Source organism: Lutra lutra, chromosome 10, assembly GCF_902655055.1.
Source record: "Lutra lutra chromosome 10, mLutLut1.2, whole genome shotgun sequence".
Taxonomy (NCBI): Eukaryota; Metazoa; Chordata; class Mammalia; order Carnivora; family Mustelidae; genus Lutra; species Lutra lutra.
The window spans coordinates 113,174,562-113,309,604 of record NC_062287.1 but is presented as its reverse complement, the minus strand read 5'-3'; the positions used below and the strand labels follow the sequence as shown (position 1 = coordinate 113,309,604).

Sequence of the window (135,043 nt, the reverse complement as noted above, 5' to 3'; positions counted from 1 at the left end):
GTGAGGAGCTCGCACCACGCCCCCAGCTCACCCGCAGCTGGCCCAGCCCCACCGGCAGGCAGTGGCCACAGGGCTGGTGGGCACAGGAGTCCGCTAGTCCTCAGACAGCAGGGGAGGGATGCCTGCTCCAGGGGCCTGCCCCAGGTCCCAGGGCGGGGTCGGGGCCCTCTGCTCCCTCTGCCTCTCAGGGCCCCAGAACCCAGAGCGGCAGGAGTGAGGGGAGAGAGCCTTAGCCCCCGCTGGCCAGGGTGAGGGAAGGTGCTCTACTCAGGCCGGGCGTCCTCCGGGCAAAGGTAGAGGCAGGAAATGCCCACCGGGGCCTGCTGGACTGGTGCAGAGCGCGGCCGGCCAGCCGGGAGCGGGGCGGGTGTTGAGCTCCCCGTGGGGATGGGCCAGCGCCCTGGCGGGGAGCGTCCTATCATCACCCACCTTCTAGAGTCAGACTAGAGACTTGGGGTTGGGTCACAGAGCTGGATCTGAGCCAGGAGTCAGACACTAGGGTCCAGAGGATCCCAGCCAGCAGCCCAGGGCAGTCGTCCTGGTCCTGGGCTCGAGCATGGGCACCCGGATGCGTGGCCGGCTGGGGGCTGGAGGCTCAGCCTGGGTACAGGGCCACCCTACTGTGCTCGCCCCCACGTTCCAGAGAGGGGGTGGAGGTGGCCCCGAGCTAAGGGTCACAATGGCAAGGCCAGCAGCGTGGGCGCTGCCCTCCAAGGCCCTGGCAGGCAGAGGCAGGTCACAGGGCAGTCAGCAGGGACTGGAGGTGGGGGTGGGGCAGGGCTGTCTCCTCCTGGCTGGCTCTGACTCCAGGTGTCCCAGGGCACAAAGGCTTGGAGGACAGCGTCTCCCCAGCAGCCCCGCCAGCTCCCTGCTCATGTTTCCAGTGCAGGGAACACAGGGCATGTGTTTATAAGCCTCCTTGCAAATCTGGTCGAATGTCTGTTGAAGGTGCCAGCTACGGCTTGGCTCTGGGGTGCAGTCCCTGCCCCCCCTAGGGCCAAGCCAATGACAGCCACAGCACTGAAGGCTGGGAAGGCCCCAGGACGTTGACATCTGTCATATTTGCCATTTCCCTTACACCTGCGGGGGTGGCGGGGTGGGGGGCTCCAGGCAAGCGTCCAGAGTCGCTGATCCCAGTGGGAATCATCCCAGTGGCTCATAAACTCCTATTCATCCCTTCAAACCTCCTGGCTGTGCGGCTGCCTCTGGGCTGATGAGCCCAAGCCCCGCTCAGCAAACTCCCAAGAGGCCAGATCCGCGGGGAGGTCACTGTAGTCTGAGGGGATTCCCAACTGGGACCCCTGAACCCAGAGACTCTGGCCCCCAGGCTGGCCTGCTCCAACATCGGCTTGCTTCGCGCAGAGACGGCGTCCAGATGTGGCCAGGAGGCCCAGAAGGGAGGCAGGTTGCCCACTCGCCATCAGCCCTGTGCCGGCTCGTGTCCTGGGCTCTCATGGGGGCGGGGGGCTGGGGAAGACCGGGACCCCGCTGCTGGTGGAATGTCCGGGGAAGCATGGCAGACACGTACCTGGGCCACTCCCCTCGACCCGTGCCCAGAGCAGGCCCTGGCAACCTCGCCCGGCCCCACCCTAACCCTCCTGCCAAGGCCACATCCTGCGGCTCCAGGCCCCAGCCCTCAGGACGCGCCAGGCCTCCACTGGCGACGCTGGGCAGCAAGCTCGTGCCTCCAGGATCCTCCGTGCAGGGCAGGGGGGCTGGGGGCTGGGAGCCAGGCACCTCCAAAGCTTCCCCTTGCCCCCCGCCTGGCTGTGAGTCAGCCCTCGGGAACCACGGCCTCACACCAGCCACTCCAGCTCCTTCCCACGGCCAGACTTAGAACCGCCCTTCCCACCCAACAAAACACGCCAACACAGAAAAGAGAGGCCCAGACAACTGTATTTCCACGTTCACTTTGGCTCCTGGTCACGCAAGAGGGGAAAAGCTCACAGAAGGTGGCACCAGCCCCCCTCCTCCCCTTCTTCCCCAACCCGGCACCAGCAAATGCCCTCCTAGATGGGGTCGAGCCCCAGGAGGACCCCAAAGGCATCACAAGGCTGCCTTTTGTCCGAGTCCCGACCCTTCCAACCCCTTCCTGCTTGTCCTTAGGCCTCGGCGGGCCCCTTCCACGATGGGCCACGTGGGAAGATGGGCCAGCAGCTCCCCGCTCTGGACCCCAGGCCAGGCGGAGGAGAAGCCCAGAGAACAGCCTGGCCCGGGGTGGGGGCTCAGTCCAGAAGTCCTGCCTGGGCAGCCAGGCCCCGAGGCATGGGCTGGGGGTGGGTGGGGGAGGGGGGGGGTCCCAGGTGCAGGACGACGGGCGGCCAAGCCAGACTGGGGCTTCCCAGTTAGTGACGTGACTCCAGACTCAGGGTCAGCCTAGTGGCTGCTGCCCCGCACCCCGCTCTCTACTAGACAGACAGACATGCAAGGCCAGGGAAACCACAGAACAAAACGGCAGCCCGAGAGCCTGGCGCCTGTAGAGCTGGGCTGTGAGTGTGAGTGTGAGTCTGAGCGTGAGTGTGTGCGGCAGGGGTGGCCGGGAGGGCGGGGGCGGCCGGCCTCCTCCTGCCGGACCCCTTCCTCCCCAGTGGGTGGGCAGCTAGAGCCTGGTGGCCTCGGCCAGGCCCACGCGGTTCTGGTCCCGGTCGAACACGGTGTAGTAGCGGCCGATGAAGACATCCCCCAGGATCCAGAGCGGCCCGCCGGGCGGGGGGATGTCCATGCCCATGAAGCCACTCAAGCAGATGGTCTTCCCGCCCTGCGACACCTGGGCCGGCCGCTGTGGTCAGCACCCGGCCTGCAGCCTCAAGGGCCTCCGCCCCGCCCCGCCCCAGCCTGGCCCCCGCTGACCTTGAGCGTGTAGTCCTCGGACGACAGCTTGTAGGGTTTGCCCCCCAGCTGTAGGGTGACCTCGGGCAGGGTAGACACCTTCTCACAGGGGATCATGTACTGAGGGAGAGAAGACGGAGCAGCTCGGGAGCGCTGAGGGGGCGGCGGGGGCACCCTATCCACACGGCCCGGCCCACTCACCTCGCCCTGGATCAGCGGCACAGCCCCGATGGCCTTCTGCAGCTCGCGCACCTCGTCCACAGGGCCCACGACGAGGGACGTGCCCGTGTCCACGATGGCCTCGCAGCCCCCCTTGCACAAGGTCAGGCTGCTGCCCACGTCCACCCTGCAGGGGAGGGGGCGTGAGCACGCCGGCCTGGGCTTGGGCTCAGGGCGGGCCTTGGGGGACAGTCCTACCTCCAGGGCTGCAGCCCTGCTGGGACCCTGCCTTCCCCTCTCTGGCTGTGCGCAGTGGTGGCATGGACTCAAGAGGTCAAGCGCGGGTTAACTGCTGGCCTCGAGATCGCAAGCGCAGGGTCAGAGCCCAGGGGCCAGGAGCACAGGTGGGCACCAGGAGGTGGGAACGGACACCCAGGGCCAGGGGCCCGAGGGCTGTAGCTACCTACAGGCCGGCTGAGTGGGCAGCTGGGCAGGGCCCCGCACACCAGGCTCCCCGCAGATCCGAGCTCCGGCCCCCCCCGCCCAGCACTCACTGTTCCATGTGGACCTGCCAGTATGCCTTGCGGGTCACATTGAGGTAGGACAGGGGACCCTTGTAGTACTTGGAGTCTGTGCCGCCCAGCATGAGCTCACCCCCGGGCTGTGCGCCGGGGTCCCTGGGGGAAGAGAGGATCGAGTCAGCCGCACTTGCCCTGGGGCGCCGGCTGCCCACCCCCGCCCTGTGGGTCCAGCCTGACTGCTGACAGGACAGGCACACACTGGGGTCAAGCCAGGAGGAATAGGTGGAGCTGCAGAGATGGAAAGACCCGGAGAGAGCACAGAAGGAAAAGGACTCCCTTCTTGAGGAGCAGGGCTCCGATCCCACACCCGGTGAGGCCTGCAGAGGTGCCCGGCCCGCCAGTGAGGAAGCCAGGCGAGCAGGCAGGGGGAAGTGAAAGCTAGGAGCCAAGGAAGGGGGCTGCAGCCGCCTGAGAAAAACCAACCAGGGAAGGCTTCTGGGGGAGGCACTGGACAGCACGGAGAGTTGAGTCCACTCATTCCAGCCCCAGGGCCTTTGTACCTACTGTTCCCAAGGATGTCCTTGCCCTCACCCAACCGCTCCTGCTCCCCTTCACCTCTCAGCTTTCCCGCACACAGCCTGCACTGCCGGCCCTGCTCCCACCTCCACACTGCTCTAGACCCAGCGCTGGAACTCACCACCTTCCTCCTGGCCGGGCCCCACTCAGAAACACCAGGCCAAACCCTGTCTTCCCGCCCTCCCCCAGGCTTCACCCCTGAACTCCCAGCATGGAAACCACACAGCTGGCTCCCATCTGCTCCCCACCTGCTGCCCTGCCCCTCTACCCCTCACCCAGGGAGGCCTGAGCCTGGGCCCGAGGGCTCACGGGAAAGACCTCACCCCATTCAGCAGCGTGGGGTCACCTGGCCTCTGGCAGGGGGCTCTGCCTCACATGGCTGCTGAATTACCCCTGAGGGTGGCCCCCACACTGAGGGCAGGTGCCGGGCAAGAGAGGAGGCTTCTGGGCGGGCACTCGGCCGGAGTGCCTGGGGCTAGACCCCGAGGGTGAGGAGGGGGTGTGCGGCGCAGTGACCACCAGCGGTCAGTGGGCCACCCACATCCGTCCTTGGCACACCCTCATCGGGACCTGTGGCACTGCCCCGAGGGAGACCGGGGGCCCCTTCTCGAGGGTACAGCACACCGGTCACCCATGCTTCCGTGTAGGGCCAAGGCCACTGGGACACTCGGCTCGGCTGCCAAGCGGCGGCTGGTGGGGGCCGCTCCCCACCGTCAACCCCAGGCCGTGGTTCCCTCTAGCAGCATCTGGCACTGAGGGCCCCACCGGGGTCACCTCCTCTGGGAAGCCCCTCACCTCTGGAGGTCTGGCCACAGACTGGAGCTTGTGGCTCTGTTCCCTCTGGGCCCACATCACCCACCATCAGACCCAGGGAAGCCCGGGCTGACTGACCATGAGCCCTGACCAGGGTCTGGCTCTCTGGGAGGGAGGCCCACGGAGCGAGACCCTGGGCCCACAGCCCGAGCCGCTCCTGGCAGGAAGCCCCGGCCCCACAGCCTGTCCAGAGGGTTCCCCGCTCGTCTGTAAAGGAGTGGCCAGTCCCCTTCCCGATCAGAGGCTGCAGGTCAGGAGCCGCAGCCCGGTGCCTAGAGGGGAGGCAGGCAGCCCAAGCCCCCAGCGTTGAGCCCCGCAGAGCTGGGAGGAGGGGTGAGGCATGGGGAGGAGACAGGGGCCCGAGCCCCTCCCACGCCACCTGTTCAGGTAGAAGGAGAAGATGTTCTTCTCTACCAGCTTCTGCTGCATCAGGTTATCGAAGACGGGAAGCACGTTGTTGACCGAGATGCGGGGGTACGCCATGCCCAGGATGCCGTCAAACTTGGCCGCGATGAAGGTGATGCCCGGCTGCTTGGTGGCTTCCCCGAACGTCTGCCTCTCCACCTTGACACCAGCCAGGCTCGACAGACCCGACTTACAGGGCACCTGTGGGCCGAGGGGGATGGTCAGTGGGCCATGCTAACCTCGGAGCCCAACCCCCGGGCCCCACGTGTGCATGCATACAAGCCCCAGTCATCACCCGAGACCTCGCACAAAGCCCAGAAAGAAAGGCTGGCGACAGTGGGTGGGGACACAGCTGAGGAAAGGCACACAGAGTTCCAAGGTCTTCAGGACAGAGTTTCCATTGGAGTTAACAGATAGGTGGGCTCTGGGCTCAGCTCTGACCTTCTGGCTCCAGGCCAGCCCCACCCAGGCCGGCTCCTGACCTTGGGCTACTGGAACCCCATGACCCAACCCTACGACCCAACTCAGCAGACTCAAGGCCACACCACCCCTCCCCCCACTACAGGCCAGGCAGCAGCTGACAAACACAGAGCAGGATGTGGGGACAAACGGCTGTTTGGGGCCGACACCCTGATAGCGGGAACAGGGCAGTGTACTAGCCAACATCCTCTTTTTGGGCCACAGAGATCAGGAGGAGACCCAACAGGGCAGGTGGGTCTGGAGAGGGGCAGTGTCGCTGCAGGAGGGGCCACAGCCACCACGCCCCGTCGCCTTCCGGTCCTGCTGGGGCCGGGGGGCCAGAGGCTGCGGGGCCGGGGGCTGTGCCCTGTTCTGCTTTGCTCCTCTGCCCCCAGAACTCTCAGTCCTGACCCTTCTGGTGGCTGCACGCTAAGAGGTCTCACAGAGGCGCAGGCACATCCATCCAGGGCCAGCCCACCTGCTTCACCCCAAAGATACTCTGCAGCAGGCACAGTGCCTGGAGGGACCTCCAGTGTCCTCTACGGGGACTCCCGGCACATCTCAGCCCTCCCCTCCCAGTGGCCAAGGCATTGGAACAGAAGTCAGTCCCTGCGACCGGCCCCCCACCCAGCTGTCGGCCGTGACCCAAGGAGGAGCCTCATTTGAATCACTTCTGGGTCCTGGTCCCAGACCGGCCCATGGCTCTCACACCCACGGCCTCATGGCCCCACTTTCCTTACAGCCCTCCAGGCTGTCACGGTGCACGTACCCCCAGAAACGCAGGGCCCAGGTCTGCTGTCTGAGCCCAGCCCAGCCAACCACCCCCCCACAACGCTCCTGCTCACGCCTCAGAGGCCCTGCCCTGGGGGGCTGTCACCACGCCATCGGAGTGCCCCGCGGCCCAGGGGCAGCATCAGCAGGGACTCACCAACACGGTGTCCTGGCTCAGGTACCCGGAGAGGCTGCCGGAACCGTAGTGGATGTCGAAGCTGGTGCCGTTCTTCACGTAGGTGCTGGACTTGCCGCTGTTGTACTTGTGGTGCATCCCTGCACCGGACGAGAAGCCCGTCAGCCCGCCGCCCAGCCCCCGCCGTGGAGCCCCCCACCAGGCCATCCACCCGGTGTCGGGCCAGACCCGTGACCCCAGGCTTGGTGTCGGCCGGCAGTGGTTGGGCCTGGCCTGCCCCATCCTCTGCCACCACGGTCCCAGCCAGGATGCAAAGCTAGACTGGCGTGAAGGAGTTCGCCTGGAAAGTGGGGTGCCCTGGGGCAGGGTGGCGGGGCCAGGCCCGCCCAGTGTGGCTGAGAGGCGTCAGCGGCTGACAGGGGCCGAAGCAGGGCCACCGAAGGCCCAGGGCCAGCCCGGCTAGGGCCAGCTCCAGCTGCTATCCCTGACCGTTGCCCGGGGTGGGGGGCGTGCTTCCCTGCGAGGCGGCCGCTGGGCCCCGCCCCCCGCCCGCATCCCTGCTGCACGGCCGCGCGGAGACTCACAGCAGGCGATGTCCAGCAGCTTGCAGTGGATCGACGGGACCCACAGGTTGGAGGAGCCCGTGTCGAAGACGACCGTGAAGCACTGCGGGGGCGTCCCGATGCCGATCTCCCCGTAGTACTGCGCCTGCGCGGGAGCAGGGTCCATCAGGGCCGCGGGCACCGGCGCCCCTTGGTTAGCCTGCGGCCAGACCCTTCGAGGCCCAGGCCAGAGGACCGACACCCGGGCTCCGCTTCCGCCCCTCCACCGCCCTTGGTCCTCACACCCTTGGGCGCTGCGGGTTCCTGCCTGACCACGTGAGGGTGGGGGGACGGCCACCCCATTTAAAAGGTGAGACCAGCAGTCACAGCAGCTCGGCGGGCCCCGGGGCCCCGGAGGACCTGCCGGGAAGACACCTCTGCCCCAGGCCCCCAGCAGAGACGATTGCCTCCCTACAATGGGGGGGGGGGCACGTCAGGGCTTGCCTCTGGGACCTCATTCCCGTCCTGCCCTTGCTCCACCAGACCAAGCCTGGTGGGCTCCTAGGCAGAGGCATGAGGACAGCCAGAGAAGGTACACCCTGGAGGCCAGAGTGTTGGCTCAGATCCCTCCCTGCCAAGACACCCTGCCTTCACACCCAGGGCCTCAGTTTCTTCATCGGTACACGGGGAAGGAGGGCAGCCTGTGGGAAGCCCGGGGCGGCTGAGCCATGGCCCAGGTGAGCCTGAAGGGGGCACATGCCCCTCGGACCCTCAAAGGGAAACCCGGTCACTGGGGCTCTCCCAGGTCAGAGGACATGGTGGCTTGGATGAGAGACGTGGGCTTGGGGTCCCCTGGGCCCTACCTGCCTGGGCGCCCCTTCTCCGGAGATGGAGGCTGGGCCCTGGGTCACTAAGGGATTCCAGCCCCAGGCCTGCAGGACTGTGTCTCCTGCCACTTGGCTCCAGGGAGAAGCAGCAGCTACTGCCTCATGACCCGGAATAAGTGTCCAGATTTGGGGGGCTGGGGAATGACTCAGCAAATCCCCGTGTGTGTGTGTGTGTGTGTGTGTGTATGTGTATACACAAGAGCTTGCACTAGGGGATCAGGAACTGGTTGGTCAGGCCCCGAGACAGATGCCCCCCCCAGCCCAGTCACATGCCTGTGAGGCCACAGCTTCCTGGCACAGCGGGTGCTCTGGCCAGACAGGACAGAGGGCATGGCCACATGTCCCAACCCCAGGTGGACCAGTGTCTGGACAGCAGCAAGGAGCTAGGTCTACCACGCGGGGGCGGGCCACGCAGGAAGATGCCACCTGGGCCACCCCAGAGGTGCAGGCGGGGTCCCAGGACCTGACCCCCGAGCTGGGACTAGGCCGACCCGGCCCTGGCTCGGTATGGGGCTTAGAGCATGTCTGGACTCCAAGCCTGTCTGCCCCTCGAGGAGCACTGGGTGCGATCAGCACTGGCTGCTGACCAATGAGGAAGGAGACATCGAGGCAGGAGGTCACGGGGAGCACCAGGCCTTCCAGCAGGACAGACAGAAACAAAAGAACTCCAGAGCCATTAATTAGGCCTGGACAGGCAGGCCTGGGTGACCCGAGCACAAGGACCCCGCAGCCCCTTGGGGCCTGAGTCTGATTTGGGCTCCTCCATACCCAGCTGATGGCCGTGGGCCCAGCTCGCGTATCTGTAGCCCGTGACCCTGTCCCCCACGCCCACAGGCTGGCCTCAAGAACAAGACAGCTCCCGATGCCCTTGACAGTCAGTGGGACGCAGGGGGAGAGGTCACAGAGAAGCCAAGGGCACCCCCACCTCGCTGCATGCCCCGCGCCCCAGGGCCAGGCCCCTCATGGGAGTCCTCGTGGGGTAGGGGTAGTGGGAGGGGCACCCAGCAGGGAAGGGCATGGCTGGGCAGAAGCCCCTCCCTCCACGGAGCAGGTGACTCCTGCAAAACCACAAGGTGCTGAGGAGAGGAACTTCCTGCCCACTCACTCAGAGCTTTCCTTGAGAGCCTCCTCCGTCCTCACCCGGGCTTGCTGTCCACCCAGCCCGCGCCCCGAGAGGACGAGCCCCATACTCACGTCCATGTAGTTCTTGAGCACCTCCGGAATGGGACCCCCCGCCACACTGGGCACCCCCTGGGCGTATTTTGAAATGGGGCCTCTGGCGATCAGATCCTCCACAGGGCCCCCCAACTCCGACATGGTCCGGCGCACAGAGGTGAACTTGTGCAGCGGGATTCTGTCAAGAGGAGGGAGAGGGGCTCATCAGGGCTCGCCTCCCCCTCCCCCTGGACTGCTCCGTACCCTCCCCCATCCCTTGTCCCCAGTCTGTGCCTCCTCCAGTCCCTCCCGGGACAGCGGCCGGTGGGGTCCGTTAGGGCATGGGTGCCCATCCGTCACACCTGCCCCACGCTCTCTGAGGGAACCCATTCACCTGCGCTCCGAATATGCTGCTCTCCACGCAGCCCCCATGCAGAGGTGGTGCCCACTTCCCTGCCTGGCCTCAGGGGCAGGCTATGCCTGGTCATCAGATGGGACTTCGATGCCACCACCTCTGAGAAGCCCTCCTTGGCCATCCTTCAATGTGACCCTGTTTCCCTCCAGGGCCCTCGCAGTAGTGAATTCATTTCCTGCCAGTGCGTCTTCTGTCCTCATCGCGGTGCAGACCCCAGGAAGGCAAGGCCTGCCCTGGGGTGGTGGAGGTTTCTGCCTCTGGGTCTGCCTTCCCCTGAGATGCCCACGGCTCCCCCAGTGCCAGCCCCTCCCAGTCTTGGCGGTCTGCCTGGGCAGAGAGAGCACGGGGTTGAGGTCAGGTGGCCGGTTCTTGTGCATGTGGGTCCCTCCCTGGCCTGGGATCTTGCTCCTGGGTTTCAGCTTGCTCCCAGCTCTGACGGTGCAGGGACAGGAAAGCACCCCTGAGCACACTCCAACCCTTGGACGGCAGGTCCTCCCAGCCCAGGCGATTTGGGAGTTCAAGGTCACAGCTGGCCCTTCCTGGCACACCAAGGGCGTGCTTCAGGAAGATGGGACTCTTGCCCAAGACCTGGTAGGCTGTTAGAGTCCACAGTTCTCGCCTGGGGGAAGCGGACACGCCCTCCAGTAACCCAGGAAACAGGTGCCATCAGTCCCACAGGACCGGGAAGAGGTGTGAGGGGCTCTCGTCCGGCTACCCAGCCCGCACAGCCGCAGCCTCCACTCCCCATGGCCGTGCATCCCCGGCGGGGAGGCCTGTGGGTGGCACCAGGGTAGGCGCAGCCCTACAGCTGCCTCCTGACAAAGACTCCATTTGGGGGCTACATGCCCCCAAGCCACGGCCCGTGGTGAAGCCCACGCCGAGTGGCCTCCTGGCAAGGGTGAGTCCCACTTGGCCCCCAGCCAGCTCCCACAGCTCTGTGACCTCACCCACCTGCCCACGGGCAAAAGGCCCACGGCAAAGGTACAAGGATGCCTTCCCAGGCCTGGCACCAAGGCCCCGGGGAGGGGGGGGGGGGAAGGGTGGGTGCGGGACCAGAAGGGGCTGGCCCTCTGCACCCTGCCCCCCCAATCTGGGAAAGCAGGCTGCCTGGCAAGAGTGGAAGGGTGGGCGGTGGCTGTGCTGGTCCTCGGCCTGGCTCAGCCGCATCCAGGCCCGGTGGTAGATGGACTCCCCTGGTACCGGGGACAGGGCCCTGGGCCTGAGGAAGGTGTGGTCCTCACGAAGGCAGGGGCCGGTGGGGAAGGCTGCTGCAGCCCGGCCACTCACCCAGACCCTCCCCTTAGGCTACCTCCCTTCTGTCTCTGAGACGCTGGGAGGGGGGGCTCCCCGCGCCACAGGGTCCCCCGCCCCAGAGTCCCCGGACAGACCGAGGCAACCACGCCCAGTTCACAGCCCGCAAAGGAGGCGGCCAAGCGCGCGCTGGGGCTGTGCGGGCTGCACGCGGGGGTCCTGGCTTCCGCAGGCAGCCGCGAGCGCAGGGACCGCGATGCACCTGTCCTGGGGACGCTCGGTCGGCCCGGGCCCCAGCCGCCCTTGCTCGCGCAGCCGCCCGCCCCCCACGGCCGACCGCACGGCAGCAGGGCGGGAAGGGGTCCGGGCGCGCGGGGGCGCGGGGGAGGCCCCGCAGGAGGCGGCGCGGGCGCAAGGCCGCATTCCGGAGCCGGGGCGCGCGGAGGGCGCCGGAGCGCGCGGGGCCTCACCGGACGAGCGCGGCGGCAGGCGCAGCGAGCAGCCCGAGGACGAGCAGCAGCAGGCTGGGGGGCTGCATGGTGGCGGCGGCGGGGTCGGAGCCGAGCGCCCGGAGGCCGCGCGCTTATAGCCGGGATGACGGCGCACTCCGCCGAGTCAGCTGACCGCACTGTTTGCACCCGGCGGGTCACGCGGACCGCGGCCGGCGTGCGCGGGGCGGGGCCGAGGCGGGGCCATCCGGGCCGGCCCCCCCCGCGGGGCCGCGCACGCCGCTCGAGGGCGCGCACGCAGGCCGGCGGGTTCCCGGAGCGCCGCAGCCCGAGGGGCGCGCGGGCGGGGCGGTGGTGGGCGCTGGCAGGGGCCGCAGGGGACCGGGCTTGGGACTCTGGGGACCGGCAGCGGGACAGCCCCCGAGCCCGCGGCTCCGTCGCCGCCCCAGACCCGCGGGCTGTGCACCGCGCGAGGCTGAGCCGCCCTTCCCAGGCCCCCGCCACTGCACCTGCTGCAGCGCAGGCCTCCGCCCAGGCCTCCTCTTCCACCTCCGCTAGCCGCTCTTCTACCCAGCGTCCTGCAGACCTCGTCCTGTCTCCAAGTGTTCCTAGGCGCCCCCCTCCAGCTCCCTAGAGCAGCACCCGCCTGACCCTATCCCGGGTCCTCCGTCCTCTGGGGGCCCACGGTCCCCTCCAGGCCCATCTCCAAGGATGCTGGGCGGCGGGATCACATAAGGAGCCGGGTCTCTCACCTTGAGCGATTGGGGTCGTCTTCACCAGCCTTGGGAGAGTCCCGCCCTGGGGCGAGTGCTCAGTCCTACTGAGGCCACAGTGACCCTGGGCCCTCCAGGACCTCCCACCTCCCGCAGTCACTAAGGCATGCCAGCTTGCTGTCGGAGGGGAGGGCCCTGTCCACTTCTCAAGGCAGAGGCCAGGCAGGCATGAAAGAGGAAGGGAGTTTGGGCAGGTGACTTTGGAGAGGGTCCATGCTGAGAATGTGCTAGAAAGTGACCCTTGCTGGGAGCAGGCCCCTCTGGGAAGATGACGTTTGAGCAGGATGTGAACAATGAGGAAATTTCCTCAAGGGACTCGCCTACAGGGCACTTTTTCTCAAGTGGTCCTGCGGGTACCCCACTTAAAGGCGGGCAAACGGGTTCTGTGGCCCATGGCAGGCAGGACTGGAATCCCCATCTTTTCTGTGACCACCAAATCAATCAGGACCCTGACCCCAGCCATCACCCTCCCACCCCGGTCAGCCTGATGGCCACAGATGAAGGACCACGGCCTTGCCCTGCCTCCACACCCGGCCGTTGCCCACGTTTGTACTGGATTCACCTGGTTCGGTTCCAGCTATGAGGACTGGAGCCAGGAGGGAAGCCGGCAAACACCCCTGCCTTCAGAATCTGCCCCCAGGTGTGCAGGTCCATACCCACGCACCGCACAGGCCCCAGAGTGGGACCCTCACTCGGGGCATTATCACCTCACTGCTGGTGGGCCCCGCTATTTCAGACGGGGCAGCTGGGCTCTGATGGGCTGGACACCACATGGGCTCAAAGGTGGTCCCAGCTGGTGTTCCCCTGGGTCCCCACTGCCCACAAGACTACATGTGTCGTGATGTTCAGATATAGATGTGAGAAAACAGCCTCGGAGGGGGCCATCTGCTTCGTCCACAGGGGCACTTACAAAGCCAGCCGCAGTGTGGACAGCGAGAGGGCTCAGCAGTGTGACGTGGCCGCCGGTTGTGTCTGGCTGGGGCAGGTGCCAGCCAGGCGGAGACCCTGGGCTTTCCCTGAGCAGGGAAGGGACCGATGGTGGCCTAAAGCCTGGAGAGACCGAGTGTCCGGCTACTCCATACAGAGGGAGGACATTGTCTCTGTGTTGTTCCCGTGACCCCCCCAGCACCCAGAGCAGGGCCTGGCATGGGGTGGGGGGCACTCCTGGGCAGTGCTATGTGGGAGAGATACACAGGCCCCCTAAACCCAGTCTTGTGCCCACCAAAATCTGTTGGTCCTGAATGGTGTTCAGGGTTCCTGGCTGACTTCTGTGCTCCTTCTCTCCAAGACTTTCCACGATGCCCTGATTCCTTACTTCACCAATACCCAGGAGAGGTTTGGGGTGGAAAGGGAGTGGGAGAGGCCATCCCTGGGCCTTGCAGCTGCTCCCCAGAAGGTAACTTGGGGCTCCTTCCCTGGGGGGCATATCTGGGCCCTACTGGGCCTCTTCCAGCCAGCTCCAGACAAAGCCATGTCCCACCTTCCACAGCTGCTCTGGCCTGGGGCCCGGTGTGCCCCGAATCCCTCTAGCCTCAGTCAGGTGCAAAGGTCCCAAAAGGCCCCTGCCCCTGCCAAATGTGAGGCCAGGCCAAGGAGACGTGCTCCCCTGATGGACCAAAGGCAGTGGGCCCAGCACAGAACTACAGGGCTTAAGGGCATTCCAGTGCCCACTGACCAGGTGCCCCAGGGCAAACCTGGGGGGAACGGGACTCCCAAGTCCGTTCAGCAGGTGCAGAGTGTCCCGGAAAGCTGAACCCAGTGAGGAGCCCAGAGTATGGCTCTGGTGTCTCTGGCTCCTGGTGGGTGGGGGCCAGGGTCTAGAGACTGTCCTGCCCAACCCTGGACTCTCTAGCAGGGAGAGCCAAGGCCCCGATGGGTAGGGTAGGCCTGGGTGAGTCAGAGGATGAGAGTGGGTTAGAAGCCACATCCATCTGACCTCCACTCCCACGCGTCACATGTCAGGCCCCCGGGACCCTGTGCACCCACTTATCTCTCTCCTGGGCAACCGTGCAGCACCGTCGTGTGCCAGGCACTGCTCTGGGCACCAAGGAAATGTCGGGGACAGTGCAGCGGACTTGGGGCACAGGGAGGACGAGAGGGACGAGGAGGAACACATTGCATGAGAGGAGCTCATGTGAGCCGACTAAGCAGGTGATGGGTCAGCAGACTGGGGAAGAGGCAGCTGAGCGCGCCGGGCAAGGGGTCAGAGGCGGGCCGGCCCGTTGGGGCACTCAGACTTGCAGCCACTGGGAGGACCCTGGTTTGCCTCTGAGGGCGATGAGCTTAGGGTCCTGAGCTGATGCAGAGGCAGGCCCTGACCAGCATCTCCCTGCCACTGTTCTGAGATGGGGGGGGGGCTGGTGGGGGAGGGGTGGGAGGGAGACAGTGCCTGGGTCAGGGCGGTGGTGGAGGAGGCAGGGAGAAGCGTTTCAGGATCCATTTCTGAGGCCAGGCAGTAGGATTTCCCGATGGGCTGGACAAGTGGTGTGTGATAGAGGGGTCAATGCTGACTTGGGTTCTGGGCAAAACATCCAGAGGGGTAGCGTGTTATTGGCAGAGCCAGGAAGGGAGGCGGGAGCAATGGGACCTGGGAGGAGGACTGGGAGCTCTGTTTTGGATGCGTCCAGTTGAGCTCGTGCCCCTTTGGACATGCAAGGGGCGCTGTTGACGGGCAGCAGCTGCGGGAGCTGGGGCCTGAGGTTGGAGGCAGCCGGGGCGAAGTGTAGACACAGACCCGGAAGGCCCCGGGGCCGCTCAAGTCTGAGAGGTGAGGGAATCAAGAGGGAGCAGCAAGGAAGACTGAGCCTGAGCAGCTGGGACAGGAGAGACCAGGAGGGGGTGCCTGGAAGCCAGCTGAGAGCCATCAGAGGACACTGTGGCCCGCCATGCCACGTGCCTCCATCGCGGAGCGGGTGAGGATGGGACCATACGCCGGCCCCTGGATTTAGCAATCTGACCTTGAGGAGAGCAATGTCAGGCCGGGATGTAGACCCCGTGATGAAGACAGTATGGTGTTGACCCAGAGAAGACAAGTAGACGTCTGGGACAGGGGAGAGTCGCACCTGTGGAGAAGGACAATCTTCTCCATGAACGGATGGGTGGACCAGAGGATGTCGAGCCCGCCCTCACACCATACATGGCCGTCTACTCCAGGGGGGTCAGAGACCCGAATGGCAGCGGGAAATCCTCTCGGGGGAAGAAGACGCAGGAGAATGTCTTCTTGATCTTGGAATCATTAATTTAACCAAAGAAGATTTGTTTAAGGAGGAAACAAAAAATGCCAAAGCTGCAAAGACGTCGTCAAGATAACAAGACGACCTTCACGTAGAAGAACGCCGTGGTGAGGTACACATCTGGTACAGGACTGATCTCCACAGTATGTGAGGAACTCTCCAAACTCGGTGATAAGAAAACGAACAACCCACTCAAAAACGGGCCAAAGGCCTGAACGGGCACGTAGCCTCAGAAAAATCCAAAGGGCACATTCGCACACGAGAAGACGCTCCTGCCACATAGGAAACGCACCTCAAACTACACTACACGCCTCCTAGGAAGGCCACAGTCCAGCCCTGGACAGCACGAAATGCTGGTGAGGACTCAAGCAACCGGACACGGACGTCCACTGCTGCTGGGGACGCGAGATGCGGCAGCGGCTCAGGGAGGCATAGCCCCGAACATCTGCGTCCGTGCAACGGGCCACCGCGCTCCATGGTGCACACCCGAAGGAGTCGAGGACTGATGTCCACACGGAAACCTGCACGTGGATGTTTCTAGAAGGTGTCCTCGTGATTGCCAGCACTCGGAAGCAGCTGAGAGGCCCTTCGGCAGGTGGATGGGTGAACCGTGGTCCGTTCGGCACAGGAAAGGAGCGAGCTAGGAAGCCATGAAATTTCACGGAGGCAACTTACGTGTCTCTCACCACGTGAAGGAAACCCCATGCTGTGTGATTCGAATGCGGGGACATCCTGGAAGAGGCAAACTGTGGAGACAGTAGCGAGACCCCTGGTTGCCGAGGGTTCGGAAGGGAAGGGGAGAGAGGAACAGGAGGGGAACAGGGGACAGAACCTCACGGCCGGGAAACTACACCGTATGGGACTGGAAGGGCCAATGCGGGTCTCCCTACACTTGTCAAAACCCACCCAAGGTGCAACGGGGTGTGAGCCCAGCCGTCAGAGATGGGCCTTGGTGAACAGGGCAGCAGCGCCGGCGGGTCGACCTCGACAACCCCCGGGGAGGACGTCCACAGCGTGGAAACCGTGTGTGTAGGAAGGATGGGTTTGGGACACGTCTGCTATCAGCCAGTCTCTCTGTAAACATAAACCCGATCTAGAAATTAAAGTCTCCTAATGGCAAAAGAGGAGCGTCAGTGTCTCTTAGGGGAAAAGGATCCATTAGACTACAGGAAAATTAGCAACTTCTGGTCCTTAAAATACACCCTGTGAAGAGCCAAGCCACAGCAAGAGGAAACGGACCCTCACTGCACCTGTGTGGCGGCCGCGAGTGCCTGAGACACAGGGACCGTGAGCCTAGAAGGCGGGCCACCCAGCAGAGAAGGAAATGCTCCCCGTGACGACAGGCACTTTGCACCCACACAGAGGAAACCCATGACCCCGTGCTTGTCCTCACGCCCGGCAGCAAAGTGGAGACGCGAGCCCAGGTCTGCACCCTGCACGCCTGCGGGGACGGCTACGGAGGACACACTGGAGAACCCCAGCCGGGGTGGGGACGGCGGGGCACTTGGCCCTCGCCAGCTTGCGGGATGGCACTTGGTACCTGCACCGTGTGGCCTGTCCCCTAAAGCCGGTCCTGAGTTGTCCTTGGCCAGTGGCATGTTTTCTAGGCAGACGCCCCCTGAAATGCCCCCAGCCACCCGGTCAGGGACAGGAACGCACATGCGCATGGTCAACAAGAGCCCCAAATGGGAGAGCTCCCCAAAGCTGGGAGAAGCTTGTCCCCGAGACCCTAGAAGGGATAAAGGATTTGGGACACATGAGTGGGCTCGCGGCCTTGAGAATGAAGGAATTAGCCCCCGGCACCCTGCCAGGAACCCCGCAAACACCGAGCTGGGCGTCGCGCCTGAGGCCCTTCTCTCCCCACAACCTCAGTTCAAGGAAGAGGAGGGCAGGGGCTTCTAGCTGGCCCTGCGCTGCCCTGGTCTCCCTGCCCTAGGCCTGGGTGTCGCTGGGAGGCTAAGACCCCGACAGCCCCCAGTGGGAAGCTGCCCTGCCTGTCACTCCCTCTCCTGGCATTCTGCACCTGCGGCTTCCCGGGTGCCCCAGACAGAGGAGGGGGTTCTGCAGGTCCTGAGCGCAGAGCTCAGAGGGGGACCCGGAGCTGAGGGGGACTGGCCAAAGGGCAGAACCCCAGGGAGAGGATGAGGCAGGAAGTGGTTTCTCGCCAGGCCCTCCCACGGAGCAAGAGAGCAACTGAGACGCTGAGTCATGCCTGCCCCCCGCTGTCCTCCTGCCCTGCCCTCCTCCTGGGCCTGAGTCACCCCAGCCTCAGAGGGAAGGTGCTGGTGCAGTGCCCCGGGGCCCCAGCCACAGGCCCAGCCTATTAGCTCTGCTAGGGTGCGCAGGAGGCCAGGAGAGGAAATTGGCTTCAGGTCAGCTGACCTGGGACAGCAGGTGGGGGAGGCCGGGAGCGGCTGGCACAGTGAGGGTGGGGGAGGGGATGCCCAGGCACAGGTGGAAGCAGTGGGGGTGGGGGCGCCGGGCCCCGGAAGAAGGACGGGGCGTGCCTGGGCACCGTTAGGGTCCCAGTGGCTCACAAGCCCGTTGCAGTAGACACTCCAGCCCCAGGGTTGAGGCCGAGTCATGGTCTTCCTCTGTCATGACCGCCCTGGGGAAGTGGGTGCTGGGCTGGCAGCCACATGAGACCCTAGGGGTCCCCAAGGGCCCACGGGTCTGGGACCTTCCTTGGGAACCCACTACAGGGCTTGTGTCCCTGGCCTGGAATGACTGTGTGCTGACTCTCTGGTCCCCAAGCTTGGCTGGGGACCCCTCTCTTTATTCTTTATCAAAAGCCACCAAACCAGAGGGCACCAGACACTGCGCTACACAGGGGCTGAGCAGGACAGCCACAGACCTGCCTTCTTGGGGCAGCTAGACCCAAACCAAGTCCTTAACCAACAGAGGGCCAAGTTATGGACTAGGGCATGGGGTGCGTGACCGTTGGGGCCACTGCTCCAGTGTGAGGGGGGCTGTCTTCACAGCAGGTACTGGTTGATGGACAGGAGCCACCCCAGGAACAGCACTGGGCTGGGGGTTGGAGGCTGGGGAAAGTAGGAGAGCCTTTTAGGCTTGGGGACAGCATGTGCAAAGACCCCAAGATGGGACCGAGCCCAGCAAGTTCCAAAGATGGAGAGAAGCCCCCTGTGGCTGGGGGAGGCAGGAAGGACGCGTGAGGTGGGGCCAGAGGGATGACAGGGACCCAGTCAGCTGGTGTGCCCAAGGAGGCGTGTGCTGTGGCCAGGCCCCAGGAGGACACGGCTGGCCCAGCTCTGACTCGCCGGGGAGACGAGCTGCATCCCCACGGAAGGATGGGGGTCTGAAGGTGTTGAACTCCCCCTGAGGACCCAGCTCCGAGACGGGCCTTGTGGAGGGGGGAGGGGGTGTGTGCTGGGGCGCAGGGACATGTGGGGCTGTGGTGGCGACCCGGGTGTGGGCGATCCGAGATGTTCAAGTGGGGGTGTGGGTTTGGGGTTCCATACGGTGGAGCTGCCTGGGCTCATCCAGGGCTTTGCCTGTAGGCGCGGAGATGAGGCAGCCCGCCCTTGGGACCTGCCGGCCAGGTTGGCTGTCTGTGTCCTGCGCTCTCTGAGCTCCACTTGGCGACAAGCTGGGGTGCGAATCTGGGAGCGTGAGGATGGAGACCGTCCTGCCCTTTGCAGACCTGCTACCCACAGAAGGAGACCAGGGGGCGGATGTCAGGGCAGCCTGGAGAGCCTCTGTTGGCACAGGCAGAGGAGATAGGAGGCCTGCCCTCGATGGGGCAGTGGAAGGGGTGACTTGGTATCCACTTGGCCGTGTCATGGTGCCCAGAGCTTTGGTCCACAACATTTCGCATGTTCCCGTGAAGGTATTTTTGGGAGGTGATTCCCGTTTCCAGTCAGGCATTTGATAAAGCAGATCACCCTCCTTGATATGGGTGGGCCGCATCCAATCAGTTGAAGGCCCTCAGAACCCAGGCTGAGCACCCCCTCCCAGGAGGAGGGAATTCTGGCTGCAAATGACCTCGGTCTGGAGCAGCAGTGTGGGCTCTTCCCTGGTCTCCAGCCTGCAGGCCACAGATTCAGCCCTGTGACGGTGAGAGAAACATGTCCTCTTGGTTTTGTTTCTCTGGAGAGCGGGGTTCAGGCGAGCCTTCCTGGGGACAGGCCCCTGAGATGCGTAGTGAGCCAGGCTGCGTGTAACTGGGCTGCGTGTGACCGGGCTGCGTGTGCAGGGGGGAGCCCCCCCCCCGCAGGGGCGGAGGTGACGGGAAGTCTGGTCCACAGTCTCCGGGCAAGGGCCCATCAAGAGCAGCGGGTGACGTGGAAGGAGGCAGCGATCGGCCTGCATTGAGGCAGCGGCTGGGGGACTCTCGGGGGGCAGGTCGGGGTCCCCAGTCAAGTGCTATGAGGTGAGGAAGAGGAGGAGGACAGGGTTCATTGTTTCCCCGTCTGGCCCTCCTGAAAATAAGGAAGTCATCCTGGTTGAGGCATGAGTCACGGGAGAAACAGAGCTGCCCGTAGTGGCCCGTGGCCTGCAGCAAGGTACCACGGCATGCGTGACTTCCGACAGTGCCGAGTGTTCTCTTCCAGCTCCTGAGGCCCCAAATCTGAAGCCAGCCTCGCCGGGTTGACAAGGAGGGGAGGTGCGGCAGGGCTACTTCCTGCGAATGCTGGGGATGAGAGGGGGAGGCCCATTCCTTGGCTCTGCCTCCACGCTCCCATCCAGGAGCCTCTCCAGGAGCCTCGCAGGTTCCCTGTGCCCCGTGACCCTCCCACCTTCCCCTGAGAAGCACCCGCCCAGGTGATGCAAGATAGTCCTGGTCTCAAGGTCATCGACCCCTTTGCCCTGTAAGGTCCTGCGTGCACAGGCTCGGGGGACTGGGACAAGATGGCTTTAGGGGGGCCTTATTCCCTCCCACATACGGACACCTGTCAAAATGGGGAACCCCACGGTGCAGAGAGTGTACGCTGCTGGCGGGCTGGGCCTGTGGGGAGCGGTGTCCCTGAGGTACTTGGGCGTGAGGGGCAAGGTCAGCTTGGGCAGGGGAGGGACAGTTGTGGGAGTAGGCTGATGGGGGTAGGGGGCTGGTAGGGGCACAGGCATGAAAGGTAGGGCAAAGGTGCAGGTAAGAGGAGGGACAGCGCCTGACTCCTGGAGCGCCTGCGTCTGAGCGGTCCCTGACGGAGCCTGGGTCAAGAGGATGGACACTAGAGGGAGGCTGAGCTGAGGGGTGGGGATGGGACGGGTGGGGGGCTGGGCTTGGGGAGGTGGAGCAGGGCTGTGAGAAGGTGGGCCTGGGGCTGGGCTGGGTGGGATGGGGCCTCAGAGATTAGGTTGGACGGGATGGGCCGGGGCTGGGTTGGGATGGAACAGATCAGGGGGGCTGCGTTGGGTGGGTGGGTTGAGGCCATGGGGCTGGGCTAGGTGGGGCGGGGCCATGGGGAATGGGTTGGGTGGGTTGGGGCCCTGGGGCTGGGTTGGGGCGGGAGGGCTTCATGGGGGGCTGGGCTGTGTGGGACGGGCAGGCTGGTAGAGCTGGGACGGCCGCGGGGGCTGGACTGTCTGCTGCACGTTGGCTGCGCTGGGTTGATGGGTGGCTTGTTTGTGGGTGCGGGCTTTGCGAGTGTCAGGAAGAACCTGGCAATGCCTGGGGCTTCCCCTAAGTACCCTTGGCCTCTAAGTGTCCCACAGAACAAAGGCGTGACTTGTGCCCCGGCAGCTGGAGGCTGATGCCCTGGGGGGAGGGGGCCACTGCCCAAACACCGCAGCCAGCCCCACCCCATGGGACCAGAGACTACTTCCCAGCAGTTGGCTGCCGCTGACCTCTCTCCGGAGGTTACGCTGGGCCAGCTGTCCAGTGGGGGGGGGGGTGGCCTTCCCAGAGATGTCCTTGCAGCAGAGCACTGGGGCGGGGGGTGTCCACAGGGGACCACCTCCTGGTGGGTGCACAGGTGGGTGGGGGCCGGAGCCCAGCTCGCTTCCACGGCCGGGAGAACCTGCTCTGCCCCCGCCTGGACGGGAAACAGATGGTATCACCGCAGCAGCCCTCCGCCCTCTGCCCACGGCCAGCAGGGCCGCCCGGCTCGTTCCCAGGGCTGGCTGTCAATCCCTGCCTGCTCCGGGGGATGCTGGCTCCCCTGCGGCACCCAGCCCTTCCCAGGCAGCCGGACAGACGGGTCTGGGGCTGCAGCGCCCCGTCCCTGTGGAGCAGTGACTCAGAAGGGCAGGGAGGGTGGGCGGGGGCAGGTGGCCCCTGTGTCCCGTGAACAATGGCCCAATTCTTCCTCCATGAACCCCCAGCCGGGGTGCGGGCACAGTGTTCTGGAGACTGGACCAAAAGGTCTGTGAGCTGCGGGGCCGAGAGGATGGGCCCCTGCCACCATGGTCAGTGCTGGAGGGACAGGGATGTGAACCCCCACCCTGCAGGGGACCCAGGGCTGTCCCACGCACTTCCCACTACGGCTGCAGGGACACATGTGTTCCCACACCCCCACCCCCCGCAAGAGCTCGGGCAGACCCTCTGCTTCGCTAAGGCTTGGCCTCCCATCTGGGAAATGGGACCGTGACACAGACTGCCCCCAGCGCCAGGCGCGGCCCACCCCACAGTGTCCGAACAAGGATGGGGACCTCTCCCTTCCCACCCCATTCTGTACTTTCTAGCTGATGAAGCTCCTCGTTCCGGCTCCTCTTGGAACACAGGCAGAGACCCCCGGGGAAGCGTGCCCTGATGGGAACCACAATGCGCCCTCCAGCACAAGGACGGCCTGAGTCGACGGGACGCCCATGCGACTGCCCCCGAGGCGGTGACCGCCCTGGACTGCCCACCTGCACAGACCCCCAGCTTCGCCCCACGTTCTCCTCACGTGAAACTGCCAGTGTTTTCAGTGCTCTAGAGAGTTTGAGGGGCTGGTCTGCGGTCCCCCCAGGAGGGGCCTCGCGGGAATAGAGCCCTGTCTTCTGTCACTGCTGCTCGTCTGTTTGCCTCTGGGTTCTGTGAGGGGCGAGCCGCTGACCCACGCACTTCGGAGGGCCTGGAGCCGGGGGCCTCTGCAGCCCGCATCCCGGCTTCTTGTCCGCTCTGGCCGCAGCAGGGGGACCGCACTCGGGGGCTCAGAGGCCTGGGAGGTGGGCATCCAGGGAAGGGCAGCAGGGGCGGAAGGGGTTTTGCTGGTGAGAGGAGGCCCTGAAGGGGGCACACCTGGTCAGGGGGGCCGCGAGGGCAGGCAGGTAAATTCTGTGCGGCTCCTGCTGGCAGGGCTGGGACGGAGGGTGCACGGAGGGAGGGGGGCTGCCTATATGGAGGCTGGATGGGCAGGTCACGTGGCACTGCGAGGCGCCTCGAGGGCCGAAGTCAGGGGCTGAGTCAGTTTACAGGCAATGCTGGCAGGAAGCAGACCCCTCTCCTGGCCCCAGCCCACCATTCACCGGTCTGCCCTGAGGTTCCCAGGACGGTGGCCCTCCCTGGGGTGCTCTCAGAGGAGGCTCAGGCCCTGGACAGAGGCCTCCGGGGGTTCCCTGGGAGCACCTGCTCCCCCTCCCTCTGGCTGGGCTGTGGGAGTCCCCCACGGTAGTGCCCTCGGGAAGACCTGGGACCTGAGAACCTCCGCAGGGGCGGCCACAGAGGGGAGATGGCCTGCGGCATCCACACGGGTACTGGGGACGCACCCTCCCTGCGCGGATGGCCTGGGCCAGGGCAGGGGCGAGAGGGATGAATGTCGAGTCGGGAGGGGACAGCGACTTCAGGAACCATGGAGGGAGGGGCACGGGGCTCCGGCCAGGGCCTGTCCCAACTTACACGGGAGGTCAGGGTGATGACTAGGGAGAAAGTGAGCCTCCTGACCACTGGGGACAAGCGTCCTGGCCAAGGGACATGGCAGCAAGTGGGAAGGCCCACAATGTGGGGGGGCAGAGGCCCCCCACCATGGAGACTGGGAGCCGCCCTGAGGTGCTGGAGTTGCTCCTGGAGAGGCAGGGATGGGATGAGGAGGGGGATAGGCGCCAACCCCAGGGAGGGCGGCGAGGAGGGGACAGAGGAGGGGCAGTGGCAACGGCTCGCTTGTGGCCCCTGGAAGGACGCAGCCCACAGGGATGTGAGCATGAGGCCAGGGACATGGGAGAAGTGTCCCCAGTGAGAGCCCTACAGGGGAAGAGAGAGTCAGAGAGAAGGAGGCAGGTCACCGGGGTGACCCGGGGTCCCTGGGTGCCTGGCACGGGGCCTCTGGAAAGGCCCTGGGCCCTGCTGACCTCTGAGCTCGTGATGAGAGGCCTTCATGCCATCAGCCAGGCTCAGCCAGCAACCTCCTTCCCTTTCCCAGGCGGCGTCTGCTCCCGGGGCGTGTGTTTGGGGGGTGGGGTGCTGTCGTGGGAGACCAGTCTGGGCCCCAGGGCCCCCTCTGCCCTGCCCAATCCATGGCCGTGTGGCACCACCTGGGGGAGGCAGCCGGTGCCCTGACCCCAGGGGCCTGTGACTTTCCGCCAGACAGAGGCTCCCGAGGGCCCTTCAAAGAGGCTGCGGCCCATGACCCCTGCGGCTACCGTCTGGGCCTGCACTTCCCCCCAATAGGCCACGGCCCCCGCCTGTCCTCCCACCTGCTGGGACCTCAGACATCTGCCTGCCCAGCCCCCACCACCAAAGGTCTCAGGACCTGCCCGACAGCATGCAGAGTCCAGCCCTGTACCCCCTGGGAGACAGAGCAAGAGCGCTGCCTTGCCCTGTCCCTGACCCTCCCTCCGTGCACCCTGCTTTGCCCCTTCCTGCTGCCCAGTCCCTGTGTCCTTGTGCTGGGCTGACGAGTGCTCTCGACCCCCACCAAGACATGCCCACGTCTGGAAGGGTCGGGTATGTGGGTCAACTGGGCTGGGTGCCGGGGAGCCCAGCCATTGGGTCCAACGTGATTCTGGGTGTGTCTGTGCAGGTGTTTCTGGATGAGATTCACATGTGGTGGGTGGACTGAGGGAAGCAGATGTGTTGGCCACAGGGTGGGTGGGCCCTGTCCAATCAGTTGAAGGTGTGACTAGGTCAAAAGGCGGACCATCCCCTGAGTAAGAGGGAACTCCTGCCTGATGGCTTTTCCCTGCCTTCAGACTGGATCTGCAACGCTGGCTCTCCTGGGGCACCGGCTTGGTGACTTGGAGTTCTTGGGACTTAGCAGCCTCTGTAATCATGGGACCCAATTCCTTGTAAGATGGTGGATAGGTAGATGGGCAGATAGATGGGGAGACAGACATCCTGTTGGTGGTCTCGCTGGAGAGCCCTGCCTGGCACAGCGCACTCATCCCCAGAACAAGAGCATGTGGCTCCCGGGGCAGAGGAACTTGGCAGGTGAGCCCGAGTGAGGACCGTCCCGGACGGCTTCAGCAGGTCCTCACCGCAGTCCCAAGGGTCCCGACAAGAGGGAGGCAGGAGGGCCAGAGACAGGGAGAGTCGGAGGACACTGGCCACTGCCCTGTGGTTGGGGGACAGGGCCACGTGGCACCGAGTGCGGCGCCCCCAGAAGCTGGCCAAGGCTGGGAACGGGTTGTGGCCTGAGCCTGCAGGCGAGCCAGCCCTGGGGCCACCCATTTCACTCCAGTGAGACCCACGTCGGACTCCCCGCCCCCAGACCGTCCGGGGTGGCTGGAGTGGTGTTGAGCCTGGACGTTGGCGGAGGGAAGGGGACACGGTCCTGCTTAAGGCAACCATCCCAGCCGGCCCGGGGTTCCCCGTTTCCACAGTGACAGTCCTCTCATCCGCAGGGCAGCCAGGGAGGCTGGTCAGGCTCCTTGTCCCTCTGGCGTGCTAACCCCTGACTCGCCGCGGAGAGACGATGGTGCCCACGCGCCCTTGCACAACAGCCGATCCCGTCGTCCCCGGAGAGCGGCCCACTGGACGGGGAGGACACCCAGGCACGGACGGGTCAGGCAGCCCCTCAGCAGCAGAGTCAGGGGTCTTGCCCGGGGAGCCTGCCGCCGAGCCTGAGCCCCACGACCACCGAGGGGGCCCACAGAGAGAAGACTGCCCTCCAGACAGTGTCCCCCCAGCCCCCTGACACTGCCGGGCCCCCTGCCTCACGTCCTGCTGACCTTGCTCGGTCACCAGGCGCAGCCCCGGGGGGGACACGGGGGGCCTCTGGGGGTCGGTGGCGGGGCACCCAGTCCCCGCCAGCGGCAGGTGGACCCAGGCAGGGGGGGTGTGACAGCAGCCTGCTCCGCCATCCTCCTGCCCTCCCCCTCCCCTGCAGGCCAGTAACGAAGGGTGAGGCACTGTGGCCTCACGCCCTGTGAAGCAGCCCCCAGCATCAGCCTGCCCCCCCCCCCGCCTCCTCCGAACCCGCCTCTGCTGCATCAGTGAACCCTCCTGCGGCAGGTGAACGGCTCTCGGACCCTTGTGCAGAAGGTCTGTGCCCGCGTTTGCTCAGAGCCACGTCTGCAAACGCCATGCGTGGGGCTCACACGACAGACACTCAGTGTGCCTCCGCGCCCCCCACACTGTCCTGGAGGTGGATGCCCGGGATGCAGTCGTGGGCAAGGCAGGGTCCCCCCGAGGACTCTCTCCTCAAGTGCAGACGGCCCTGCACCTGCTGTGTCCTCACGGGGTCGTCCCTCTCTTCCTGGGTCCTGATCCTCTCTTCCCGTAAGGACCCCGGTCACAGGAACAGGGCCACCGCAGGGACCCCACATCCTCTTAAACACTGTAAAGACACGATCTCCACGTGTGGTCATGCTCTGAAGTACTGGGGGCCAGGACTCCAACACACAAAATTGGGGGACACAATCCGGCCGCCCCGGGCACCTCCTGCTCCCCACCTCCTCGAGTACTTCCTGTGGGCACCTGCCCCTCCGTGCTCCCACTGCGTGGTGCAGAGCCGCAGCCTTCTCCGGTCACGCCCAGGGTCCCCAGCTTCCTACGCGTGTGCGTAGGGTCAGAAATACAGCTGAGGTTTGCGGGCAACCTTCTACGCTACCACCTGCTAGATTCATGGGTGGGTTCCTGCAACTCAGACATCTTGCAGGGTCTCTGCAAAGACGAGTGTGTCTTCCTCAAGTAAGGGAGACACCATTTACTTCCTTTCTGTTCGGATGCATTGTTTTCCTTTCCCGGCTTGCCCTGGCGAAGCCTTAGGTGCCCTGTGGGAAAGCAGGGGTGGGGCCAGGTGCCCGCTGCCTCTCCACTCCCTCCCGCCGCACTCAGGACATCAGCAGGGCTTTTTCCTACACTCCAGTCATCAGGGTGTGGGGCTTCCCTGTTACGCGCCGTCTTCCGGAAATGAGGAATCGAGGGCAAGTCTTTCTAAAATGCTTTCTCTGGGAGCACCTGCGTGGCTCAGTGGGTTAAGCCTCTGCCTTCGGCTCAGGTCATGATCTCAGGGTCCTGGGATCGAGCCCCGCATTGGGCTCCCTGCTCAGCGGGGAGCCTGCTTCCCTTCTTCTCTCTCTGCCTGCCTCTCTGCCTGCTTGTGATCTCGGTCTGTCAAATAAATAAAATAAAATGCTTTTTCTGTGCTTTTGGAGATGATCACATGCTTTTTCTTCTTTTAGTCTGCTAATATGATGAGCTAAATTCACTAATTTTCAAATGTTAAAATAACCTGCCATTCCCAGGAGAAGCCCCACTTGGCCGCGTATTATCCATTTTAGGCATTTTGGGATTTGATTTGCTAAATGTTTGTTAAGAATTTTGGCATTTCTGTTTGTGGCGTTTCTTATCTGTGCCCAGCTATGGGCTTGGAGCAGTGCTGGCCTCAGAGAATGAGCAGAAAACGCTTCGTCCTCTCCAGACCCCTGCATACGACGATGTCTCTCCTGGAACGTCCTTCGCCGAGAGGCTTTTCCAGCAGCGATCTCATCGCCGAGGCTGGCTGGAGGCTGCTGGGCCTCATCCGGGGGGCTGTGGGGTCCGTCCGTCTCGGCAGGAAGGCGGCCACCACCGTCCCTCCTCTGCACTGCTTTAGCCGCATCTGCAGTGCGGGCCACTGTCTCGCTCCCAACGCAGACGGCCGGGGTCCTGCCCCCGCTGTTTTCGGATCAGTCCGACGCTCTGGAATTGGATTAGTTGGTTCGATTTCTAAAAAAATGGCGTTGGCTTCACAGATTTTCTGTTCCGTACACTTCTGCTCCTATGATGCTTACCCCCTTCCTTCTGCTGACCATACATTTCATTTTTCTTTTTTTCTGGTTTCTTCAAGTGGAGGCTGAGGTCATTGATTTGGGACGTCTCTTCTCACGTGACCCAAATCCGATGAATTTTTTAAAAACAATTTATTTTTCGAAGTCCGGTGCAGTTAACAAACGGTGTTTATTAGCCTCGGGTGTGCAACGCGGTGATTTGCTAACTCCCTGTGTAGCTTCTCAGCGCCCGTCACACCCTCATTCCTGCCCCCCATCCCCTCGCGTCTCTTGTTTCTTTGCTCGTTTCGTTTCTAGATTCTTAGATAAGAGTGAGATCACAAGGTAGTTCCTCTCTCTGACTTAGTTCACCCAGTGCTACACCCTCTAGGTCCGGCTGCAAGGTTATTTTCAGGCATTTCCCTGTTGTGTTTCCATTTTCACTCTGTTCGAAACACTTTCTCATTTTCCTTTTGAGTTCTCTGATGCACGTCGCTTAATTTCTATATTGTTTTCGTTTTCTGTTGCTACATGAGCAAGTACACATGTGGCGGCTTCAGGCGACACCCCCTTCTCGTCACCGGTCCCAGGGGCCAGGATCCGGCCGGGCGGTGCTGAAACCAGGGGACTGGCGGCCGGCCCCCCCCGTCTGGAGCCCAGGGTCCTCTCGGCTCATGACTGTGGCAGCCGAACTCAGGCCCTTGCAGTTGGAGGACTGACGTCCGAGCCTCCCAGTCTGCCTCCAGCAAGGCGCCACTCTCAGGTCCCCTCAGCCCCTCTCAGGCCTGTGCTCCTCCTCCCTGCGATGACCGAGCTCCTCTCTCTCCTGCTTCAGATCTCTGACTGGGACGTTCCGAGGAGGTTGGGCCCCACCCTGAAAAATCTCCCTATCTTGAAGTCTGCGGAACAGTAACCTTCATCACAAACGCTGAGCTCCCTTTGTCCAGTTGACATGAAGCAGGTGAGGCCAGGAGGAAAGGCCAGGGGTCTGTCTGGAAACTCGGCTCACTGCGCACGGATTTGGGGATTTTCCACCTACTGTTCTCTTTGACGTTCGGAGTTCAGGGCTGTGGTGGCCTTGCCCTGTATGATTTGATTCCTTTTAAATGTACTAAGAATAGTTTCATGGCCCAAAATATGGTTTACCTTGGTAAATGCTTCATGTGTAGTTGAAAAGAATGTGAATTCTGCTGTTTTCAGGGTCGTTGATTGGATTGGTGTCGCTATGGGACTCTCCACAGCCTTCCTGACTTTCTGCTTTCTTCTCTCCTTGTCTGACAGAGAGTTGTTGAAATCCTCCCAGAATTGTGGGTTTGGGGGCGCCTGGGTGGCTCAGTCGGTTAAGTGATGGCCTTTGGCTCAGGTCATGATCCTGGGGTCCTGGGATTAAGCCTCGGGTCAGGCTCATTGGGGAGTTTGCTTCCCGCCCCGCCCCTCTCCCCTGCTTGTGCACAAGGGTGCCCCCGCTTTTGAATAAATAAATAAGATCTTTAGAAAAGTAATTGTGGAGTTGTCTATTTCTCCTTCCAGTGACAACAATTTTTCTGTGTTGTAAAGCACTCTCATTAGGTGTGCTAACCCAATTGTTCCATTCTCCTGATGAACTGACCCACTCATCATTATGAAATGACCTTTTCATGCCTGGGAGTTTACTTTGCTCAAAATGTACTTTGTCTAAAGTTTTATTTTTTTAATTTTTTAAAAGATTTTATTTATTTATTTGAAAGAGAGAGAGAGAGAGAGAGCATGAGCAGGGGGAAGGGCAGAGGGGGAAAGAGAAGGAGCGAGAATCTCAGGCTCTCCGTGCTGAGCAGGGAGCCCCATGAGGGGCTCCATCTCGTGGTCTTGAGATCGTGACCTGAGCTGAAACCAAGAGTTGGATGCTTAATCGACAAAGCCACCCAGATGCACCTGCTTGAAGTTAATGTGAGCAGCTTTTTTCTTTTGATGAGCATTACCATAGTGTATTTATTCCTATCCATTTACTTTTAACCTATCATGTCTTCAGTTTTAAGCAACTTTATTACATGTAGCAACGATCTGAGACTTGCTTTCTTAAAAAAAAAAAATCCAATCTGACACTTTCTGCCTTTTTAATTGGGATTTTAGATCATTGACATTTAATGTGATTGTTGATAAGGTTGGATTTAAGTCCATCATCTTACTATTGGTTTTCTCTTTGCCCCATAGGTTCTTTGTTCTTTTATTTTCTCTTCTTTTTCTTCTTCCAATTGAGTATTTTAATGATTCCACTTTGACGGCTTTTCCTTTGACGGCTTGTTAGCTGTAGCTCTTTGTTTTGTTATTTTGCTGGTCAGCTCAGGACTTACATTGTGGCTCTTTAACTTACCACTCTACACCTTCAAGCAATAATGCGCTACTTCATGCACAGTATGCAGAGCTTTTAACAGCTCGTTCTACTCACCTTGCTTTCCTGGCCTCAGTGCTCATGTCGTTGTACATCATACTTAGATCACATTATAAACCTCACAACACACTATTGTAATTTTCACTTTTTTTTTAAAGATTTTATTTTTTTTTATTTGACAGACAGAGATCACAAGTAGGCAGAGAGGCAGGTGGGGGGTGGGGGGAAGCAGGGTCCCCGCTGAGCAGAGAGCCCGATGTGGGGCTCTATCCCAGGACCCTGAGATCATGACCTGAGCCAAAGGCAGAGGCTTAACCCACTGAGCCATGCAGGCGCCCTCGTAATTTTTTACTTTGAATAGCGAATCACCTTTTAAAGACATTTTTCTTTTCTTTTTAAAAATTTTTTTTTTAATTTTACTTATTTGAGAGAGAAAGAGAGACCACAAGCAGGGGGAGCCGCAGAGGGAGAGGGAGAAGGAGAAGCAGACACCCCCCTGAGCAGGGAGCCCGACGTGGGGCTCAGTCCCAGGACCCTGAGATCGTGACCCGAGCCAAAGGCAGATGCTTAACCACTGAGCCACCCAGGCGTCCCATCGACTCATTTTATATTTTAGTCCATTTTCTTTCTGGGTGTCACAGGGCTAGCTCACTAACCTGCCAGTGTTCTCGTTTGCTGTAACTTTTGTCTCAGACTAAAATGTCCTTTCCTCCACCTCCAAAGAGGGGTCTTTGGGTCTTTTCGTGTCTTTCCTGTCACTTCCATATGTTTATGTGTTCCTTTACCTTCCCGAACAGATCGAACACACGTACGGTAAGTGTTTGCATATCCCGTGTACAAATTCTTTCACTTTGCCATCGACGTCTGTTTCTAGAGATTGATTTTTTTCTCCTGATATCCTCCTGCCTGTTTGCATTCTGGTAGTTCTTGATTTGATGCCAGGTCTTGTGAGTTTTGTGATGTTGGGTGCTGGGTCGTCCTGTGCTCTCACAAACAGTCATGAGCTCTCTTCTGGGATACCATTGTGTTCGGTCCTCTTGGGTCCCAGTCAAAAGCTTTGTTAGAACCACAGTGGCCTTAGTCTAGAGCTACTTCTGCCCTGCCATTGAGGCGGGACCTTTCTGGACGCTCCACCCAGGTTCCTGCTGACCAAGGTGTTGACCCCGCTGCTCTGGCCGGGGAGGCACTAGCCGCTCCCCGCGCTGTGTGAGTGCCGAGGACGGTGCTTGCCTCGTTGCTGCGTGGTTTCCCCAAGTACCACAACAACGCCGCTGAGAACTTGGTCACCCTCCTCCTGGGCTTTGCCGTGTATGCTCCAGGGGTCGTGACCCCATTGATTCCTGCAGCCAGGCTCCACCTGGGCCCCCACCACTCCCATGGCCTGAAGGCTCTCTCCAGGCCTGCGGCTGGTGCAAAGCTCGTTCTCACCCGTCGGTTTCCTCTCTCAGGGACCCCTGCCTGTAACTGCATCCAATGCCCAAGACACATCCCCCATAGTTTTAGAAACTTTTGTTTGTTTCAGGATAGAGGGTGAACCTGGTCCCTGCCACTTCGTCTCAGCAGGGACAGTCTCCCCGATGGGCGGTTGCTCTGTTTCTGTTCTCATTTTTATTTCCTTAGAAAGGTCTGACATGTAGGCCACAACTATTTCTAGAGCCGTGAAGCCAGTTTTTGCTTGGGTCTGGGTTGGGATCTAATTGACACTTGCAGCGAAAGAACACACAGAGATGAGATTTTGTGGATTCAACAGAAAGAAAATTGGCCCGGGAGATGATAGTGTGTTTCCGATAAGCAGGAAGGGGGGCACCGGGCGCTCCCTTTGTGCTCAGAGAGGTTTTAACCTACTGGTGGCCCGGCCTTGAAGCAAGTACTGCCTTCCCGGGCCCCAAGTTCACCTCCTGATGTACTCCCCCCAACATAAACCCAGGGCACCCTTGAGCCAACAGGAACACGAGCATGAGGGGGTCACATCTCTGCCTTTGGGCACCAGATCTGAATTAATCTGAGAACCAGAGCAGGACTTCAAGGGTCCCTGCTCTCAGTGGAGGGGGGGGCCTGGGAGCTAGAAGCAGAACTGACCCGGTCATAATGACGCTCCTGTCTCTGGAATGTCACTCAATAGGGACACTAGACTAACAGACAAAAGGAGCGAGGGCATCAGCGAGGCCCAGCATGGGCTGGTGACAGGCTCCTAGCAGACCCTACTCAGACACCTGGAGGGAACTGAGGCACAGATCCCAATTCCTGTCTCAATAGAATCCGTGGGCTTCGAGTGCAAGCAGGTTTTGCTGATGGACGCAGAGTGGGGGGGTGCGGCTAGGGTGCGGGGCCCGAGCCCCGAGGGAACAGGGCTTCTTTTTGCCCAGCCGGGCACAGGAGAGGAAGGAGGAGCGGGAAGACAGCGGGCTTGAGGGGCTGCACCCAGGCCGTGAAGCTGGGGGTGGGATTCAGGAGTTCAAGTCAGAGGTCTGCACAGGGTCTGTGGACACACGGAGTTTAAGGCCACAGGGACCCGGTAAGTATTTATTTGACAGGCAGAGATCACAAGTAGGCAGAGAGGCAGGCAGTGAGAGAGGTAGAAGCAGGCTCCCCACCGAGCAGAGAGCCCGATGCGGGCCTCGATCCCAGGACCCTGAGATCACGACCTGAGCCGAAGGCAGAGGCTTTAACTCACTGAGCCACCCAGGCGCCCTAATACTATTTTTTTAAATGAATATCATAGCCAATCAGAAACCAAAAGGAATTTCTTTGACTTGATAACAATTAGCTACCAGGAATCTATGGCAAATACTATATGGTGAAATGTTAAGTGTCCCTTTCAAACCGAGAATATACCAAGAATGCGTGTGGCCACCCTGCACTCGAGCACGGGCGGAGAGCCTGGCCAGCCTAGAGACTAACCAAATGGACAAGGAAGAGAGAAAAGGAGAAGGATGTGAAAGGATGGAAGAATGTTCTGGTCATTCTCAGATGATGTCACTGCTAAACCTAGAGAGTCTACAGGAAATAAAAAGAAATTTAGCAAGGCTCCTGGATAAAAAGATGAGCAGACAAAACCACAAAAACGAAATGCCTTTGTACAACGTATCAGAACGTGCACTTAAATATTACACACGCCATTTACAATAGTAACAAAAAAGGTTCCTGACAAACACATTTATGACATTCGTGGGGATAATTATAAACAATGTGTCAAACGACTGAAAGGAAACTGAGTTGGCGGAGGGACAGAGCTCTGCGCTAGGAAGGCTTGACCCTCTGCAGACTCCTCTGTAACCTGCCTAATTCTGTTCGGTTTCGGGACAGTTTCCCGCGAGACTAGAGAAGCTGGTTCTAAAATTTATAAGAAAGAGCAACGTTGTCCTAAGTACCTTGTACTTAGTAACAGGAGAGAGACAGAGACGGAGAGAGCGTGGGATTGGGATTGGGACCTGCTCCTTGATTCTCTTTCCTCCTTACAGTGCGTTCTACGTCAGAATTCACGTCTTCCAAGCTACAGGTACGCTTGGGTTTTATTGCTCTTTAATTGGTTTAATGTTCTTTATCTGGGAGCTCGTCCATCCCAAATACAACTTCAAATTACTTTGTATGCAGTTTTGACAGCATTCTCCTGTCATTCTGAAAAATTTTGGATGCACCTGTGTTTGTCTCCTTCTCACGTTGATATAGTAGGGCCATCATCTCCCATCTCTCTCTCTCCATCTTTCCCCATTTCTCTCTTCATCTCTCCCATCTTTCTCTCTCCATCTTTCTCCCTGCATCTCTCTCTCTCCCTCTCTCCCTCTCTCTCTCTCTCTCTCTCTCTGTCTCTCTCGGGCCTTGTGAGCACTTCTAATACGTCTTTGTTTTCAATGTCATTAATTCCTACTGCATTTTTGAAAATGTGTTTCTCTCAAATTCTGGGAGGGTGCTTATTCCTGTCTTCTCCTTCACACGCACCATGACTACTCCTCTGACGGCAGCCCGGTGTCCTCTCCAGGGGAGAGATCTTGGTTTTCGGAGCCCAGCACCGGCCACATTACCGAGGCTCTGCTCCCTAGTGTTTCCTGTTATCGTAACTGCTTTGTGCCAAGCTCGAGCTAATTTCCGTCATGAGTTTCTCTCTGCTCTCCAGCTATTTTAGAATGTCTATTTATTTCAGGCTCAAAAATGCATCTTAGATGCTCTCGTTGCTTAATTTTCTAACTTCCTTGTCATATCATCAGAGCTGGGGTCAAGGAGATGAAATTCACTGAGAGAGCTGGGACGGACTCGGCAGACTCACCTGTCCCCTGTTGTCACAAACACGTGCCTGTGGGCCAAGGTGATTCTCTAACTGTCGGATACAGAGAACTACATCGGTCTGTTAGATGGGGCTTGTCAACTGTGTCGCTGAATCCTTCGTGCAGCCGGCGCTCCAGGAATAGCAAGTAGCTTGAATCAGACCTGCTCTCCACAGAAAAAATACGTATCTTTCCGACTTCCTAAAGGAACCAGGCAGAGCCTGATGGGATTCAAGGCAAGGACAAAGCCTAGGGGCTCTGATCCTGAAGGTCTCCAGCCCCTGCAGCGGGGCGGCCCCAGTGCCAGCAGCAGCTCCATCCTGGTGGGCTCAAGCGTCAGAGGGCGGAGTTTGGGGGGAGGGAGGAAACCCCAGGTAGGAAAGGGCCACAGAGATGGGAACAATCTGCATTACCTCACCCCGGATCCAGGGTTCCTGACCCCCTAACCTAAGCGTGTGCAGGAGGAAACCCAGGAGCCTGGATGGAGACGATGGCAGGGACCCTGAATTAGCTGGGAGCTTTCAGAAGAGGCTCACCAAAGCGTCACCAGAGCCTGGAGTCTGAGCCCCAGCAAAGCAGGGATCTGGTACCCACCTAGGGCATTTGTCACAACCCCAGAAGGGCCATGGCCTCAGAGCACAGACTGTGACCCAAGATGAAGTCTCAGGACAAAGCAAGGTGTGAGTCAAAGGCTTTGCCCGTTCCAGAAGCGTGGGCAGTAAGTAAAGGGTCTGCTCCAACCAAAGCTGTGCTAGAACACCGAGGGCCGCTTGGTACCCACAGACTTGACAGGTGGGCAGAAATGGACCCGCTCCTAACAGCCACAGAATACTTGTATTTGGCCGAGACAGAATAGATCATCTGAATGTCCCTAAAACCACTGGAATTGAAACTTATTTGACGAAGCCAATATTGTCTCGGTATCAAAACCAAAGACAGTGCAAATCCATTTCAACACCTTCAGAAGGTGTAAGTCTTCTAGAAATTTTTTTATTTGGACCTAAATGGAAATTAGAAAAAAAAATTAAAATACGTAGAAAAGCCTCCAGATATTTGATATTTGATATTTACCCCCAACTGAAAAATAGGAGTTATAAGGGAAATTAGAAAACATGGGAGTTAAAGAAAAATGAAAATAGGGCGCCTGGGTGGCTCAGTGGGTTAAGCCGCTGCCTTCGGCTCAGGTCATGATCTCAGGGTCCTGGGATCGAGGCCCGCATCGGGCTCTCTGCTCGGCAGGGAGCCTGCTTCCTCCTCTCTCTCTGCCTGCCTCTCTGCCTGCTTGTGATCTCTCTGTCAAATAAATAAATAAATAAAATCTTTAAAAAAAAAAAAAAAGAAAAATGAAAATAAAAACACACCATCGTGGGGTGCGGTTACTGCTTAGAAGGAAATGAATCGCTTACAGGGTCTATTTTAGCAAAGAACAAGGATTTAAAATACATTCCCACTTAACCGACTTCAGTAGGAAAGTCAAAACTGAGAGCAGATGCCAGTGCAGTACAAGGCATGAAAGTAATAGAGAAAATTAGCAAGCGCACGCAGAATCCCGGGCAGCGTAACGAGGAAAAGAAGGACGCACAGCTCAGGGCCATCTGCCGCTGGCGGCCCACGCGGGACGGCCGCCGAGCTCGTGGCCGGAGAAGGTCCTTAAGGCCCCCGAGGGGCAGAGGGCAGACTGTTGGGAGCAGCGGGGACCATGTCTCCCTCCAGGTGGGTTGGCTTGCTGGCAGCCCCTTACCATGTATCAGGGTGTCCTAAATTGGGGAGGTGGGGTGTTCCGCTGGGACGCAAACCCCTGGCATCCAGGAGCCTGGGTCAGCCATGGAGGAGGAGGGCGAAATCTGAAGAAAATAAAGACCAAAGGAAGTGGAGGGACTGATGCGCTTTGGGGGTTAGGGCGCGGTTGGTGAGAGGGGCCGCCTCGCCGCAGGGGCACCGGGAGGCAGAGGAAGCAGGGAGCACGGGGAACCCGGGTGAGGCCGGAAGCAGCCTTGTCTTCATCAGCAAATGCTGTGGACAGTCCCAGGAACTTCAGCGTGGGAGCGGACAGCGCCCCGAGGTTTGTCCGCGGGCCCCCACGCGAGCCAGCCGCCCACCCTGCAGCCCCGTGGGCGCATCTCGGTTGGGCAGTGTCAGGCCGATGGGGGAAGGCTGTTTCCCACCACGGCCGCACCACATCGCGTCCCCAGCAGCCAGGCTCCAGGGCTCGCGCTGCCCTACCCCTCCTCTGCGCAGCCCTCCTTCCTGACCGTAACCGTCCTGGCAGGTGCCAAGTGTTCCTTCCTGAGGCTCCAACTTGCTGAGGGCGTGAGCTTGCTGGCCATGCCTGCGTCCTCTGTGGAGAAACGTCCAGGACGAGTTCAAGGTTAATCTGAACATTCCCGGGTCGCACGTGGGGAGAAGAGCTTCTTTATGCCTTTCCTGCTGTCTGAATTTCTGCGCTGGTCCAGGGTTCGCCCTTTCTCCAGCGCCTCTGTTCTGTTTTCTTCCTGGCTTTTTTACTGACTCTGTGCATCGTGTCTTTGCTATTAAAAAGGTTCCAAACCCATTGTCCAGTTTGCGGCTTTTCCTTGAACCCGTTTCTATGGTGCCTTTTGACGAAGGGAACCTGCAGAGGTCACTAGATTTAAAGCGGTAAAATACATCAATTCTATTTGCCTTTCAGGTTCGGTTTCAGAGATCGTTTCCTGTCTTAGGTCATGAAAACACTCTCCTATGGTCTCTTAAATGTTTGGGACACAGATGCACACGAGGGGCCGTGCACGTTTCCTTCCAGCCGCGCGGATATCCTCTAGTCCCTGCACCACGTTCTCGAGTGCCTGGGCTGTGGCCGTGTGGCCCCATGTCCCTTGTTCAATCAGTATGGCCTTGCCCCTCCTGTCCCTTTCCGTTGCTTCCCAGATTTCACAGTTGGTTTATCAATTCCCACCAAACACAGGTGCGAATTTTGATCCAAACTGCTTTTAGTCTCTTTGGGGAAGAACGGGCATCTCTAGGGCATGGAGGGCGCAAACAATAGAGGTGCCTCCATCCGGCCACGCGTCCGTCCGACCGTTGCAGTGAACATAGCGCGGTGGAGGACACGGCCCGTGCCCGCGCTCAGGCCGAGTCACAGGCTGCGGCCTCGCGAGTCCCCGTCCCCACTCGCTGCAGCCTCTCCTTGCTACCCAGTAGCCGCTCGCCATAGATACGGGTGATTCTGATACTCCCCTCGCTGCGTTCGCCGCGATCCTGGTGGGCACGTGTCACCCACTGGCACCAGAGCAGGTCATCACAGCAGGGGCTGTCCAGCGTCGCATTCTCTTCTCGCTGCACGCGGGGCCGCTCCTCGTCAGCCGGAGCGGGGTAAAGTCGCGCACAGTCCCGCGCACAGACCTGCGGTGTGCGGCGCCAAGCGGCCGACAGGCACCTCGCGGAAGCCCGACTGCCCTCCGGCAGGAAACCTCTCCGCCCCTCCACGACGCCCACTCGGGTCCCTCTGCGGTTAAGGCACGCCAGGCCACCTGCCCCCACGCTCCCACTGGTCCGTCCCAAGCGGCCCCGATCCAAGTTCCGTCAACAGTAAGTGTAAATGAGTTTCGTTTGCTCTGAATTTAGCAGATGCTAATTTTCATCTGGCTTCGTCCACCCAAAATAACCATCCCTGGTGTCGGTGGGCGCTGTGGCCGGTGATCGATGGCCATCGTTGGAATCGAGGCGGCACAGTTTGTTCCATCAACAGCCGGGGGACGTCTGCGTTGTTTCCCACGTCCGGCCGCTGGGACTCGGCTGCCCTGACTGTCCGCGGAAGAGGTCTTCTGAGGACGTGCACAGACACGTTTCTCCCGTAAGTTTCTAGAATATGCGGCCACGGGAGAGGTGAGTGTGTGACCTTACGGAGAACGGCAAGACCGTTTTCCCGTCTGGTTGTACCCGGTCGTGAGTTATTTAGTCACTGATTTCCCCAGCTGCGTCCCGTGTGACATTTTCAGAAGCGGACAACACGGGTACCGAATGTCCTGGTTGAACTTCCGGAGCTGCTTAGGCAGAGCTTTCCTCCTGCACACCAAGCTGCAGACTTTGAAAGCGTGTGGTTGGCTCACGTGCGACACACACCCGCGCGCGGTCCCCACACGGAACCTGCCCACCGGCCCCAGCATGTCTCTACGCCCTCGCGGCGTCCGTTCCCCCCTCCCAGCCCGTCCCAAAGCGACACCCGGTCTTCATCGCGTGCACCGCAGAGGTTCTCTCTGATGTCGTTTTCTCACGTCCTTGAGGACCATCTGGTGTTTCTCCTCGTGCAGCTCTGTGGCCGGTAAGTCCTCCCAACTTCATCCGAAAGCTCTTAGTTCACTCCCGGTTCCGAAGGCTGCTTTCACCGGGCACAGCGTTCTGGGTGGCCGGCGCGTGTCTATCAGAGACGTCCTCCATCGTCTTCTGGCCTCCGTGGTTCAGGCGAGTAGTAGTTACACGTGTCTGTACCGTTGGCCCCACTATGCAGGGTATCATTAGATATGATTTTCTTTGTATATATCCTGACTGACATTCACTGACCTTGAACTTTAAAGTCAATGTTTTTCTGTCCGGTTGGTGAATTTTCACCCATTTTTCTTTAAATATTTTTTTCTGTGACTTTCTCATCTCTTTTCTCTTGGGGATTCCAACTACACTCACACCAGACTGTCCAATGTGTTCTGATACGTCTCTCTCTCTCCCGATCGTCGTTGCTGGTCTGTCTCTGGCTGCACGGACCCCGTCTTCTGTCGTTGTGTAACTGCCAATAAGGCCATTCGGGAACTTATTCCTTTCAGGTCATGGTTCTTTTGAGTTCTAGAATTTCCACGTGGTCCTTTCCGGTCTTAATTCCTCTTTGGCATTTTCCTTATGTCCTCGTATCAAGACTGTACTTCCCATCGTGAACATATTTGTGATAGTTGCTCCAAGTGTGTAAATCCGAAACCTGGCTCATTCTGGACTCTGTTCCCATTAACTGCTCTTTTTACGGATGCTGGGTCAAATTTAAAGTTAGAAATTTTTGAATTTTAGGTCTTGCCTACCCGGACATTTTTACTGTAGACGAGCCTGTTACGGTGGGCAACTCTGCTTCTGTGACGCTGGCTCTGTTGGATCCCCATCTACGTGAGGTCCAATAGCACTCGTTCAGGGTCTGGCTCATTTAACCAAGCGTAACGTCCTCCAGGCTCATCCATCTCACCACGAGCAGAAGGACAGCCTGACTTTTCACAGCTGAATAGTATTCGCCTGTGTCCCTGTGTCACGTGTTCTTTCTCCGTTCATCCGCCAGTGGACGGTTGGGTGCTTTCCCTGTCTTGGCTGTCGTGGGTGATGCTGTTGTGAACTTGGCTGTCGTGGGTGATGCTGTTGTGAACGCAGGAGTGCAGATCTCTCCGACATCCTGCTTTTGTTTCCTTTGGGAAAATACCCAGAAGTAGAACGGGGGATCACGTGGTATTTCTATCTTTAAATTTTGGGGGGACCCTGCGTGCTGGTTTTCACAGTGGCTGCACCAGCTTGCATCCCCCCTGAGGTGCTTGAGGCTCCGTTTCCGCATGCCCTGCCCACACATGCTGCTTTTCATCTGTGCTCTAGCCGTTCTGACAGGGCGTGAGTCTCAGCGCGGCCGTGCTGTGTACTCCTGGGGGCGAATGACGTCCGGGAGACTTGCATTATCCGTTGGCCATCTTCATGCTGCCTTTGGAGGAACGTTTACTCAGGTCCTTCATCCATTTTGAAATCACGTCCTGTGTTTTCTTGCTGTTGAGTGTTTGCTGTATTTTTAAAGGATATTTTCCATGAGTATAGAATTCTCGGCCAGTAGATTTTGCTTCAGTCTTTGATGAAATCCCTGCATTTTTGTGGGGTTTGTTTGTGTTCCTGTTTGTTCGTGTCTCCGTTGCTCCCATGCTGGTGATCTGCCTTTCTCAGTCGGCCCTCTTGACGGTTTTCTCTGTCATCAGTAATTGTAACATGTCTACCTGCCACGGTTTGCTCCTTTCTTTCTTTCCTTTTTTTTTTTTTTTTTTTTTTTTGACTTTTTAGGGCTTCCTCAGTCTCTGGTCGGGTGCTGAGGTCCGTTTCGCAGAGTCTCGGCCGCCTCCCCTTCAACCATTGCTTGGACTCTGTCCACGCGCGCTGGCACGTTTGACGTCTCCGTCACGTCCCGTCCAGCTCTTCTGTTCTTTTCTGTGTTTCTTACAGCCATTTCGTCTTTCTTCCACTATAAGAATTCCCACTGAAGCTGCGTCTAACTGCTTTGGGTCCGTCCAACCACCACTGAGCTGTCTGTGCTTTCTTAATTCTGGAAATCCCATTAGAGCCTTTTTCACAACTTCTCATTTTCTGCTGAATTTCTCCCCTGGTTCCTTACATTCCTGAATCTCCCGACCTGAGCGTTATCGGTCATATTAGAGACACCTCCAGCATCCACTCTCGCGGGTCGGTTCTGATGGTTCTTCCTCGGCAGTTGGACCCCACAGTCGTCCACGAACGCTCCCTTCCGACCACGTTCCAGGCCCGCTGCCCGGAACATCCAGCGGGGGACGAGGAGCTCTGGGGACAGCCCCACCTCCAGAGGGGATTTTCTTCTGCAATTGCTGGCGACCGAACTAAAGACGATCACTTTTGTTCAGGCAAGGGCTGAACCCACGCCCAGTGAGACCCACTCGGAGCGGTCTGCTTCAGCGCGTCTCCGTCCCTGCGGGTGACTCTCCAGGGTCCCAACCAAAACCTATGCTTCTCACCAGGGTCTCTGAGATGCATCTGTCCCTCCCGCCGTGGGAGACAGCTCACAGCTCTCCTCAACTTCTCAACCTTCCAGCTGCAGACACCGCCGTAGGAACGCGGAGTCTCCCGAAGCAAAAACGTGGTCCCAGAGTCGACTCACCTGCTTCTTCTTCCCTCTTTGGCTCTAGCTTGGACAGATAAATGAGCGTGATGAGCCTCCAGTGTCTTGAAAAGGTCATTGAGGACGTCCCCACCGCCCCCACCACCGGTTTTTCTACTTGTTCTCAGCAGCAGAGTTGGTCAGAACGATTTACGTGGCCATTTCCAGATGCCGAGTTCCTCCTTTATTATTATTTTTAAAATCCTCTGCAGACTGCCCTTATTTCTGGAAAACCCAGCTGTCATGTTCGAAAGGGTCATAGTTCCCGCGTGTGGCTGTTTTGCGTGGGGAGTACTTAAACCTGCTGTTCTGCATTTTGTTAGGGTAAATGTTTCAGGCGCCCCAGGCTCTGGCAGGTCAGTGAGTGAGCCTCAGCCCCATCCAGAAGGTTCTGCCAGGCTCACTGATTTGGGGCCCTGCAGGTGGGGAGCAAGGAGGGCTCCTCCCAGTAGGTTCAGGGCAGAACCCGCCCCCCCCACCGCCCCAAGCCCAGTCGGGCTGGCGGCAGCACTCGGCCCCTTGTAGGCACAGGACTGAGGGCACTGTTTGCCGGCCGGCTGCGAGTTGTGTCAGGTCTCTCGCCACGAACTACTCTGACGTCCTCTTCTGGCACCGGCTGACGAACAACCTCTGCCGTTAGAGGCCTCGTGAGAGTAACCTGAGTCCACCTGGGGAATCTCTATTTTTAAGTCGAACTGATTGGCAGCCTAACCATGTTTGCAAAATCCTCTTTGCCAAATAACAGAACACCAGCATAGTAATGATTTTGGGGGGGGGTGGTATTCACGGTTCTGGGAATTAAGGCAGGAAATCTAGGCAGTGGAGCTGGGGGTTGAGGGAGGGATCTTAGGGCTCAGCCCGCTGCTGCCACTGTACCACGGAAGAAGCCACAGATGGCGTGTGAACAAATGTGTGGGGGCCCTATTCCAATAAAACTTTATTTACAAAAACAGTGGTGAGCGGGATCTGGCCAACGGCTGCTCTGGCTCGCTGATTCCTGGTCCCAAAAGTGTCACCAGCAGCTGCTAAAACCATGAGAACCCGTGATGGGGGACCTGAGGGCAGGCGGCTCTAGCTGGCCACACCCCACCCACTGACAGTGGAGGGGACACACCAGCCCTCAAGTGCCTTCCACCTCTGAAGCAGTCTTGCCGAAAAACTTGACCTCAAACCCAACGGGTCTAATGAGAAACACAGAGCATGGAAAGACATCCATGAAGTCCAGGATGCTGGAAACTCTGTAAGACCCGCGAGCTTGTTCCTTCAACAAATTAATGGCAAGAATGATGGAGGGGGGGCTTATTGACCAAAAGAGGGGCCCAGAGACAGAGCAGCTGTGCCCACGCGAGTTCTGCAGGGGTCTAGATGTAAAGAAGCCGCCCTAACCCACCCAGTGGCCACGCGGGAAAGTGTGATGACGTGTCTGGGCAGGATGGTGTGTGTCCGGGGCTTGCCTGAAAGTCTCCTGGACAGTGAGTCGAGGGGTATAGCTGGGACCAGACTGGCTGCTAGAGGACAGTGGCTGAGTCAGGGTGAGAGTCCTCATGTCGGTGCTCTGGTCTGTGTGCGAGATTCTCCAGCTGCAGCAAACGGTCTTAGCGGGCCGGGTTGTGGTGGTGCTGGGATTACTGGGGAAGTCAGGCCCACCCTGTTAGAGGACCCCACGGGAACAAGGGTCGGCGTGGGGGCCGGGAGCTCCCCTGGACCACCAAGTGTTTGTGAGTCTCAGGGACCCTTTCCATCCATATGTGCCCAAGCTGTTCCCACCCGAGGGAAGTCCACGGGCTCCTGAAGCTAGTGACCATCACTGGGGCCTGTGCGGTGGGCCTCTAGGCCCCTCACTGGCTGCGGGCCCCATGGCAGGCCCTGCTCCGCCCGGTGCTAGGGTCCAGGGCAGGCTCGCCGCTGGCGCTGTAGCCTCCAGCAGCCTCTGCAGCCTCCAGCAGCCTCTGCTCTTTTGGGAATGGCCTGGATGCTTGTGGGACCTTGTCGCATCCCACCTGAGTCACCCTGGGCACAAAGTCCCAGCCCAGCCTGGGTCAGAGCCCAGGCTGTGGGCAGAGCTGCTATGGCCCGTGGACGCCAGCTTCCACGTCCCCCATCCCACGGTGTCCCCTGCAAGGACAGGTGCTTCCTGCTTCCCCTGCCTTCTCTCTTGCTGAGTGTGCCAGGGTCTCAGGCTGGTCAGTGGTGTTCCCAAATCTGCCTGGCCCTCAGGCCCACACCCCATTCTGCCAGGGTAGAGACATGTCCAGGGGCCTCAGAGCTCTCCTGGTTCTTGGTGAGTCGGGCAGCTGGGCAGATGAGGTCCTGCGTCTTCACCTGGCGGAGTCATGGGGGACCGGCTTCAGGAGCGCCCATTCCCCATGGCAGAAGGTCCTGGGAGAACAGCTTGGCAGTGGTCCTTTTGTCAGGACCCCGAGATCAGCAGAGTCCGTGGGCACAGACTCCCGAGCTCTGCTTTCGAGCTGGCCCCAGGCACGTCCAACCTCACCCCTCCTCTGGGCCTCGGGCCTCCAAAACCTCTGGCCTCAGGAGTCGCCCCTCATGAGACTTGGTTAAGGCAGGGAGTCGGACACGGGGGACAGACGGGGGAAGCAAGGGGAGGGTGGCGTAGTCGATGGGGTCTGAGGTCAGCCCCTCCAGGCCGGGCCCCGGGCCCTGTCCTGCGACCCATGGCCTCCCAAACCTGCAGCCTCAGGGGGAACCAGCCCTTGGCTCGCTTGGGTTGAGCTCATCCTAGGCCATCTCCAGGCAAAGCTAGCACAGGGACGAGCAGTGGGGTAAACAGGGAGGGGAGCCAGGCACCTGTTGGGGGTCCCGCGGCCAGATGCAGCCCTGTGGGTTTGCACTGCTGCCTCTAGGCTGGGCGTCTGCTGGTCCTTCGGCCTGCGGCCCACACCTCTCCCTCCTCATCTCCTCTCCCATCCGTCCTTTGGGCCCCACCTGGGGCAAGCCAGGCCTCTCCTGAGAGCAGGGTCCCCTGCCCATGGGCAGGCTGTGCCCCGATCAGCTGCAGTGTGGGCCTGGGCCCAAGGTTGATGAGCTACACTGTGGGGTGGGCCTGGTTGGACCCCGGGAGTTCCTTTCCCCAAGGTCAGGGTCAACATAGCAGTCTCTTGCTCCCTGGCCTGGGGCAAGAGTCCCAAGGGGCTACTGGAAGCCAGAGTCTGGAGGCGGGGCTGGGAGGCGGGCGTCAGAGCGAGAAGCACAGTCCAGGACCAGGGTGGCTCTTGGCCGGTAGACATGGCAGGAGCATGAGGGGCTGGGGGGTCAGACAGAGAAAGATGGGGCTGGAGGCTGGGCAGAGGGGCCTCTCCCCACCCCACAGGGATGCTGGGTGCTGGCCATGTGAGACCCACGTGCACTGCCTGGGACCCAAGGCTGTGGCCCAGTGGCTCGAAGCAGGGGTGGAAACAGCTAGAGAAAAGCGGGCAGCTGGGTCCCCATCATACCCTGGCTGGAAGGCCGCCTGCTCATGGCCAGAGCAGCGGTGGCTGGTGTCTGTGTGTGACTTGCAGCTGGGCAGAGCGGTGGGCCTGAGCCGGTGGCCTTTGGGGGACCAGGACTCCCGCGCCCAGAGCAGGTTTGCGTGTCGGAGATGGTGAGAAGGCTGACGGACGAGCTGTTCGTAGCGTAGCCTGGGGGGCCAACATCGCTTCTGAGCATCAGCTCCCCTCAAGAGAGCATGTGCCTGTGAGCACCAGTACCCCTGTGCCCAGGCTCCACGGCCCCCAGGCTGGCCGCAAGGGGACTCCTCGTACCCGAGGGAAGGGGCCTGGAGTGTCTTCCCCTGGTCCTCACGGCCTCCCCAGCCCCGCTGCCCCAGTTGGCCCACCACCGTCCTCACAGCCTCTGCCCCAGGCCGCTCTCCGCCTCATGACCCCACTTGCACCCCCAGGAGCTGTTCCTCCATCTGTGAGCAGATGGGAACCCATTCTGGCAGTCCCCAGGTCTGGGCCCTGGAGAGCATCCCTGTGCCTCCCTGGCTCCTTTCTTCTTCCCTCCCAGCAGCACAGGGACTCCAGCCCTGGCCTGCGATGCCTCCATGTCCAGGACGTAAGTGGCCCTCGGGCTGGGGGGCTAGAGGGAAGGCCTGAGATCAGGAAATCAAACCTCTTTCCACGGCGACCCAACTCTCCCGGGGTCCCAGCCGGCCGGGAGGTCTCAGGGTGAAGGGCGGCTTGGGCAGTCTCCGGTCAAAGCTTTCTGCTCAGACCGGGCCCCCGGGGGGTCTGTGATCCGGGAAGAGGGTCCCCGAATGGCACCTCTACGGGGACGGCCCCCAGGATGGACAGTTTTGGAGGCTCAGGGTCCCAGGACGGGCCTCTGGGAAGAGGGTAAGGCTGCGGCCTGTGCTGAAGGGGCCCGGCGAGAGTCCTGCATACGGAAGGGGGCGCCCACACGCCTGCCAGGGCGGCCAGGCCAGGGCCGGGCGGCAGGCGGAGTCAGGCTGGGCGGGTAGGGAGGCAGCACAGGGTCGGGCGGGAGCGGGAGGTCAGGCCGCCTCCAGGAGCGGCCAGCGGACAGCAGGGGGAGCTTGGAACCTGACTGATCTGGCCCTGCCCGGCCACCGCGCCACCTAGGCCCTGGCCCGACCTCATGGACCAGGGCGCACCGAGGGGCCCAAGAGGGGGGACCCGTGGGGAGGGTCCCAGGCCAACTGGCATTCCCCACGCTCACCTGCAGAACACCAGCTGCGTGCTGGGAGAGAGGCCAGGGAGCCCCCGACACGTCTCACAGACAGCCCAAACCTGGGTGAGGGCTGGGTGGGGAGAGCTGCTGGCCTGGGGAGCAGACGCTCTGGGCCTGGAATGGGCTGCACAGGGACTCGGATGGCCGTGGGGGCTTGGGGTCCCTGGCTCACTCCCTGCGTCTATAATGAGGCATCACAGTGCTCGCCACAGTCCACATGGCGGAGCTTCCACGAGTGCTGAGGTGTGCAAGTCACTGGAGGTCAGTGTCCCTGGTCACTGTACCCAGCCCACAGGGGTGTCCCACCAGCCCACAAACCCGGGAGATGGTCCAGAAGGGGGTACAGCTGTTGTCAACCTGTCTATAAGCCCTCCCAGGGCCCACGGCCGGCACTGCCCTAGGCTTGGGTCCCCGTGACCCAGGGTCTCCCCACGATCTCCCCGAACATTCTTAAGAGTGGGGTTCTGTGCTTCTGGCCAGAAACCCGGGTGGGCCTGCCATAGCCCTGGGGACTGGGGGGTGTCAGTGGTGGTGGGAACAGGGTGGGTGGCCCGGCTTTGAGCTCTGAGAGAGTGGGAAGGGGCAGGCTGGGAACCACAGAGAGTGAGCGAGGCAGGTGAGGACAGCAAGGCATGTGAGAGCCAGCACGCTCCAACCTGGACCCGTGGGGTCCCAAGAGAAGGGTCCACCCAGAGATGCCCCAGAGACTACAAACCATCCTGCCCCTACTCCCCCAACCCTGGAAATCCAAATCCAAAAGCCAGGACAAACCTGGCTCATACCCGGAGAACACAGGCCTGTGGGCTCCCCTGCTGACGCCCAGGGAGCCTGCATGTCCCAGACCCGGTCTCTCCCACACAGGGGCCCCAGGGGGTATGTCTGCTTCCTGGCTCACATGGGGAGCCCAGAGAAGTGGGGAACCCTCTGAGCAAGAAGAGGTCACATGCACATTCCCTTCCTGCTCCTGACATGGGCAGGGAGACAATGGAGGCAGAGCGAGGCCCCCCCAGAGACAGCCTAATGAGGACGGGGCTCTGCAGCAAAGGGCCCATCTTCCCGGGGACCCCACAGCCCCCAGGTGGGGAGGTGGCTGACCAGGCGACCAGGGCTGCGGCCTCCAGAGATGATCCCCACCTCTGCCCGAGCAACCTCGGCTTCCAGCCCTGGCCTGGGACCCCGGGCCTGTGCCCCATGCAGGGGGGACAAGCCTGGCAGCCAGATTGCCCCCACCCTTCCCGGCAGGAAGCGGCGGGCTTGGTGGAGGGGTCTGGAACGTGCATGCCGCCATTCCTGCTGGCAGCCTGTCCGGGACATGCCCCATGTACGGAAGGCTTTGATCGCGTGCTCCCAAACCGAGGGTCCCCACTCTCCCCTCCCCACGGCCACCCCCGCCCCTGGCCCACGGGCGGCCAGTGCCAGCAAGACCAGCGTTTGCGTTGGCCTTCAGCCAAACCCCGGAATGTGCCTGCCGGCTGCACATGGCTGTTCTTGGAACAGGCACGACAAAGCACAGACTGTCTTTGAGACATGGGTGGGCGGGGGCCCAGAGCCACGCATGAATAGGGCACAGACGTGCCGGGACAAGATGAATGGGCTCACACAGGACGGACACCCATGAATGGGCCGCAGGCGTCCAAAGACGCGGTGGAACTTGGACCTGGCCAGTGGGGCCCAGGACCCGGGGACACGAGCCTACGTGAGGTGTGGGGTGTAGGCCGCTAAGGGTACGCACTGCCAAATCCCCAGGGACAGGGGAACAGAGCACCCCACACCCAGAGTCACGAGTGCACGGGATTCGGGCACTCAGCAGCGGGTATAGCGGCCCACAGCACCGTGAGCATCGAGGTATCCACGGTCAAGGCGCCGGTCACCCGTTCCTGGGTCCACGGGGTCCTGGCGTCGGCCATGCATGGTCATGGGGAGCCAGGACCCAGACCCTTGCAGGGTAGGGGTTGGGCCCCTCAGATACTCCAGGAAGTGTGGGGCTTCAGACCCCCAAGGAAAGGGCACAAAACCGTCAGGGGTTCTTCATGGAGCCATGCAGGAGCCGGGCACAGAGACCTTGGGATGGGGCCGAACGGGATCCTGCAGGCCAGACGCCCATGACGGGCCCCAGACGTCCGGGGATGGGGCCTGAGCCCCGGGATGTCGGCCTACGTGAGAGGCAGATGGTGAGGGGCTAGGCTGCCTGAGACCCTGATGACTTTGGGGTTCAGGGAGCCGCAGGAGGGAGCATGGGGGGCCAGCACCCCACCGATCTCCAACCGGGGGTGACGGCCCCAAGGCCCGGGAAATGGCAGAGCTCTGTCAGGCTGATGGTAGAAGTCTCGTTGCTGAGAGGTTCAGAGGAGTGGAGTACGGGCTGCCTGGGACCTGGGCCTTCAGGGGACAGTGCAGCCAGATTGGGAGATCGGGGGACGGAGGGCCAGGCCCATGTTCAGAGTCGGGAGCTGGGGTCCAGAGATTCGGGGTGGCAGGCCCCCATCTGTGTGGACAAGCAGGCTGCAACATGGGCAGCTCCCCAGAGCCACACAGACTCAGGGGGCCACCAGCTGCCTCATGCCAGGGTGACCTGGACTGGGGTTGGCAGAGCCAGAGGCAGCCGCCTCCCATGAGCCTGCTGTGACGTGCCTGGAGCCTGAGGCACCCGGATGCGGGACTCGTGGGATTCCAGGTCTGTTGTCCCCCAGCCCAACCCAGCTCAGAAAGGCTGAGGGGGTTGGACGGCAGAGAAGTCACCCCGACTCTCCAGGGAATGGGAACAGACCCCCGAGCCACAAGACAGAATCCACAAGGACAGGCGATGAGCTGCCAGCTGTAGAGGCTAAGGCACATGGGGTGGGCTGTCCAGCTTTTGGGGGGCTGAGCGGCCACAGGAACCCGGATGCTCCAGCTGAGGGTGCTCAGGACCCACATACTGGGTGTGGGACCCAGGTTCTCAGACTAATGGGCTCCAGAGCCCAGACACTCCATGTAATGGGGGCAGGACTCCTTGTTGAGGCTGAAGGGGTTCAGGACCCCAGGCTCATTGGGTGGGGGCCCAGCTCCCAGACCCCTGGGTGGCAGAGCAGACAGACAGCCCAGCACACAGAGAAACAGCACAAGTAGCCAGAAACAAGGGTGACATACATAGGCTGGGGGCGGATGGGGCCCAGTGTTCTGTCCAAGCCACAGGAATGAGGCCACCGGGCCTGGCCTGGCGCTTCGGCCTACGGGAGACATGTTAGTGGGGGATCCAGGCACCCGAGGGGCCAACGAGGGGGTATGGGCTGTCCAGGCACCTGATGACTGCAGGCCGGAGAGTCCTGGTATCCGGACCTCGGGTGAGAGGGGAGAAGGCTGCCTGATGCTCCAGGGGGCAGCCATGTCCCTCAGTACTCGCCCCAATGCCAAGGGTGCCCCCAACAAACAGAGAGCCTGAGAACAGGTGAAGGGACCCACCCAGAGCTGTGGAGGAACCAGGCACCGTGGTCCCAGAAGCCCTCGGGAGGGGCCGTCCGTGGGGAGGGGCACAAGCGGGCCCAGGAGGGCCCTGACGCCCGGGTTACGGGGAACCCCAGTTTTCTGACACGGGTCCACACGCAGCCACACAGTGAGGAAGACACGTGCTGACTTCCAGGCAAACGGGACCTAACTGACCGAGATCTGCCACGGTGTGAGGTCCACGTCCCCCAGAAACTGGGCTTGCCGACAGCACCGGGACTCCCAAGAGAAGGACATGGAGCTCTGGAGCCAGCACCAGGGCGTCAGTGTTCAGACGTGTGAGGCAGAGTGGGCTGCAGGCTCCCGGAGGCTCAGGTGTGGGGTTTGGGCGCCCCAGATGAAGAAGGCATAGAGAGCCGGCCTCTCAGCTCTGGGACACACGCCCGCAGAGAGCCAGCAAACGGGCACAGGGCACCCCACGCCACCTGGGGCCACACCGAGGAGAGCACCACGGGGCCAGGAGGAGTGGGGGGCGGCCGCGGGGTCAGCGTGGGCAGGGTGCGCACGTGCTGTCCTGGCACGTCCCGCGGTTCTGGGCCAGCAGCTCCCGGCTACCCCGAGCCAGCGTTTGCCATGAGTTCCAACCTCAAACATTCCCCAGGCAACCTCAAAGGAAGCACCCCCGTCCAGGAGCCCCGCCAGGGCCTCCATGTGGCCGCTGGCTGCCAAGCCGCCGTCTCGGGGGCCGCGGGGCTGGCCGGGGGCTGCCAGCTCTGTTTGGTTTTCCCCTTCCCGCCCTGGAGCCTCAGACGCCCGTCTCGCCAAGGAGGCGCCGTATCCTGAGAAAGGCACAAAGACCCTACAGTGGGGCTGGGGAGGGCCGCATGCGGGGGCCATGTGCTCGTTGCACGCCAGGACCCCACAGCACGTGTGGCCCCAGCGCTGCGTCCTCCCCCCAAAGTACGGGCCCCGGCCTACTCCCCGAGCACCCTGAGCACAGCCAGGGCTGCTCCTGGTCCCCGAGGGCCTAGCTGCTTCTGCCAAATCCCCCTCACTGGGGAGGACTCGGAGAAAGAGTGGAGCCCCGCACAGGGGGACGTGTCCCCAGAGCCCTGCGGTGCCTGACCCGCACGCCCGCCTCCCTGTGGCTGTGTCCCTGCAGCAGCCTCCCGGAAGCCCTGCCCGACCAGCCCGGCCGCCCAGTGCCACTGGCTGTCCTGTTAAGCATTAACCAGCTCCGTGCCCCCCGCGGCAGGAACAGGTTCAGAGAGACACCCTGGCCTGGGAGGGCCACTCGGGGCTGGGCCCAGGCAGGGACTGGAGCCAGGGTGACCAGACCAGCTGAGCTGACCAGAGCCATGCGGGAGCTGAGCTCACGGCCCCGCTGGCTCTGCTGGAGCAAGGGGCACAGGGGGAGGCAGGCCAGGACTTCTGGCCCGCTGGCCCGACAGGAGCTGAGACCTCTGGGGATGGGGCGGGCCCGATGCGGGGGTAAAGTGACCTCCAGAAGGTCTGGAAGCCCGGGCGCTGGCGGGACCAGGCAGGCTCAGACAGTCGCCTGATGACAGCACCGCCTGGCCGGGTCCCTGTCCGGCGCGCGCTGTGCGGTCCTGGCCACACCGTGGGCTCCCGGTGCCTGGCTTCAGCGGCTCCAGAAAGCCGTGCTCCTCCAAACCCAGAGTCCTCATGACTCAGGGCACCCTCGGAGTGTAGAACCTTCCCAGGCCAGGTCCAGCCTGACCTCCCTGCAGCTGCCCCTCCTCACGTTCAGCCCAAACAGGCTGTCACCCCCTCCCGCAGGGCCTCTGGGAGGAAGAGAGCCCAGCGTCCCCGGAAGGACCCCTGCGGGTGGCCTGGCACCCAGGTCTCGGGGAGGACCCTCCTCCCAAGGGAGTTCCCCAGTTCCTGAGGGCCAGCAGTTCCGGCCATGAGGTGGGGCTCCCCGAAGCCCGGCCTCTCACCCCCTCCCCCACCAAGACGACGGTCTCTCTTCCTGAGGCCTGGCCACGGCACCCAGCGAGGTCTTCACGTCCCCGGGGTAGAGAGAAAGGCCTGGAGGCCAGGCCAGCCCCAGAAAGTGCAGGAAGCAGGTGAGAATGAGACGCTTCTGGGGGTCTGTCCCCACCTGGCGTCTCAGGGGGCCTTCCTTTTCCCCAGGAGGAGGGCCCACAGGACAGACAATTCCAGTCAGACTGAAGGTGGAGGGGGGTGGCTGGCTTGGCTTTCAAGGGTGCCAGGCTCCAGGCCGCCATGGAGCCCCTCTGCCCGGGAGAGCCAGGGCTCCTGAGTGGATGAGGCAGGCTAGGTCCAGCACGAACCCCCAGGCAGGTCAGGTCGGAGGGCGGGGACTGACCCGGAGGGCTTCCTGGAGGAGGTGGGGCTCACGCAGGCCTTGAAGGGTGAGTGGGCCGGGGATGGGATGGAAGGGCCGTGGGAGCAGAGCCCGGACCAGGCAGGGAGGCGGCCAGGAGGCCATGCGGTCGCCACGGAGCCACGGGGTTGTGTCTGCACATGCAGGAGGGAGCGTCCCCGTCCCGCGTCTTGGGCCGGGATTCTATTCAGGAAGGACGCCCGCGGCTCCCTTTCCGGGCAGGAGAGAGGGACCTCCCCGCGGGGCCACCGGCGCCGGAGCAGAGGGGGACCCGGGGAGCTGCAGGCGGGAAGGCGGCCCCAGGCACTGATGCAGGAGAGCCCTCAGCCAGGCAGGCCCCGCAGTGGCTGCGGTTTCCCCCCACCCCCCACCCCCGCCCGGGGCGCCCCGCTTCCGCTTCCCCGAGTCCCGGGCTGGGTCCCACGGAGCCGGCGGCGCCACCTGGTGGCTGTGCGTCTGCCTGAACCTTCACCACCGTGAGGACCTGGAGGTCCTGAGGGACCCTGTGCCCTCCCCCAGGCCTGAGGGTCCCGCAGCGCCTGTGACCGGCACCCCCCGGCGTCCCGGGACCCTTGGGGCCAGCTCCAGACATGGCCTGTGGTCCAGGGGTCCATCTTTCCTGGGGTGGCCGGGGAATCCTGCCAGGCGCCCGGAGTCCGTGCCCACGCCGCCCTGCCACGGGCGCAGGCAGAGGCACACGCAGGCACACCCGCTGACCTGTCCACACTCTCTCTCACACTCCCTCACTCACACACACACAGTCCGTGCTGACGTGGCTCCTGGAATTCTCAACCATGAACATCTCCCATGAAGCGACTTTAATTCCAGAAGACACGTGGGCTCTGGCATTCCAGAAAGTCTCGGCTGATTCTCGGTTCCATGGGGGAGCTGGGGGCTCTGGGTTGGGCCTCCGGCGTCCTGCTCCAAGGACCCCGCAGGACCTCTGCGAGCCCACAGGCCGCCTGCCGACCCCGGGGCCCTCCAGCAGCCACCCTGGGAAGTGGAGACGCCTGCGGCATCCTTCTGAGGACAGAGGCCAGGGGAGGCCTATGGGCCGCCCTGAGCACCCACACCCAACAGCAGAGGCTCCCCTAAAGGGAACCAGAATCAGCTCCGTCACTTGCGGGGCCCACGCAGAAAACATGCAGCCTTTGGTTCGAAATGGTTAGAATTTCAAGACAGCCACGGCGGCTTTAAACCAGGCCCAAGCCCCTCTCTCTGAGCACTGTTTCCTGCAGTGCGCGGGGTCCGCCTCCTCATCCCTTCTCGGGGCTGCGGCTCCCTGGCTGTCTGCTCCTCTCCCAGCTGCCTCCTTCCTATCTGTACAAGACCCCATGGGGACAACACATACACAGCCCCTCCAGGGTGACACGGCCAGGCCTGGGACGGGGGGCACCTGGGGCCTGGGCACTCTCAGAGCCAAAACTCCCTCCACTGAACTCTGAAGGCTCAGGTTGGTGCTGGGAGTAGGGTGGCCTCCGCCCGACATGCTGGGGAGGGGGCGTTGGTGCCGTGTGCATGGGTGTCAGGGCCATGTCCAGGTCCCTGGGTTGGGGGGTTGGCAGGCTCCAAACTTGGCTGCTGGGGTAGCTCAGGAGGAGCTAAGCAGGGGAGGTGCCCGTGGGTCTGGGGTCCCAGCAGGCCTGGGGACCTGTCGTGGCCTCCAGTACCCCCAACTCTGCGTCCCCGGTCCCTGGTGTGGGTGGGAGCAGCCAGCCCCGGCTGGCCAGGTGTGCTCCTGCCCCGGGCCCCCGGCAGGTTGGCTGCGCCGCGCCCCCTCCCTCCCACCCGCAAGAAGGATCGCAGGCGGCAGGTCTGGGCAGCGGCTGCTGAGTCAGTTTGCAAGGAATGTTCTGGCCGCTCCCAGCTTCACCCTGTCCCTGCCTGCCCCACCTCTCCCTGCTCCCCAGGCACTGCTGGCACGGAGCCCGTGCCGGGAACGCATCTCCAGCCCAGGCTTGCTCGGACAAGCTCTCCCGTAGCCGACCCCCACTCCTCCCCCTATGTGCCCCCGTGACCCCAGCAGAGCCCTGGCCCCCCAGAGCCCCCATCTCCTTGCTCCCTGAGCACTCCTAGGCTGGGGCGGTCCACCTGTGTGACTGACAAACCAGAGTGGGCCTGAGGTCAGGGCCAGGGATGAATCAGGACCCTGACAAAAGGGCCCAGGGCCCAAGGGAGGGAGCCCCAGAAAGAATGGGCTTTCCTGGAGGAGGGGGCTCTGTAATGAGGACACCTGGCCTGCTTGGCTGGGGCTGGGGGTTGGGGGCTGGGGAGGTGGCCAGGAGGCTGGGCCTGTGGCAGCCAAGCTGGCACTTTGGCCAGAGCCCAGCGCCTCCCTCCCCTTGGCTCCACTCGGAGCCCTTGCCCCTGGCTACCCCAGGCTGCCTCCTTGCCCAGGCAGACCCCGGGCCCGCTGCTGCTGGGCAGTGGGGCAGTGGGCCGGGGGCTGAGGGGCCAGCCCCAGAGGTGAGCCAGTCATCCCTGCTGTCTGCTCCCAGCCAGCAGGGAGGGAAGATGGGGCACCCCCTGGGCCCCCAAAGCTCCCCGGCCCCGGCCGGCACCACGGCTATACCCGGGCTCATTCCGGACCTCATCACCAGGCTCCCTTGTGAGTTGTGGGATCCCCCAGAGGCGCGTGGGGACGGTGGGCCCAGCGGGGGGCAGGTGCTGTCCAGGGAGGTGTCTCAGCTCCATTTCTGCGCCCCCTGCCCAGGGCCCTGCTGGGCAATCATTGCCATCGCTGTGGCTGCCGGCGTCCTCATGGTCTCCTGCCTCCTCTGTGCTGTCTGCTGCTGCTGCCGCTGTGGCCACAGGAAGAAGCCCAGGGACAGGGAGGCTGTGAACCTGGGCAGTCCTCAAGGGACCGCCAGCACCCACCTGGTGAGGACACCAGCGCTCCTGGCGCCCAGCTCCGGGCTGGGTCATCCCTGAGAGCAGCTCAAGGCCCAGCCTTAGGGCAGGCTCAGGCCCCAGCGATGGTCTGCTCTCCCCAGGAGCAGAGACAGGAAGGGCCCCCCCCTACACCCCCGCCACCGGTAGGAGAAGTGACAAGCCACGGTGTTAGGGAGGCAGGTGGGACTAAGGCCTGGAAGCCCTGAACGCCAGCCCCAGAGGTTGGTCCCGGGCCATGGGGAGCCACGGGAAGGTCCGGGGGAAGGCAGTGGTGCTCGAGGTGAGTCTGGAGATCAGTCCATTAAGCCCCATCTCACAGAACTGCACTGAGGGTATGAGCCCTTGCGTGGCCTGGCCTGGGCATCCCAGCAGCACTTGTCACCTCTCCCTGCCTTCCCCAGGTGCAACCGGATGTGGATACCTCAGAGACTGCCCCGGAGGACGCCCAGCACTGGGGGCGCCTGCAGCTCTCCCTGGAGTATGACTTCTCAAGGCAGGAGGTGTGCAGCCACGGGCAGGCCCAGAGGGTCTGCAGGTTCAGGGAGGGCTTGGGTGTCAGGCTGGCGCTGGGTGCGGGGCTGACCAGGGAGGGCCCCAGGCTGAGTCCCCTCGACTCCCAGATCAAGGTGGGCCTCAAGCAGGCCGCGGACCTGAGGGCCTATGGGCCGGGCGGCACGGCAGACCCCTTTGCCCGCGTCAGCCTCTCCACCCAGGAAGGGCACAGCCACGAGACAAGGGTGCACCGCAGCACGCTCTGCCCCGTGTTTCAGGAGACCTGCTGCTTCCACGTGCGTCGGGGCTGGGCGGGCGGGGGGGGGGCCCGGCCCGGGGAGGGGGTGCCCAGCTCACACCCGTGCCCACAGATACCGCAGGAAGAGCTGGCTGGGTCCACGCTGCGGGTGCAGGTGCTGGGCTCCAAGCGCTTCTCTGCCCCCGAGCCGCTGGGAGAGCTCAGCCTGCCGCTGGGCGCTGTCGACCCACAGCACGTCCTGGAGCAGTGGCACCAGCTGGGCCCACCGGGCGCCACGGAGGTGAGGCCACGAGCTGCGGGGCTCCAGCCTGTCCCTGCCCTGGTTGCCGCGGGGAGACTGAGGCCCCCCTCTCACCGCCCGTAGCCCGAGCCTTCGGGAGAGCTGTGTCTCTCGCTCCGCTACATCCCCAGCTCTGGCCGGATGACCGTAGTTGTGCTGGAGGCGCGAGGTCTGAGCCCGGGCCTGGCAGGTGAGAGCCGTGCGTGCCCTTCTGCGTAGAGAGGGGGCCCTGGGCTCGGCCCTCAGACCTGGGACACCTCGGATCCTTTCCTGCCCAGACCCCTACGTGAAGGTCCAGCTCATGCTGAACCAGCGAAAGTGGCAGAAGAGAAAGACGTCGGCTCGCAAGGGCACAGCCTCCCCCTACTTCAACGAGGCCTTCACCTTCCTTGTGCCCTTCAGCCAGATCCAGGTGGGCTGCCTGGAGGAAGGGGTGGGTGGGGAACCCCCCTTGGGGCCAAACCGACCGCTGTCTTTCTCTTCCCCCATGCACCTCTGCGGGCCTCCGCCCAGAGCGTGGACCTGGTGCTGGCTGTCTGGGCCCGGGGCCCACAGTTTCGGGCTGAGCCGGTGGGCAAGGTGCTGCTTGGTGCCCGGGCCTCTGGTCAGCCCCTGCAGCACTGGGCAGACATGCTGGCCCACGCCCGGCGGCCTGTCGCCCGGTGGCATCCCCTGCGTCCGGCCAGGGAGGTGGACCATGCTCTGGGCCTAAAGACCCGCCTGCATCTGACCTTGCCTGGCTCCCGGGACTGAGGTGGGGTGCTGTCCTGGCTTCCCGGGGGGGATGCCGTAATAAAGCCCTGTTCTTGCTGCGGCCGAGTGTCCTTCCTGAGCCCACAGACACCGTGGAGCCAGGGGCTCCTCCAGCACTGCTGCTGGAGAGGACTCCTTCCAGGGTCCTGGGGCCCTGAGCCTCTGACCCGTGTCTGACCCCTCAGTGGGGTGGAGGGGTCCCCTCTGGGGCCAGCAGGGATGGTACAAAGAGGCAGGCAGCCCTCCCTGGCAGTGGGGCTGCAGGGTCTGGGAGGGAGGCTGCAGCCGGCCCCATGGGGACACAAGGGGAAATCAGGAGGCATTTGGGGGGTGGTCACGGCCCAGGGAAAGGACCCCAACCCAAGGGGCCGCTTTAGCCGCCCGCAGGCCCCCCCCCACCACTTTCCAACGTTGGCTGCCACGGGCCTCCCCATCCAGACGGCAGGGGGCGGTAGATGTCTTCAGAAGCCGCTTTGGGCCTTGGGGGCTCAGCCCTGGCCAGGAATGCAGCTCTAATCCCCACACATCTGGACGGCTTTAGCTCCCCCTGACCCTCCCCACGGCCCATGAGGCCGGCAGGGCTGGGGCCACGCGCCCCCAGCTCAGAGGATTCCAAGTCATGGTCCTCCGGATGTCTCTGCTGGGTGGGGCGCCCGGGTGGGGGGTGCAGGCCTGGCCGGGGTGAGAAGGGCAGCAGTACAGGCCTGCCCGGGCAGCCAGGCGGGCCCCAGGCCCCTTGGGTCAGGGAGAGGTTCCCAGGCGGGTGGTGCCGCCATCCACGGGTTGAAGGACGGGTTCCGAGTGAGCCAGGAACCACCCCAGGGCAGGGCGTTCCGGCCGGCTGCACGTCCAGCACCCTCCCTCCCTCCTGTTCCTGGCTGGGGGGACAGGATCGCAGTCAGGGGAGGGCAGCCCCCACCCAGAGGGCCCTGGTCATGGCTGTGGGCCCCATTTGGGGGTCCAGGCCTTGCCCCCAAGCTGGAGCCAGCTTGGAGGAAGGAAGGGACGTGGCCAGCTCATGCCGGGGATCCCTGGCCCAGCTCAAAGCCCCGTGGGAGCTGCAGGGGAGCTGCTCCGGGCCCAGGAAGCCTGCCCCCCAGGGGAAGCGGAGGGGAAACTGAGGCACGCGCCCTGGCTTAGGACCTGAGTGATCCCTCAGCTGCCCCTGAGCCCGTGGCCTGTGGTGGCCCAGCCAGGCCACAGACAGCTGACCAGCAGTTCCTTGTAGGAACAAGGGAGGCTTCTCGAACTTGTCACCGAGCTCTAAATAGAGCAACCCAACCTCGGCACCCCCCCCACCAAGACTTCTTGGACTGGACGACAGCACGCGGCTGGGCCGGGCCAGGCGGCCTGGGCAGGTGGGGAGGCCCCTGTGCCCCCATTGGTCTGAGGAGGGCTCCATGCCCTTTCTGAGCAGGGGCCCAGCCTGGGGGAGGTCATTTATACCCCTCCCCCTGGGCCCACCAGCCCAGCTTGCCGCTGCTGGCCTGACCTCGCTCCCCGTGCTGCTGCCCAGAAGCTAGGTGAGGCCAGCCCGGCCAGCTTAGGCCGAGGACACGCGCTTCTTGAGCTGGCTTGCAGGATGACATCCCAGGGTGGGGGTCCTGGGGTTTGGGGTCTGCCTCCAGCCACCTCTCTGGGGGGGCTCCATGGAGCTGGGAGCCAGGCAGAGATGCATCCGGAGGCGGCGGGGGGTGCAGGGGTCACGGACAGCCCCCTGATCACAGGGCCTCACTTCTGGGCGGGACATGAGGAGGGGATCTGACGGGTCGAGGGACCCCAGCCCCAGGCTGGAGCAGTTTCTTGCATGCACTTAGGCCCAAAGCCGAAGGAACAGAACTAAAAATAGGTGGGTGGCTCTGGTGGCCACCTGCGAGGGCCTGTCCCCCCCCCCCCACCAGCCCAGGGACAGCTGCAGCAGCCCGGGCCCCGCCCAGGACATTTCGGGAACACTTTCTCCTCTTCTCACCCTGGGAATCCCAAGACAGAGCCTCCAAGGAGGCCAGAGCTGGGGGCAGGGCGACAGGGGGCAGGGTTGGTGTGAGGGCTGGCCCCCCACGTGGGCAGCGGCTGTCCACAGAGCGATGGGGACTGTGGCCCTCATGCCCAGACCTTTTCTCTCCCACAGGCTCTAAGCACAGGACATCAGGATGGGGGAGTAAGTCAGTCCCAAACCCAGGGCCCCTGCTGCCCTCCCCCACCTGGGGGGTCTCTGCAGCTCCCCCAGCCCCCTCTGGCCACCTTCACTATCAGCAACCCCATCCCCCGGCCCCATCCATGTCCCTAACTTCTCTCTTCTCTTCCCCCCACCCTCCCGCCCCCTCCCTGGGACAGTGAGGAGGTGAGTACCTGCTTGGGGTGACGGGGGAGGGCATGAAACACAGAGGGGATGGGACCCCCTACTTGGGGCAGGTCAGAGGCCAAAGCTCAAGGGCAGCTGACCAGCCCACCCCCTGAAAGCGCCCCACCCAGCCACCCAGCCACGCAGAGACAGAGGAAGTGGCCTCAGCGCCTCACGGGGGAGGGGAAGTGAGGCTGTGGCTGGTTTCCAGAATCGCTTCTCCTTTCCCACTGCCCCCCCCACCTCCTGTGCCCTGCTGGGTTCCCCTGCCCCTCCTGCTGCCCCTGAGGCACCGCCCTTCTCCACCCCCCACCATGAGCCTTTGGACCTCACCTGCCACGTGGGCACAGGTGCTCTGGGCCTGGGGCCCCCTAGCAGGCCTCAGGAGCCCCAGATCCAGCTGCCTCCCAGACGGGGCCCACCGGCCCCCGGGGGACAAGTGCAGAGGGATGTGGGGGTGCTGGGGACCCAGACGGGCCCTGACTCTGCTTCCTCCCTCCCACCCTACAGAAACGCAACAGGGCCATCACGGCCCGGAGACAGCACCTGAAGGTAGGTGCTGTCCCCCGAGAGGGCCATCCTGGCGTGTGTGCGGGGCTGGGCCCCCACAGTTCCCTCACTGGTCTGCCCCCCCGCACCCCCCCTCCCCGCAGAGTGTCATGCTCCAGATCGCCGCCACGGAGCTGGAGAAGGAGGAGGGTCGCCGGGAGTCGGAGAAGCAGAACTACCTGTCCGAGCACTGCCCCCCCCTGCACCTCCCCAGCTCCATGTCCGAAGTGCAGGTACCCCACCCCAGCAGCACTCCAGCCTGCTGCCTCGGTTTCCCCGTCAGTGCAGAAGGTGGTCAGGGCAGGTGGAGGGCAGGTGAACCACTGCCCCCCTCCCACTGGCCGCCCCCTCCCCCAGGAGCTCTGCAAACAGCTGCACGCCAAGATCGACGCTGCGGAGGAGGAGAAGTATGACATGGAAGTGAGGGTCCAGAAGAGCACCAAGGAGGTGAGTGGGCAAGGGGCGGAGCCGGGCCAGGGGCGGGGCCGGGCCAGGGGCGGGGGCGAGGGGCGCTCCAGCCCGCGTGGGGGGCGGGGTCCTGGCCACCGCTGGCTCCCACTCTGCCCTCCCCGCCTCGCAGCTGGAGGACATGAACCAGAAGCTGTTCGACCTGAGAGGCAAGTTCAAGAGGCCTCCGCTGAGGAGGGTGCGCATGTCGGCCGACGCCATGCTCAAGGCGCTGCTGGGCTCCAAGCACAAGGTGTGCATGGACCTCCGGGCCAACCTGAAGCAGGTCAAGAAGGAGGACACGGAGAAGGTACGCGCAGGCCCTCCGCCCCGCGGGCTGCCCAGCGCCCGCCTCCGGGGGCAGACGGGGCTGCGGGCTCTGCCGCCGCCCCCTCAGCTCCCACCACCCCTCCCCAGGAGCGGGACCTGCGCGACGTGGGCGACTGGCGGAAGAACATCGAGGAGAAGTCGGGCATGGAGGGCCGGAAGAAGATGTTCGAGACCGAGTCTTAGGCCCCGCCGCCCCGCGCCCGGCCTGGCGCTGCCCCCAGAGAGGAGGAGGAGGACACAGCCCGTCTCAGGGGTCAATAAAGGATTCCAATCCCCGTGACTGGTCTGGTCTGGTCCTGCCCGCCGCGTTGCCCGCAGACTGCCTCCGGGCGCCCAGCGAACCGCCGCGCGCTGGGGGAAGCCCGGGGCGGGGCCGGCGGGGGACCCCGAAGGGATGCCGAGTCTTCGGGCGGTGCTGGTGGCCCGGCGCTGGCAGCCACCCGCCTGCACCCTAGAGCTGTGCGTTGTGGTCAGAGGTGACCGGTCAGCCCCTGGGGTCCCCGAGGCTTGCCCTGGACACACCCCACCCTGTGGCCTGAGTCCTGTGTGAGCCAGGATTCTGGAGATGAGAGCATCCGTCCCTGGCGTGGTCCTCTGGGGGAACCTGCCGCGCCCAGAGACCCTGTCCATTCGGCATGATTCCAGGCCAGGGGCCATGCAGGCAGGGAAGCCCCTCCCTGTGCAAGGTGGGCAGCCCCCATTCTTCCCGCAGGGGGCACACGGGCACAACCCTGGGTCGGAAGCTCCCAGGGTGGCTTCTGCCCACCGAGCAGGGACACACCCAAGCTGCGGTCCACACTCACGCCTGGGAACTGATGACAGGCCAACCCAGCCCCACAGCAGGCCCAGGGGGAGGGCTTGCCTTGCCTTCTGCCCCTCCCCAAGGCCACAGGCCTCCTCACACACCCAGGAATGATGTCCCAGGCAGGCCCTGATGAGGACCATCCCAGCAAGGTCACACTGTCCCACGTCCTCTGCGGGGAATGACAGATGACTCCCCCAAGGTCCCTCCACTCAGGTCATCGGAGGGGTGCCCAAGAAGGACAGGCTGCTGCCATGCCCTTGCCCTCTGGCCGTGCCAGCGGCCAGACACGGGAAGGGTTATGCCCTTGGGCTCGGGCTACCTCAAGGGACCACGTTGGCCTGCCCTGCGGCCTCACCCGAGTTCAGCTCTGGGGCCCTGCTGCAGCCCCACGGTCTGGGTCCATCCTTCCAGGGGCGACCTGACGGCCCGTCCTCGGAGAGCCTGAAGCCTGGGGCCCTGCCTAGTCAACCCTTGGGCCCCTGCGCCTGTCGGCAGGGTGGAGAGGACCCAGGGGTGTTCCGGCCTGATTCAAGGAGCAGGTTTTGGCTGGATAGGGTGAGAGAGGCAGTGCCCTACTGCGGACCTAACAGAGTGACCTGGGCAGCTGTCCAGGGCCCATGTCCACCAGGAGAGGGAGGCAGGGACACTGGGGACCAGGCCTCCACAAGACTGGGTTTGAGAAGACTCACTGTGTGGAGAAATGAGTTTTTGTTTTTTGTTTAAGTCAAGGAAATGTCAAACACAAAATTCTGGGTAGCGATTCCCCCCGGGGGATCTGAGCAGGAGCGGATGGAGGGGAAGCATGGAGGTTTGGGGGATGTTGTAATTCTCAGACTGGGAAGCGGATTTGTGGGTGTTTATCACACTCTCTAATGACCACATGAGTGAGTGAATGAGGGAGCAGAGGACGCAGAAAACCAGACCAGACCATGGAGCAAACACCAAATCCAGCTCCGCACCAACCCCCTGTGCCGGCCCCCCACACCTCTCGCCGGCCCGCCCGGCCGTCCTGGTGCACCCCAGGCAAAAGGGCCTGTAGACCCACAGCCTTTGGTGGGATTTCTGCCAAACGTGTGGCCCAGCCCCTAGCACGTGGGTGGGGACGGCTCTGCATTCTGGAACCATCTTTGCAGGGCTGGAGTGGGAGAGGAAACATGGCCACCTCCCGGGAGGGAACGCAGTGGCAGACGGGGAGATGTATGAGAGGACTTGGTAGACAAGGCAGACGGGATGCCCAGGTCCATGCTGAGGAGGACCAGGCTGGGGGCTGTTCTCCAGGGAAGGGGGTCAGAGCAGGTGGGGCTGGCTCTGGACTGTGGGCTTGCTGGATGCAGGGGCCCAGGCTGGAGATGGGGGTCTGGGCGTCCTCGGAAGTGAGTGATGCCCAGACACTGGGCAGGCGGGGGCGGGGGGAGGACGCTGCTCCCGGAGTCCCCAGCCACGTGCTGCCCAGGAAGGACCCCCGAAGGGCAGAGGAGGGCAGCCTCGGTGCAGGGGATGGGCCTGTGCAGTGGGTGCTGCTGGAGGTCAGGGTGGACACACAGCCCCCGGGGGACCTCAGCTGGGGTGTGGCGGGGGAGGGTGCAGTCTGGAATCCACGTGCTGGAGGTCAAGGACAGGAGGGCGTGGGTGGGTGAGCTTGGCGTGTGTGCAGGTGTCGGGGGTGGGGTGCCCCTGCGTGGAGCAGGATCGTGCCCACAGCCATTTCCCTGTCTACAGGCCACAAGGCCGAGAGGCACAGAGCACCCCAGCACCCAGGCCTTGGCCCCCGACGACACCCTGCATGGAGGGCCTCGTGGAGGAGGGGCTGAGCACTGGGCCCGCGGGCGGTGGGGGGTTAAGGGCACAAGAGGGGCAGCGGATGACAAGGACGCTGTGTGGCAGGGGCGACAGAAGTGGGGTTTTGTGCCGAACAGACTGTGTCCAGGTCTGTGCCGTGGGCAGGCAGGACACTCACGCCCCGTCTCCGGGAAGCAGGTCGCACGGTGCTCGAGCCCAGAGGAGCCGGGGCGGACTGTTGGGGGTGAGCGGGTCTCCTCTGTGTTCTCCTTCTTATAATATTTTATTTACCTATTTGACGGCGAGAGAGGGAACACAAGCAGGGGGAGTGGGAGAGGGCGCAGCAGGCTCCCCCGCGGAGCAGGGGCCCCGACGCAGGGCTCGCTCCCGGGACCTGAGCCGAAGGCAGCTGCGCCACCAGCAGAGCCCCCCAGGTACCCCTTCTTCGTATCATTCTTATTCCTGAAACTTGTCTGTAAGTTCGAAGTAACTTCTCCAACGTGAAACTTCTCTTTGCCCAGCGAAACAATGAAATTCTTGAGCAAACGTGAAAACAGGTCACGAGGGATGTGGCCACGTAGGGCAAGCACTGGGGCCAAGGACCACAGCGTCGGGCTGCGGGGGCACCGCACCCCTCCCTGGACGAGGCCTAGGTGAGCGGGTGAGTGGGGGCGGGCCCAGGAGACAGGGCAGGGGGGCCATGCCACCTGGGAGCCAGGGGGACTGGGATCGGCATAGTCCAGGGGCTTTCCCGTATATGACCGGACTTGGAGGGGTTTCCCAGCCCTCTTCACTCCACCCCTGCTGGCCCAGGGGAAGCCCGAGTGGGGCCCTGGAGCCAGAGTCCCTCTGTGAGTGAGCGTCCGCCCACCGTGGCCCAGCCCTCTCCCCGGCCTGCCTCACCCCTGCAAACTGTCCTCTCCTTAGTCCCTGAGCACCAGCTCTGTCTGGGCCCTGACCTGCCTTTGCCCCTCATGGAGCCTCCCTGTCCCCCACTGTCCTGTTTCCGTTTCCCTGACTCCTCCAGACGGGCCGCTGAGCCTCAGTCTCCCCCACTATAAAATCGGAGGCTCACCCCAGCCTCACAGATGCCACATCCACCTCAGCCCCCGGCCTAGAAACATCTCTGGGCTGTCCCGCGGCCACCTCCACCCCACCCTCGATGTCACCTCCTCCAAGAAGGCTTCCATGAGCCCTCAGCCCCGAGGGCTGGACAACCATCACTGGAGGGGAGGTAGGCCCTTGGGGGGACACAGGAGTTTGGCTGTCCACTGTCCAAACTGGCCTCCAGAGTGCACACGCTTCCTTGCTTCCCTGGCTGCCTGAGGCCCCCTGATATCCGCTAGGGTCCCCCACGTCTCCCCATCTCCCAACCACCCAGATCACCAGCGTCCTTGCTGGACTCAAAGCCTTCGTCCTTGGAGGAGGCCCAGCCCATGGGAAGACCATCCAGATAGCTTCTGCCCCCCTGTGCCCACCCATGGTCACCTGGGACCCCAGCCTTGGGGAGGGGGCCCTCCTGCCCTGCACCCACCCCCTTGCTCCGGAGGAGATTTCTGGCAACTCCAGGGACAGACGGGTACCAGTCCACGCCCATGCTGACCCCTACCTCTGCCCCAGCAGGCCCCCAAGGACCCTCTCACACATCAGTGACCTCAGCCCTCATCCTCCAAATCAGAGGCCACAGAGGAGAACCCAATGCCTGCCACCCTTCCCACAAGTGGCCGCACCCCTCCTCCTCTGATCGGCAGTCCCTTCCGTCCTCACAGGTCCCCGGGGCTCCAGATCTGGTTTCGCCTTCCCCGTCTGTAAAATGGGAGAAGGGAACACCTGCCTCACGGGACAGCCAGGGGAGTGGGGACCTCTGCTTGGCATCCCCAACGTGTCTGCCCCAGCTCCCTTTCAGATGTCCTGTCCCCACCCGACCCTGGACAGGGGGCCTCCTCCTCACGCTCCTCACACCCAGACTCCGGGACCCAGCTCGCCGTGATGGAGGGAAGGGGACCCCCCCCCCCACAACAAACCCGCCCAGCATCTGTGGTGCCCATGGAGGGACTGGCTCCCGTGACCCTGCACCGTGTGAAAGACACCCCATGCACCCCAGCCTGGGCGAGCTCACCACGCTTACAATGCCGCCCCGGACACCTTCACTTGGCTCTCCCTCGAGCCTCCAGCCCGGGGCATCCGCATCCGGAATTGTGTCTCACCCAGGCTCTCCCTGCCTCGTGCCTGAGCTTACTGACCACCCCACCCGGACCCCCAGAGCACCCTGGGCACCCTGACCCCTCACCGCCTCACCACCATATCTCGCCCAGGGGGCTGAGACAGGAGCTGGCTGGCTGCCCACCACACCGCCACCCTCCCCCTCCCAGGCACGTACCTCGGGGACAGGTGAGGCCCCGACCCTGAGTCTCGCTGCTGTGTGTCCAGCCTGGCCCCTGGAACCCCCAGCCTTCTTCCTGGGCTTCCTGCCCCTCCCCTGTCAGCCGGGGATTCTGAGGTCCTCAGGGAGCAGAAGCCGGGGTCTTGGAACAGCTGCAGAGCCCCCTCTGATCCCACAGTGGCCCCAGGGCTGGACTGGAGTGAGGACGGAGCCCCTGAGCTCCGCCTTCCCTGAGTGACAGCTCCCCGCATCAGTGTCCCAGGGCAGCGTAAGGCAGGACCACGGACCGGGTGACTCAAATTCAGACGCTCTCTGTCCCGTGGTCCCGGAGGCCGACGCCCGGGATGCATGTGAGGGTAGGGCGGGGCCCCCGATCCCAGGCCTCTCTTCTCATGTGTGGACGGCTGTGCTCTTCCCTTGTCCTCACGGGGCCGTCCCTCCACGTGTCCCGATCCCATCTTCCTGAAAGGATCCCCATCACACTGGGTCAGGGCCCAGTGATCCCGTCTGCCCTCCAGCCCCCACAAAGCCCCCAGCTCCTGTATGGCCGGCTGTGCCCCCAGGCCTGGACCCCTGAGGGCGCCGCTGGGCCCACGGCAGTCTGTACATGGTCCCAGTCTCGGTCTTCACACGCTCAGTGCGCCTCCTGGGCCCTCAGAACCCCCTGCCCGTTGCCTCAGGCTCTCACCCGCGGTGCCAGCTGCCCCATCCGCCCCCAATCCCCAGCTTTCCACATGGCCCGTGCTGTGACTTCTGCTACCCACCCCCGACCCTGGACGCTGGCCCATCGTGACACCCCCTCCATGAATGGTGGCTTGAGCTCAGGCCTCTGCAGGCCTCGTAGCACCCCCGTGCTCTGCCAGGTCACCGATGCCGACCAGCCTTCGTCCTTCCTGCCTGACCTGCCCTGTGTGCTGACCACATCCCCGTTCTTGACCTCTGCTCGCTCACTCTGTCCACCCCTCCAGCCCCTCTCTCCTGTCTTGTCATGTGATGTCACTGAGCATGTGGTCCTGGTGCCTCCTTCCCTGGGAAACCCGTCCCACCTGGGCCTTTGAGGACACCTCGCCCACGGATCCTACTGCCCCACGACAGTGGCCTTGTTGTCCCACCGACAGCTCGGAGTCCGTGTCTCACCCTCCCGGACTTCCATGCTGCCCGCCCTGCACAGACCTCCTCCCGGCCTGGCCCTCGGGGCCCCGGGCTCCCCGGCTCAGCACGTCTGGTGTCGGAAGCCCGCCCAGCTTCCACCGGCCACCGGCAGAGCTCCCTCCAGCATGGCCTGGGACCCACTTGCAGCTTCGTTTGGCCACTCCGTGTCACCGGACGTGGCCCGGGCGGAGGGTTTGGATGCATGAGGACAGATGAAACAACGCCTCTCCCCTCCCCCACGCCATCCTCCTGCACTTTGAACAACGAATAATGAGGGACAGGGAGGCCTGTCCGTGACGGGAGGCGCAGGGTGTCCAGCGGCCAGGGCTGCACGACTCAGGGACCCCAGGGGGTGCCTGTGGGGCAGGGAGCAGAGCAGATCTCGGGGCCAGAGCCAGAGCTTGGGACGCGGGGCCAGATGAGTCCCACCCGTGCTGACTTCCATGACCCCCGCACAACATGGGGTGATGGGGGGACCTAGGTGACTCTGCGGGGTGGGGGGGACAGCAGTGTCTGAGACCCTCCCTTCCAGACACCTCACTGGGTGGCCAGGTGCACCCTGAGTACCCCCAGGCTCCACAGAGCATCCCTGGGCCTTGGAGCCCCACCTGGCACCCCCAGAGAAGGGGACCGCCTCCTGCCCTTGGGCCCCAGCAGGTGCTGGGGAGGCAGAGGGCGGGGGCAGGGGCAGTGGGGGGAGGGCAGAGTCCCACGTCCAGAGCAGCTTAGATAGCGGAAATGTCTCATCCCTCCCTGTCCCGGAGGCTGGAAGGCCCAGCTCTAGGTGTGGGCGGGTGGGTCCCTTCTGAGGCTAGGAGAGACCATTCTGGGTCTGTCCCGCGCCGCTGGTGGTTTCCTGACTTCTTTGAAGTTCCCTGTCTTGTAGACAGGTCCCACCACCACCACCCCGCCGGCCTCCGCCTCCATCCTCACGTGGCCTCTCCCTCGAGCGAGTCCGACTCAAGCTTCTCTTTCCATAAGGACACAGTCGTATCAGATGAGGGGCGCGCCCCAAGGACCACACCTGCAACAACCCTATTCGCAAATCGGCTCCGGTTCTGAGATCCTGGGGGTCAGGACTTCCCCGAGGAATTTGGGGGGACACAGTTTAACCCCCACCAGGAGGGATCGGAATTGGGCTGCCTTTGGGCCTTCGGGGCTGGGGGTAGGCTGAGGGGGAGGGCAACACAGTCTGGAGGGCCCTGGGGTCTCTGGGGAGCGCACATGCCAGGTTTGGGGAGGGGATTAAGCAGGTGGGCTGGGCACACGAGGCCAGGCCTTCGAGGCCGGTCGGTTGTGGCAGAGCCAGACGCGTGGGCCTGGGAGGGACCGGCACTTGGTTTCCAGTGCCGCTGTTTCCCTTTCAAAATTCTTAATAGTTTTTGGTTCTGAGGCCCCGCGTCTTCACTTCATACTGGGACCCTCGCAGCAGGGCTCCGGCCTAGCCTTCAGGCAGCAAACAGCAGGGTAGGGAAGCCACGTGTCAGGGGGCGCACGGCCTCCATCTGTCCTGGCAAATCTGTCCCCTACATTTCCCAGGTGTGAAGCTGGGATCAACCTCACTGCAGGCCAGAGGAAGGGACCCCAGGGCCGGGCTGACCCAGGGGTTGCAGCCACTGACAAGGTGCTGGAATGGCCTGGGTCCCTGGGGGTGCTGGGGCCCAGCCCCACGCAGACGGACAGCCAGCCAGCCTCACATCCTTGTCCATGCTTGGACAGTGAGCGACCCTCAGAAACTGCAGAGCGGCAGGAGAGGCCTGAGGCTGAGGGGTTCCTTGGGGCCCTGGGGGTTCCCCCATGCAGCCCCTGGGCCTAGTCTCAGTCAGGCCCTGTCCCATAACCCCTGGTGCAGGGCCGCTTCCTATGCCTCCCCTCACAGGGGGAGTGGGAAGGCTTCTTGGTGTGTGTGTGGGGGTGGGGGCTTGCGGCCTCCCCTTTGGCTTGTCCCTCAGGCGGGCCCATCCTGCTGGCCAAACACGCTGGGGGCCCTACGACCCGCCCCGCCTCCCTCCGCCTTGGGAACCTCTACAGGTCCTGTCCAGCTGGGTGGAGAGGCCCATGGCAGACCAGCACATGGCGAGATGGCCCGGCACTCCCTCCTTTCCTTCTCGAGGCCCGGGGCGGTCAGCCTGGCTTGCCAGGGCTTTCTCTGACGCCTCCACGGTCAGTTCTGGGTTCTGGCCCTCACAGTCACCCGCCACCCCTCCCTGGTTTTTGAGACCCTGGTCTGGTGACCCCCAGCAGCCGAGGACCGTGAAAGGTGGACGTGGCCTCAGTCCATCCCCTTGTCCAGACAGTGCCTCCTGGGGGAACCCCTGAGCCCCCTGCCTCCAGAGCTTGGTGACGCTGACCGGGCGTGGTCAGCTCTAAGCTCCCCGAGTCTGGAGGTCAGGGGGCCGGGGGAAGGGCAGTGCAGAGACTGGGGAGCCCAGCAGTTTAGGAAAGTGAAGGAGGTGCAGAGAAGATGTGGGGCGGTCTGCACGGGACGTTTCCCGCAGAGCCCCAGCCGTCGGGCCCTGAAGAGCTCAGACCAGCCGGCGGGGCTCTGCGCGAGGCCTTGAGGCTCGAGAACCGAGGCTTGGGGAGCAGGTGCATCTGTGCTCAGCTCCGCAAGCACCCAGGAGAGCTGCGTTCAGAGGCCGCGGGGTTCCCTGAAGGCCCAACACTAAGAGACTTTGAGGCCAGGCCTGCAGGGGATTCTTGAGGAGCGTGGGGGGCTCCTGGGCAGGAGTGCAGACCCTGTCCCAGCCCCTGCACCCACCTCCGCCTTCCCGGGCCCCTCTCTCTCACCCCTGCCCTTGCACCTTGCCTAACACTTCCTGATGGCTCGTTTTTTTCCTCCTCTTGCATCAACCGATTAAAAAACAACATCCCAACCCCAGCCCCAGTGTGCTTCAAACCTCAACCTGCAGCCGGAAGGGGACGTGAAACCCGGCTGGGGGAGGGGCTCTGGGGCCGCCAGAGGAAGCACCCAGAACCACAGTGCAGACACACGGCCCGGATCGGCCCGACTCCAGCCTGATGGCGGAGGCTCCCAGCCACCCCAGCCCTGAGGAGCAGGAAGAGCTCCTGGCCGAGAACGACTCGGGGTAAGGGTCCGCTCCGAGACACAGAGGTCTCTGCGTTTATGTGGGGGTGGGAGCGCTTGACCTGGTGCTGGACAGGGCTGTGGGGGTCTCAGGGCAGCAGAGGGGGGCGTCACGGTACTTTCCTGGGACTCTGTCTCCCCCCATGGTGAGTCGACGCCTCTGGGGCCGGGCTTCAGGAGGAGAGGACACCTGATGCAGGGACTCGGACGTGGCCCGGGCAGCCTGGGAGTAGACGGGCCTCGGTCAGCGAGCCCAGGCTCCGAGGGCGGGAGGCGGGGGCGTGGGTGGCGGCAGGGACCGGCCTGGGCCAGAAGGACCCGCCGATGGGGGCAGCACTCGAGGCCGGGCCGGGCGCCCGTCCCCAGGCTGCCCCATGCCTTTTGGTGATGGAGGAGGCTGAGGGTACTGCCAGGGCCTGTTCTGAGGTGGAAGATGGGATGAGAGGGACATGGGCAGAGGCCGTGTGCTGGCAAAAAGATCCACTGCGCCACTGCAGCCAGAACTGGGCAGCGAGCCTGTGGAGCCATCGGGTGCCAGCCCGAGCAGGGACAGGGGAGAGGGGCTGCTGGAGGCCAGGCATCCGGACTGAGCCAGGTCACGGGGTCCGACGGCTCTAGACACAGCTGACCTGCATTTTAGCAGGCTGGGGATGGACGGCCAGTGGGGAAAGAGGCCCCCCTGCGCAGGAGGACCGTGGGTGGGGGCTGCTCACCCCGGTGAGCAGAAGGCAAGGAGCTGGCACCCCAGGCCAGAGGGAGAGGTGGCAAGACACCCAGGAGCACAAGCCTAGAGAGGGGAGCGCCATCAGGGCCACGGTCACCTGCCCCAGGGCCACTGCTGGGCGGGGCTGGGTGGGGTACCCAGGCCTGGCCTCTGCAGCCCCAGGGCACGGGGTTCCCCACAGTCCCAGGACCCACTGCTGGAGGCTGGAGGCTGGTGGCTGGAGGCTGGTGGCTGGAGGCTGATCCTGTGACAAAGCCTTTATTCATAAGGAGGGGACGATGGAAACATGTGCTGTGAGTCTAAGTGTGTGTGAGCATGTGTGAGCGCGTGTGAGAGCGCGTGTGAGTGTGGGCACATGTGTGCACGAGGATGAGGGACAGTTGCCTTCTCCTTGCTCTGTCCCACGGGGCCCTGGTTTGGGGGATTTGTGGGCTGGCGCCCTGGGGCAAGGTACAAGGCTGAGCAGTGTCTGGAAAGAGCAGTCAGGGTCAGGGCGGGCGACCCCGTGGGGCTCCTGCTGTTCTTCTAGCCTGTGGCGGCCGGCGGACAGCTGTGCCCCACTCAGGAACAGCCCCTTGCGTCAGCACTGTCCTCGTGCTCCTCCGGCCACTGTGTGCCCATAGAAGGGCACGGCTTGAGTCGTCTGGCCGTGTCCCCCCGCCTCCCTCCTTGGCCCCGTCCTTGGCCCCCCCCAGCTGTCCCGCAGACGGAGGAGAGGGAGGACAGTGTGGCCCCAGCCCAGGCCTGGGCAGGCGGGAGGCAGGAGGCAGGGCTGCACCTGTGCCGCCTCAGTCAGGCGCTCTAGCTGGCTGCCCCCCCGCAGAGCCTGGGACCCCGCAAACGTCAGCCCCACCCACAATGTGGTGTCAGAATGAAACCGAGCCCCAGGGTGAGGCAGGTTCTCATTTCACAAGGTGACTAAGAGAACTGGGGATTTTCCTGTCCAGGGTGATGAGAAGGCCTGGAACCCAGGGTGGGGATGTGTGGTCTGGGAAGCCCCCACCCGGGATCCCCCAGGACAGCCAAGGCTGGGCCAGGTCTGCTGGGGCTGGGGCACTGCAGCCAAGACCTGCCACCAGGACCCACACCCACTGCCTGCGCCAGGACATCACCCCTCCCACCCAGCCAGGTCAAGCCGCACCTCTCCAGACGAGATCGGGCGCGTTCAGGGTGGTATGGCCGTAGACCGCACCCCTCCAACTGGGCAATAGGTGACCCTCTCAGATGCCCCAGAATGGGGCCTCCCCTGTCAGACTGTCCCAGGATGGGGCCAGCCCCCTAGCTGTCCCAGGATGGGACCTCCCCCTTCAGACTATCCCAGGATGGGGCTTCCCCCCTAGACTGTCCCAGGACGGGACCTCCCCCTTCAGACTGTCCCAGGATGGAGCCAGCCCCCTAGACTGTCCCAGGATGGGGCACCCCCTTCAGACTTCCAGGATAGGCTGTCTCCCCTCAGATTGTCCCAAAATGGGGCCTCCCCACTCGGACTGTCCCCAGGATGGGGCCACCCCCTCAGAACCTCACACTGGGGCCCAGGACTAGGGCGACCCCAGCAGCAAGCCCCAGGCAGGGCGTTGGTCCTTCCTCTGTGTCACCTGTAGGCCAGGTCGAGATGCTCTCTCCTTGCCCTGGCTGCCCAGCTGTAGGGTCCCACGGGGCTGGCCAGGGCCACGGGGGGTTCACATGGCTCTGCAGGGCCTCCCTGGAGGAGCTGAGGTATGGCCGAGCTCTGTACCCTGTGGGGAGGGATGGACCCAGGCCCCTGAAGAGTGCAGGGCAGATCCTCCATACCGGTGCCCGGAGAGAGGGCTGTCAGGACGTCCCAGGGATCCTGGATTTAACAGGTCCAAATCCTGGGACCCCAACCCCTGGGAGGTCCTGTATGCACCCCAAACTTTACCAGGGCCTGACCATGCTGTGCCGGGTCCTCCAAGTGTCCACACGGCAGAAAAGCCGCCCTCACCGGCAGACAGGCCTCACTCCTGCCACAGCCCGCCTGCTGCCCAGCATGGCAGGTGCCCTCTCCTGGTGGTCTCCAGGCCCTTGCCCACCATGTTCTTTCCCCAGGAATCCACTGGACCCCACGTGTGGAACCGTTGACCACGGGCCAGCAAACTCAATGCCTCAGGCAATCACTGCAGGCCTGCCCTGGTCGCGCGGCCTCGCTTCCCCTCTGAGGTCCGGCACTTCTCCCGCCTCCCGGTTCCGCAGGTGCCGGACCACTGCAGACCTTGGGTGCATCCTTCCTGGCTCTACCAGGCTGTCCTGGCCCCTCTCCTGCTTCCCAGAGGCTCACCTGATCTGTCTTGGGTGATCACGGCCCTAGGTTCCCTATTGTCGGCACTGCCCAAGGTCGGGGCCGCCCAGGGAACCCTGGTTTGTCCTGGGAGCTCTGGTTCCACCCCAGGAAACCTGGTTCTATCCTGGGAATCCTGGCTCAGTCCTGAAACCCTGCTTCTGTCCTGGGAACCCTGGTTCTGCCCTGGAAACCCTGGTTCTGCCCTGGGAATCCTGGTTTTGTCCCTGAGAAGCCTAGTTCTGTCCTGGAACCCTGGTTCTATCCCAGGAAGGCTCGTCCCGCCTGGGAGCCCTGTTCTAACCTCCCCCACCCTGCCCCGCCCCAGGCTTGTCGGGCTGCTCTGGCCCTGGATGACCCTGGATGACCCTGGACGGCCCTGGCGGGGGCAGCAGTGGGTGAACAGTCATCTCCTCACCCCGTTAGGCTTCTGACCCCTCCACTCTTTGGGCAAGGCGCGGCTCCCGGCCCCAGCTGAGTCTGCGGTGCCGCCTTCCTCACTTCTCCCTGCGCCCAGCTAAGAGGCAGGAGAGGGTAGGGACGACCAGTGGAGCCACCCTGTGCAGAGTCCCTTTCCGGGCTATTTGTCCCTATGGACTCTTTTGGCCTTGCCCTCTGGCTTCAGGGTCTTTAAGAGAGAGGACGCAGATCCCCTCAGGGCTACAGGCGGGTGGCAGCCGAAGTGGGGCTGAGCTAGCTTGGAGGCCATGAGCAACTTGGGCTCCATCTTCCTGTCCAGCTCCGGGAGCCAGGGTGGGAGGGAGCCTGGGGCATTGGAGGGCTGGCGCCCCACAGGTCAGAACTCCCCATGCAGCCAGAATGCTGGCGGTCCTTGCACGCACTTGCCCTCCCAGGGAGGTTGGACACCACCTGGTAGAGCCAGGACGCACAGCACTGGGGCAGCAGGCAGTGCCAAAGGCCACTAAAGAGGGAGGCTGGAACCAGGACCCTGCCTTGGTGGCAGGCTGAGGGGCTGGTGCATTGAGGGTGGCCCTGCCCAGGGTCCAGACCTGAAGATGGCAGCCAGAGCTGGGCCAGGCCTAGAGATGCCCAGATGGGCCTCCTTTCTTCCTCCCTCCAGGTCAGGGGTCTTTGGCGCCCGGAAGTTTCCCGGAGAGGGGGGAGACTGAGCTCAGCCTGGATGATGGATGCCTCCTCCCGTGCTGGGGCTGGCGGGCGTCACCGGCTTCCTCCTGCTTTTTATCTGGGTCCTGTCACATTCCTTCCCTAGGTCGGGGACAGGGAGAAGACACCACCCCACACTTGGGGACATAGAAGGCCCCCAGCCCTGCTGATTCAGGAAACCGGAAATCCTGCCCTGCGTCCTGGCCCCTCCCAGGTCCCCCACCTGCCTTCTCCCGAAAACAATGCTGGAGCCACGTGGGGGCAGTGCCAGGAGGGTCTCAGGGAACAGAATGGGGCAGGCTGCAGACAAGGTAGTGCTGCAGACCCCACCAGCCTGCCTCTGCCTCAGTTTCTCTGGGAGGGTGTCAAGTGGCAGGTGAGCTCTCGGTCAGGAAGACGAGAGTTCCAGCAGCTTGGCTGAGAGCTTGGGTTCTGCGCTCCTAGGGCCTGGGCCTGGGTGAGGAGGATGGGGGCACAGGGTCCCGGAGACATGTCCAGCACCTTTTTCTGGAACCAGTAAGCCCTGCCCCCTGAGGCCTCAGTTTCCCCATGTGCCAGTCCCATCAAGCTCTTCAGACAGAGGTTCTCACTTCCTGGCCAGTGAGGCCCTTCACAGGGAGAAACCAAAACTTCAAAGGACTGAGTGTGCTGTTAAGAGACACTGGCCAGAGCCTGGAGGGACGTGGCTGGCCCTCGCTTGGAGGCCTGTCTCCTAGGGTTACTCCCCTGCAGGGACCCTCTCTGGGGAGTCTGTTTACCCTGGGGGCACAAAGTTGGGGTGTTGGGGATCTGACAAGGCCTTGGGGACCCAGGGTGTCTGGGTTGCCCCTTGGAGGCACTTGCTAATGCCATGCAGCTCAGCCGGATGGCTCTGAACCTGCAGGTTCCCATCAGGGCGAGGGTGGTGCTTCCTGAGGTCCCCTCCAGAATAGGTTAAGAAGACACCCCCAGAGACCTCCCCAAAGGCAGAAATAGGATATGGTACTGTCAGGACAAACTGATTCCTTCTAGAGACATCTCTCCCAGGCCCCAGCCCGTTCCTGCCAAGGAATCTTTCCAGGGGCCTCTAACACCTTCTTGGAGACTGGGGATCTGGGACAACCAGCAAAGGGAGTTCTCAAACCTCTCCTAGTGGGTGGTAGTACACAGCCACAGGCCCCCAGCCCCCACACTTCCCCACCCCATGAGGCTGGAGAGACGACCTAGGGCCTATGTGGGGTATGGGGTGAGCAGGTGACTAGGGAATTAAAAAAATCAGGCCTCCTAACCCTGCTGGCCAACACAGCTCTGTGGTGCCAGACACAGGCAGACAAGAGGTGATAGTGGGAGGTGGGGGAGAAAGCCCCTCATCCTTTCCTGGGGTCAGGCCAGTCCTGCCAAAACTCCATCTGCTAACCAACCACCTCCAAGCTGGGAAGTCCTAGTAGGTCCTAGTAGGACCACTATCTGGTCCTGCCGGCTGGCAGGGAGGGACTGTCTGGGAACACGGAGCCTGCCTATGGCCCCCTCTGAGGCACCCATGTCCCCCCAACAGTTGTGGGAGAGACTTGGGTGTTGGAACCTGCAGCAAGGGCAGCTGTGTGGATGTGCAGAAGACAGCAGGGGTGTGTGGTGTGACAGTAATGGTGGGGAGTGGCAGGTAGGGTCACTGCCCTGCTCTGTGCCTGGCAGGCAGGATCTCTCGTGCAGCTGCTTCCCTGCTTCCCACAGGTGTCTATACCCAATTCCTGAATGTAACTGGCTATTCTGAGGGTTTTGCTTCTGAGGTTAACTAAGGCTGTCTTCTTCTCCTCCCCCCACCCTCCCCCCACTACTTCCCCCCCACTACCTCGCCTCAAAAGAGAAATGGGACACAGGACAGATGGATCTAGCCAGTGGATTCTGGAGGAACCTAGAAAGAAAGCTTCATTCCTCATTTTGGTCTCATCCCCAAACCAATCCCAGCTTCCTCACAACACCTGCCACCCCACCACCTTGGGTCCTCTCCCTTTGCTGGGCTGAGCCACACGAAGCAGATAGGGACTCAAGGCATTTGGAGGCTACCTTCTCTGTAAGTCAGAACAGTTCTCTATCCAGGGTCACCTAGGAGCCATGGAGGCTACCCCCTTACCCTTTCTCCCTACCCCGACCTGGGCCCCACTGCCTATTGCACATTTCATCAAGATACCACTCTGTGAGTGTGTGTGTGTGTGTGTGTGTGTGTGTGTGTGTGTGTGTTGAGAATGTTTGAACAAGAGGACAGATTCCTACTTATTCAGCCTACTGGGCCATGAGAGTTTTCTCTTTCATCTTCTTGGGCTACAAGCTTATGAACCATGAAGAAAGAAAAGACTGAAAGACTTAAAAGGAAATTAAAATACTTAATGATGGAGAAAAGTACTAATGAAAGAAAAGTGAATGAAGAAAAGGAGAAAGCAGGAACAGATGGTTGGATGGATGACGGATGGATGGATGAGTGGGTATATGGGTGGATGAGTAGATAGATGGATGATGACTAGATTGATGGGTATGTGGATGGGTGGAGAGATGGATGGATGGGCAAATGGATGGGTGGATAGACGGATGGATGGGTACATGGATGTGTGGATAGATGATGGATGCATGTGTGGGTGGGTAGATGGGTAGATGAATAGATAGATGGATGATGGATGGGTGGAGGTACAGCTGAATAAAGGATGGATGGATGGATGGATGGGTGGATAGATGGATGTGGGGATGGATGGATTAATGGATGGGTGGGTGTGTGGATGGATGGATGGATGGATTAATGGATGGGTGTGTGTGTGGATGGATGGATGGGTGGATGGGTGGATGGATGGATGAATGGATGGATGGACAGATTAATGGATGGGTGGGTGGGTGTGTGGATGGATGGATGGGTGGATGGTTGGATGGGTGGATGGATGGGTGGATGGGCGGATGGATGGGTGGATGTGTGGATGGATGGATGGATGGGTGGATGGGCGGATGGATGGGTGGATGTGTGGATGGATGGATGGATGGATGGATGGGTGGGTGTGTGGATGGATGGATGGGTGGATGGGTGGATTAGTGGATGGGTGGGTGGGTGTGTGGATGGATGGATGGGTGGATGGGTGGATTAGTGGATGGGTGGGTGGGTGGGTGGATAAATGGATGGATGGGTGGATGTGTGGAAGGATGGAAGGATGAATGGGTGGATGGATGGATGATGGATGGATGCATGGGTGGATGGATGGATGGATGGATGGATGGGTGGGTGGATGAATGTGTGGATGGATGGAAGGATGGATGGATTAATGGATGGATGGGTGGATGTGTGAATGGATGGATGGGTGGATCGGTGGATGGGTGGATGGATGGATGGATGGATGGATAGATGGATGGATGTGTGGATGGATGGATGGGTGGGTGGATGGATGGATGGGTGAATGGGTGGATGCATGGGTGGATGGATTGGTGGGTGTGTGGATGGATGGATGGGTGGATGGACTGGTGAATGGTCACATGGAATGGAAGTATAGGTAGGTTGATGGATAAATGGGTGGAATGCTGACAGATAAATGATCAGATAGACTAATAGAATGTTATCAAGACATATGGGTGGAGACAGATAATGGATTGATTTTTAAATGGACAGATTGGGAAATATTGGGGAAGTGATAGATGAAAAGAAAGATAGATAGTGTGTAAGTAGACATATGGTTGATGCTGGATAAACTACCAAACAGATTGGTGAACAGAAGCACCTAAGTCAGGAATTTTTCACTCACTGTTCTCTCTTTTTACAACACTTTCTCCCACAAATGTATATAGCCATCTCTAATCCTTCTCAAGTCTTTTTTCAAATAAGGAAAAGATTATTCCTTTCTATGAGGTTTTCTTTGACTATCATATATAAAATATCAATCTCCTCCATGTCCTCCCACCATGAATTATATTTCCTTTGGTATTTACTGCCATTGGATATATTACAGAATATACTTACTGTTTATTTTTGTTGTTGCTCCCTCTGAAATGTCAGTCTTGTGAGAGCATGGGCTTTGTTAATGCCAAATCCCAGTGCCTAAAAAAATGGATACAATAGGTCTGTTGGAAACCATATGGATAGATGAACAAACATGAAGATAAACGGAGTTATGAATAAATCAATGGTTGGTTGGATGAGATATGGATGAGATATGGGTAAAAATAGTATCCCCTATGGAAGGGTTACTAGGTTGCAGCACTATTGTAAGTTTTAACTCATTTGGATGGCTTAATGGGCAGAGTAATGGGCAATATGTATATGGAAATATGAACATGTATGCATTTATACATATATGTGTGACTTTCTAGATAGGAATATGGGTGGACATATTGGTCAGATAGATATATGAGTGGGTGTATAAATGAGATTGATCAATAGTAAAATATTTGGAGAACTGAATGAAAGTAAGGACAAAAATATCTGCAGAGATAAAAGGATATATTGAAGAATGAACAGATAGTTCACTTGTAGGGTAGCTGGTCAAATAGATACACAAATGGGTGGCTGAATATGTACCTAATGGTAATTAACATATATTGAGGGGCTCTTATGTTCCAAGTGGATGGATGACTATCTGAATACTTCTTCTAAGTGTTTTATATGTATTATAACATTTAGATAAATGGCTGGATGGGTGGGGGGGTGGATGGAGAGATGGGTGGATACTTGCTCAATAAAGAGACGTAAGGAGAGATGAATAGACATAGGTATATATGTATTGAAAAATACTTGAATGGATTGATGGAAGGATATACTGTGTTTATATGGATAATTGAATGGATCAAAATCCTGAGAAGTTGATGGATTGATAATGATGCATGGGAAGACAGATAACTATATAAAGAGGATGGATGGATGAATGGGTGGATGGATGGAGGATGGATAGATGAGTGGGTGGATGGGTGGATAATGGGTAAGGGGATGGATGGATGGATAGGTGAATGGATGGATGGATGGATGATGAATGGGTGAATGGATGGATGGTGGGTAGACAGATGGAAAGATGGGTGGATGGATGGATGGATAGACGGATGATAGATGGATGATGGATGGATAGGTATGTGGATGGATGGGTGGATAATGGGTAGGGGGATGGATGGATGGATAGGTGGATGGATGGATGGGTGGGTGAATGGATGGATGGATGGATGGATGGATGGATGGATGGATGGGTGAGGGGATGGATGGATGGATGGATGGCTGGATGGATGGATTATGAATGGGTGGATGGATGGATGATAGATGATAGATGGATAATGGATGGATAGGTATGTGGATGGATGACTGGATGGATGGATGGATTGACTGGTGGTTGGATAGATGGGTGGATAGGTAAATAGGGGGATGGATGGATGGGTGGGTGGGTGAGTGGATGGATGGATGGGAGGGTGGGTGGATAGGTGATGAACGATAGAATGAATGAATGACGGAGGAGTGGGAGATGGATTGATGGATATATGCATGTGTAAGTAACAGTAGAGTTGGTGACAAACACCCTGCCCTTTTGCTCCTGGTAGGGCGTGCCCTAATTATGAAGCTATGGATGCTGGCCCCTGCATTTAAAGGTCTGTTTTTGCCACCTCCCACCCATCAGCATTTCTGATAGATAATCAAGTAATTGTATTTTAAGTTCTTAGTGACAGAGAACTCCTGCCATTCCAAGGCAGCCTTCTCCCCATGGGAATATTTTTCCTTCTTTTGAACCAAAATATGTCTTGGCACATTTCCTTCCTGGCTGTCTGTGACTGGGATTCCAGAACCAAGAGCAGGAGGCAAGGGGGAGATGCGTACGTTGGGATGGAAATGAGGCACAGGCTCACTTCCCTTGGGCGATCTGGCTCCACCTGAGGGCCGACCCCACGGCCCCACTCACCTTTCCCTTCTCCACGTTCCTCTAGAACCTTGACACTTCTGTAGCTCTGTATGGATGCTGGGGACGGATGGTGGGCCCAGCTGCTTCTGGGGCACACCCCCACATTCTCTGGCTCCCCGGGGACTGTGAGAGAAGAGAGCTGTGAACTCCCCTCCAGGGCTGGTCATAGGACACAGCCTGGTGTGTGTGGGTAGAGGCAGGGGGACGAATCAAAGCCAGACTTCAGGACGCACACAAAGTCTGCACCAGCCAGCCACCACCTGAGTCACCACGGACCAGAGCTACAGGCCACGTGGCTGCCGTGACTTGCTTGCAAGTGTGCTGCTGGCCTGTCTGATCTTAGCCGCACCCCCATCCAGCCTCATGTCCCCCAGGTGCTCTTGGCCCTGGCCCCCTGGCCCAGCCGAGGCCGGGCCAGCCGGGGAAGTGAGAGGGGCCGTTCCTCCGTGCTCCAGGGATGGAGGGCAGTGGGGGCAGGTGGTCAGCCCCCCGGCTCACGGTTCTAGCTCTGCCGGCCCCAGCTCTGCACACTTGGACACTAGTCTGAGCCTCGGTTTCCCCAGGCAGGACCTGGGTGCAGCAGCTGTGAGGGTGGGTAGCTGGGCCACGCTGCTGGACGTGACTGCTGGGCACTGAGCTGGGCTCGGTGACGCCCCGCAGACATGAGTCCCGTACCCGCCTCGTCCGGTCACTCGCCCGAGAGCCTTCTCAAGTGAGTCACGGCGACTAAGCCCAACCAGAGGAACAGTGGGCTGGGCTGGGCCTCCTGGGCCTTGGCGGGAGCATGAGGGGCAGGGGACCCGCAGGCCAGGGCACCGTGCTGACCTTGTGCCCACCAGTCCCCCTGGGAGCATGCTCTCCGCTACCAACCGGGGCAGGCCATGTTTGTCCCTGCCTCTGGGGTCTCCCTGCTCTGACCTCCCAGTGCAGTGTGGTGGGTGCCGGGGTGGGGGGCAGTAACCTCCCATTTGGGGAGCAGAGAGGATTCCCCCTCGAGGTGATAAGTGGAGCAGAGAGCTGGGCATAAACAAGGGGAAAACTGGAGAACCAAGAGGGAGGGGAGGGAGGGAGGGGGAGGGAGGGAGGGGAGAGAGGGAGAAGAGGAAGGGAGGGGAGAGGAAAGGAGGGGGAGGGAAAGAGGGGGAGGGAGGGGAACAGAGATAGGGGCAGAGAGAGACAGAGGGAGAGGAGAGGAGACAGGGTCTGAGTGTGGAAGCAGGGAGGGCTGGGGGCCGGCAGGGAAGGAGCAGAAGGCCCAGGCTGGGAGCACGTAGGGCAGGGGAGAGGTGCAAGGCAGGGGGGCTTGACCCAAAAGATCCATAAAGGCGAGGACAAGAGGAGGGCCAAAGGGTTGGCCAGGCCAGGCCCAGAGCGAGGGGAGAGGCACAGAGGGATGGAGAGGCCGAGGGGAGCGCCCCGATGCCCTGCCAGTGGTGGGGATGAGCTGGCGGGCGGCAGAGTGAGGCCTGAGTGGCCGCCAAGGTGGCCAAAGGGGGACCGTGCCCACCCCAGGCCGCTGAGGTCCTGCTGAGCCCCGGGGCTGCTGGGCTGGAGGGTTTTCCTCTGACATTTTTACTAGTCTCGGAAGGAGGGGGAGGGGGAGGAGGCCGAGGGGGGAGAAGGGGGCTCGGGGGGAACAAAAGGGAAGCAGCTGCTAAACGTCCTGAAGGAGAGACCCACAGAGTCCGTGAGGCCGCACAGACGGGGACAGACAGACGGGCACCCAGCAGCCCGGGGCGACTAACGGGGAGTCAGCCCTGGGGACCCCCAGGACGAGAGGGCCCCGGGTGGACAGACACAGGCCACAGACAGGGAGACAGGGCACGCAGACAGAGAGGGGGTGTGGACATCAGAGAGCCCAGACGGCCAGCCGGACGGAGAGACGGCTTGGACCGGGGGACGGGGACACGGGAGCGAAGGAGGGGACAGGAGGAAGAAAGGAGAGAGGAGGGGCGGGAGGGGTCCAAGTGGCAGGAGGAGGAGCAGGGGGAGCGGCGGGGGGGGGCGGCAGACAGAGGCAGGCGGCCTTCTCAGCCTTTGAAGAAGGAGCTGCCGCGTCCCCAGGGCTGGGGTCAGGCCAGGTCGCCGGCCCGCGGGTGGCCGCCAGCAGCATGAGCGGCTCGGCCCTCCTGAGGAGTTCCAGCAAATGGGGCCTGGACAAGCTGGTGAGGTAGGTGCCCCCCGGCCCAGGCTGGGGCAGGGCGGGCAGGGCCGGGCCACAGGGCCAGGAGCCCGGGCACCCAGGCCAGGGTGAGGGGTGCACACGTGTGCTGGGTGTGTGCACGCGGCCCTCGCTCTTCCCCACCTGCGTGCCCGCCTGGCCGGCGCAGGACCGCTGTCCTTCCAGACGCCTTCCCCTGACCCCGGGGCCTCTGGCCTGGTCTGCTGCTCCTAGGACGCGCACGGTGTCCTTGGCACGCTTCCAAGGCCTCGCCTGGGCCCCCCTGGCTCCTGGGGTCTGTTCTGCCACCCTTCCTTTACAGGTGAGGGTGTCAGACCTTGTGGCCGCACTCACCACCCCCCTTAGCACGCCAGCCCTGCGTGGGAAGCGCCACGGGGCTGTGGTGAGTGCTTGGGCCTCGGAGTCCGATTTTCTCTGGGCTGGAGTCCTGGCTCCTATGTCTCAGGCTTCGGGCCAGGACCCTGTCCTCTCTCGGCCTCAGTGTCCTCCTTTATAAAATGGTGGCGTGGTGTCACCCACCTCAAAGGGGAGTAGAAAGAGCCAAAACAAGGGGCCAGAGGCGGGCCCAGAGCCACCGCTCCATACCATGGGGCGCTTGACACTTTACTCTGAGCCGCCTGCAGTGCTCTTCCTCCTCCTCTACCCTTCCAGGCATCTAAGGCCCAGCTGAAACGCTGCCTCCTCCATGCTGCTTGCTTTGGCTTCTCTTCCAATGGCGAGGAGCGTGCTGGGCAGACTGCAGGCTCCTGGAGGGAGGGACACAGGCATCTCAGCCTCCTCAGCTCCACCCACACCTCGACTCTGGGAGGGAGGAGAGGCAGGGCGTGCAGGTGGGCAGAGAGCCACCCCAGACCCCTCCAGTTCCCGCCAGTCGCCAGTCGGGTCCTTCAGACGCTGAGTGACAGCTCTCCTGGCCCCACCCAGGCATGGCCCAGGGGCCACCATTCAAGTCAGGACCAGCTACAGGGTCTGGGGGAGTTCCCTGCTGGCCATGGCCCCCACATCCCCACCCTGTCCACTCGTAAGGTGGACCCCGCTCCTGGGCTTCACCCCTGTTCTTTCCTGGCTCTGCCAGGCCCGCCCTGGTGCTACTGGCTAGGAGACCCCCAGCCAAGGCTCTTCCTCCCTGCCCAGCCGGGATGTGTCCTCCCAGGGGATACAGCTCCTGTCCCTCTCCAGAAAGCCCGAGGACTAACAGGTGCCTAGGGTCAATCCCGGAGTCTCACGACTTAACAAATGGGGAAACTGAGGCCCAAGAGGGCAGTCATATGGTCTGCTGGGGATTGACAGGAAGAGTCCCCAGGTGGGCTGCACTCACACTCCTCGTCCCAGGAGAATCTGGGTCACAAATGTCTGTCCAAGTGGCTTTGGCTCTGCTCCCAAGCCCAGCGTTATCCTGGTGGGGGCTGTGGAGGCACCGACGGGGCATCGAACGTGCAGCCCCAGCTCGGCTGAGGGCGGGGGCAGCCTGGGGAGAGAGCCCCGAGCCCCTGGGGGACCTGCAGAGGCAAAACAGAGACAGAAGGACGTGCCCCTCTGAGCTCCGTGCACCACCCTGCTGCTGGGGGCTGGGTGGGGAGCAGGTAGAGTCTCTCCTGAGGCATGGCAGTGGGGGGGTCTGTGTCCAGCCCCGGCGGGCAGGTCACTCAGCTTGCACAGAAACGCTCACAGGCGCGGACCAGCCCTGGGCCTGGTGTTCTGCTCCCACCGGTGGACTCCAGGGCCCAGGCGGCTCGTGGCACTCCCGGCCCCTCACCGACGTTCGCACCTGTCTTGCCTCCCACAGGCTTCACTTCCTGAAGCCCGGGCAGGTGGCCCCGGTCCCTGTTGGACAGGCAGAACACCAGGCTCACAGAGGCTAGCGACTTGCCCCAGGGTCACTCGGGGGCTGAGGGGGTCCTGTCAGCCGTGCCCCGGGCATCGCCTTACTCCTTCGTCAGGCCCCGTCCGGGTGCAGGGTGAGGCCCCTCCCTGTGACGGGCTCAGGAAGTCAGCAAGGGTGGGGATGGGGGCAAACCGGGTCCAGTTTCAGTAGATTAAAAATGGGCCTGGGCGGGGGCACTTGTCTCCGTGCCCACCTGTGTCCCCATCTCAGCTCGGCACCATCCCTGTGGCTGCCACGCAGGTCCCCGCCGGCTGTCACTGCCCAGGAGGAGGCTTCAGGTGGCCAGCCGGGCCGACTCTTCCCGCTGTGCCCCCAGACCTGGCTCCATCCCTCTGTCCCCTCCTACTACGCCTGGCCCTCTGATGCTCAGCCTGGGCCAGGCCGGCGTTCGGGACGAGCAGGGGCAGCTTGTGGTCCCACAGGCCCCCTGGGCTCCGGCTGCCTGCCTGGTCCAAGGCTCTCTGGGGACCTGGCTTTGGGATGGGGGGCTTTGTCTGGCACAGACCAGAGGGGCTGGCTGGGTCCCCCTGCTGGTGTCTCTCTTGGCATTCGGCCTCCTGGTCCCCCCCAGGGAGGCTTTGGGAGCTGGAGGAGCCCTGAGGCAAACACCCTCTGCCCACTGCTCTGGGCACACGTCCACCATAGGCACCCGGCAATCCTTGTGCCCGGCCTCCCACCCTGGGCAGCCAGGTCTGGGAGGCCTCCGGGACCCCAGTGTGGCCAGCAGGGCCAGGGACAGGCCAGCCTGAGGAGGCGGTGGGGGGTGGGGCGGGGGAAGCCAGGCTTCCAAACCAGTGTCCAAAGGGGCGTGGCTGCCTCGGGCCCACCCAGGGCCCCACAGAGGGGAGGGGGGCTGGCCCTGGCCCTGGCAGAGCCCGGGCGTCTGGTGGGTGGTGCTGCCCTGGGACCAGGCGGTCCGTCGGCCGGAGCTGCCCCAGGATCCTGGACGAGCTGGCATCACGGGGGCGCGAGGACTGAGTGGCCCAACCCCCTGGGCAGGGCGTCAGGGCCAGAGCCCAGAGCCCTGAGGTTCAGGCTCCAGTCCCGTCCCGCCAGCAGAGCAGGACAGGGCAGCGAGCAGGCGGCAGCCCCGGGGGCACTGGGCACCTGAGGGCTCGCTCCCCTCCCCGTGCCCCTGTCAGAGCCTCGAGAAGGCAGCCCGTGGCCCCCCGGGCCCCGAGGGGTGGCTGGAGTGGGCAGGGCTCCCCGGAACAGCTCGGGGAGCACGGAGTGGCTCAGCACAGGTGGGTGGCCTGGGGCCAGCTCACGCAGGTGTCAGGGGCACAGGTGGGAGCTGGGTGTGGGGGAAGCCCTCGGTGGCCCCTCGGGGTAGAGGGAGTGTGGGATCAGACCGCGGGCCACCCCGGAAGGCAAAAGTGCGGATGGGAGGGATGCTGTCTACCTGGGAAGGGAGAGGTCCTGAGGTAGCCTTGTGGTGAGGTGGGGGGCCAGGGGTTTTGTCCCCAGTGGGCTGCGAGGCTCTCCCAAAGTGTGTTCTACCAGGTATGGAGGGGAGGGGGAGATGAAAAGAGAGAACAGAAGTGAGAGAGTGACGGAGGACAAAGAGGAGGGGTGGGGCAGGAGGTCCCCGTGAAGGTAGAAAGAAGGCATGCAGTGATGGGGAAGGGATGGGACAGGCACAGGATGGGTACAGGGCAGGGACAGGGCAGGATGAGATGGGGATAGGACTGGGACAGGGCTGGGGACAGGGCAGGGACAGGGACAGGATGGGGACAGGACAGGAACAGGGCAGGATGGGGTTGGGGTAGGACAGGGACAGTGATGGGGACAAAATGGGGACAGGATGGATAGGATGGGATAGGACAGGGACAGGAATGGGGACAGGACAGGGATAAGACAAGATAGGAGAGGACAGGACAGGGACAAGACAGGGACAGGACAGGACAGGGATGGGAATTGGATAGAAACGGGATGGGGACTGGACAGGGATAAGACAAGGCAGGACAGGAATGGGGGTTAGGTGGGGGCAGGAAGGGGACAGGAGGGGGACAGGAGGGGGACAGGACAAGAATAGGATGCGGATGAAATGGGACAAGATACAGACAGGACTGGGAATGGGATGAGGGCAGGGACAAGATGAGACAGGGACAGGACAGGATGCAGACAGGACAGGATGGGACAAGGGGATGGGATGGGACAGGATGGGGGCCAAGAGGAGGGAGAGGTTGAGTGAAAACAACAAAGAGAAGGGATAGGGCAGGACATCAGGGTGTGCTGGGGGCAACGGGTGCTGTGGACACTCAGCAGCCCCTCCCATAGGGTCCCTCCCACACTGTCCTTCTCACACTGTCCCCTCCCACACTGTCCCTCCCACACTGTCCCCTCCCACAGTGTCCCTCCCACACTATCCCTCCCACACAGTCCCCTCCCATACTGACCTCCCATGTGTCTTCTCCCGCACTTTCCCTCCCACACTGTCCCCTCCCATGTGTCCCCTCCTACACTGTCCCCTCCCACAGTGTCCCTCCCACACTGTCCCCTCCCACACTGTCCATCCCATGATGTCCCTTCCCACCCTATTTCTCTCACGCTGTCTGCCCCACGCCGTCTGTCCCACGCTGTCCCCAGCAGCGGAGGGAAGGAGGCCCAAGGGCCAGGTGCCATGGGCGCTGAGTGTGGGAGGTGGGACGGCCCCGTCCACTGCCTGCTCCTGGCCCCCCAGGAAGATGGCAGGAAGCCGTGGGGACCCGCAAGAAAGGAGGGAGGGAAGCCAGTGAGGCCAAGAGAGGGTGGACAGGAGGAGAGAAAACCCCTGTGGGAAGGAAGGATGGGGAAGGGGACCGAGGGGAGGATGCCTGCATCTGGACTGGGGCCGCATGCATGGGGTCCAGGCTCTCCCACCCTGACCCTCCTGCTGTCCGGTACCAGCCTGTGGGAGCTGTGGGGCCGGAACCCTGGCACACCCCCCTTGTGGCTGGAGGGGGGACCCCCAGTTCGGCCCCTTCCTGCTAAGCTCCACTTCGTCTCCTGTAATGGGGTGACGCGCCGCATGCTGGCTGTGAAGGGACCACGTAGCCCCCAGCTCCTGGCGGGGTCCTCAGGGACAAAGGCCCAAGCCAGCAGACCGTCCCGGGCTGGCCCTGTGTACCCATTTGTTGCACAGGGAAGCTGAGGCTCAGGCAGTCTTGTGGCATGTCGGGCGCTCAGGGGGCGGCATCGCCCTGAGCCCCTGATGCTCCGTGCAGAGGGGAGGGCGTGAGGGCAGCAGAGGGCGGAGAGAGGGCAGGCTGGGCCCCAGGCTCCTGCGGCAGAAACGGACGGCAGTGTCAGGCAGGGGGTCGAGTGGCTCCACGCACTTGGGGGCTGGGTCTGGAGACCCCGGGATGGGCCGAGAAGGAGAGCCGTGCGAGGGACCCTGGGCTGCCGCGAAAACCCGGGTGCACCCCCGCCCGGCCCTGGGCAAGATGAAAGTGGGGAGGGGTGGCCGAGGCGGCAGCCGGTGCCAGCTACCAGCCGCGTGTCACGGAATGTGCCGGAGCCTGGCCTCGTGGGCGCAGTGAGACCTGCCAGGCAGCCCCAGCCTGGCTCGGGAGGGACGAGCTCCCCTGGAGGGCCGGCCAGCGCCAAGAGAGCCTGGGCTGGGCCCGGAGGCGAGGCGGGGGCTGCCAGCAGCCGGGGCGCCCTGTGGTCAGCCCCCCGCGCGGTCCCAGAGGGGGTCCTGAGTGCGGCACAGGCGTGGCGGTGGGCGGGGTGCCCAGCGGGCTCCTGGGCGGCCGCGACACTTGGCCCAGACCCCTGCAGCGCTGTGGTCAGGGACCCAGAGCAGGGACAACGGCGATTACTGAGCGCGGGGCAGAGACGGGAACAGCCACACCAGCGTCCAGCAGGCAGGCCGGACCTGAAGAGGGAAGGGGCTTGACCTCTGACCCCAGGCCCAGAGGGGCAAGGAGGCTGACCGGGGAGCACGTCCCAGGAGGTAGGACCCCCAGCTACAGGGAGGTGATGGGCCAGCCAGCAGGATGTCAGGCTCGGTTCCAGACCCCACTCTGGGGCAGAAGGGGACGGTCCCGGAGCCAGCCTCTGTGCACCAGGGGGAATCCTGGGAGAGAGGGGCTTGGGGGCCCAAAGCTCTTTGTGGGACCATGGTTCGGGGCTCGGTGGAGCCAGACTGTAAAGGGGACCCCTGACCAGGCAAAGCCCCTCTAGGTAGGTTTTGGGGGCACTACCTCCTTCTCCCTCAGGCTGGAGCTGTCCCCAGTGGGTGGGCACCAGGGGAGCAGGGACCCCACCCCCCGCCCCCTGCATGGCACTCTCTCAGTCGGGCCATCAGAGCAGACGACCAGGGTCTGTCCGCCTGGCCTGGACACCTTCGGGGCCTGTGGTGTGATGGGCTGGCCTGGCCTGGGGCTGCCCTGACCAGCATTTGGAGGCTGGTCCCCACAGGGCCTTCACGGGTCCAGGAAGCCAGGACACGGCAGGTCCGGGGAGACAGTCGTGGCAGGAAACTGGGGGCTGGGCTGCACAGGGGGTATCAAGGGAGGGACCCATCTGGCCCAGAGCCCTATAGCTCGGGCAGCTCCCATCTGCGTGGATGGCAGGCGGGCGGGCATGCCAGCCACCAATAGAGCCGCTCAGCGCGGGGCAGGGAGCAGATTGGGACTGGGCGCGTCTGGAATGGGATGTGGGAGGAAGGGATCTCATGGGGATATGTGCCCTCTGCACGACTCTATCCCTAAGGGGTGCCTGCGTGGGATGTGCTGGGACTGTGGGTCACCCGGGAGGGGCGTGGGGACAGAGAGGAGGGGCGACATGCTGACTTGCTGCCCTGTCCTTTCTGACAGGTGTCGCCATCCACATCCCCTGTCCTTCCAGGCCGGGCCCAGGCCCAGGCCCAAGCACAGGTGCCCTTCCTCTGAGGGGACTTCCTGTAGGCATTCCCCACCCCCCGGCTCCAAACAGGGGCTCTCCTGGGGTCCCTGAGCCTCACCTAGAGGTCAGCACTGGCTTTCCTGGCAGCCCCGAAGGTCCCGGACCCCACTGTGGGCCCCAGCTCCCTGACGGATGGAGAGCCGGCTCGGGGAGGGGGCCGGAGCCCGGGGCAGAGGGGAGGGGCGAATCGGGGGACAGGCCTGCCCAGGCCTGCAAGCAGGGGGCTGGAACAGGAGGCACTTGGGTTGCCTGGGAGGTTATGGAGAAGGTGACAGATACAGGACTGTCACTGAGGGGACCCCGGCCCAGGGAGGGAGGCTGGGGACGGTGGCAGCCATGGCTGTGGTCTCCTGGTTCCCCTTCCCAAGGGAGACCTCCCGACCCCACTCTTCAGCTGTAAACTGGGGCGAAGGTCCCCCCTGAATGGGGTGACAACCAGGTGGCATTTTGAGCCCAGGGTGGGGCCGTCTTGGGCTGAACAGGGCCTGCCCCCACTGCCCCTGGGGGGTCCCTGGTGACCTGAGGTCAGAGGCAGGGGCCACACTCCCCAGTCCGCTCCTGGGGCCGGCCAGGAAAGAAGGGCTAAAGGGGGATCCCTTGGCTTTGGGGGCTGTGTGGGGCAGCTGGGGGCTCCCCCCACAAGGGCTGCCCCACTGTGGGAAGACGAGGGGGCAGTGGATGAAGAGGCCGGGGGAGGGTCCCACAGAGATGACGCTCTGATTGAGGACGGGCCAGCCTCAGCTGCGAGAAGGGGCTGCCCGGGCGGAAGGTGGTCCTGGCTGGGGTCCCAGGGCTCACGTGGAAGGAAAGATGCCAGCACGCCGGCCGCCTGGCCCTTCCCACCTGAGGGACGAGCCCAGAGCCCCTGCCCAGGCCACAGGGCTCTGTTCCCCTGCCCAAGGCCAGGAAGGAGCTAGAGTGTGGGTGGGGTCACCTTAGGACAGCCTGGCCTGGGGGCTCACAGCTCGAGAGTGCATTGTCTGGCCAGCTGTGGGCTCCCGGAGGCAGCGGCTGTGCCCCATGTCCCCCAGCACCAGCCCCTTGGGGCTTCACTCCCGCCCCACACCTCAGGGCCAGCCTTTGCCTTTTGGGGAGCCAGCCCCTCTGTGGGAGGGGGAAGCTAGCTCTGCCGGCAGATGTCCCCTCCTCTGGGGAGGCTTCTCAGATGAGACCTACCACCAGAACCAGGAGGAGTGCAGTGAGGGGTGCGGGCCAGGCCCTGCCCCCGTGGCGCTCCAGCTTCCTCTTGGGGGGCCAAGTCTCCCAATAGCACCAGTCAAGAGGCAGTCGGAGCTAGGGCGGCCCGGGGAGCCGAGGCTGGGCCCTGGGGAGCCGAGGCTGGGCCCAGCGCCTCACCCTGAGAAAGGGGTCAGAGGGACTAAAGCCACAGCCCCACCTCCTGGGGTGACCTCCTATGTTTCCCTCCGCTCAGCCCCCATCCTCCTTGCCCCGGGGAGGGCAACATGTCCCCCCACCTTGTGTCCCCTCCAACTGCCTTCCACCGAGCTCCTTCCTGCTTAGAACCTCCCAGAGCCCCCAGGGTCCCCAGCTGCCCTGCCCCGGGTCTCCCAGAGACCTAACATCACCCCAGGCTGCTGGGTGCTGCCCCACTCGTGCTGCCTGTTCCGGGAGGGTCAGGAGGGGCTGCACTCCTGCCCCGCAGGGGCAGAGCTGAGTGCTCTTGCAGGGACACCGAGGCCCTGGGGTGGGGTGCAGGCCCAGACTGTCCCCACCCCTGTGAGGCACCCAGCCTGGAAGAGGAGGGACAGAGACCGGAAGGGGCCGAGGGGCTTGTACTCCAGGCCTTTCCCTGCAGCCGTGGCCACTCTCTACTCCCTGGTCACCCCGGAACCCTGGTGCCCCACAGCTGCCCCTCAGCTCCCTGAGGGGTGACTCATCCCCTGGGCTCTCCCCAGCCTGGGTCCCTCCTCACCTGCAGTCCCTCCTGACCCTCCCAGGAGCTCCCACGCCCCCCACTCTCTGCTGGCCCAAGCTCAACTTGGGGCCTCCCCCCAATTCACCCACCCCCGGAACCCCTCTTCCCTCCTGGGAGGCTGCTGCCCCTTTGCCCACACCACCTTCCTGGCTGGTAGCTCCCCCTCCCAGCCCACTTGTGCCCCACAGGGGACTCAGAGACCCTCCTCTCCATTTCCCCACAGCTGCCCCTCTGTGGCCATGACTGCACCGAGCACTCTGGCCACCGGCCTTCATGGCTCTGCTCTCACTGTACCCTCTCCCTGGCCCACGAACCCCAGCTCATCTTTCAGACCCAAGTTCAAGGTCACCTCCTGGGCTCTCCGGGCAATGGGGTTGGGCTGCCCAGGGCGCTGTCTCCCTGGCCTGCCGACTGCGGTGCTGTCGAGGAAAGGGGTCATCTCTGCCCATGCGCAGCAGGACACAGGCACACCCAGAAAGGTGCTGCTGGATGAGGGATGGCCAGGAGCGTGGGCTGGACCTGCGCCAGGGCAGGCGGGTGGGGCATGGGGGAGCGAGGTTCCCGGCAGCTCCCCTGTCCACACCCCGGGCCTGGGGTAGCAGCGTGTGCCTCGTCCTTCCCCCTCCTGCCAGCTCATCTCCTCCGGCCCCCTCCTGCCTCCCCCACTGCCCACCTGCCCCTTTGGCGCTGCCTTTGTACTCCGGGCTCACCCCCACAGGGGCACCCTTGTGCCTCTCTGCAAGGACGAGTGACAGCTGGTACCCAGGCCATGCCACACCCACAGAACCTCCCACACAGCCTGGGGCAGGACCGTGCCTTGCATGAGCGGTTGGGGGCACCCTCGTGGTAGCCCAGCCACCACTGCCTTCCCCGGAACTCCCTGACGGGGCCACCGACCTCTGCCCTTGAGGGATCTGCTCTCTGGTAGTTGGGGATCCCCGGAAGCCAACGCTAAGAAGGCCTCTCCGTGGGCTCCTTCTCCCCCACGCTGTGCCTTCCCTCATGGGCTCTATGGTCACTTGGGGGACCAGTTGCTCTGCAAGTGTCCACCCCAGGGGACAGTAGGGGGTCAGGGCATGAGGGGACAGAGACCTTGGTGGTCTGCGGGGAGACCTGTGTTCCCTGCTCCTGGCGGGTGTCTGGTCCCACTCCCCAGGCCTCTTGGGCAGCTCTCACCCACTGTGCCCAGGTTCCCTGTGGCCAAGAGGGTCCCCTGCAAGCCTAAAAGAAGAATTCTCCTAAGACAGGTGCCCTGCCTGGCCCCCAAGGCCAGCCCCCAAGCTCTCCCCATGACTCTGAGCCCGGCTTTGGGCACCAGACACAGGTGGGTGCCCCAAAGCCACCTGCAGGGACAGAGTCAAGCAGGGACGGAGCCCACCAGGGCAGGGGAGGAAAGGGCAGGACAGCTGGTGGCTGGAGGGGCCAGGCCGGCTCAGACCCCATCCCCCATCCTCCGACCCTGCCGGGGGGCCCACGAGGGGGTGCTGCAGAGGGAGGAGAGAGGGGGCTGGCCCCTCGAGTCAGGGCTGGGAGACAGTGGACATGTCCAGCAGGGGCAGCGCCTGGGCTGGGGATCCCCCCGACCGAGGATGGGGAGCTCTGAGCCTTCCTGGGGCCCGTTGGGGTCTGCCCACGCTGCTGCCCCGGGTAGAGCGAGGCCCCGTGGCAGACCCCGATGCAGGACCGCACTCCACGGCCCCCGGGGCTGAACCGATGGCCGCATGAGAGCCAGAACAGACACAGGAAACAGCCTAATTGCATTTGCTAAGGAACACCAAATCCCTTACAGCTGCGCTCGGGCCGAGCCAGGGGCCACGGGGCGGGGAGGGGGGTGGCCATCGCCGGCATCCTGACAGCTCCGAGGAGCCTGCCAAGGGGTCTGGGCTGCTGGCCGGGGAAGGGGGGCGCCTTTCCCAGGCCAGAGGCCCCCACCCCACCCCAGGAGAGCCGCCCCCTCTCAGTTCCCAGAACGGAGCCCAGCTGCGGAACAGTGAGGGGTGAGCTCACAGGAGGGGCCAGGAGGGGCTGCATGACTCACATCCTGGGGCTGGCGGGAGGGAGGAGTGGGGAGGGCTCCCTGTCCTCAGGTCGCTGGGTCTCCCAGCGCGGGGCATTGGGGAGACAGCAGAAGACCCCTGCCCCACATCCCTTCTCTGCTCCCCCCAAGCTCCTGCCTGTGGGAGCTTGGGGACCGCATGCCAATGGCAGGTCATGAAGGGTGACCCTCGGAGGGGCCGCCTCCCCAGGGATGCTGCTCTCTGTCTCCCTCCTGGGCCGCTGTCAAGGCGCCGGCAGGGGTGCTGGGCAGGGGGGACTGGGCCTGCCCATTCGCCCCTCACTTTGTTCCCACTTCCGCGTCTGCGTGTGCAGAGGGACGCCCGTCTGTGTGCAGGGGGTGTTTGGGGCCACGTACGGAGGGCGGGCGTGGGTGCCGACGTGGGCCTGAGTGGAGCTAGAGCCCACAGAGGGACTGTGTGTGTGCGCGTGCATGTGTGTGCACGTGTGTGTCTATGTGTGCAAGGAGGCCCAGCCAGGCACTGCGTGTCCGTGCATGGGGCTCTGCTGAGTGTTGGCCCGCACAGGGCTCTCGTGGCCGGGACCCATCACCGTAGGGGTGGACCCCGGGGGCTCAGCCCCTGTCTGTGTCGGGAGTGAGGGGACACATTGTGGGTTTTGCACTCAGATCTAGTGGGAGGGTCTGGGGAGCAGGAGTGATGGCCATGTTGGGGAGAGGCCCCACGGGGGTTCCAGACAGCAGGCCTGAGGGGGACCTGAGGCTCAGCTCTGGCCTCGGGCCACTCACGCCCCACCTGAGCCCACGCTTGCACACCTGTGCACTGTCCACTGGCCAGGACAAGACGACGTCCCAACACCAATGTGCCCACAGGCGTGTGCAGCTGGGACATGGGAGCGAGTAGAACAAGATGGCCAGTCCCGACAGGAACGGCTGGGAATTCCTCCTGGGGTGTCCCCAGGGGCTGCCCCACAAGAAGGTTGGGGGGCCCGTGCTCCACCCCACAGCTGGGATCCAGCACCGACTCCCACAGCACCCACGGGCTCCCACCCTCCATGAGGAGGGCCTTTGGGTGTGAATGGCGGAGAAGGACCTGGAGCCCAGGTCCCCAACAGCCCGAGAGCTCCCCAGGTTCTATCTCCCCAGAAAACATGGCCCTGCGGCTTCTGAGCAGGATGGGAGCTGGGTACGGGCCAGGAAGGGCTCCCTGGGGCCCTGGGGGCAGGGTTCGACGACACCGTGGAGGAGTGAGGGTAGGTGGACGGGGGTGCTGAGGTCTGAGCATGGCCGAGGTCCCCAGGGGCTGCCACGGGGAGAGGGGGCCCAGAGCGGGGGCTACACGGGGGCCTGGCTTTTGTCTGGAAGGCTCTGGGAGGACTGAAGGGAGATTAGATCGCGGCCAGCAGGGCAGCCGAGACTATGGAGCCGCCCCGGCCATCCTGGCCAAGGGTGGAGGCCCAGAAGGAGACGGCTGCAGGGTCAGGCAGCGGACACCACCAGGAAGAGACGGAGACCCTAGCCTGGGGCAGTGGGACCCCTGCAGAAGCAGAGACCAGGACTCCCCTCCCAGGGTCCAGGGGAGTTGGGGGAGGCAGGGCCATGTCGGTGGCCAAGGCCTAGGGTGTCTGCCCTCCCCCCGCCGGACACCAGTAATCTGAAACCTACTGGGACAGGGTCAGGGGAAACGGGCCGTGGGCCCCCAGTCCCAGGCCCACCTTATGAGGCCCCAAGGGAGGGACCCTGAGAAGCTGTGGGGTCAATGTGCACTGAGCGAGGGGCTCTGCAGGGGGTCTCAGTTCTTTGTCTGTGAAACAGCTCAGAGAGGGGTCAGGCTTGGGCTGGACGCAGCCTCTTCTGCAGGTCTTGGGCCCTCTTGGGGGGCCACCTTCTTCCAACACACCGGGTCCCTGGGGAGCAGGAGGGAGCACCTCAGCTGGGGGGGGGGCGTTGGCTTGGGAGGCAGCTGCCTCTCCAGGTCTACCCTGGGCCTGACTCCAGCCCAGACTGGCCATACCTGATGGGCTGCGGCTGGACCCCCAGATCGGGTAGGCCCCTGACACCTCCCGCCGCCTCTCCCCACGCCCTCTGTAGCCTGGCTCTGGGTGGGCCAAGGGAGCCCAGCTGGTGGAGGGGACCCAGGGGTTGCTGCAGGCCTGGCTGGACCCGGGAGCCCCTCCATCCCCAGGCCTGGAGAGCCCTGGGAGCTCCCCCCGGGTCCCGAGGGCACCTTGGTGACCAGCTCCCATGATCTCCACTCTATGCACAAGGAAACCGAGGCCCAGACAGCAGGCCTGCTGGGACTGCAGCGGCGGGGCACAGGCTGTGGTATGACTGTCTCTCGGTGTCCCCCAGGCTCACCACTCAGTGGAGCGTGGAAGATGAGGAAGAGGCTGCCCGGGAGCGGCGCCGTCGGGAGAGGGACAGCAAACTGCGGGCCCAGGACGAGGACGGGGGCAGCCGGGCCCCCCAGCTGCCTGAGCAGGAGACCCTGTAAGCTGCCTGCCTGGCCCGGCCTGGCCCCGTACCCCCAGGCAGAGGGGTGTGCTGGCAGTCAGGCCCTGGGCGAGGGGTCCCAGAGCAGGAGAGACCACGCAGGAGCTCATCCCAGCAGCAGAGGCAGGAGTGGGGACAGTTCTCAGGGTGGGGGTCCCCGCAGCCCCCGGCGCCAGCAGAGCCTGCTGGCTGGCCAGCCGGATGGACTCACGTGCGGCCACCCCTCCCAGCCGGACTCCCAGAGCGCTGACTCAGGCTCTGGCCGCCCCGAGCCGTTCTGGCCCCTGCTTGGACCGACACTGACCCCAGCTGCGCGGCCCTGGCCCCAGAGCCCCCCGCCCAAGCTCCCCGCTGCCGGTGACTCATGGAGGCCACGTCCAACTTGGCGGGCCGCAGGCCGGCTCGTTTCCTCCCTGGGCCCAGGAGGCCTCCGCGGCCGGGCTGGGCTGTTTTTACAATAATGCCCCCCTTCCTCCCACCGCTGTTTTGTTCCATTTTCTCCGAGTCAGCAGCTCCGGGCAGGGTGGGGTGCCGCGGCGGTCATGGCCCCTCCGGCCAGGGCCTCGGTCTAGATGGCAGGGGCTGGGGGTGGGTGGGGGAAGCCCACTAGCACCAGATCCCAGGCCTGCCTGGTGGGACAGGGTGCACGGGCTTCCTGGGGAAGGAGCATGTCACCAGAGCCCTGGGAGCACAGCTGAGGGGGCAGAGGGAGACAACCCCACACACGGGGACCCTAGGGTGACAGACGGGGCACAGCTCAGCAATCGGGGGTCCTAAACTGTTGGGGGAGCACAGCCCAGCTCTTGGGGAGCCTTAGACTGATGAGGGAGCCATAACTCATCTCTTGAGAGACCCTAGACTGAGGGGAGAGACAGTCCAGCTCTCAGGGGACCCTAAACTGATGGGGGAGTCATAGCCCAGTTCTCAGAAGACCCGAGATTTGGGGGGGAGCACAGCCCAGCTCTTGGGGAACCCTGGACTGGTGGAGGAAGCATAGCCCAGCTCTCAGGGGACCCTAGACTGATGGTAGAGACATGGTCCAGCTCTTAGAGAACCCTAGACTAATGGGGGAGGCATAGTCCATTCTCAGAAAACCCTAGGCTGATGGAGGAAGCATAGCCTATCTCTTAGGGAACCCTAGACTGATGGAGGAGCACAGCCCAGCTTAGGGTGCCTTAGACTGATGACAGAGGCATAGCTCAGCTCTTGGGGGACCCTAGACTGATGGGGGAGGCATGACCAGCTCTTGAGAGGCCCTGGACTGATGGGGAGGCACAGCCCAGCTATCAAGAGACCCCAGACTGATGGGGGAGTCACAATCCAGCTCTCAAGGGACTCTAGACTGATGGGGGAGGCATAGCCAGTTCTCAGAAGGCCCCAGACTGATGTAGGAGGCATAGCCTAGCTCTCAGGGAACTCTAGACTGATGGAAGAGGCATAGCCCAGCTCTTGAGAGGCCCTAGACTGATGGGAGAGGTATAGCCCAGTTCTCAGGGAACTCTAGACTGATGGTAGAGGCATAGCCCAGCTCTTGGGGAGCCCTGGACAATGGGGGAAGCAGAACACAGCTCTCAGGGGACCCTAGACTGATGGAGGAGTCACATCCCAACTCTCAAGAGACCCTAGACCAATGGGGGAGGCATAGCTCAGTTCTCAGAAGGCCCTAAACTAATGGTAGAGGTACACCCCAGCTCTCAGAGGACATTAGACTGATGGGGAAGGCATAGCCCAGCTCTCAGGGGACGCTTGACTGATGAAGGAGGCATAGCTCAGTCTTCAGAGGCCCTAGATGGATGGGGGGATATGCCCCAGCCCTGGGGGAGCACTGAACTGACGGAGGAAGCATTGCCTAACTCTCAGGGGACCCTAGACTAATGGGAGAGGCATAGCCCAGGTCTTAACAGGCCCTAGACTAAGGGGAGAAACATAGCCCACCTCTCAGGGGACCCTAGACTGATAGGAGAGGCATAGCCCAGTCCTCAGAGGCCCTAGACAGATGGGAGAGGCACAGCCCAGCTCTCAGGGAACCCTAGACTGATGGAGGAAGCATAGCCCATCTCTCGGGGAACCCTGGACTGATGGGGGAGGCACAGTCCAACACTCAAGAGACTCTAGACTGATGGGGGAGGCAAAGCTCAGCTCTCAGAAGGCCCTAGACTGATGGTAGAAGCACAGCGCTGCTCTGACAGGACCCTAGACTGATGGGGGAGGCACAGCCCAGCTCTTGGGGAGCCCTAAACTGATGGAAGAAGCATAGCCCAGCTCTCAGGGCATCCTAGAGTGATGGAGGAGGCATAACCCAGTCCTCAGAGGCCCTAGACAGATGGGAGAGACACAGCCCGGGCTTAACAGACCCTAGACTGATGGGAGAAGCATAGCCCAGCTCTCAGGGCACCCTAGACTGATGGGGGAGGCACAGCCCAGCTCTTTCGGAACCTTAGACTCATGAAAGAGATAGAGCCTGTTCTTGGGGCCCCCAGTTTAATAGGTGAGACACAACCTTGGCCTCAGGCAGCTCCAAACACAGTCCTGCCCTCAGGGACTCTCTGACCATGAGGAGGCTCAGCCCAGCTGTGGGGTGCTGCCTCGGCAGACAGGGCCTCCCACCCCTGGAGCCGGGGTCTGAGGCAGGGAGGAGGAATGTGGGTGGTGTGTCTGTGGCCCCTGGCGGCCGGGCTCTGAGGGGCGGGGGACACCCTGTACCGCTCTTTCAGCCTCAGCCTGAAGCCCGCAGAGGCTCCGGAACCGGATGAGGATGAGGGTTTCAGCGACTGGTCCCAGAAGCCTGAGCAGCAGCAGCAGCACTGGGGGGCTGGGGAGGCCCCTTGGGGCGAGAGTCCAGAGGGCCGGCAAGAGGAGGAGGACAGGCAAGTGGGGGTCAACGTCTGGAGGCAGGGCTGCCGGACAGGGGCTCTCTCCGAGCCCCCGACCTGCGCCTGAGAACCGGCCACCAGCCCCGCAAAGCGGCCTGGAGCGGCAGCAGGGGGAAGGGAGGAAGAGAGCTAGACGGCGGGGCGGCGGGCCGAGGGGCTGCGGGGAGGGCTGGGGAGGAAATCTCATTCCTGGGCTCCCCAGGGCCCCTGGGCCCCGTCCAGACCAGCTGCAGCCCCGGCCGGGGTGTTGCCACATCAGCACACATCTGCGGCCCGCTGACGCAATGGAGGCCCTGCGCCCCTGCCGCCCGCCCGCCCCTTCCTCCCTCGGGGCTGGCTGATCTCCATTCCCACGGAGGGGAGCAGGTATTTCCAGATGTGCGGGCCTGTGAGCCGGCCTGGAGGGACAAGCTTTCCAGATGTGCAGACGTGTTTGCTGGTCTGAACGGGGCAGGCAGGGCCGGGGGCCGAGGCGCCCCCGGGGCCCAGGGATGGGATGGGGGGCTGCTCCCGGAGCCCCACCTCCGCCTCAGTTCAGGGGTCTGAGTGCGCCCCACACCATGCTGTGGACAGGGTGCAACCTCTGCTCAGGGACTTCAGGCTTGGGGGGCAGGGTGCCCCTGGTACCTTGAGTGTCTCCAGACCCACGTCACTCCCCTCTCCGGGTCACCTCCCAGCCCTTCACGGCCCTCAGGAGGCTCGAGCTCTAGCTAAGACCCCTCCAGTGGTCCCACCACCCTTTCTTCACCCTATAAGCAAGCTCCCACACCCCAGGAGCCAGCTGCCTTGCCGGGGCCCTGGTCCTGGCCGGCCCCTGCCTACCAGCGCCCCCTCTGGGCCTCAGTTTCCCCCATTTGCCTTTGGGAGTCAGTGCACACTCTGCATTTCTAGGATGGGTCTGGGGTCAGCAAGGCTGGCTTATACACGGGTGTCTGGTGGCTCAGCCCCGCTGGCTCCCTCCTCTCTCCCGACAGCCACAGGCCGAGGCTGTTCCCAACAGCAGGGGGCACTTTGGCTCTTCGGTCCAACCTTCGTGCTCCCAAGCAGGCCTCCTCCCGCCCCACACCTGCCTAGTCCCCGCACCCGCAGCCGCTGAATGGGCCCTCTGTGTGCCTGCCACTGGCTGGGACCGACCCACCTTGGGCGGTGGGTCTGGGTGGCACTGGCACCAAGGGGCGTGAAATCATGGAAAATTCGAGAATTTCCCATCTTACCCAGGTTCAGTCCTGCTCAAATGCAGAGCCACGCTGGCTGCCAGCAGGCATGGCCAATGCAGGCCGCCCCTCTCCTCCGGGGCACAATCCTTGCTGTGGCCTCTACACTCGCCTTGTCCTCCAGCTGAGCGGCCCCCAAACTACCCACAGACCCTGCCCCCCTCCTTGGCCTACTTGCCCCCCTCTCAGAGCAGGGCAGGAACAAGTGGGGGCCGAGGCCGGCCGGATGGACACACACAAGCACAACCTGGGCTGGGTCCTACCTGGAAAGCTTGGAGACTGGGTCTAGCCTCAGAGTGTGGGTGGCCCCCAGTCAGAGGAAGCAGGGATGGGGGCTGGCTCTGAGGTCCTCGGACCCCTTTCCCCAGTGAGGCTGGGGTCAGGATTCCTCGGCACTCAATGGGTCCGACTGCCCTCGTCTTTCAGATGAGAAACTGAGGTTTGGAAACAGGAAGGGCCTTGAGGCAAGCAACTGAATGACCTTCCGTGGGCCTTCCTCTTCCTCCCCAGGCCCCACCAGCACGCCTTCGGGAGCCGGGATGGAGATGAGCAGAGCCCAGCCAGCGTTCACCCGGAGGAGCTGCGTCTGAGCCCCAGCTCCAAGCTCCAGGTGGGGCTGGGAGCAGAGGAGACCCAGTCCAGGAGCCCGGAGGGGACCATCCAGGACAGCCTGCGGCCAGGAGACGCTGGAGAGACAGAAGAGCAGGTGGTGGTTCCACTAGGGGTGGGCACTCTCCGAGCCCCGGGCGGGGTCTCTGCTGACAGTGTGTTCTGCTAGCCTTGCTGGTCTGGCTTCAAGTGGGACCCGCCCCCACCCCCCCAGACTCTAGCACCCACATTCTAGGAGGGTGGAGGGCCTTGCTGACCCTGGGATCAAGTGAGAACTGCGGAGAATTTGAGAACCAGAGCATGTCAGGGCTGGAACGGGCCTGAGGCCCAGGGAGGGGAAAATGTTTGCTCCAACAAGTCCTGGATGGGGCAGGAGAGGTGCAAATGGGGTGCGCTCATCATATAACCTCAGATGCTCTCTTTCTAGCACCACAAAAACCAGCAGCCCAGGACACCCATCCCCCTGGTCTTGGAGGGCGCTACTGAACAGGGCTCACCTCCCCTGAGCCCCAGCACCAAAGTAGGTCAAGGCCCAGAGCCTGCTGCCTTCTCTTTCCCAGAATCACGACCAAATGGAGCCCCAGAGAGGCAGCCACACGTCACCTCCGGGAACAGGGAGCACGTCCTGCCCTTTCTATGCTATTCCCCCAAGCCCAGCACTCAGCCCAACCCTGAGAAATGAATCAGTGGAAGGCTGGACTGGTGGACGGGAGCCACGGGGGCAATGGGGGGGGCTCTGGCTGAAGGCTCACGTCTCTGCTTGCTCTCTCCAGCTCATCGACAGAACCGAGTCCCTGAACCGCTCCATCAAGAAGAGGTGTGTCTGCTGTTTTCCAGACTAGGACTCGGGGTTCCCCAAGAGAGGGCTGGAGAGGGGTCTGGGGGCCAGAGATCCAGGGGCCTGAGGGGTGGTCTGCACAAGCCAGGTGAGCGAGCGTGGGGCGTGACCCTCCTCCCGCCCTCCAGTAACAGTGTGAAGAAGTCCCAGCCAGCCCTGCCCATCTCCAAGATCGACGAGCGGCTGGAGCAGTACACTCAGGCCATCGAGGTATGCTTAGGCCTCGCCTTTTCTGCTGGGTCCCTCCTCCATCCACGCACCCACTGTGCCATCCAACCGAGACCCTCTGTCCAGGACCTCTCTGTCCAACCAGGACCCCTCCATCCAGTCACGACCCCTTCGTCCAAACAATGCGCCTCCATTCAACCAACACCACTCCAACCAGTCAGCGCCCGTCTGTCAGCCAGTGTTCCTCCGTCCAACCCGCGTCCTCCCATGTGAACGACACCCCCCGTCCAGCCACCACTCATTCCAGCCTGCAGCCCTCCATCCAGCCAACACCCACTCCTCTAACCTATGTTCTTTTTAAAAAAAGATTTTACTGATTTCCTTGGGGGAAAGAGAGTGAATGAGGGAGTGGATGAGTGGAGGGAGGGGCAGAGGGAGAAGCAGAGGCAGCCCCCCGCTGGGCACCAGGGCACCACCTGGGCTCACCCCAGGACTCTGAGACCCTGACTTGGGCTGAAGGCACACACTTAACCGACTGAGCCACCCAGGCGCCCCTAACCTATATTCTCATGTCCGACAATGCCCCCTCCCTCCAGCCACCACTCACTCCAGTCCACACCCCCCTGCAACCCACACCCCCCACCGCGGCAACACTCTTTGCTCCAACCCACACCCCTCCATCCGACCCTGGCTCCTCCAGCCCAGCGTCGCGAGCAGCACCCTCTCTGTCCCTACCCCCACTGTGTCCCCTGCGCTTTTCGGATTAAGAGGCTGTTTCCCAAGGACACCGAATGGAGGACCGTGCGTTTTTTGTCCCAGCACTCTGCTCTAGCCCTTCGCGGGGAAGGCGCTCCTGTGGAGACGCAAAGACATGGAGGAAATCGTCTGTATGCCGGACAGTCTCACACTGGCCTCACTGACGTGTCTCCTGTGGCTGCTCACTAAAGCAGGCTCCTTCTCCTCTGCAGAGTGCCGGCCGGGCCTCCAAGCTAACGCGCCAGCCCTCCATCGAGCTGCCCAGCATGGCCGTGGCGAGCACCAAGAGCCGGTGGGAGACGGGAGAGGTGCAGGCCCAGTCCACGGCCAAGGCCTCCTCCTGCAAGGTAGGACTCATCCCGGGGCGAGGCTCACCCCTCGGCAAGGCGAGTATGAGACTATCCAGGCTGAAGTGTGGGGAGACAGAGCACTGGGACATTTGGGGGGTGGCCATCACCGGGCTGGCCCCAGAGTGGGAGGTCATGCGGGACAACGGCTTGGCCCAGGGCAGGTGGATGGTGCCGTCTTCCCTCTCCTACCTCCTCCCCCGGGCTCTCACATAGGGAGGCAGGTGGGCAGGCCTAGGCCCCAGTCTGGTAAGGCCAGGCAGGAGAGAGAGTTCTCTGTAGTGTAGGGTCTGCACCTGTGACATGTCCTTCCTGTGCCCCCAGGATATTGTAGCTGGAGACATGAGCAAGAAAAGCCTCTGGGAGCAGAAAGGAGGCTCCAAGGCACCATCAACAATGAAGGTAGGGTGTAAACATGGTTGACAGAGGGACGGCAGGTCCGGCAGTCAAGAGCAAAGAGGGGCCGTCCTCGGTGCACCTGGAGGGCTCCCCAGAGGCAACATTGTGGCCCTTCTGCGGCTCTCACCTTTGCTCCCGGCCTCCTTCCCCAGCAGAGCACCCCATCTGGAAAGAGGTACAAGTTCGTGGCCACCGGACATGGGAAGTATGAGAAGGTGCTCGTGGACGAGGGCTCAGGGCCCTAGGCGGCCCTTTCTGGTAAGTCCAGGCCAGTGGCCCGAGCACGAAGCGTCGCATGTGGGAACGTGGTGGCGCGGACAGGGCCTGCGTGTTACAAGCTGCCAGGGCGGCCTCAGGGCTCCCCGGAACCCGGGCATGGCTCCGTCTCCCCACCGTGCAGACCCCCCGAACCAAGCCGCATCTTACGCTGAACGCAGATGCTGCTCTCCCGCTGCCAGCTTCAGCCTTTTCCAGCTCCGCACCGCGGGGGGATCGGACCTGCTTCCAGGAGGCCAGTGAGCTCATCCTGGCCACTGCAGGGCAGAGGAAATAGACGGGAATGTCCTGGGAGCTCGGGTCTGGGTCTTCAAGGGGCAAGAACCTTGGTCTCACTCCCCTGATGGGGGTCCACTCCAGTCTCCACCCCTGCCCATCCCCTGGTGAAGAAACTTGGCCCAGTGCCACAGTGAGACACACTTTATTAGTGGCCCGGGTCTCAGGGTCCATGGACAGCTCCCATCACGCCTCGGGTGACACAGTGGGCCACCTACTGGCTGCTGGTTCCCTTTCTGTGTCCTGCTCCCAGTCACCTCCATGGCCCTCTCCCATCACTGCTGACCCCATCAGGGCCCTGACCCTTGCCCTGGCTGTACACTGGGGCCCGAAAGCTGGTGGAGGCCTGGGGTCTCCACTGCACCACCCACCCTGCTGGGGTGTTCTCCTGCCCCAGGACTGAGGGCACCCTCCTCACCTGTCCAGCGAAGCTGGCTCCTGACTGATGGTGAGACCGTCCCCCTACCTCCCAGTAGCGAGCCCCACTCATGCTTTGGCCCCTCGGTGAGAGAATCTGAGGGGGGCACCAGAAGGGACAAGGCCTGGGGTCCGGCTCCCTAAAATGCGGAGCCTCTGCCTCAGCTCCTGGAGCCCACCGACAGCTGACTCCCCCGACCGGTCCCACTCTGCACAGCAAATGTCAATCTGTCCCCAGACTTTCACAGCGGGCAGGGAGCGGGGGGCGCCAGGAGCTAGCCCCAAAATCCTCCTCGCCCTGACGAGCCTCAGAGATCTTGTCAGGCTCAGAGACCCTCCCTGCCTGCCTGCAGCCCCTTGGGAACCCCAGACACACTCCTGCCCCTCTTTGCCCCAGGGCCCAAGCCTAGGGCTGGCCATGCGGATCAACTCCCCCACCCCCCCACAGCGTGGTGCACTTTCCTTCTCACACGAGCCTTTCCCCCATCAGCCCCCACACTCTACCCCCACACAGACCCCTCCACCCTCACCCCACCTGCCCCCAACCTCATCGCCCTTCTGCTGCCCTCCTTCAGGCCACCACCCACCCGCCCTCCCCGCTCCTGGCTGCCAGCATCCATCTGGCCCCAGCGTCCTCTTCAGGGGCCGTGGCCTCCCCCTGGACCCCCTGTCCCTCTTCAGTCTGCACCATGGTCCGGGCCCTGGGGCCACCAGGGCCAATCACTGGAGCCTCCAGCCGGCCGCCGTCCGGTTGAAGTTCTTGGGCTTGGGGCTCAGGTCCAGGATGGGGCGGACGGTGGGAGGGGGCCGGGTGGCCGCCTCCTGCAGCTTCCGGGCGTTGAACCGCGGCCTGCACAGGAAGGGTAGGCGGCCCAGGCCAGCCAGGGCACTAGCCCTGTTCTCAGGCCCGGCCGGGCCGCTTTGGGTCTTGGCCACCGACATGCGATACAGCACTGCATCCCACATCCTGGAGGCCCGGGAGGCCGGGGGCTGGGACACTGGGCCCATGGGGGCTGTCACCGCCTGCTCCCCGCGCTCCGGACTCTGCTCCGGCCCCAGCAATGGGGGCGCTTCCGCCTCCTCCACCAGCTGCTTCTTGAGGAGCATCCAGCCACTGAGCTGGGGCTTGGCAGCCACCCTGGGGACAGGGCACCGGTGCGGACCTGATAGTGGGGCGGGGGGTGAGGCCCCACAGGGTCTGGAGCCCAGCTCGGCCTCAGCGGCAGGCCCCGATGCAGGAAGACGCTCCAAGGGCTCCCCAGCAGGGCCCTCGGGGGCGGGCTCATGAGGCGAGGGTCCCCGGGAGCAGGAGGTAGAGGCAACAGGCAGCACAACCCGAATGCTGCCCTCTCTGGGCACTGAGACCTCAGAGCCCGGGGGCGGCCTTGGTGCGGGGGGCACCTCAGGCCAGGGACTGGCTGCCTCAGTGGGAAGCGGGCGGATGTGAGCCATGGGAACCAGGGGCTGGGCCCCAGGAGGGCATGGGGCTATGTCTTGGTCCTGCCCTCCAGGCCCCCCATCTGGGGCCATCTGCTGGGGCTCAGGGGTCCCGGCCTGTGGGGATGGCACTAGCCGGATGTGCAAGTGGCTGACGTGGGTGAGCCCTGCCGTGGGGGCCGAGACCTGTGTGAGGCCGCTGGGCGGCCAGGTGGGGGCCGGAGCCGGGCTCGAAAGCTGGGGCCCCGTGGCCTTGAAGTGTGTGGCCAGGCTCCTGCGCTGGGTGAAGCTGAAGGGGAGCAGGGATTTCTGCAGAGGTGACGCCACGTGGTGGATGACGGAGCTGCGGGCGGAGCGTGGCAGGGCAGCCACGGGGCGCGAGGCCTCTGTGGGAGGTGGGGCCTCCATGGGGCACGGGGCCGTGGGCTCCTGGTCGTGGCTGGCCTCGCTCACGGGGGACAGGGAGGTTCGGAAAGCCCCCAGTGGCACAGGAGGCCCGGCCCCCGTCATCCTCTTCCGGGCGGCCTTCCTCAGAAGCTTCTGCAGACGCACATTGTCCTTCCCCGGCTTGGGCAGCAGGGGCGGCGGGGGTCCAGAGGGCCCCTGGGGGCACAGGCCAGCCACGATGAGCATCGTCGCACCCTGGGGAGCAGAGACGCAGCCATAAGGCTCACCCTCCTCACAGCCAGCACCCCTCCCGCAAGGGGCACGCGGCTCCCCCTTATGTGGGAGGCCCGGAGGCCCAGGGGTCCCCGCCTGACCGGCAGGAGCTCTGCTTTCCAACCACTTGGCACCCACTGGGGGTGTCCCTAGCAGATCCGTCTGCGTCAGCAACTCTGTGGGGCGGCTGCCCCTCACGCCGACTTAGAAGGCCGTCCACAGAGGCCCGGGGCCCTCGGCGGGTGACGGACGAGGATGCCCCCCGGTGCACAGCCTGGGCCGTGGGGCCCACGGGCGCGCTCCAAGGGGAGGCACGTGCTGGGCCGGCGGCCGGCCAGGGCAGGAAGAGCGCCTGCCCGCAGACGCGTGAGGGGCGCCGCGCCGTCGCCGGTCAGACCACAGGCTCGTCCACTGCGAGCCAGCGGCGAGGACGGCGGCCAGAGGCTTCATCATCAGAGGTAGATTGGCCGGGAGGTGGGAGCAATTTTCGCTGAGCTACGCTAAATGGGATATTCCCGCAGACATCCTGGCTGGGGTGGTCCTGGCCAAGCCGCCTGCCCTGGTTTCTGGGCGCCACGTGCTTGCAAGGACGTTGACAAATGGCGTCTGGGCCAAGCCAGAGGCCGGCCAGTTTGTGGGAGGAAGGAGGCCTGGAGCTGCCGCCTTGTGGGGGCTGGCTCTGTCAGGCGAGAGCGGATCTGCCTGGGGCTCACTCTTGGCTGCGCCTGCTTCTCGGGGCCCAGGACCCCAGGAACCGCGGGAATGCCAGGTTCCACTCTAGGGCTGCGTGGCCAGCGGGCGAGCAGGCGATGGGCAGAACCCCCTCCACCCTGAGTCCCACAGAGGCTCGGGGTCCCGGGGCCCAGCGTTGGGGAAGCAAGCTTCCCAGGTGGGAGCAGACACAGCGTTTCGGCAGCCGGAATAAGGAGGCTGCCCCTGAGCGGAGGGGGAAGCATAGGCAGGGCCCGGGTGGCCATCGGAGCCAGGCTGGTGGCACAGAGGGCTGGGCAGGTCGCCCCTCCCTAGACCGCAGCCTCATGCTCCTGCACACCCCTGTGCTTCAGCTCTCCTGAGACTACTGGTACCTCTTGGGAGCAACCTCCATGCTGGGATTGGGGGGAGTCCTGCCCGAAGCCCACCCTGGCCCTGCCTCGAGAGCTGCTGCCATGGCCCGCTTGGCCTGCCCACACCCCTCCATTACCCACTACAATCGCCACCTCTCTGCTCCTCAACCCCCTGACCTCTGTCCCCTCCCGCTCTCTGACACCCACTCTGCCTCTCGTGGCAGGGGCAGGAAAGGGACTGTCACTGGTGATTGACCCAAGGAGCCACCCCTCGCAGAGGCCAAGGGTTGCCAAGGAAGGCCCAGGATGGGCCGAGAGAGAACACCTGCTGGGGGATCTCCAGGTCAAGAGAGAGCACCTCCTGCACCACACGCTCAGGCCCCTGCCGGCCCCCAAGCCCTGCTCGCAGCCTCCTCCTAGTGAGGTAAAGCCCTCGTGTGTTCCAAATGCTCATTCTGTGTTCACTAACTGGGGGAAGGACGAGGGAGCGGTGTCGGCCCAGGCGGGGAGCCCTCCCCACCCACCCCGGACAGTGGTAGCACCCAGGCCCCCGGCCTCCAGGTTCCGACACCCTGTCCTGTCCCATGGCCTTCTGCAGTGTTAGACTCTGGGATCTGAGGTGTATGGTGGCTTAAGTCCGGGGCTCATGATGGCTGAGATCCAGTCCTCTCCCAGAGCACCTGTGATGCTTCCCCCCTTGACTGGCCTGATTAAACTTTACTGCGCTTGAAACAGTGTGCATTTCTGGTCTTTGTCTCTAGACCGTGCCCCCCTCCCAAAAGAACAACCCCCCTCCCCACTTGGGGTTATTCCCTATCCTGGCACCTGGGTGTTGCTCAGTGAAGATGTAGTGGATGGACAGATGTAGGTGGTGGACAATGGGAGGGTGGAGATTGGTGGGTGGATGGATGGATGAAGAGAGGGATGAATGGGTGGAGGGATGAAAGATAGAAGGGTGGACGGACAGATGTAGATGATGGATGATGAGTGAAGGGGTGGAGAGATGGGTGGATGGACGGATGGGTGGGTGGTTGGGTGAAGGGATGATAGATGGAAGGGTGGGTAGATGGATGGATGGGAGGTTGGATGGATGAGTGGACGGATGGATGGATGGACAGATGATGTATGATCGGTGAAGGGGTGGAAGAATGGATGATAGTTGGAAGGGTGAGTAGATGGATCAGTGGAAAGATGGGTGGATGGATGGATGATGGGTAGATGGTTGGATGGATGGATGCGTGGATGGGTGGATGGATGGATGGGTGGATGGATGGAAGGATGATGGGTGGAAGGGTGGGTAAATGAGTGGATGGGTAGGTGGGTGAAGGGGTGAGGGGAGGGAGGGTAGATGGACTGATGTATAAATAGACGAAATGAATAAATAGTGGGTGGACAGCCGGCTGGGGGGCTGGGTGAGTGTGCTGGTAGTGAGTGTGCTTGCTGCACGCTGGTTGGACGGACAGTGGAAGGGAGGAAGGCAGCTAGTGAACGTGAGAATGGATGCATGGGAACAAATGGTTGGGTGGGTCAGGAGTGGACCAGAGTGTGAAGGGGGAGACAGGCTGGAGGCCGTGCTCCCCAGCCCTGGGCCCTGATGCCCTCATCATCTGGGGAACCCATTCAAAGGGCAGGATGGCTACACCTCTGGCATTCTAGGCCTGGCTCTGCTTGAATGTCCGTTTTTTGAGGTCTTCGGGTCGCAATCTGCCTGCCTCCCCGAGGATGGGGTAAATAGGTCCAACTCCAGACTGTTCAGACTCCACGAAGCCATGGCCATCTCCTCCCACCACAGCCCACCTCAGAGACTGCTCTGCTAGGGGGGACTTCCCCCAGAGGACACGCCACTCTCTCCCTTCTCACCCAGCTGGATGGGACAAGGGCAGCAGCAGAGTTGACCACAAAAGGTCCAGGGCTGGACACAGAGCAGGGACCGGAGTAGATGGCACCATGGGATGGGAGGCAGGTGGGGGGATGGTGCCAGCCAGCCAGCCACGCAGCCCTGACCCATGCGGGCCCCGCTCAACCTGCTTATCGCCCTGGAGATGAAGACCCAGGGCTTGATGCCTCTGAGTACCGGTGACCCCACCGCGGCCGTGATGGCAAGCCACCACCTCCCAGAGACTTTGGGTCAGGGCCTACCCACTAAAGGGTCCTGAGGATCGGAATGGTCTCTGCCCAAGGGGTCCCTGGCCCGGGATGTCCTGACTGCCTGAGAGCCCCGTCTGCCCCACCACTCCTCTGCCCCCGACACAGGAGCCAACCTGTCCTCTACAGGTCCTGAAGGAGCACCAGGGTGTGGGGTGGCAGGTGCCCAGGGCTGGGGAAGGACTGTCCCCGAAGTGCTGTGTCAGCAGCTTCTCTCTGGGGCCTGGCAGAGCCCAAGTTGGTGATGCTGGCACCAGCAAGGGCGCCCAGAACCCATTCAAGGTCCCTTGGGCCCCTCCACCCTCATCCATGCAAACTGGGGCCACGACCCAGACTGTGAGGGGCCCTGATCTCCCCCCACCCACCCTGGGGTCACCTCTGAGGACAGCTGGAGCCAAGACATTTGGGGTACCGCCTCTCCTCACGGCTTCCTCCCTGCTCTGTGGCCTCAACAGCTTTGCTGGCTTCAGAAGCCCACACCCCACCATCCCTGGGCCAAGCTGTCCCCGAGGTCCCCCTAGCCAACCCCTTTCTGGGGTGGAGATCAGTCCTCCGCCCAACCAGGGCTGGGCCACCCTATCCCTTGCTTCCACCCCGGGCCTCCAGACCCCCTGCAGGCCCAGAGCAGGCTCCGGCCCGGCCCTCTCCTCCCACCCAAACTGGGCCAGGCCCGTGGACTGGGGTGTGGATTACCTGTCGAAGGCTCTCAGAGGCCTGCGGCCTGTCCAGCAGTGCCGACTCAATACTGTCCCGCTGCACCACGGGCCTGGTGCCCCGAGGAGGAGGTCACGGATGCCCAAAATAAAACCTGTGCGATTCCTCTGACCTCAGCGCCCGCTCCCTGGCTCACCCACTCACGGGAGAGCACCTGCCAGAGGCCAAGGCCACTGAGCGGGCAGCCACCCTCCTCTGCTGGACGAGCAGGGCCACTGCAGCGTCCGGGCAGAGCCACCGCAGGTGCAGCTGCTAAGAACCAGCAGCTCCCAGGAGCCGGGCACCCATGGGCTGAGCGGGGCTGGATGTGCGCAGGGCCTCCCGGGCCAGACTCCAGCACGGCCTACAAACAAGGCCAAATGCTCCAGAATGTGCTGTCCTCACGTGTGTGCCCACATCTGTCCGTGCATGTAGGTTTGGGGGCTGTGCTCAGGTCTCCGAGCAGAGCAACAAGAGCCAGTGAAATCCCGACCATGGGGACGAGGCAGTCACGGCAAGCCCGCAGGAGCTACGGTGGGGGCTTCCCTGGAAGGGACTCTGCGGGTGGCCCCACTGGGCAGAGTTGGCCAAGGGTCAAGGGCGTGTGGCCCTCCAAGACCTTGCTGGTCCATGGACCCAGACAGGTGGAGGGAACAGCACTCAGAGAAGGAGGGCAGGGCCGTCCCCAGCAGCTCGGGCCTCGGGGGGGCAGGCAGGAGAGGGTCTCTGTGTCCCCTCGCTGTATGGCTGTAGGTATGCCTGTCCTGTCTTGGGTCCCTGTGGCCTTATCCCCAGTTTGGGGGGACTGAATGAGGTGCTAGTGGGACCCTTCCAGAAGGCTCCGAGGACCACAGGCCGTGCGGAGCTGGGGCTGGGGCATGAGTCTCCTGCCCGCCACGCTGTCGTCCCTGACTCAAAGCCTCCAGAGGGCAGGGGCCTCGGTTGCTCTCCCCAGGGCTCACCCTGTCCCACGTGCTGGCTCACCAGCTATTGCCCTGGACCAAGCTGTCCCGCGGACCCCACTGTCCGTGCTTGGCGGCCCCTTGCCCAGAGCCCTCAGGTCGAGAAGGAGCGGCCCGATGGCTGTGGCCCTTCTCCATCTCTCGGTTTCCCTAGCCAAGCGACAAGCAAGGGGACCATCAGAGGCCCGGGCAAGATGTCTGCCAGCTGGATGGTGCCACCTAGAGTCCCGAGGACAAAAGGTGCCACGTGGAGTCCCATGGACAGAAAGGCCAGGCACCCCCAGCCCAGGGCGGAACGTGCGGTGAGAGGCTTGCGGAGCTCGGCTGTGGGGCCAGAGGCCCCCATGGTCTGGACCCCCAGACGGGGAGCTCCCAGGCTGAGGGTAGAGGTGTGGCCCTGGCCTTGGGGAGGGCCAGCCCCTGGGTGACGAGGACCCTCAGTGCTCGAGCTCCTGCCTGGGCTGTAACTTCTTGAACCCGTCTGTCCCGCACGCCCCAGGTCTGGGCACCAAGTGGGGCTCAGGCACGACAGACACCTGGCTGAGGACTCGCAGAGCCCTCCACTCCACAGGAGACCCAGGCCCTCGGGCCACGCGCTCTGACGGAGGAGGCAGGTGGGGCTGCGGCGAGGGACCCATGCCCCAGACACTGCAGAGGGCGGGTGGCTGGGCTGCGGGCGTCGGGGCCCCAGGCTAGGGCTGGTTGAGAGCCCTGGGCCACCCAGTCCATCCTGTCAGCCCTCCTCAGCCCGTCAGGAATGTGCCCGCTGTCAGGGGGGTGGGGGGTTAAAAATAGAAGCTGACACTTCCTTGTCTCCTTCTCCACATGCGTCCCCCCATCCTTGCCTCCTTGGGCCTCCTCCTCTGCTGTTCCTATACTTGGTAAGGGGCCTGCATGGGCACAGCCCCTTCCCACCTGCCCCACGCGCCCGGCCACCCAGTCCCCGGCCAATGGGCTTCTGGGCAAGATCAAATGTCACTATAACATGAGGCCGTGAGCCGGGCGGGCAGTGTCTGAGCCGTCCTGTCCACAGGGAGCTCCAGCCCTTCTCTCCAGACTCAGCCACAGGTTGGTATGGCACAGGGCTGGGCAGGGCCGGCCTGCCATTCGAGGCATGTCCGGGGTTCTGGGGTGCTGAGGGTCTAGGACGCCGTGATTCCACGTCTCAGCTCTGAGCACGGCAGCTTGGGGAGCCCACAAAGCCATCCAGGGTCCTGAGGGTATTGGCACGGGGGTGGTGCTCTGGGATGGGAATACAGGCGAGCTGTCCCAAACCGTAGATTGGCAGCCCGGGAGGCCCGCGGAGGCAGAGGGGATCTTCCTGGAGGGAAGGGGACGGAGAAGTGGGGAGAGGAGCAGGGGTCGAGGCAAAGAGCCCCGGAAGGCCACTGCCCACAGCTCTAAGGGCCGCCCAGTGCCGGGTCCTGGCTCACCCCCGGGGTCATCTGGGCCTCTCCACGGGGCTCCAGTAAGTGCGGGGGCCCAGGCCGGCTCCTCTCAGACACTGGGGGCTCCTGGCCTCAAGCAGTCATTGCCTCCAATGCCGCCATGTGTAGAGACAAACACGAGGGGTCTGGTGGAATTCACCCCAGGAGCGGTTCCATGGAGAGGTGGCTGGTGGGACCTTCAGGGACAGCTCCTAGTGGCCAAGGACAGGAGCAAACAGGGCCAGGCCAGGGTGGACTGGGGACCTGGGATCTGTCCCGCTTCCCTGGACGCGTCCCACCGCTGCCCATGGAGGAGCAGCACCTGCGACCAGAGGCCCTGCCCAGGCTTCTTGCCCTCCCCACCCTCCCCGATCCCCACGGCCTCGCCCACGCTGCCCTCCCAGCACCCTCACCGGCCAGCTCCTTCTGCAAACCCTCAGCCCTCGTTGCGGGGGAGACCCGGAAAGAGCCCCTGAAGGATAGGATGGGGGCCGAGGCCGTGCGGGGTGACACAGCTGGGCGGGGACTCCCTCCTCCCCACCCCATCTGGTCACCTGGGAAGGAGGTGTGTGTCTCCAAGGAGCTCTGACCTCAGCGGCTATATTCCCTCTACCCCACCCCCCAACGCCAAGGGCAGAGCATGAAATGGACATCTGACTTCCTGCCCAACGGTTGAAACGCTGTCCCCTGCCCTCCAGCACGCCCCCCCCAGCCCCTCCCAACAGATGGCGAGCTGGGGGGACAGAGCCACTCTGTGGTGTGGCCTCTGGGGCTCCCCCGGACAGAGCGGCAGGATCCTGGAGAAGCCGCAGCCTCTGTCAGGGTCAGTGGGGCTTTGCCGCCCTGACTCACAAGGGGCTTCCAGGCACCCCACCCGGGGATATGGGGGTCTTCCTGCCGCCCCCCCCCCCCCGGGCTCCAGTCCAGAAAGCAAGAGAGCAAGGTGCAGGAGCTCAGGCAGGCCTGGGACACCGGCAGGGGGCCAGGAGGAGCGGGCCAGGTAGAGACCTGAGCCAGCGGCTGCCCTCAGCCCCCCTCCCTGCGTCTTGGGTTTCTGGTCAGAGGCGTCTTGGCTAATTTGCGTGCCTATTTCTGGACACCTCAGCTGCCACAGGCTTCTTAAAAATAACCCACCCTGGGCTTGGGCCACCCCGCCCCCCTCTTGAGGCTGCTGACAGGTGTGGGGCCCAGCCAGGGTCAGGGGGGCCAGCAGGACAAGGCCCTGGGTAGTCACGGACCCTCCCACCCCGGAGAGTGGGCCCGGGGGGATGGCAGAGGGGTGAGGGCGGGGCCCACCAGGAGGCTGAGACCCCCAGCTGCGCACAGGCGGGAGGCTGTAACTTGAGGGGCAGCAGAGTCCTGTCTCAGGCTGGGGTGCAGGGAGCAGAGATCTGGGGGTTGACGTCGCACGGAGCTTCAACGGCTCTGGAAAAATTAACATTCTGGACGGAGGCTTCAGACAGCCGTTCCCACCTTAGCGGTGTGACGGACACGCATGTTTAAATGATGAGCTTGTGATTTCCTTGTACGGAGCTCCCGGGGGGCTGGAGGCCCAACGGTCGCGTTCCACTGGAGCTGCGCTAGGCCAGCGTGAACTCTGTGTTTTGAGCCCCGGGCCAGCTGCTCTGAGCGCTCCCAGGCCCCGGGCCGCCCCAGCCGGGTGCGCAGGCCAGCTCACGGAACCGGGGTCCCTGAGCGCCCCAGCCACACCTGCACACGTGCGGCCGGGCCCAGGCACGGAGCTTCCCTGCAGACGTTGACAAATTCAAGAGCATCCACGGGGCCTGGGAAAGCAGGCGGGGGGAGGAGGCGGCCAGATGGGGCTGTCTGCGCAGTCCTTTGCTCAGGGCCCCTGGGCTGGGGAATGCACAGAGAAACAGCCCAAACCCCAGCCCCGTGAGCTTGGGGCCCAGTCTGCTCCGGGCGCGGCTGAGTGGGGGGACAAGGAGAACAGATTGTGCACCTTGTGATTTGGGGAGGGAGGACAGCACAGGGGCCATGGGGGACTCCCAGGGCACCCATGTAGGAGAACGTGGGGTCCCTGCAGGAAACCGTCAATTGGGGAAGGGAGCTCTGGGTTCACACCAGGATGGCTGTCAGGGCGCTGGTGAGGCCCAAAGACCCAGGAAGGTCCAGCATGTCCACAGGGAGAGGGGGGTCCCAGCAAACCCCTCAACCACCTCGGCGAAAGGCAGAGGCTGTCAAGAAGTGGGCTCCGAGCCCCACCAGCACAACTTCCCTACTGTCCAAAACAGCCTGGACCGGCACCGGGCATCCTGGATGACCCCCCTCGGGGAACGCTGTAGAGAGGATGTCTGCCCTGGGTGGGGGTGGACACCACGACCTTCCAACATCCCGTCCAGCCCTGGGATTCCAAGCTCCAGGCTGGAGCCAGGGCCGGAAGCGGGTGGGGTGGGATCAGAGTTCATCGAGGAGGGCTGGGGGTGGGGTGGGGGGGTGGGTGCTGTGGAGGAGGCCCGCCAAGGCCAGAGTGCTGGCCTCCACCCTGTCCCTGGATGTCCCTCACACCCCCAGCCCTAGGAGCTCACCCCTTCTAGCACTTCCAGACCAAGGCCATTCTGACTCTGGTCCCGTTCCTTCCCCTGCAGAAACCACCCCGCCACCATGTCTGACGAGGAAGTGTGAGTACCAGCCCTAGTCACCACCCGCCTCACATGGGGCCCCTGGACCTGGGCTGCGTGCAGAAGCCAGAGGACCCAGGGCTCTTGGGAGACACTGAGTGAAAGCCCAGCTCACCCATTTTTTTTCTCTCTCTCTCTCTCCCCAACCCTCGGCTCCCAACAGTGAACAGGTCGAGGGTAAGTGTCCATTGATTTTCCCCCTACATCCACACCCAGTGGACAAGTCACACAGACAAGCCCATCTGACCGTCGACAGCAGGGCTCTCCTCCAGAACGCCTGGCGGGAAGCCCTGGTGGGCACCACCGAGCACGGGCTCCCCACTCCTGCTCCCGCACCCAGGGCGCATCCTCCTCCCAGGACACATCCCAAGATGTGGTTCTCTCTGTACGCCCAGCCTGCCCTACAGACCCATCTGGGGCAGACTTTGGCCCGGGGCCCAGCCACACTCTCCTAGGGGGATCTGTCCCCCCAGCCCCTGCCCCGGCAGGAATCCCAGGGTGTCCAGGGCCCAAGGCCCCCTATACCCCACCCTCGGTGGTTTGGGAGTGGGGCGGCTGGTTCTCAGGGCCGCCCGCTAACAAGGCTCCTGCGTCCTATCATTGCAGAGCAGTGCGAGGAGGAAGGTAAGGCTGTGGGCCCCACGCCCCACGCCCCAACCCAGGCTGTCCCCTTGCCTCGGCTCCCGGCCTCAGCCCCACTGCGCTCTCCGCTCCCTCAGCCCGTCCTCCTCGTCATGCATGACCGCTTGCTACCAGCACTCGTCTCCCATGTCCGCATCCACTAACAGACACACACTCGTCATTAATCCCCATCCTGGTAGCACCGTGTGGACAGAGCTGACGTGTGCATCTCGACTCTCCCCCATTAACCTCGAGGGCCGGGCTGTGTGGACCCCGCTTCTGTGTCTCTCCCTCTGCCTCTCTCCCGGTCTCTCTCCATCTCTGTCTCCCAGCATCCCTGCCTTGGGGCCCTAACCTCCAGGCTCACCTGGAGACCCCTCCCTCACACAGCCCATCTTCAGGGGGGAACCTCCCAGTCGTGCCCGGGCAGGTGTGGGGTGCAGGGGAGCCGCCGCACCTGGGAACCGCGCAGAGAGGTGGTTCTCAAGCCGGGTGGGAGGCCCTGGAAAGCCCTGGCATGTGCTCAAACCTGGGGAAGTGTCCACGCAACTCCGCCGGGCAGGCTCAGCTGTAAGTCGCGCCCGGTGCTATGTTTTGAAAATATTTTGAAAACACTTGGCTACCCTAACAACGTGAGCAAAACATTTCTTTTTCTGTGCCGAAAAGGTGGAAAGACTCATTTCTGAGCGGGCCACATGGTCCTGGGGAGCTGCCCCTTCCCTGAGGGAAGGCCATGTGGCGGGCAGGAAGGGTCCCCTGCCCCCCGTTTTCCTCAAAGACCCTCAGTGTCCACGTCAGCTCAGGCACGCACAGAGACCGCGTCGCCCGCCAAGGCCTTCCTGGGTGCTTCTTACCCCAGTGGGTCTCATCCCCTGTCCTCATCCCCGTCCGCCATAGAGCAGGACTTGGGCTATACCGAAGACACGCCATGCTGGGGCAGGCAGGCGGTGGGGTCCCAAGGCCCATCTGGGGGGCCCAGACACCAAGGAGGGAGAAAGGAGCCAGAGCCCTGGGGTCCCAGAGGGGGTCACAGGACAGAGGTGGGGTCTCGGGGCGGGTCCCCGGGGCTCACCATCTCCTGCCCAGGGCACCAGCTGCCCCTTCTCCCAGGGGGGAGACCTCCTTCCCCGCCACCCCGCGTGAACCCCTAAAAGACTATCCTTGTTTCCTCTCTCCCTCCTGCTCCCGCTGCTCCCACGTCAGAGGAGGCCCAGGAGGAAGGTAAGCAGGGTAAGCGGGGTCCAGACCCCGGCCCTCACAAATACCCTCAGAGCTCTGCCTCCCCCCAGTGTGTCCCCACCCCCTAAGGACATGCCGTGTGCTCTTGGCCTAACCTCTCCTCTCTCCCCCTGCTGCCTGTGCACCCGGCCTCCTCCACCACAGAAGTCCATGAGGAAGGTATGGGTACCTAGGACTTCTGGTCCCCATGTGGGGCCCAAGGCCTGGCTGGAGCCCATGCGGGGTGAGGGAGAGGGCAGGGAGGTAGCAAGGTGCCAGCCAGCAAAGGACTCCCACATGTGGCCCTAACATCGCCCACTAACCACGGCCAACGCTTGACCAGGGTGGGGAGGGGGTCCCCCAGGGCCAGGCACCCTCCTGACTCAGGCTGGGCTGCAGACGGGGCTCATACCCCCAGCACAGGGAGACCAGGTCGGTGGCGGGACTGCTGGACAGGCCCGGCCTCACCAGCCCTGAACCCAGGCCCAGGGTGGGGAACTGAGAGCCCGCGGCCGAGTCTGACCCCTGGACCAGGCCAGGGCCCCCGGCCAGAGGGTGGGTGAGCACGGGGTGACAGAGGTCCAGCCCATCAGCCCGCAGCAGGGACACTCTGCAACATTCCCCCATATCCAGCCCTGTGGGCCCCTCCTCAGGCCCTGGGGTGACGACGGGCGGGTCAGGCCACCTGTGCTCTGATCAGTGGGCAGGGCAGCCGAGCCTGGCACCCATGTCTGTGTGCCCCCAGAGGCCAGGACCAGAAGGACAGTGGGGGCGGGAAGTGCGGCGCCCTCTGGGGCTGCTTCCCTGGGCTGTGGGCCCTGCCCGGCCAGCTCCCATGTCCCCGCATCAGGCTGCGGCCAGAGCCCATGAGCCCCTGCTGATCCCTCCTGGGGGAGAAGGACAGGCGGGACCCCAGTGTCCCCCACAGAGCCACCCTTGAGCCCTGGTTCCCCGTCAGGTCAGCGAGGTGGGGACAGGATCTGGGGACGGCAGTGCCTGCCAACACTGACCATGTCTCACCGGCTTCCCGCATGCCCCTGCCCCTTGTCCTCGGCCACTGACCCTCCCGAATGGCGACCGGTGCTCCCCTAACCTCGGATCCTTCGTCCTTTGACCTCTTGCTCTGCCGCCCTCCCTCCCCCATGAAGTCCACGAACCAGGTATGTGCCGTGACTTCAGTCCCGTGTGAGCGCCCGTGCACACGAGTGACACGTGTGGGGGTGAGCAGGCGTCCGGGCCACGCAGGAACAAGAGGGGCCGTGGGACCGACGTCCAGCGTGGTTCCGCTCGGACCCCGCGCCTCCGCCCACTCCCACTGCCCCTGCCCTCAGCCTCTGCCCAGGCTCACCGCTGATTCTCTCTCTCCCCCGCCCCACGGTGCTGTCCCCGCAGAGGAGGTCCAAGAAGGTACGTCCCGCCCCTGCAGACATCCCCACACATCTCCCCCTGCCTCGCTCCCTGGCTGACTCCTGCCACCTTCCCATGGGCTGGGGACACCGTGGGAAAGGTTGGGTCTGGGTGCCCTCGGGGGTGCAGTGGGGAGGCCCTTCCGGGGCTGCCAGCAGGAAGGGGGGTGCGGCCGGCCCTGAGCTGGAGCGCAGAGCCCTGGGAGGTGCTGGCCTGGGGAGGAGAGTGCTGAGGTCCACCAGGGGCTTCTGGACCACACAGGGTTGGGTGGAGAAGAGCAGAGGACGAGACACAGGGAAGGCGCCTCCAACCTGCCCCGGATGGCATGTCAGAGAGGGCGTCAGGAGGGGTGAGGGTGGAGGGAGGGTGGAGGCCAAGCGGGGTGAAGCGGAAAGTCAGGCTGAGGCCCAAGGCAAGACTGGAACAGCCAGGGGCCTCGCGTGCAAAGGAGCGATCACTCAGGCCCCGCATCCCACCCACCGTCTGGGCCACAGCCAGTCTCATCCTGGCGTGAGGAGGCCCCCGGGTGGGCCATGCCGGGGCGGAGGCAGGGGACACACAGGTTCGAGTCAGGGGCCCTCCGCTCGGCGGGGCCACGGGGCCTCCAGGCTGGGCCTGAACCGCAAGCACAGCCCTGAGAGAGTCTTCCCTTCCCGGGGCCCAGAGAGGCCGCCTGCAGGAAGAAGGGAGGTGCCGGCCCGGCGTGGGGTGCTGCACACTCGCCGTGCAGGGAGAGGCGTCTAGGACGCTGCGGGCCTATAGGGTCAGACGGTCAGTGGGGTCCCTGGAGCCCACCCTGAGGCTGAGAGTCAGACAGGCAGATGGGGTGCGGGGGGAACGCCAGGCTGCCCCCAACTAGACACCGCTGCAGGGGCGCTGGCGTGGGGCCCCTCTCCCACGAGCTCTCAGCCTCCCCTCACGCGCCCCCTGCACACGGGGCGGCTCCAGCCAGGCCCCCGGAGAAGGCAAGCACACCTCAGTGGCACCCCTCTTCCCCATCAAGCCCTTCCTTCTGCCCCTCCGTGAGGTTCCTGCCCCCAGAGCACCCCCTTTTCTTGCTCAGTTTCCTCATGCCCACAGCCCCCCAAGGTGTGGGGAAAGGGTGACATCAAGCCCACTTGTAAGCAGCCAAGGTGCTGTCTATGGGCATGTAGCAGGCTCCCAAGCACCCAGGGTGACCTGAGCCCAGCGGGAGACGAGGGGACGCACCCCGTGCACTCGCAGCCAGCCCCCCGTTCCCTGCCTAGATGGCCACAGGCAGAGGAGAGAGTGCGGGAGACCCAACCCATGTTCCCAGCCGGGCTTCCTTGGGCTTGGAGAGCCCGAGGGCCCAGAGCAGAGACCAAGGGGCAAGGGCAAGACCCTGCCAGGCTGTGCTGACCCCAGGCTGTGACCCTGCCAGCCAGGCACGCCCCGAGAGAAAGCATCCCCACGTGAGGGCAGCCAGCCCCCCGCAGGCCGGGGCGGGAGGCTCATCTCAGGGCGGGAGGCCTGGGTGGACAGACACATGGCAGGCCCCAGGAGGTGGCCACGGGCGAGCTGGGAGGGCACATCCTGCGTCAGGAAGAGAAGGCTCTTTGTCTCCCGGGGAGGTCAGGAGCCCCTTCACCTTTGGGTCAATACAGCCTGGGCCTCAGGGACCCCCCACCCCCACCCAGCTCCACGGCTCCAGTGTTAGGGAGGGTCTCTGCTTTCCCGGGTAGGCTCCACCAGGCCCCTGTGGAAACCCTCGAAGCAGCCAGCTCCTCTGCCCACTCCCCACACAGCAGACCACTGATGGGGTCCAGGCCAGTGCACACCAAGGGACAAGGGGCCCGGGGGCTGCCCCCACAGTCTCCTCAACCCCCCGTCCAGTGCCCCGAGCCTGCTGGCTTCTCTCCTGTGTATGCCCTTATGCCCACCGCCACTGTGGAGGAGCAGAGGGAGGATGGGGAAGGTCAGGGCCACGGGTCCACTGGCCACAACCCTTCCAGACTGTGTCTGGATGGCCACTGGCTCTCCATACCGCCACTGCCCGCCTGTCTGTGTTCCTCTTCTCCTCTTCTCTGGGGTCAGGCCTGACCGTCCCGCCATGGGGCTCCACGGCCCGTCCTTGCACGCACTCACACAGAAGCGGGGCGGTCAGTGGGGACCAGCCAGCAGGCTTAGACAGGCCAGGGGCCTGGAAAGGGGCTGCATCCTGCCCTCCCACTGGGTCCCCGTGTCTGCCACCTCCCATCAGACCACCTCCTTTCCTCCTGCCCTGCTGGTCCTTGAGGACCCCGTGCCTCTGGCTGGCAATCTCTCCTTCCCCCTGCATTCCCCCTTCGGGGCCACATTCTGGGCCGTGCACCCTGAGCTCTCCACCTGGGACCCCACAGGCACCTTCACTTGTCGCTGGCAGGACAGAAGCATGGGCAGTAGGCTCAGGGGGAGAGGCAGAAGCGGGTGGGCACGAGGCAGGAAGCCCAGCCCCCAGGCGAGGGTGTCCCAGGGTCTATGGGCAGGAGCAGGCCACCCCACTCACCACGCTTCTCTTCCCTTTCCCCATGCCCGCTGTGGTGGCCAGAGGAGAAGCCAAGACCCAGGTGAGTGCGGGCCCAGGCAGGGCCAGACGCCCGGTGGGGGGATGGGCAGTGTGGGAGGCCTGGAGGTCAGGACCAAGGTCACCTGGGAAACTGGGGTCCCACGGAAGACAGCTCATTTGGGCACCGTGGAGAAGGCACCCCAAATCCCTGAAGGAAGGTGGCCGCGCCTGTGCTCCTTGATTTGGTGTTTAAAGCTCTAGGCATCTGACAAAGGGCCCTGATGAAAGTGGGATTATTTGGGGCGGCTGGTGCCTTCCCCCACAGGTGGGGAGCAGAGTTCACTGGGGCAGTTCTTCCCCAGCAAGGAGCAAAGATGAACTCTGGGGGCCGGGCAGGGTGTGGCTGTGCCCTGCCCTCCGGGGCCGTGGGCAAGGAGGACTCCCTGAGGGAGGAGGCGGGGTCCCAGGGAGGACAGGGGAGGGCAGGGAGCTGGGGGAGACAGGGTAGAGAGAACGGGGCTCCCTTGCCCCCGTGGCTGCCGGCCTGCCACGGGGTGCCCCCAAGTCCTAGCTGAGAGGCAGCCATGAGAGGCAGCGGGAGGGAGGGTCTCGCTCCCGTGGCCCCTTCAGAGCAGAACCACGGCGGACCTGCTATCTTTCACAGCCCCGGGGCCTCTGGGCGCCGTCCTCCTCATCTGGGGGGGCCTTTCCCTCATTTTAGCCACTTGTGAAGATTTCAGGGATTTTGTTTTTTAACCCATCGATTCTGACGTCTCGTGTTGGGCAAGCACTTGGGGGGCACACGGTGTGTGATTCATGCCCTCGCCCCGCAGAGTGTCCCGCCTGCGGGCTGCACGGTCTGGCCAGACCCGGGGTGCCCTCGGGGGTCCGTGGGCCCCGCGGCAAGCCCAGGGTTCGGCCAGCATGCTCCCATCCCCTGCACTTTATTTTTCAGCAATGTTGAATAACGCTGCTGGGCCCCAGATATTTTCTAGTTTTAAAAAAATGTTTGTGTTTTCATTATGAAAATAAAACACCTCATTAAAGAAAATTTGGAAAATACGTAAAAGTCCAATGAAGAAGAAAAAAATCGTCTATAACTCTCTCAGCCCGCCAGCCAGACTGCGGGAAGGCCCGGGGAGGAATTTTACGCGCTCTTTCCGTGCGTCGGGCTCGGAAAAAAAGATTTAAACTCTGAGCTGTTTTTCAAACATCGCACTGTCTATACAACCTTCCATTCTGCTTTTTTAAAATTTAGCACTATTCATAAGTATTTTTCCGTGTTTTTACATAGTCTTCTTAAATATTTTGAATGGCCACATAATATTCCATGAATTGGACAAACCATAATTTTTCTAACCGTCCGTCTTCTGCAGGACATTAAAGCTTCCCCCAATATTTTACTATCATAAATAACGCCGGGTGGAAAGCATTTTCCGTCTTTCGGGTTATTTCCCTAGGCCGCGTTCCCAGAACTGGAATTACTGGGTCAAAGAGTGCGAGCGTTCTTCAGGCTCCTGGCGCTCTCTGCCAAATTGCTCTCCACGGGGGCCGTGCCAGGGCGGGCTCCGCCACGGACGTGAGCGGGTCTGCGCCCCGCGCCGCCGCCGCCCGGCCTGGGGACACTGATGGATGAGGGGGGCCTCTCAGGGCCGCTCTGTTCTCGCGCCTCCGAGGGCTCCGGGAGCGCCTCCCGCGCGCCCGCTCACTGGCCGCCTTTCTTCCCGAGACTTGGCTGCGCGCGCCTCCTGCCCATTTATCTCTCTGCACAGACGTCTCCACGTGTTTTCAGCCATCGGCGTGCACAAGGATATAAGTCTTCTCTGTGCTAGCTGAAAATATTTTTCTAGTCTGGGTTGGGGTTTTTTTTCCCCTTTCAATTTTTGCTTTTTTTTTTTTTCACATACATAAGTTTTTCATTTGCGTGGAGTCGTCTGGCTATCTTTCCCCCAGCGGGACCTTCTGGGGCTTCTGAGCTTAGGAAAGCCTCTCCTGTGCCAGCATTTGGGTCCATATTCAGTTCCACGTCCTTCTGTGGCTCATTTTGCAAAACCGTGTTGTTGTTTTAACTCTTTGCTCCATTTGGAATGCACGGGGGCCGAGCCCGGGGCTGACGGCGGGTTACAGCCGGCCAGGTCCCAGAGTCTCATTTCTTCCCCAAACTGCCTTCTGCCCAGCCCCCCTCCTTTGGGTCCCCAGAAGGAAAGAGTCAAGAGGAGTCAGAGACCCGGGAAGGGTCAAGACAGCCGTTCCGGACCACAGAGCCCAACAGCCCTCGGGGGTCTGCGGTGACCAGGCTGCCTCTGGCCTGACGCGGCTGTGTTTCTTTGCTTGAGAAAGAAAGCGGGAGAGCCCTTCCTGCACAGCCGGGGTTGAAATGGCCCTCTCGATGCCCAGACGCTGGCTAATGGAGGGACGTGAAGAGACTGAAACGCCCTCAAAGGGGTCAGGCCGCTCTGGGGACCGTGGGTTATACATCTGACCAGAATAAAGGTCAGGCAGTGGGTCCTCAGCTGGGGACCCCAGGGGAAGGGCAGGACGACCAGCTCCCTGGTAGCGTCTCCACCTGCCCCCGCTCATGAGCCTCTCTCTTCTTCCAGACTCACTGCTCCCAAGATCCCGGAAGGGGAGAAAGTAGACTTCGATGTAAGTTTATGGGACCTGGATCCACACGGCCTACACCCACCGAGGCCTCGCCTTCAGCCTCCAGACCCGTGAAGGTCATTTGCTCCCAAGCAGCCAGAGCTAGCCCTTCCTGGTTGCAGGCCATTCTGCCTTAATTTATTTCTGGACCAGAGGAAACACCCACAGTGTCAGACACCCATCTTCCCTCCTCTCCCACCCACCTACGCACCCATCATCCATCCATCCACCCATCCATCCATCCGTCCATCCTCTTTTTCATGCATTATCCATCCGTCCATCCTCTTCTTCATCCATCCATCCATCCATCCATCATCCATCCATCCATCCGTCCATCCACCCATCCATCCATCCATCCATCCATCCATTCATCATCCACACACTCACCCATTCATCATCCATCCACCCATCCTCTTCTTCATCCATCCATCCATCCGTCCATCCACCCACCCATCCATCCATCTACCCATCTACCCATCCATCCACCCACCCATCCATCCATCCATCACCCAACAAACTACCTCATTCACCAGTTTCCTTCTGTCTGGCCCATGCAGAGCATCTCTGGGGATGACAACAGAACCAAGTCAGAGCCAGTCCTTCCCAGGGGTGCTGATGACCTCAGAGCTCTGCAGGGCCTGGACTCACCCGCGGGGAGGGTACCATTCCTACCCTGGAGCTAAGGGATCCGGCAGCCTCTGGCCCCCAGGAGCGCAGTGGCCATGGGGATGTGGCAAGGGCAAAAGGTTCCTTGTCACCCTCAGCTTTCATGGTGGCCAGAGGAGGGAGGGCGTCCCCGCCGGGGCCCAGGAAGGGACCGCCTGCCGCACGGTGGCCCAGGCAGGGTGGGGTGTGAGAGAAGGGGCCCCTTCCACCCACAGGACATCCAGAAGAAGCGTCAGAACAAGGACCTCATGGAGCTGCAGGCCCTCATCGACAGCCACTTTGAGGCGCGGAAGAAGGAGGAGGAGGAGCTGATAGCCCTCAAGGAGAGAATTGTGAGTCCTGGGGTGGGGGTGGGGGGTGGCGGCAGGTGGAGGCGGGGCCGCCCGGACACTGGCCGGTAGGGCCGGGCCCACCTGCTCGTCTGGCCATAGGAGAAGCGCCGCGCAGAGCGAGCGGAGCAGCAGAGGATCCGCGCCGAGAAGGAGCGGGAGCGCCAGAACAGGCTGGCGGTGAGGCCCGGCCCGCACCCCTGACCCGACAGCTTCCCTGTCCTCCCGAGCGTCCCCCTGACACAAGCCGGGGACCCGGGGGGCCCCGGCTAAGTTCCCTACGTCCTGCAGAACCTGCGGACAGTGCCGGTCCCAGATGCCTGCCCCGTGGTGGGGGGCAGGGGGCGGCGCCAGAGAGGCCCCGCCGGGCACTGAGGCCCGCGGGCTGGGGTCCCCGCAGGAGGAGAAAGCTCGCAGGGAGGAGGAGGACGCCAAGCGGAGGGCGGAGGACGACCTGAAGAAGAAGAAGGCCCTGTCCTCCATGGGCGCCAACTACAGCAGCTACCTGGCCAAGGTGAGCCCCGCCCCCGCCGCGCCCACCGCCCAGCGAATGCGGTGGGTGGAGGGGCCCTCCTGAGGCCGGGCGCCTCTGCCGTGCCCCACAGGCCGACCAGAAGAGAGGCAAGAAGCAGACAGCGCGGGAGATGAAGAAGAAGGTGCTGGCCGAGAGGCGCAAGCCGCTCAACATCGACCACCTCAGCGAGGACAAGCTGAGGTAGACCCAGCCCGGGGCGGTGGGGGGGGGGCAGCGGTCCCGGAGGCCGCCCTGGTTCTCCGCGAGGGGTGGGGGGTGGCTGGGCCCTGCTTTCCCTGCCTGCCCGGCCCAGACGCACCTTCGCCCCTCGCAGGGACAAGGCCAAGGAGCTCTGGGACACCCTCTACCAACTGGAGACCGACAAGTTCGAGTTTGGGGAGAAGCTGAAGCGCCAGAAGTATGACGTGAGTGTGGACACCACGCAGCTCGGCCGCCCCCACAAGTCCCCACCGCCTCCGCCTGAGAAGCCAGGGACCGGGTCGGGGGCGCCCTCTGAGCCCACCTCCGTGCCCCCGAGCAACTGGCCCTGCTCTGAGGGCCGCTGGAGAGAGCAGAGGCGAGCAGCCTCGCGGTCCAGTTTCTGAATGGCCAGGGGCTTGCAGAAAGCCCCCACCGGCTGTGCCAGTAGGTTTCTTGGATACAGCTTCTCTGTAAAGTGAGATCCCAGCCGTGCCCGCGGAGACGCCGTGCCCGCAGAGACATCGGCTTCCTAGAGCCCCTGGGGGACCCAGCCTCGGTCCCTGAGCGGTCACCTCCTCAGGCCCCCGTCCGGCAGCTTGGAAAAGGGTCTGGGGCTGGATCATCTCAGGGGTGGCTGCCTAGAGTTTCCTGGGAGGGGCACACAGCTCAGAACGGCAGTCCTGTTCAGATAGCGTCCCCTTGGAGGCCCTGCGGGGCCTGGGGAGCAGGAGATGTCCTGGGAACCAACCTGCTCAGAGCAAACGCAGACACCTCCAGCTTCCCCATCACAGGCATAGCCCCTGCCCCTGCCCCTTAGTGTCCTCTTGGGTCCCTGGGGGAAGACAGTTCATACCCGAGAGGCGTCTCCTGTGGCCATCCTTACAGGCCACCAAGATAGAGGGTGCGCAGTGACTGGTGACTCCTGTCACAGGAGCCATGCCCTAGGGCAGTGGGTCTTCTCCTGTGGTTTGCTCACCTCTACCAGGGGGAGGACCGTCGTGCTGGCCTTGGCACTGCCCTCTCCCCATGGTTCCCTGGGAGGGCTGGCTGGCAGATGAGGGTCCACGGGGTGGAGTCAGGGACGTGCTGCCTCTTGACACACATGTACGTGACCCATGGAGGGTCCCCGGGGGGGCTGGAAGGGCCACGAGGGCCCAGGCCTAGGTTAGCCCAGCACACAGCAAGGCCCTGGAGCCTCAGCCCGCCGCCCAGCCCGTTAACAATCTCGGTCTTTCTAGATCATGAACATGCGGGCCAGAGTGGAGATGCTGGCCAAGTTGTAAGTAGCCAGAGCCCACCTTGGACCAGGCTCGTGGTGTGCACTGCGCAGTGAGCCTCCCGCATGGCAAAGCCAGTTCGTTGCGGATGGTGGCGGCGGGCACGGAGACTACGGGGGCCGGCCTCCTGCCCCCACTCCTCCCCTGAACCTGCGGCCCTCGCTGACAGGTGGGGAAGGGCCTTGCCTTCCCCCGAGCCTCTCCGCCAGGCCGTGGGGAGGAGGGAGCCGTTGGGCGGTGGAGCCAGGGGGCCACAGGGCTGGTCTCTCGCAGCCATCAGCCCCAGGGCCCTGCCAGCCCAGCCGCCCCCCGCGCCCCGCCCGCTGCAGGTAAGTGGCCGGCTCCAGGGCTGCTGTGTGTCTTGGCCCAGGGCTCCGGCGCGGGCCACCCAAAGTAAGTCAGAGGCAAGCGTCCCCAGGGCCGAGGGCTGGAGTCTCCCACCCGGAGGAGCCAGGACACAGTAAAGGAGCAAGTGGCCCAGGCGAGGCGGCCAGGCTCTGCTGAAGGAGGGCACGCCGGCCACAGCCGGCCTGGCCCTGCCCCGACCCGCCAGGTAAGTCGCCGTGTTGTCCGCAGATCATCAACCTCAGGAGCCGCATCGATCAGGCCCAGAAGCAGTGAGTAGCCCTCAGGGGTTCTGTGCCGGGCACATGGCCCCTTGGGGCTGGCCGCCGCTGCCTGCCCCTGGGCCCCGCGATCTCGGCCAGTCCCGGGGGCAGCCGGCCCTCCGCAGAGCAGTAACAAGACTAACCAGCGGCTGAGGGAGGCTGCGGGTCCGGGCCCCACGCCCCTGGACCGGCAGCCTCCATCTGCCCCCTCCTCACCCCCAGAGCCTAGGAGGAGGCCAACCTTGGGGACGTGGGCGACCCTGGGCCAGCTCCCCCGCGGCCTGGCAAAGCCAGACAGGGTTCCCTGATGTCCCCTCAGCGGTGAGCTGGTCTGGGCCGTCAGGAGGCCGGGCTCTGTCACGGGTCTCCCTGCAGCCCTGGGGGAGCTTCTGGCTCCTCAGGACGTGAACCCTCTGTCTCTAAGGTCACCCCGGGGTCTGCGGGCTCCATGACAGCACAGCGGCTGGGAGGGGCCTACAGAGGCCCTCACCTTGCTTGTCCCCAAGGGCCTGTGCTCCCCGCCTCACCCACTCGGGGATGCTGCCTCCCAGCCTGGTCGCAGGGCCGGTTCCCACCCCACACAGGGCAGTGTCCCCAGGACTGCTTGGACTGGGGTTTCCCCTTCCTCCTCCCCTGCCCCTGCCCACTTCCTGCTCCCGGAGCTGGACTTCTCCAGCTGGGGGGACGGGTGAAGGTGACCCCCTCCTCCCTGGGCTCTGTCGTGTGCAGTGGACATGGGCCCTGTGAGAGCCCTTCCGGGTGTGTGCACATGTGTGCCAGCACGTGTGCATGCGTGTGCATGCGTGTGTGCATGCGTAGAAGTGTTCTCAGGCTGACCCCTGCAGGACTCGGGCCACGGGCACGGCCATGGGTGCCAGGGCTTCTCCCGAAGCCGGCCTTGGGAACTGCATGGTCTCCACCAGCCAGAAGTCATTCCACAGGGTCGGTTCTGGAGCCCACACACCCTATTCCCCACCCACGGGACCCTGACCCAGCACCCAGGTGCCTCCTGGCTCCCTGGTGTACAGAGGGCCTCAGACAGACAGGACCAGGCTCCTAAGGACGGCCACCCTGCAGGGTGCTGACCTCCTCCCCACTCCATGGTCCAGCTCTAACAGGGGACTGAAGGGCTGGGGCGGAGGCGCCTCCCAGGCCCTGAGTCTGCCAGGCCCTGCCTGGTGGCCAGGAGTCAGGGCCCTGGGCCACTGACTGTCCAGAGCCTGTCCTGCCCCAGGAGGCTGTGACCTGGGCTGCTTTCTCCAGGCCACAGTCACTGGGGCGATGAGAGCCACCTGTAGAGACAGCTTCCCTGGCAGGCCTGGGGTCCACCCAAGGTGGGGCCCCTGGAGCCCAAGCTCCTGGCAGGGGTTGGAGGGTGTCCTGCGCTCTCTGGTCCCTCCCCTAACCACACTAACTGTCCCAGCACAAGGCGCCCCAGCCCAGCGGGGCCAGGTACAGGTGAGTGACTGGAGCTTGGAGCGTGTGCCTGTGGCTTTGAAGCCAGATTTTGCCCCGATAGTGGCCTGAGTGGGCTGAGCTGTCAGGACTGGGGGTGTGCGGGGGGCCAAGGAGGGGCTGGGCTGGGGGCCCAGACCCCCAGCCACTGACGATCCACTTGCTTCCACTTGCAGTAGCAAGAAGGCCGGGGCCCCGGCCAAGGGCAAAGTCGGCGGACGCTGGAAATGAAACAGCCACAGCAGGTCCCAGAGGCCGCGACCCTTGGCCCGCGCAGCCCGTGGGGCAGTGTCCGACCCCCAAGCCTGGGGTGGAGGCTCCCCCGCCAAACGTCTCTGTCCTGGCTTCCCCCATGTCCTAGGGTCTGTGAATAAAGCTGACGGACCCCCTTCCCAAGTGTGTGCTGGCTCTCACACGGGGCTCTGGGCGCGCGGACTGGAGGAGAGGCTGAGCGCGTGGGCTAGGGAGGATAGAAGCGCAGGTTGGGGGCCCAAGGGACACTGGGGCCTCCCTTTAGGGGTCAGGGCACATGGCTCCAGGGGACTGGGACGCCCTGCCCGGCTCTGCCAGCGGCTTCCACGTCTGCCTGCCCCCCCTACCCGCAAGGCCCTCTGACCCTCAGATCTGCACCTCAGCCAAGGTCTCTGCCCCCGAGAGTGGTCCCTCAGCGCCTGAGTACACTCTGCAGCCAGTTTGGGGCAGAAGAGCTTTGCCTTAGGAGGGGTCTGGGGGGAGGGGAGCGGGAACACACTAGGAGGGCTTACAGGAGTCCCCCGGAAATGTGGGGAGCAGAAGCAGGGTCCAGAACAAGGGGGCGCACACAGCCTGAGGGGCCTCTCGCCTCCAGAGGAAAGGAGCAGGAAAGCACGTGTCAAGAGGCAGACTCGGCAGACACAGACCGCTCTGTCTATATTGTAAGAGAGCACAGTGCACAGCTGTGTAATAAATGTGAAAATCCTGACCAAACAGAATTATGGAAAATATAAATCACAAAACTTGGATGGAGACAGAGAGCCTCGCACAGCGGACTATTCACGGACGAGGCTTCCAGAGTTGGAGCCGCCCCTCCGGGAAGGCTCCACGGACTGCAGGGAAGGAGGGAGCGTGCCCCCGGTCCTCTGTGGGGGGGGGACCCCAGCAACAAGCACGAGCCCCCAGACAGCACATGCACACGCGTGAGCCCGCCCCAGCACACATATCCGCACCCCACATGAATGCACACCCCGCGTGGGGCTCACCAGTTTGCCAGCACACACGTGCCCCCCAGTACGTGCAGCCCAGCTCCACACACCACCCCTGTACACAGACACTCTAACAGCCGACCAGCTCGACCGTGGGCATGCAAGGGGAACATCGGGTGGGACCCACAGAGCCCACCTCTCCATCCCCTGCTCCTGCCGTCTTGTTCTGAGAGGCTGCCCTGGGGAGCCTGTCAGCATGGGGTCAGGAGGGCCAGCACCCCCCCCCCACTGCAGGGGTGAGCTCCTGAGGTACCCGCCAGCCGCAGGGAACATGAACAAGCCCGGGGTCTCAGAGGGAGCTTGGAGAGCACATCTGCATGGCTGACCAGCCGGGAGAGCCGGAGGGATGGGGGCAGATTTGAACCGGACAGTCCGGCGGGGGAGACGGGCATTGGTGGAAGGCCATTCCTGCAAACAGGGAGCACACATGAAGCTTTCCAGGAGCGGCTCAGCCTCGGCCTGCGACCAGCACGTGGAGCCCGAGGCCAGCCCTCCGTGGCCAGTCCCACCCTGTGGCAGGTAACTTATCAGCATCTGTTTAGAAACGCGAACACACCTGGGGCCCCGCCTGGCACCTTGCAGTGGACACCAGGAGGCTGGGCAAGAGCCCCGGGGTTTGGGTCGGGGGAGAGGTCAGAAACCGCTTCGTGACGGTGTTCTTGAAAACCATGTCCGATGGCCAGTTTCCATGGGGAATAGGACGTCACTGCCTTGACTCGAGGGGAAGAGCAAGACGTGAACAGACGGGTCTCGTTCCCGAGAGGCTGAGCCGCTGGAAGTGCAAGGAATTATTTTGGATGATGTCATCCCCTCTCCCCGGTTTCTGGAGTCGTAGGTGCTTCTAGGTGGTTCTAGAGCAGCAAGTGACTGATGCGTCTGACTCTTGGTCTCGGGTCATGATCTCAGGTCGTGGGATCGAACCCCGTGTCAGGCTCCAGGCTCAGCGCTGGGTCTGTTTGAGATTCTCCCTCTGCCCCCTCTCTTTCCTCTCATGCTCTCTCTCTCTAGCAAATAAACGAATACAATCTTAAAAAAAAAAAAAAAAGGACAGAAGGGCAAAAAAGTATTTTGTCTTACCTACTTGTGCCTTAAAAAATTGGCACTATTCCCAACCAAATGATTATCTACAAAAAAAAAAAAAAAAGAAAGAAAGAAAGAAAAGAAAATGAGCAAGAAAATCTGCAATATTCTGAATTATCAAAATCAAGACTTCATGCAGGTACGTGAGAGCGTAGGATAGAAGTGCTGAGAATTAGAGGACAATATTTTTTAAAAAATACCGTTTACAACAGAAATATAAAAACGTACGATAATAAGGATAAATCCAGCCCAACATGTGCAGGACGGCCAGGCATGGGAGAATCGCTTTATTGAAAACATCTAAAAAGCACCAATACCTGGAGACAGTTTTATGTTCCCTAAGAGAAAGCAGTACTGTCTTAAAACTGTTCATTTTCCCTAAATTAATCTATGCATTCAGGGCAACTCAACCACGTTCCCACAGGGGCGCGTGTAAATTCACGCTGATCCTAACATGCGTGGGGAAGGAGAGGACAACACAGACCGTGTAAGGGGAGACGCCGGCTCCCGGGTGACACGGGCGTGGACACGGACACTGAGGACAGCCCCGCGAGCAGGGCCACGGGCACGCCGGCTGTGCTGGGGCGGGCGGGCGGCGGGGGCTGAGGGGCGGAAGGACCAACTCTAAGAATAAATAAGGGGACGCCGCGCACTGTCCCAAAGTCGGCTCCTGTTTGAAGAACTGAGCCTGAGAAGGGAAACTTCCCAGTTTCAGGAAGTGGCCGAGGAGAGCATCAGAAATCTGTGGAACAGGGTGGTTTCTTCAACCAGGTGTGAAAGCTCCAAAGCCTAGGACAAGACTTTGACAAATGCCATGGGCGTAGAGCATGTTTTAAGAACATGAATCTCTCCGGGTTAGAAAACAAGGTCCGAGCGAGCCAGCTCTGAAGTCCTCCTTGGCTTTGTGCAGGGGCTCTGGACTGAGGCAGTGCCAAGGAGCCGGCAGGAAGGGGCCCCAGGGAACAAAGGGTGAGGCCGCACAGGGAGAGGGGCGGGTGGGGGGGCTCAGCCACCTCGCGTGGTCTCCAGACAAGGGACTCTGTCTGTCTCTTCCTGCTGTCTCTTCCCACATCTGCACCAAAAGATGCCATGAGCCCAGTGGACCGCAAGCCCAGTGTTGGGAGTGGGTATCTGTAGCACATCCCTGATGCAGGCCAGGGCTGGCCAGTCGGGTGTACAGAAGGAACTTCGGGGCACCATCAGGGGAAAGGCAAGCCGTTGAGAAAAATGGGCAAAGGGGGTACGGAGTTCACAGAGAAGAGCCTGGACGGTCAGTGAATGTGGAAGCGGGAGACCACGTTTACACAGCCACGAAGCACCAGTCCACACACGTGAGGGGGGCAAAGGACAGAGGTGGGTTAGGGGAAGGAGGGGCTCATGCTTCGGGGAGCACGCCGGCTGTGCGTGCAGATGAGAGAGGATGGGGCTGCAAAGGCTCCCCTTTGCGGCCCCAGGTGCCGTAGTCAAGGGAGGTGGGAGGTGAGGGTCAGGACAGGCAGGGAAATGATGGTGCGGCCCTGAACGGCGCTCCCAGTCCCCTCTCCAGGCAGTGAACGGAGCACCCCTGCCAGTTACTTGTAAAGCTCAAAGCACCTTGAAAACGGAGAAGCGGCTGACAGCACGCTAGCCAGGCAGGAGCCCCCGGCAAGGGGTCACGCTGCAGACCCACCACCTCGGAGATAGCCCAAAGTTCAACCCGATTCGATTCGTGAAGAAACCGCCCAACAAATCTGGCTGTGGGACCCCCCCCTTCAAGACATCTGGCTCAGACTCTTCAAAACCATCCCTGACCTGAAAGCCCCCCACCCCCCAAAAAGAAAATTAAAAAAGAAGGAAAGGTCATGACAATTAAAGACAATGCATCAGCCTTGATCACATGCCACTTCCAAAGCCCCAAACGACAGAGGACACTTTGCCACCCGTGTGTCGGTGGCGTGATGGTGGAAACATGGTCATGGGGGCAGAGGTCGATGCTCTGAGACTTGTCGCAGGCCTCCCGCGGGGCTCGGGGTGAGGCAGTGGGCTCCGGCGCTCAGGAGAAGGTGCACAGGGGCGGCTTGCCCCACCTGCTCCGCTCCTTGAGGCATGCCAGTCCCTCTCCTGGCGCAGGTCGCTGGGGGCAATCCCAGAGAGTTCAAGCCTTCCCCCGGGTTGCAGCAGCCTGGTAAATCCTGGCAGAGGCGCAGATGGACAGACCGACTGCTCGGCGCAAGCCCTGGCCAAGCTTTGAAAGCACGACAAGTAAGCTGCAGAAGGAAAAACTTGCTTACACAACATGTTTAAAAATATGAAGACAAATTATCTGTGCCTCGCTGTGGGGAGCACACGTGGCAGATGGAGAGTCCCCTCCAGCAGGAGAAGGGGATCTTATTGTGAAGGGGATCTTATTGTGAAGGGGATCTTATTGTGAAGGGGCGACCCAGAGCTCTGAGACAAGGCACTTCATGCTCTATTTCTCAGCCAAGCGGTGGGCGGGGAAACGCAGGTTCTTCCTATGTTTACTTATACCTTCTGGTGCATCTGAAATAGTTCATAATTGTTAAACATCGGGGGCAGGGCACTTGCCAAAACCCAATCTTTATTTCTGAGAACAAAACAAAGGCTCGAGAAACTATAGAAATTATAAATAAGCACTTCCTTTATCTACGTTTGGTGGTGGAACACGAAGGCATTTCAGTCCAAGACAGGACCCAAACGAGGATGCCTGCTTTTACCATTAGTCTTCAACCCTGGGCTGGAAGCTGAAGACAATGAGAGAGATGTTAAACGGAGATAAGATGTATAACTTCTGGAAAGGAGGAAACCGAACTACCACATTCCTCAGAGCCCCGAGAGAGTCAACGGAAGAGCTTTCAGAATAAATGAGAGAACTCAGGAAAGTAGCCAGATGCAAAATACATATTTTAAATAGACATTTTTTATTATTTTGTAGCAACGACCAGCAAGAAGATAAACTAGAACAAAAACACGGTTCTCAAACACAACCAAACCAAACAAAGAGCATAAAGTACTCAGCAATAACCTTCTTAGGAATGTCCAGGGTCTGTAGGAAGAGAAGGACAAAGTTTAATGAGAAACATAAAAATGAACTTTGAAAAAAACACGAGAGACAGAGAGAGAAAACACAACTTGTTCTTGAGTAGGAAGTTTATAAAAAATCAGTTCCTTCCCAAATCGATGTATAGGTTTGCCAGGTTTTCAACCAAAATTCGAACAGGATTTACTTGGGAGAGAAGGGTGAGCCAGGGAGTGCGGAGGTCATTGGCAAGATGGATCTCAAATTCATAGAGGAGGAAAAATAGCCAGGGAGAGCTAAGAAAAAATTGAAAATTAAGAGCAGATTTCTCAAGTGAAGGTATTACAGTTGATATGTGCTGAAAGCTCCTTGCAGACCAGGGTCCGAAAAAACTGCTTTTGCTTTGCCTCATGCACTGTTCGTAGTAGACCAAAGAGGCAAATATTCTCGTCACTTGCTCTCTCCAGAGGAGCCAACCGAAGCTCCGACAGGTTACACCAAATCCCAAGGTCACGCAGCCATGAAGCATCTACTCAAATGTAGATGGTGAATGACAACTCCACATGCTCTGCTCTTGACGGCTGTAAAATTTCTTCCAATCCTACAGTATCCATCAGCACGATACCACATACACGTAAGCTTCAGAAAGCACCCCGACCGGTGCAAGTGGGCTGGTAAGATCCTGAATGAAGGAGGTTGAGAGAATCAGACGTGCCTGTGAAGAAGACAAGGCAATGAGATTTTCACTCCATGCCAAATACCAAAATACATGTCAGGAGAATGAGTGAGTTCAGTATGAAAAAAATTATTAAAACTAGAACTAGTGAGAAATGTAGGTGCATGTCGACCTGGGGAAATTTTTCTAAGCTCACAAGCAATGGAAGCATCAGGGAAGTCAAGGAAAAGTTCGGTAAATTTCATTACTTGGAAATGTTGAGTTTCTATATATCAAGAAGTGTTCATCAAAAGGCAGACATCCAGTTCTAGCCAGGATGGAGTAACAGGAGCCAAATGTATCCTCCTGTCTGAAACAACCCAAAAAGGAAAAAAAAAATGTTTTTCAAGAGTGTGGACATTAGGCAGTGAATACCAGTGTTCCCAGGGAGATGGGGAGCAGTCAGGTTGGGTCCTACGATTGCCCAGCTTGCTTTCTTGAGAGAGTTTCCAGCCCTCAGTTCAGGAAGGAGGACCTATGGAGTGCCCAAGAAGAGAACGCTAGAGACATGCAGAAGTGTCCTCCAGCATTCAGCAAGGTGCAGGGCACAGGTCTGGACAGAAACTGTCCGAGGCTAAGAAGAGAGCCACTGGAAAGGACTGGAGAAACCAATGCCTCCTGCTCACACAGGGGTGGGAAGAGGGTCTGTGCCCAGCAAACGGACTGGAAAAGTGAATAATTCATGAGGCATTGGGAACTCAGAAATGTCTTGTCTCAGTAACAGGAATAATTAACCCTAGATAAATAATGGAGCCCTTGCTCCAGACCTGCCTTACAAATCAGAAAGAGAAGACCAGAAAGGACCAAATTGTGCCCGGGTAACTTAACTGCCCCTTGGAACAAAGCTCTAGAAGTTTGGTAGAAATATAAAATACCCCACTCCCACCAAGGAAAAATTTATCATGTCTGGCATCTGATCAAAAATGATCGAACAGGCAAAGAAATAGGAGAACGTGACCCACGAGGAGGAGAAAATCAATCAAAACCAACTGTGATAAGTTAACACTGTAAACTTAAACCCCTAAAGCAACCACTAAAATAAAACAAATAGTCCCAGCTCAAAAGCCAACGGAAGGGGCGCCTGGGTGGCTCAGTGGGTTAAGCCTCTGCCTTCGGCTCGGGTCATGGTCTCAGGGTCCTGGGATCGAGCCCCATATTGGGCTCTCTGCTCGGCAGGGAGCCTGCTTCCCTTCCTCTCTCTCTCTCTGCCTGCCTCTCTGCCTGCTTGTGATCTCTGTCTGTCAAATAAATTTAAAAAAAAATCTTAAAAAAAAAAAAAAGCCAACGGAAGAAATAAAAGGGAAGAAATAAGACTTGATGAATCCAAAAGAAGGCAGAAGAAGAGGAAAGGAGTAGAAAGAATGGGTGAAACAAATGGAAAGCGAATAACAAGATGATTAACTCACAGCCGACCACGCCAATGCACCAAGAAGTACATTAAACATAAACGGCCTGCACAGCCCAACTAAGAGGCAGAGATGGTCAGAATGGATTTAAAAAGCAAGACCTCACTCTGTGCTACCTACAAGAAACTCATTTTATTTTATTTCATTTTATTTTAATTCAATCAATTAGCATCTAATGTGTTATTAGTTTCAGAGATGGAGGTCAGTGATGCATCAGTTGCATATCATACCCGGGGCTCATTCCATCACGTGCCCTCCTTAATGCCCACCCCCCAGTTACCCCAGCCCCCCTCCACAATCCCCTCCAGCAGCCCTCAGTTGGAAGAAACTCGTTTTAACAAACAAATACACCAACTGGTTATAAGGAATGACAGAGTTACATGAAGCCACAACCAAGAGAACTGAAAGGAGACAGACAAATCCCTGGTCTTGGTCAAAGATTTCAACACCCTCTCTAGACAATTAATCAGACAAGCAAGCACAAAATCAGCAAGGACATAGGAGACTTGAACAAT

At 62.4% G+C, this 135,043-nt stretch overlaps 6 protein-coding genes across 24 annotated transcripts; 4 read left to right on the top strand and 2 right to left on the bottom strand.

The window, feature by feature from the left end:
- Window positions 1–1,878: 1,878 nt before the first annotated feature.
- Window positions 1,879–11,555, bottom strand: CTSD (cathepsin D). 2 transcript variants are annotated; one of them, XM_047691655.1, is made up of 9 exons: window positions 11,390–11,555; window positions 9,293–9,452; window positions 7,254–7,377; window positions 6,691–6,809; window positions 5,278–5,504; window positions 3,543–3,665; window positions 3,031–3,175; window positions 2,851–2,949; window positions 1,879–2,767 (listed from the first exon to the last, which is right to left on the bottom strand). In XM_047691655.1, the coding sequence occupies exons 1-9, from the start codon at window positions 11,455–11,457 to the stop codon at window positions 2,600–2,602; spliced, it is 1,233 nt and encodes a 410-aa protein (XP_047547611.1). In that variant the 5' UTR covers window positions 11,458–11,555; the 3' UTR covers window positions 1,879–2,599. The 2 variants fall into 2 exon arrangements, with proteins under 2 accessions (XP_047547611.1, XP_047547613.1); XM_047691657.1 differs by lacking the exon at window positions 11,390–11,555 and adding an exon at window positions 9,648–9,700.
- A 39,502-nt stretch (window positions 11,556–51,057) lies between these two features.
- On the top strand, window positions 51,058–56,178 carry SYT8 (synaptotagmin 8). 6 transcript variants are annotated; one of them, XM_047693401.1, is made up of 8 exons: window positions 53,704–54,053; window positions 54,159–54,325; window positions 54,739–54,837; window positions 54,958–55,125; window positions 55,201–55,368; window positions 55,453–55,558; window positions 55,647–55,780; window positions 55,882–56,178. In XM_047693401.1, the coding sequence occupies exons 1-8, from the start codon at window positions 53,960–53,962 to the stop codon at window positions 56,119–56,121; spliced, it is 1,176 nt and encodes a 391-aa protein (XP_047549357.1). In that variant the 5' UTR covers window positions 53,704–53,959; the 3' UTR covers window positions 56,122–56,178. The 6 variants fall into 6 exon arrangements, with proteins under 6 accessions (XP_047549359.1, XP_047549360.1, XP_047549358.1 ...); XM_047693403.1 differs by adding an exon at window positions 51,058–51,164 and having other exon boundaries at window positions 53,944–54,053; window positions 54,739–55,125; window positions 55,647–56,178; XM_047693404.1 differs by adding an exon at window positions 52,761–52,898 and having other exon boundaries at window positions 53,944–54,053; window positions 54,739–55,125; window positions 55,647–56,178.
- A 1,350-nt stretch (window positions 56,179–57,528) lies between these two features.
- On the top strand, window positions 57,529–60,068 carry TNNI2 (troponin I2, fast skeletal type). Its single transcript, XM_047693405.1, has 8 exons — window positions 57,529–57,644; window positions 58,250–58,279; window positions 58,456–58,462; window positions 58,973–59,014; window positions 59,116–59,244; window positions 59,369–59,458; window positions 59,592–59,768; window positions 59,876–60,068. Exons 2-8 carry the CDS (start codon window positions 58,272–58,274, stop codon window positions 59,969–59,971), a joined length of 549 nt encoding a protein of 182 aa, XP_047549361.1. The 5' UTR covers window positions 57,529–57,644; window positions 58,250–58,271; the 3' UTR covers window positions 59,972–60,068.
- An 8,754-nt stretch (window positions 60,069–68,822) lies between these two features.
- On the top strand, window positions 68,823–106,488 carry LSP1 (lymphocyte specific protein 1). Of its 7 annotated transcripts, none has more exons than XM_047690301.1 (11): window positions 68,823–68,996; window positions 94,282–94,419; window positions 97,137–97,289; window positions 99,020–99,215; window positions 99,546–99,638; window positions 99,892–99,935; window positions 100,085–100,166; window positions 101,093–101,227; window positions 101,552–101,629; window positions 101,782–101,884; window positions 105,757–105,968. In XM_047690301.1, exons 1-10 carry the CDS (start codon window positions 68,929–68,931, stop codon window positions 101,869–101,871), a joined length of 1,077 nt encoding a protein of 358 aa, XP_047546257.1. In that variant the 5' UTR covers window positions 68,823–68,928; the 3' UTR covers window positions 101,872–101,884; window positions 105,757–105,968. The 7 variants fall into 7 exon arrangements, with proteins under 7 accessions (XP_047546257.1, XP_047546260.1, XP_047546256.1 ...); XM_047690300.1 differs by lacking the exon at window positions 105,757–105,968 and adding an exon at window positions 105,981–106,488 and having other exon boundaries at window positions 68,827–68,996; XM_047690299.1 differs by having other exon boundaries at window positions 68,827–68,996; window positions 101,779–101,884.
- On the bottom strand, window positions 103,121–108,739 carry PRR33 (proline rich 33). The gene is made up of 2 exons (XM_047690297.1): window positions 108,595–108,739; window positions 103,121–104,674 (listed from the first exon to the last, which is right to left on the bottom strand). The coding sequence occupies exon 2, from the start codon at window positions 104,663–104,665 to the stop codon at window positions 103,316–103,318; it is 1,350 nt and encodes a 449-aa protein (XP_047546253.1). The 5' UTR covers window positions 104,666–104,674; window positions 108,595–108,739; the 3' UTR covers window positions 103,121–103,315.
- Window positions 108,740–110,512: 1,773 nt separating this feature from the next.
- On the top strand, window positions 110,513–127,462 carry TNNT3 (troponin T3, fast skeletal type). Of its 7 annotated transcripts, none has more exons than XM_047690307.1 (17): window positions 110,513–110,624; window positions 113,593–113,625; window positions 113,789–113,802; window positions 114,232–114,249; window positions 115,450–115,467; window positions 115,630–115,644; window positions 116,613–116,624; window positions 116,857–116,871; window positions 119,420–119,438; window positions 121,978–122,023; window positions 122,902–123,018; window positions 123,118–123,195; window positions 123,416–123,529; window positions 123,621–123,730; window positions 123,864–123,954; window positions 124,969–125,009; window positions 127,247–127,462. In XM_047690307.1, the coding sequence occupies exons 2-17, from the start codon at window positions 113,609–113,611 to the stop codon at window positions 127,299–127,301; spliced, it is 780 nt and encodes a 259-aa protein (XP_047546263.1). In that variant the 5' UTR covers window positions 110,513–110,624; window positions 113,593–113,608; the 3' UTR covers window positions 127,302–127,462. The 7 variants fall into 7 exon arrangements, with proteins under 7 accessions (XP_047546263.1, XP_047546267.1, XP_047546261.1 ...); XM_047690305.1 differs by lacking the exon at window positions 124,969–125,009 and adding an exon at window positions 125,584–125,624 and having other exon boundaries at window positions 110,515–110,624; XM_047690309.1 differs by lacking the exons at window positions 115,450–115,467; window positions 124,969–125,009 and adding an exon at window positions 125,584–125,624 and having other exon boundaries at window positions 110,515–110,624.
- Window positions 127,463–135,043: the final 7,581 nt, after the last annotated feature.

Excerpts from the sequence above, each read along its gene's own strand:
- CTSD (XM_047691655.1), bottom strand. The coding sequence starts at position 11,457 with ATGCAGCCCCCCAGCCTGCTGCTGCTCGTCCTCGGGCTGCTCGCTGCG. Across the intron at positions 9,453-11,389 it reads CCTGCCGCCGCGCTCGTCCG|AATCCCGCTGCACAAGTTCA; the intron begins GTGAGGCCCCGC and ends TCCTCTTGACAG. Across the intron at positions 5,505-6,690 it reads TGAGCCAGGACACCGTGTTG|GTGCCCTGTAAGTCGGGTCT; the intron begins GTGAGTCCCTGC and ends CTCGGCCCACAG.
- SYT8 (XM_047693403.1), top strand. The coding sequence starts at position 53,960 with ATGGGGCACCCCCTGGGCCCCCAAAGCTCCCCGGCCCCGGCCGGCACC. Across the intron at positions 54,054-54,158 it reads CCTCATCACCAGGCTCCCTT|GGCCCTGCTGGGCAATCATT; the intron begins GTGAGTTGTGGG and ends CCCCCTGCCCAG. Across the intron at positions 55,369-55,452 it reads GCCCACCGGGCGCCACGGAG|CCCGAGCCTTCGGGAGAGCT; the intron begins GTGAGGCCACGA and ends CACCGCCCGTAG.
- TNNI2 (XM_047693405.1), top strand. Across the intron at positions 59,015-59,115 it reads CCCGGAGACAGCACCTGAAG|AGTGTCATGCTCCAGATCGC; the intron begins GTAGGTGCTGTC and ends CCCTCCCCGCAG. Across the intron at positions 59,459-59,591 it reads TCCAGAAGAGCACCAAGGAG|CTGGAGGACATGAACCAGAA; the intron begins GTGAGTGGGCAA and ends CCCGCCTCGCAG.
- LSP1 (XM_047690298.1), top strand. The coding sequence starts at position 68,929 with ATGGCGGAGGCTCCCAGCCACCCCAGCCCTGAGGAGCAGGAAGAGCTC. Across the intron at positions 99,216-99,545 it reads CTGGAGAGACAGAAGAGCAG|CACCACAAAAACCAGCAGCC; the intron begins GTGGTGGTTCCA and ends CTCTCTTTCTAG. Across the intron at positions 99,936-100,084 it reads AACCGCTCCATCAAGAAGAG|TAACAGTGTGAAGAAGTCCC; the intron begins GTGTGTCTGCTG and ends CCCGCCCTCCAG.
- PRR33 (XM_047690297.1), bottom strand. The coding sequence starts at position 104,665 with ATGCTCATCGTGGCTGGCCTGTGCCCCCAGGGGCCCTCTGGACCCCCG.
- TNNT3 (XM_047690307.1), top strand. Across the intron at positions 123,019-123,117 it reads TAGCCCTCAAGGAGAGAATT|GAGAAGCGCCGCGCAGAGCG; the intron begins GTGAGTCCTGGG and ends GTCTGGCCATAG. Across the intron at positions 123,955-124,968 it reads TGAAGCGCCAGAAGTATGAC|ATCATGAACATGCGGGCCAG; the intron begins GTGAGTGTGGAC and ends CGGTCTTTCTAG.